This window comes from Pseudopipra pipra, chromosome 16 (assembly GCF_036250125.1).
Source record: "Pseudopipra pipra isolate bDixPip1 chromosome 16, bDixPip1.hap1, whole genome shotgun sequence".
NCBI lineage: Eukaryota > Metazoa > Chordata > Aves > Passeriformes > Pipridae > Pseudopipra > Pseudopipra pipra.
In genome coordinates, this window is record NC_087564.1 from 13581889 (window position 1) to 13683221 (window position 101333).

Sequence of the window (101333 nt, forward strand, 5' to 3'; positions counted from 1 at the left end):
TCCTCCACTAACAAGGGTAACACATAATATTGCAGCTTTCAGTCCAAAGATTCAGTTGTGGCCTGAAAAGTTAAGTAACACTCTTCATTTAACTTGCTGAAAAGGAGAAGTAAAAAGCACAACTTCAAAAAACAACAAAGCAAACAGCCTGCCTCAGAGGCTGGGATCATTTTTCCTGTTCTGTGTGCTAACTTTTGAAAACTCGGGGTCTCACCTGGGTGGTCAGTGGTACTGTAGTAATGTGCAAACACACTGTCCATAGGTGTGGGAGGTGGCACAGAGTGGCCTTCAAGAAGGTCAAGAGACGAGGATTTACCTAAACAGGGGTCCTGCCCCTATCGAAACTGATGACAAAGCACCCAGTGCTTTTAATAAAGGATCAAACCTTTGGTGGTTTGTGGACCAAATATGGTTCTGAAACATGTGGTTTGGCACAGGATGCCTCTTGGCTCCAAAACACTCATTTCAATCTGATGTCTTCCCACCAGCACAGGTTAAGGAGCTGCAGCCATCAAGGAGAGAGAAATCAAGAGCTACTGGCACTTCAAGAACACAAAAGAGAGATGCATGTTTTATCAGCCAGTAATTTGGAGAAAAGGTATCGTCCCAGGTTGCTTGATCCAGTCAGTTATTTTTAATTGTATGAACAGTTTGGTGTGGTGAGAGCAGGGTGGCTGCTGAGGTCTCAGCCTCATTCATCTAAAATTGTGCTTGCAGTGGAAACCAGACTCAGGCATTGAACAGGACAAGAAAAGGGTATGGAATTTGGAATCTCTTCCATGGCCAGAATTCCTCAGGAAAATGGTGAATTGCCTTGCAGAGATAATAATACCTAGGGATTGACATGGCAAAAGCAGTTGAGAGAATTAACCTGTGATTGCAAGCAGATTGCTTGCTCTGTGTTATTACAGAGCCATTTTCCTTTGTCAACCTCAAAACACTTTGCAGAGGAGATCACTTACCAATGATTAATAGTTTAGTATGTACATAGTTCTTTTCTCCTTCACAGCACTTGAGTGTTGATGCATCTTCATGCTCCTCTGATAAAATATGTAAGGTAATGTTATGATTATCTTTTCAAGTGGAGAAATTTGAGCCCTGGGTTTAGGACCGGGGAAGGGGGGATTCCTCCCTCCTCCTTTGGTCCCATTTTGCTTGTATCTGGTGTCAGTTACAAAAGAACCTTATTTTGTAGGTCTTTGATCAGCTTGCTGGTTAGCTAAATATATACCTGTGGGGAGATAATTACATGCTATCAGTAGTAAAGTGTACTAAAATAATGTACGTTAATTAAAACACTTGCAAAACCAAAGCAGGAATTTTCACAGAGATAAATCTGATGCAGCAACAGCTGTATCTGAGGCTGCTTCCCAGAGACAAACATGAAAATAAAGCCAGGGACCAGTAAAAACCAGTTTCCTCATGCTAAAAAGAGGAAAGACATGTACCCACAGGGAAGGGCACGGTGGTGTCAGTCCAGAAAGGCAGGGCTGAACACACCTTCCATCTGTGCAGGCAGATCTGCCTCCCTGAGCAGGGGGAAGGCTGGTGTGATGAATCCCATCTCATCCATGTGTCTGTTTGGCTAAGTGTGAGTGGCCCAGCAGGAGGGCTGTACAAATGGGCCTCATGTTATCGGGGGAGAATTTGGAGACTAATTAACCAGAGGCTTAAAAAAATCACCTTGTTACTATCTTTGAATCTACTGTCAGTTCCTCCAGCACAATCCTTGTACTTTTCCTCTCTTCCCACATTTACATCTGATGAAAATGCTCAGCACTTCCATAGCCTTGCATGGAAATTGTCTCTCTAACCTTCCCAGCTAAAGCAGTCAATGGCTGTTCTCCCTCTCCTACTTTGTGTTTTGGAAGAAGATCAGTTGCTGACCTGAGTCTTACTCAGACCAGAGGCACTGGTGGTTTTGGGATATTATTGTCTCCACAGCCCTGTGGCATCTGTTGATGATGTTTCCTGCAGATCTCAGACCACAACCAGTCTGCAGTTCAACCCAGCACATCTCCCCACTGAGCACTGGAAGGGTTTGTATCCCAGGCTTTCTGTTTCTTCCTGACAGCTGCAGTCACTTCACCTGTGACAGGAAGGAGACACGAGACTGAAGCAAGTCTCAGGAGCCAAGAAGCACAACTGCCCTGGAGAGGCCCCAAGTGTTTTACCAGTGGGTGAGATAAACATCTTCTTGGAAGACATACAGGAATCAGAAGGTTTGTGGGGCTGCAGAGGGAGAGCCACAGCTCAGCCCCAACCAGGCACTATATGCAGCCCAGGCCTTCCAGAGAGTTAGTCCATGCCTCTTTCTCCAGGCTATGGATGCAGTTACCATTGGGATTCATGGCTGTGTTGATTTGTTGGTGACTGAGTTGGTGGGATTCCTGCTGTTCCATCTGTCCTCCCTTTTCCCAGTGCTCTGTGGTGCAGTGGATGCACAGGTGTCTGTTTGCATCATTCTCTCCTGGCACAGATCCCTGTGGTTTTGTTGTCACACTTCACTTACAAATAGTGATCCTTTGCACTCTCTCCCCAGTCTGCTCCAGATCAAATTCTAGCTCTTTCCAAGCTAATGAAAGTGGCATAACAGATCTGTCTAATCAGGCTTGCCTAGTGGCCATGTTATCCTACACCTCCTAAAGCCAGGGTGAGAGGGAGATTCCTCTCTAAAGATCAGCTAAAAGTCGGGTGGGATTTCAGCCATGCGACTCTGACATTCAGGCGGAGCACGTGGGCACCCCCTTCCCTCTCCTGCTCTGCAGCTGAGCTGGGAGGGATCGCAGGGGACCGGGACAGGGGAGCCAAGCTGCAGCAGGAAGCATTCAAATGTATTTCATTTCAGGGTGACCTTTAACAGGTGTGGATTTACTGATTGGGAGGGGAGAGGGAAGTAAGCAAGGGATTAAGGGGACTTTACCCTCCCTCTACTTTAAGCACCAGCTTGCACAGCATTCCAGTACTGTGAGATGCAATTTGTGGCTGTGTGGCTTTATATTTTCTACCTCCTGGGTCCCGGGCAGGGTCGTGGCTGTCCCTGGGCTTTAGCACTGCTGGGCATTCAGTGGAAGGTGTGTTGTCCTGCCAAGTGTCTCAGATATAAACCTGGGGAGCGGTTTGGGGGAGAAAAATCATCCTCTTCTCTTCAGTGCAAGAATTGGCATTTAACTTATAGTGGAATTGCACAGTTCAGGCAAACACAAGGTGTGTGATATATTCCCTGGGTGACTTTGCCTGGGGATCTTCTCTTCCTGATCCAGTGCTGCTGTGTGTTGTTGAAAAGCTGCTTTCCTCTAACCCAGCGCTTGCTGCAGTTCAGTGATGGATTAAAGCAACTCTTCATTTTCCTTATCCCTCTCTGAGGGGAATTGTAGAGTTTAATTAATGACATTTTGTAAAACATGATGAGATTCTTGGATGATAAATGCTACACAAATGTAGAGTATTTTTTAATGAGCTCTGTATGACGGCTGCAACTAAACGCTTGTTTAATCAAACTGATCAGTGCTGCAAAAGAAATCCTCGCCCTGCTGCTATCAAACAGAAATCAAGCACTCTGTCTTTCATGGGCTATTGGTTTGGAGGATCCCAAGGCATTTTTCAAAACTTTAGCAAAATAAAAAGGCAAGGAGTATATTGATATATCTATATTTTATATAACTTTCCCTTTATGTGTGCAGTTTAGATTATATAACAAACCCCTTGGCAACAGGGAAGGGAAAGATCAGTTAATGGTGTGGCAGGATGTCAGGGGTATGTGTCCCAGCTCTGGTTTTACCTGGCCATGTCAGACACCAGTCTTCTGGCACTCTGTATTTTGTGTTTTACAAGTTTCCTGCAGCTGTAGGTGTGTGTAATTAGCCTGGCTGCAGCTTCTCCGGGGCTCCCTCCTGAGCAAACGAGGTTAAAATGAACTCTGGGAATGTTGGTCTTTGTCACACTCTGCAAGGTAAACGTTCTCGGGGAAATAGACGTAGTTTCCATACTGGAAAGGTGTAAGGACAAGCATTTCTTTTGCTGGAATTCAGTGAGGAAGAGTAATTTCTTGAGCTAAAAGACCTGCCTTGGGCTACTTGGGGAGTAGAAATTCAGCTGTACACTTCCTCCAGAAAGCTGCTTCTCCTGCTTTTGGAATGCTGAAGTGTCAGATCACCAATAAACAAAGGAGAGATATGACTTGAAGCAGCACTTAGAGCAAAGCCTGGAAGGAGCAGTCTACAAATTTCCATCCAGTCATGGCACAGCCCAGTCCTACAGCCTTTGGGATCCAAGGATGCTCTCAGCAGAGGTTACTATGACTTCTGGCACTGGGGGTGTGGGACTGAAATGGTGGCAGCAGTCAGATCACCTCTGTACTTCATCTGCACTGCTGTTTCCTTAAAGCTGTGCTTTGCAAAATTTGCCTTTTCTGGACCTTTTATAATCTCTGCTGCTTTTGGCCAGATGGATTTTTCCTTAAGGGGAGAAGAACAGGAGGAGAATGGCGTCTGTATAGATATTGGCTGTCTGTGCTGGGAAGGAAAATGAAGGCAAAAGAAATGAGCTGTTGAACCCATGGTGTTGTGAGAGGGATGAGTGAGACATTTTAGGGAATAACCAACCAATCAGCCAATCTCACAAGCAATTTGTCTTTCCTCATTATAAGGCAACACTATAGTGGGAGAAATGCAGAGCCATTCTTCAGAAGATTTATTGCCCTGTAGCATCTGCGCGAGAAAACTCCAAGTGCTGAGTAGAGCAGGAAATTGGAAGTAGATTGCACAACCTGCAATTCAACAAAGTTCTTGGATCTTCTGTGGAAAGAGAGCACCGGAGTTTCAAAGCTGGCTCTGTCCCGTCAGGCTTTCTCGGTCCTGGGAGAGGAACCAGTGTGGGTTTGATTAGAGCTGATGGAGGCTTTCTCATTTACTGGTCTAGCTAATAAGAGCATCCCAGAGTGCTGCTTTAACCAGAACGGAGGGAGATATTTCCCAGTGCTGTGATGGATCTAACTGTGCCTACGATTAGTGAATCAAATGCACTGCTGTGAACTACTGGAGTTTACAGGACCTCTGACAAGACAGGGGTGCCTGTGTTCCCTGCTGTGAACATAACTCTTTACAGCCCTCTGTATGTACAGCATTTTCTCAGAAACCAGCCTCAGGGACAATTATACATTAATAGCTACTTCTTTCAGAAGCAGCCAGCCCTGCTCCTGAGAAACAGCTATTTTCAGGCAGTCTTGTTCCTGAGGAACTGCTATTTTTAGTGGGTTCTATTTCTGAGGCAAAAAAAAGAAGAAGCAGCCATTTCTGTATCCCTCCACCATGGCCCAGACCCACTGGCTGTGGTTGACTTGCATTTTGCAATAAACATTTCCTCTTTACATCTCAGTAGCCTGAAGAAAGTGGTTCTCCAGCCATTAGAGAGAGCAGCAATCTGAGCTGGGGATAATTATGCAGGGAGGGCTTGTGGGAGGCAAAGCCGTGCTCACATACTATAGATTCCATTAGAAGGAGTAGGGAGATGTAATGGGGCTCTCCTGGGAGATGCAGGACTTTTAGATACCTAATTTGGAAGTCCGTTCTGGTATCCATTTTCAACATCCCAAGAGTAATGATTAATCCTGTACTCCAGGTTTCTCTGAATCAGTTTGTAGCTGTAGTAAATATGGGCTGAACACAATAACGTCACTGGTGCTCTGGGTAAATGACTTGAGGCAAGAGAAGCTCAGGGTCTGTGGCCATTAACTCACTGTGCACAGTCATCTGGCAGCGATTGCGACTCAGGAATCTGCCACTGAGATAAAAGAGGCTCCGTCAGAGCTGAAGAATGTGGTGTTTTGCAATATAAGTATCTAATATGCTGAAGGCCCCATAAACGCACCCCAGCAATGCCGTGTTCTCATTCCTGCAGCATCCCAACAGCATGGACCCGGAGATCTTCCGTATGTTCTTGCGGCCGTGGCCTTTCAAGGGGCATTTGGGAGATGTAACCACATGAAAATTCCAGTAATACCTTTTTGTTATTCGCAGATTTAATGCAAATGCTGTGTCCTGACAGAAGGGTGAAGTGACTCTCACCATGCTGATGCTGTCCTGAAATTTCAGCAGCGCCCGTGCAAAGTTCATCTCAGGTGTGTTATGATCTTTTCCCTGCAGCTGCTTCTGCCTCTGGTAACTGTGTGGGTGAAGATGGCAAATTTGGATTAATTTTGTTGCCCAGAGAGGTTGTGGATGCCCCATCCCTGGAGGTGTTCAAGGCCAGTTTGGACAGGGCTTGGAGCAACCTGGCCAAGTGGAAGGTGTCCCTGCCCATGGTGGTGAATGGAACAAGATGGTCTTTAAGGTCTCTTCAACCCAAACCATTCTGTGATTCTATGAACAGTGGCATCAGCAATGAATATACACTGGAACCATGGCTTGTATATATTAGTAGATCTTTTCTTGGCAGGGTGTTGCTATTCGGATTCAACACAATCAGCAGCTTTAGTCTTTGAACAGGGTCATGGCAGTACTGAAAAAAAGCCACCCATCCTTGCTCTGGCACTGTTTGCTCAGGGGTGGCTCTCTAAGACTCTGGTGCCTGTGTGTGTGTGTGTGTGTGTGTGTGTGTGGTCTGAAGGTCACTCTTTCTGGGGGAGAGGTTCTTCTTTCCTGTCTGAGTGAGAAGGGGAGGCTGTTAGCAGTTCAGCTTTGTAAGCAGTTTCCCTTCTCTCTTGTGCAGGCAATACTGATGAAGTTGGTCTGTAAGTGAAGATTATTTATCTTGTTTTTAACCCTCTGCAGGAGAAGAACTCGGTTGTGCTTGTCCTGCAAAATCAGACACTCCTCCCGCCCCTCTTTTTATAAAATATTCTTTGTATCCTCCCATCTCCAAGAAAAGTCATTATCTCTGGATAGTTTCTTGAAACCCAATTGCCTTTATATTCTGGTCATAAGCAGAGCATTGTTCGAAGTGGGAGTGAGTCGTGGCTGCTTTTATCACAACGAGAACCCATTATTGGCACTTTTCCCTTTTTACTGCTTCACTAGAGAAAGGCGGGCGAAAAATGGGACAGAAATCTAGGAAATGAAGGGTAATTTACAGTTCACAAAGGAGCAGTAAAAATTAATTAGCTGTCTGAAGATCCATTCCAACCTGGGCCTGGAGTTTGTGCCAGCTCTCTGCGTTGCATAAACTGGCTGTGCTGTGCTAGGCTGCTGAGATCAGGCTTGTGCTGTGAAATTGAGGCTCGTTGCTGAGGTAGAAGTCCTTTAGGGCATGCAAAATGTGTATACACACCTAATTTGGTGTGCCAAAGAGACATGATGCTGCATATAACTCAGACCATTACATGCTCAACTGGCTACTTAAGGTGTTCACTATTAGTTGTCACAGTAACTGCTCATGTAAATTACTGATGCAGTTATTCACGTAATTTAACACTGAGCTCCTTTGAAAATCCAGGCCTAATTCCTCCTCTTTTTCCGTGATGGTGTCTGCATGAATGAAACACACTTTACACACCATATCCATATGGTCCAGTTCCAAAAGGGGACAGAGCCCCAGAAGGATCAGGGAGGTGACAAGACACTGGCCCAGCTGGGCTCTGGGCCAGTTTGGTCGTGCTGTGGGATGCAGGAACTGAGCAACTCCAGCATTTTGCCAATCATGTTGCCAGCCCTCCAGTCAAGCCTGAGATCCCCACCTGGAGAAAGAACTTCACAAATCAGAAATGTCCTAAATTGGATCCTTTTTTGGTGCATAATTTTCAAAACTGTAATTTCCATTTGAGAACTATTTGTCCTGATCCTGAGCGTCAGCTGAACTCATTTTTTTCCCTGTAGTTTAATTTAGGCAGCAGATGCCATCAGAATGTTAATGCCTTCTTAATTCTCACCTACATGCTTTTATTCTTATTAATTTTGTTATCTGGGGCTTTAATATTCTATTTTTTTCCAGCTTTGATCAGTTGAAATAATTTGATGGCAGCATTTCAACAGGGCTTGCACTGGGGAAGTGTGTAATGGTGCATCACCAATGTGTGTTGCTGTGTATCCTGCAGCGTGCTCAGCTGTTGTACTGCGAGAGCATGAATCATGTGATGGTTTTAGGTGATTATAGATGAGGCCTCACTTATCCCTGCTGTGAACAACTAGAGAGGGAACAAGCTTTAAGGGCAGTTTCCCTGGTTCGGGATTTCGCCCGGTGCAATGAAGGGTCGGCGATCCAGGAGTGTGATCCCAGCCTGTGGAAGTGGAACTGAGCTTGCACTCAACGTGCTTGGACAGCTGCCCGGGCACAGCGGATGCTTTCAGTCAGCACCCTTAAACCACTGGTATGGGGAGGCGATGGAGGTGTCCCCACTGCACTCCCTGCTCCCAGCTCAGGGGCTCAGGGATGGCCCTTCGTGAACAAGAGCCAAGGGGAGTGGGGCAGAGATCATTCCCAGCTGGGATGAAGTGCTGGAGGATGCCCCCTCTCAGGACCAGAGGGCAGCAGGAGCTCTTTGCAGAGAGGCAGGGGTGGATGGGTTCATTGCTGCTCCCCAGGCGATGCCAGATCCAACTGCACAGGACTGTCTTTCTTACTTGGGTGCTGGGAGGCAGCAGGTTTGGCTGCTGAGACAGATTTAGTGAATGTCACCAAGGAAGGGATGTTCCAAGCTGTCTAGAAGTAACAAAAATAAAGTTAAGGATTGACAGAGAGAATGAACGGTTTTACTAATTTGATCAAAACACTTCTTAAAGAAAGAGGAAGAGAAATGCCCAAATCCCAGACAGTTTCCCTCCCTCCTGTCAGCAGACTGAGGCGAGGCCTCAACAAACTTTACTAGCTACTTTGGTACAACTTTAACTGGTAAAGAAGTTGTTTTTCCCAGCAAAGGGTGAGAATGACCCAAATTTACCTATCAGGAAGAGGTAGAGGAGAAAGGAACTATTTGACCCTTTACATTATGATAAAACTCTGTTCTTAATGCACCCACAGGTGGGTTTGGGGCAAGCAGCTGGAAGGTTTCTTTATCACAACTGAAAGATACAAGATGAGGTTTTTCTAGAGAGACTGTTCCCATCATGAGGGAAAAGACAGAAGAGAAGGAAAGGGATGCGGATGAATCAACATTTTCCTGTGTTTCTTCTCAAGCCCAGTTTCTACAGTGAGTTCTCACATGTGCATACTTAGTGCTCCCAATTGGCTTTTTCTACCCTTAAACTCTCCAATGTGTCCTAACAAATCTGAGTCTGTGTGTTTGCAAATATACCTTTTCCTAATGCACTCCCAAACATGTCTGAGTCGAGTGCCACCCCAGATGTGCCCTGTATAGGCTGTTAGGAATAACTGGCTGGTCTGTGAGGGGCTATGCACCGGATCTGTGCTCCAAGCCAGGCAGATTCCAGCCAGCACTGTGTGCTGTGAAGTGCTGATGGTGTTTGTTGGAGCAGTGACTCCAGACCAGAGCTTGCTCATGTCCGGGCAGTCTGAAGGGTGACTGAAATGGTAACGAGCTCAAACTCGTGAAGGAAAATCTCTGCATTCAACAAAAGACTGCACAAAGCAGGGGCCTGGGTAGCAGCTGCATCCAGCAGTGTGGTGGAAAAAATCCAAGCAGGGTGCAACTGTGGCTTTCATTTGGGCAGATGGAGTCCAGCTGCTGATGGGATCAGGGATGGGACAGCATCCTCGGGAAAGCTGGGATTAAGATACACAAGCGGTGCATGCAAATTAGGCATGAGATTATGCACACGAGAAGCACCACAGTCTTCTGGTATTTTGGTTGGCTTCCAGGTTCGGATTTGGAGCCCTTTATTTCTGGTGCATGAAGGCAGCAGCTGATGTGCTGAGCCTCAAAAGATGCCTCTGCCCCCGACGTCCGGATTCCAGCACGGCCCAGTGCAATGGCAGCCACACACTCAGCACAGGCTGTTCCCCCCCTCCATAGCCCCTCCACAGGAAAGTGGATCCTTCTGCAAACCATTCCCAGCTTGGATAGAGATGCCAGAGGACAGAGTTCCAGGGGCCAGGTCCTTCCACAGGCTTTGCCCTGTCCATCACCCATTAAGAGATGATAGCTTTCTGGCTGATGCGACCTGCTGCATGACACATCCGACATTGTGTGTAGGACTTGAAGAGGTCGATGAGAGTTTCTGAATCATTCATTGCCCGCTGAAGTAGGTGAGTGACTGCTGTTGTCCTTATCCTTTTAGAGAAGGATGCTCAAGCACAACCTGAGATTTAGTGAAGGTCCTGAAGGAGGAAGCATCACAGCTCAGAAATAGTGCTTGGTCCCATGCTCAGACAATTTTTCTTCACTTGTTTCTCTCTGAAAATCATGTACTAAGCTTTAGTGTTATTAGGGCTGGTCAGCTCATGCAGCATAAACACCATAATGTGAATTTAGTATTTTCCATTGTTTTTTTGGTAGTCCACGAATCAGTCCCAGTTCACCAGTTTCTGCCATGTCTCCATGATATGCTTTCTCTCTTGGTCAGTGTTCTGTGTGCTTGGTTCATTCAGTTCACATGGGGTTTTTTTTTTGATCTTGTTCTGAGGAACAAGTCTCTTTTTAAAAACAAGGAAATCCTAAATCTTACATTGCTGCTAACATTCCCTGGGGCTGCGTGGAAGGATTTGTTCTTTAGGCTTCCTGAATGGTTTCTTGGTTTTCAGGACCTCTCACCCCAGTCACGAACAATGTTGTTATTTGTGTCTTTATTGCATCCAGACAGCGACTTGGGCACCAGTGGTGCAGGTGCTGGACAAACACTGAGGTGTTTGTCTTCAACTGGGTGGTCCTTGTCCTAAGGAACTTATGAGATCAGGGTTTGCAGTGTGCTGCAGGTCAGGTCTGTCTTCATCCTTCTGGCTCTAGTGCAATGGTGAGAGGCAAATAGAGGAAAGAACAGAGTGGAAAGAAAGCCTTCTGCCTGAGATGTCCATCTGAGATAATCCTGGGATAGTGGGGAATCGAGGAATTCATGTATATATATACACTGGTAAATATGTATAAATGAGGGATTTGAAGAGACCTTCAGTCTGTTTGGGAACAATTGCAATTCCTGCTAAATAAGATAGCAATTCATGTGGCAACTAGGGTGGTCTTGATTTTTAACCAATGAAAGAACCAGACTCTTGATCCCTGGATTTTTCTGCAGTATCTGTTTCTTTCTTCTTCTTTTTCCTTTTCCCAGCCAAATGCTCAAACATACCCAGAAAAGCCTGTTCTTTTCCCAGCTGCATCTCAGCGGAGAGAATCTGTGGCCCTCTCCCATTTCAGACCCATTTGACCTTGCTTGTAACCAGATGTTTCACTGGAGAACGTACACTTGGGAGAGCCTGGGTTGCATTCAGCTGCTGGTGAACTCTCTGCCTCGGTCAAGCGGCTGTAAACAAAACCAGCCCAAGAAAAACAAAACCTTTTCTAAACTGGGTTGGCCAAGGACAGAACTGAATCCAGAGATGCAGATGGCCATTAGCGTGTTGATGAGGCTGCAGAGAGAAGCTCATCTGCCATTCCTGATCTTCAACCGTGGGTTTCACTTAGCTGAGGGACAACAGCAACAACTATTGTTCCCCTGGTTTCCAGGAGTTTGGAGATGCGTGACACCCAGACCCCTTCCAGTGCTGCCCAAGGCATGTCATGCTGTTTGCAGCTGTCCATGCATTTGAGTGAGTTCTTGGCCAAGAGCATTTAGAAACTGGTGGCTTGGTGGCATGAAAGTCTCAGAAGAAGGACTCACAAGAACACCACAGGAAAATGATGCATCAAGGACATCCTGTTTCTTTGAGAGGCATGTTGGGATTATTTCCCTGGGGTTTGTAGACAGGCTTTCTGCAGAAATGGTTGTATCTTCCACACTCGATTGGGAGAAGCTGTGAGCAATTTCATCTGAGGTTCAAACTACAGCAGGAGTTTAGATTGTCAGAACATTTTTCTTCAAATTTGGGAAGTGGCCAACCCTCAGAGTTCCCATTTTGCACAAGGTGCAGTGGGGTGCTCATTAGCTTGGATGTGGTGAGAGCCTCACTTGCAAGATGGGCTCTATAACAGCATGGGGTCCCCTCATCCTGTAGTGAGAAGTTACAGGAGTTGGGGGCAGCTTGGTTTGGAGCCGGGGTTCAGATCTGAGAAGGCTTTTTCCATTTGACTTGTGCTTGGCCAGATTAGAGGACAGAGGCAAGATTTGCCCCAATATCTCTGAATGGAATCAGATCCTGAGCCAGAGCCATTCTCCAGTGAAAGGGTGTATTATGCTGAGTGGAGATCCCTGGGAGAGGGATTTCTTGGCACACTGATCACTGCTGTATAAGGGAGGATGGAGGCCTGTGTCTGAGCACTGTACACACAGAATTGTGTTGATATCCACATCAGTGATTTCTCCTCCACAAGGGTCAGGCTTGCCTGTCCCTGAACATCTGCTACCACTCAGCAGACATCCACCACTGTGTTATTTATCCAATATTCAGTATTCCCTCAGAGGAAAATTTGCCATCTTCTGTGCCTATTTGTATACTACTCCGCTTTCAACAGCAAAGTACCAGCTTGCTGTAGGAAATGTTGAGGTGACGTGGCTGCAGGCTGTGGCCGGTTTCTCCTCTGATCCATCTCTGGCCCCATAAATCATTTTTAATAACCAGAGTGCTCTTAATGCAGCAGTTCTAATGTGGGCTAGATCTGTTTAACCTAATCTGAGTATTAAAGCTGGTCACAGTGATATCTGAGCACCTGTGACTTCCTCAGACCAGCTAGAATTCAGGACTGAGAAGCCAATGGCTTTTCCTGTCCACGTTGTACTGGCACATCCCTCTTGGAGTGATTAATCCCTTCCAGGCATTAGGGTCAGTTACACCAAGGTAAGAAGTGATGAATGGGGCCATAGGGCAGATACTCCTTTCAGATTCCCAAATAAAAGAGTTTTCAGACTTTCCAGACCTTGGCTTCAGCATCTCAGGGAGACATTCTTCCTTTGCAAGAAGCTCTTGGGGTTGCATTGCTGAGCCAGCCGGGCACAAGGAGAGAGCTGAAGAGAGGAAGGGATCTGCTAACACTATTTTGCCCCCTGTGCTTAGAGCGACACTTCACTATGTTTTAAACATCCGCTTCATCATTCCTGCTGTCCGATATCCCACTATGGCCCCAGCAAGAGCTATTTTAATCCCTCATCATTCATCAGGAGCCCCTTCCTGTTCCCTTTCTATCTGCTCCTGCCTGGATGTATGTGCATCTCTCCGCTGCAAAATCCCCCGTGGTAGCTGTTGTCGGAAAGGTCACCCAGGGATATTCACAAACAGCAGGTGTAAAATTAACAACTGGTGTGATTCCAATCATCTGGCAGGAAGGAAAACATTGGACAATAGGTAGAGCCAGGGTAAAGTTTCCAGCTGAAGGCTCATTGCCTGATATAGGATGGCAGATTGGTGGGCTGGGAACTCTCCTAAGAATGTGAAACCGATATGGTATTAGCAGCCCCCCTGCCCCTCCAACACGATTGTTTTCAGCTTGCTCAAAAATATTTGGAAATGTTACTGAGCAGGACGTGTGGGTGAGAAGGCATCTTCCAGCCAATCAGCCGAGTACATTGCAGCCCTCCCCTTGAATTTCAAGCTTTTGTTTTCCCTGATGGAAGGGAAGGTGAATCCTCCACGATTAATTTAGGGATATTAAAGCATTTTGGATGAGTTCCTGCAGCACACTAACAAATGGTGCTCTCAAGGATTGCGGAAATTGCAGAGAGATGGCAAGATAGATGGGTGGATATATGTGATCGATACGGATTCTGACACCTTATCATTTTTGTTAGTGGAACTGATTTTAGCTGTGGGAAACAATGGGAATTTCACTCGATAATGGCATCTGGGTGGTACAAATCTTCTGGGGGCGTGAATGGAATGGTAGATCCTGTTAGACCTTGACTAATGTCAGCAACCAGAACGGCGATTTGAGTCTAGGAGCACGGGAGTAAGATTTACTGTGGTGTGGATGTATCCAAGGAAAGTTGGCACCACCATGCGCAGTGAAGACAATGGAGAATGACAAAGGTTGTTGAGAAGTTTGGTTTAAACCACGGTGAGGTGAGTTGTTCTGCAAGTATTGAAGTGAGTGCCGTAGATGGTCCCAGTGTGGAGAAAGTTCGGCCAGAGGTTTTAATTAACACACAGCCCTTCCTCTGCTGGAGTTCAGTGCAGAATTCTGGTTTTTATGGACTAAAAATAAATGTATGGGGATTGCTGCACCTCATGAGTGCTACATCAGCGCCTACAGCTCTCCAGCTTCTTTAATCTCCTCTGCCCCTCTCCTTCCCCAGTCTCAAAGCTCTCAGTGTGACATAACATCCTTTGGAAAAATATTACCACATCACAACCAGAACTTGTAGGCTCCTGCCCAGCTCACGCAGCGTCCCTTCCTCTGTGTGAAAGCTTTGATACAAACTCTGTCCGCCACCACAATAATTAGTCCTGAAACAGTTCTCTTGCGGGTCTCTGAGCCTATGTAGGGATCCCATTGCTCTCGCTTAGCAGGGATATCACACGTGGACTGTGCTGACAGAGGGTGCCGGGGCTGAGAGGGGGTCTGATAACGTGGCATACCCCTGACATACGTTGTCAGCAGCTCTGCCATCGCCAGCGAGAGCGAGGGGGAGGACTGGAATTCTCCCGTTCAATTGGGCGAATTTGATACCTTCTCGTTCTTGTGTCCTCGTGGCTCGGCCACTTGACATTTCTAAACATTCTCAAGCAAGTTCACTGGAAAACTATCCCATGTCAGGAGCTGGTGATGTCAAGGCTAATAACAGTCCTGGGGTCAAATCCTGCTGATCCTTCAGGCAAGGACCTCAAGATTTGGCTCCAAGTCAACAACAAGGTCTGTCACGTCAATGATGGCTTATTATGAATCCCAGCACAAGCCTTTCCCAAACAAAGTGCTTTCGTTTGGTTTTCCATGCAGGAAAAGGTTAGCAGTTTCCAAAGGCGGGTTCTCCCTTCCTTGTGTGGAGCAGAGAGCAAAACTGGTGAGCTTGGAACAGGCAACAGCACTTTGCCTTAGAGCAGGAGACAGGGATAGTGATAAATCTTCATCTGGGAAATTCTTTTCTTCCCCTCTGGAACGGTACAAGCTGATTGTTTTCATTTCTAGAGATTCTGTTGTTTTTTGTGGTTTTTTTTTCTCTCTGTCCCTTTCCATCATGTGGATGTAACAATACCACTGGGCTGCCTTTGTTAACGTCACAATGGACCTCAGAAAGTGGGAGCGAGCCATATTGGGAAAGGCACGGCTGGATGTCAGGGAAGGAGATAGCAGGGATCCTACTGGCTTACACTCGTGCTGCACTGAGAAAAAGGAATTGTACATTGACATTCCCTTTGCTATTACTTTATAATCCTGGCACTGTGTTGAGAATGATGCCACTGGAATGGTGTCCAAAATGATAATTATAACCACTTCCTATTTTTAATTTCCTCTTAATAAGGGACACAGTGGTCATCATCCTAACAATAATGATTCTGCTCTGCCCTTCCAGATGTCAGAACATTATAAAGCATGGATTAACAAACACTGATGTCTCTCTACAGGCCGTTCTTCTGAACTGAAAACTCCTGTGCAAACCAGCCAAAACACACATCAGCAGGTACAGACCTGAGCACTACACAAAATGCTGCACCTGCTTTGCTGCTGGCCTCATTTTACAAGGGAGTGTTTGAATTATGGAGAAATAAGGTGACTCGCTCCAAGTCCCTTGGTGAGTCAGTGGCAGAGAACAGATTCAGCTGTTCACATCTCCCCATTTTTCACTGTCAAATGGCCTTTTTTTTTTTTGCTATATTTTAGAAGGCATTTGACATGAGGTTCCTAAATATGTACGCTGACGTTCAGAATTGCTGAGTCCTCACTATTGGCCCTCCAGGCAGTACCTAAACAAGATATCCATGGGGAAAGCTGTCTTTTCTTGAATATCAGGAACCACTCATAGTTATTCTTCTTTATAGACTCATCTGTGTTTTTGCAGGTGGACTCAAGCTCTGCACACCCATCCTATGCACACATAATTAGCACAAGACAAAGACCACAGTAGATAGCCCTGCTCTTAACAACATGACTATTTCATACACTGTTTCCCTCTTAAAAACCTGCCTGATGATAGGAAATGCTTTGACTGGGAGGGTTTGAACTACGGTTGTCGAAAGTCTTAGCTAAGGGAAAGTTGGATCATGTGGTTGGCTGTGTGACCCTGCTTCTGAACAGCTCTTGACTCCAGAGAGATTGGGTTTCTCGTTTCGCAAAGCGCTCGTCTCCCGCTGGCTTCTAGGAAGTTTCTGTGGGATCTCTCTCCATTCAAGGTCAGATTTCACGTATCTCCTGAGATCCCAGAACCAGGGGTCTGCACTAGAGGAGCAGAAAGGAGAAGCCTGTATGAGGTTAGGAACATCTGAGCAAAACAGCCTTTATGGCTAAGACAGCAATTCCAATTATCCAGCACTTAGGCATCAAGAAGATTCAGATAAGAGGTCTCAGATTTAGCTCCTCTCTTCTCCCTGCAAGTTAATGTGCCACTTTTCTTCCTTTTTTTTTTTTTTTTTTTAAGCAGACAATCAAATCTGTGATAGCAAATTTCAAGTAAAAAGAAAAAGATTGTCTCTGTAGAGAATGGAAAGAACCATTTTGGCTCTCAGGTGAGTTTTGTGATCCACCTGAAGCACGAGTAGATGTCATTACACACACATTAAAGAGAAGCTGGTGAGCTTGTTGCAGGAGTAGCTGGGTAAATTCCTATAATTTTTTAATAAAATTATCTGAGTCCATCATACATACCAAAATGAGCTCCTGTATGCTTCCATCAGGCTATTTATACACTGAAAATGCAGGAACCTCCTTTCTGACTTCTGTCTTAAATCTGAGAAGAGTCAACTGGAAATCATATAGTTCCTGCAGTATTCAATCCTATGAAAACCTTCACAAAAGCTCTGCTCCGGAGTCCCATCCACTTCTTCTCCATTGCAAGGGGCCAGATTGCCAAAAGAAGAGGTGCCATCATTGAGCTGATATGAACTGTCTCCCTTCCTTCCCCGGAGTATTTGTACAGGTCAGTCCCTCTAATATGTAAGCTCTCATCTCCTGGCAGTTTTCTCACAGGGGAGCTTCCCAGTTTTCCATCTCTCCTCGCTGCACAGCCACCCACAAACAGCTTCTCAGTCATCTGAATGCTCGTAGATCAGTAGCATATAGCAAAGCTTTACAGAGCATGTGCAAACAACCTATACACTAATCCAACAGCACTGTGTTGAGGCTTGTCTTTATTTGCTGGGATAGACAATCAACTTTCAAAGAGCTTCTTCCTTAACACTTTGCTCCTAGAAGGCCATCAGTCCAATCCAACCCTGATTCTACCAAGAGCTATGGGTCAGAACCCTGTTATACTTCTGAGCAATGCCTGTGTCTTTCTCACCCATTCTGGCTACTTTTGATTGCCTGGATATGTCACCAAACTCTTCTGCAGGGTCCTGACAGCTGGTGTGAGTGTTAGACAGCAGCAAATCTCTGCTTCTCTGAGCCTTTTCTGTCTCCCACAGAGCTGATCAAATCTCTCCCCCCACTTGCCCTTTGCTATGGGGTGGAGAGTAAGCAATCCTCTGAATCTGACACTCTTCCTACCCTTCTTTTCCCTCACAAGTTAATTCCCAGCCCTTGCTGCTTCTGCCCCAGCCCCCTTCTGAGCGTGCTCTAATTAAGACCCCAGAGGGAGGAGGTGATGCTCCGAAATTGTCTTAATTGCTCTTGTTTATGCTGGTTACGATGGCAATAAGTTGCCATGCAGAGGAGGCTTTCTTCAGATGTGCAGGTTCTCCATTGTTCCATACTCTGAAGGATTGTCTGTAGGCAGCTCCAAGTCATTTACAACAATAGATTAATATGAAGATCAGTAATACTGGGTGACTCACAGTCACACACATGCGAGACCCGCCAATCCCTGTGATCTGCCACCGGATTTGAGGGGAAGTTAAATGTTGCTGGCATGTTCTTGCAGGATGCTGAAGAGATGATGCTGAAGAGATAATTTTTTGCTCTTGGAGAGCTTCTGCTCTCCAGGAGCTCCCCAAACATGAACGGAGGATGCTCTCTTTCTAGGGCAGGCGGTGACTGTTACACTTGCTGGAAAGCAGGGAACTGGAGCAGAGTGTGTCTTTTGTCCAGTGTAAGTTTGCACGTGCCAAAGTTTAATCAGGGGTCAGGAACCCTGACTTTTAGTCCCTGATCTATCTGCCAGGCACTCTATCATCCAGACCCTAAAGAGCATCTTTTATGTGTGTTGTGTTCTACTTGTGCTGTGTCCCATTTATCACCCTTGACAAACGACGGAGAACGGCTCTGTCGCACGGGTTCCTCTCCAGACCTCTGCAGTGCAGTGTCTGGATCTTCATTTGGCAGAGACCCAGTGCAGACAATGTTGGATACCTCAGCTGTGGGTTTGTGCCTTCTGTCCCGCTGTTCAAAGTTAGGACCTCTGCTGGGACTGACTGCACTGCACTGTGGGCACTTTGCTTTCCGTTTTTGCTTTCCTGACAGTCCCAGTCTGCACCAGAATCACAGAATATTCTGAGTTGAAAGGGACCCACGGGGATCATCGAGTCCAACCCTTAAGTGAATGGTCCGTACAGGGATCAAACCCACAACCTTGATATTATTAGCACTATGCTCCAACCAATCTCAGAGACACTCTACATCACTCTGATCTGCCCCGTGACTCAAGAGGTCTGTGTGCCATCTTTTCCCCTAAATCCTTGTCTTGGGGATATATGTCCCCTCCTATGTCCCCACCAGTCCTCATTTACCCAGGACCTACCATTCTGCTTCCATGTGCCAGGCACTCCACTCATCTCCTGCCTCTCTCATCCATCATTTTCCCTGCTGTCAGGCACTCATCATTCTCCCATCTTTCCTTTCCCCCGTGCTGGGTGAAAGGGGAGATGCCCACTCCTGTTTTTTCCCTGTTTGGGAGATGCATTATTCAACAGCAGGGAACACAGGCAGAGCTGCGACGAAGGGCTGTGCTAGGAGGGATTAACAGCTGTCATCAACCTGCTCTTGACTCTGAAGTCCATTACAGAGCTGGGTCAAGCTGCTGAAACTCCTCACCAGTTTCCTATTTCCTACCTATTTTCAGTCCTTGGATGCTGACAACAGCCCCATAATTTCCAGTGGCAGGTTTGGTGCTCCTCGTTACCATATTGCACGTACTCCAGCAGGCAGACAAGTGCAGAAATTCTTTCCAGCTGAGTGTGACAAATTGCCTCGCTCAGTCCATAAGTAATGTGCCTCGCTGAGCCTGGCTAATTTTCTTCCCTGTATAAAACAGTGCAGTTTCTGCATAATTTTGTGCATTACAAAATCACCAGATCTCAGGGGCTCGATGGTGGGCCAGGCCCTGAGTGTGTCACTGAGCAGTTACTGAGTCTCCACCTGCCTCTGGCTGAATAAAACCTTGAGGCAGCAGCTGAGGACCTGGCCCCTGATTAGACCCACGTGCTTTTCCATACCAACAGAAGTGTGTTATACTGGGTCAGCAAAGGGCTGATTCAGGAACGTGTCACATATATACCCCAAAGAAGGTGCCTAGACAGGACTAGGAAGACTTTTCTTCCATAAATATGTATTTCATGTAGAAATGTAACTTATATAAATGCTTCGAAGTTCTGTGTAATTAGTAACCCTCACTGAATTTCTCTTCCACAAACTTTTCCAGGTTCCCTCTAAGTTCATATACATTTTTAGCCTCTTCAGCATCCTGTGGCAAGGAGTTCCTCAGTTTAACCACACATCTTTCATTTGAACCTGAAATCCCCGTGTTCCCAGGAGGTTTTGAACCACCCACCTTTCGCACTGGTACACACTCACAGAGATCCTGAATTAGTCATATATTTAGCATTAATTTTTTTTTTTAATTTCTCCATCCATTTGAATCCACCATCTGCTGTAAATCTGCCCTGCAGTGTAGTCACTATTCCGGAAGGAGAAATGCAGAAGAACTTGAAGCTCTTTGAGTGAAATAATGCAAAGCACCTGCATGAGGTGCCAGTGGTCACTTATGAAAGGGTTCCCTTGGAGTCACCACGTGTTGCCATCACTGTACGGTGACATCTCCCAAGCTTTGGAGCAGACTTGGTTGCTGATCCAGAAGAGGGCAATGGTGACACATCCTCACTGATGCTTCGAGCACCAAATCCACTGAGGACATCCACTGCAGGAAGGCAGCCAAGTAGCCAAACCACCCTGGCTATCGAATCTGCATGTTCCTGGCTGGTTTGTGGCAAGCAGATTGAAGTGGGAGGCAGCTTTCAGCTACTGTCTCAGGTCAGATGGGACTGTCAGTCAATTGTTAATTATGACTCTTCTCTTACTAATTTCTGTAACTTCCATCACCATGGCAGCTAACTGCCGTGGAAAGATTCAGCCAGAAAAAGGAGAAGACAACCAAACTTTTCATAGCAAGGGAACAAGAATGAGCTACAGAGGAAGGGGGGTGAGGAAGGGATCTGTACATAGTCTTCTAGGAGAGTCTAATGCCATGTTCTGAATGCTAGAATAGCTTGGGTTGGAAGGGACACCTTCCACTAGCCCAGGTTGCTCCAAGCCCTGTCCAACCTGGCCTTGGACACTTCCAGGGATGGGGCAGCCACAGCTTCTCTGGGCAACCTGTGCCAGGGCCTCCCCACCCTCACAGGGAAGAATTTCTTCCCAATATCCCATCTAACCCTGCCCTCTGTCAGTGGGGAGACATTCCCCCTTGTCCCATTATCACATCTGCCCTGGTCTGACCTGGTCAGTCAATCACTTTTAATCTTTGGTGATGGTTTTGTGTCCACAAAGGGAGGGAGGATGAAAAACTGGACAGCACTTTGAGATCTCTTTAATTTTTAAACTTCCTTCCTTCTGCTTATTTTGTAGCTTTTGTCCTGATGCTGAATGTGTTCTTTTCCCCATGTGTCACTTCCAGATGAATACCATGGGGATGAAATGCCACTTGGTCATCACAGGGCATTTTGCCTGGGGGAGCTGGATGGAAAGTCATAGGTTGGGACCATGCAGGGCCTGAGGACAACTGGCATCTTCTGTCACTGCAGCAGCTCTCAGGAACATGGTGACACAGTGCCTGAATACATCTGTGGCATGGGCAGAGTGGGTTGTATGGGATCATTAAAACAACAGCCATTTTGTTGCTGTTTTGCAGCAACCCCCTGCAATTCTTGCTGAGATCACTGTGTCTGGTCCATTCAGCAACTTTCATTTCTGATTAAGCTTTTCAGCCTGTGGGTATCTCCTCTCACACCTGTCTTACCATTTCCTTTTACAAGGGCTTAATTTAGAAACCCATTGTACCTGGCCCTGCACAGACCAAGCCAATGTATTTTACATAATGTCTCAGCAGGTCAGGGAAGCAGACTTGTTCTAAGTCCATTCTGGAGGGAAGGATGGGCTTGTGCTTTGGGTTTTGGTTTGGGTTCTGGGAGAAACAGCCCCTGTTCTAACAGTGTTCACAGATTTCCCAAGACCTTTATGAAATCACTTACCCTGCCTTGAACTTAACTTCTGTGTCTGGAAAATAATCAGCATAACACTTTCCTTAGCTCTGGTTTTAGGATAAACTTAGTATCTAGATGGCATCAAAGTCCTTGTGTTCACAAATAGAATAAGAAGCTGATTTCTGTGCTGAGAGGACTTCAGCGCGTAAGTGCAAGACGGGGACAACAGGCAGGTCCAAGTCTGACAAGCAGCAATGAAACAAGGCAGAGCTGACGGGCAAACAGACCCTGGGCACTGCTGCTGTCAGCTTTTCCATCGGCATCTCGTCAGGGATGTGAGAACGAGAGAACGAATCACTCCGTGGGCGTTCACAGGAAGCTCCCCCCCGAGCGTGAGGGAGAGCACGGGACAACCCACATGAGGGGGTTTGAGAATCCACGTGGGTGATCTTCCCAGCAAACACGGGGGACAGGAGACTCTGTGATGCGCCTGAAGGAGGCACAAACACCCCCCACCTCCTTGGCAGAGGACTCAGCTGGCAAGATCTGATCTTTGTGTTCACTTGAGGCTTTCTATTTGTTCACTAAATGCCCCTGGACCTTGCTTTCAGGTCTCTCTTCCTTCTCTGTCATTGTCACTGCCACAGCAACAGGCAGGTCTGAGAACTTACGCACAGGGAAGATGAGTTTGCACTGAGGAAATGGCCTGAATCCTTTGCAGAGCCCACTGGAGCCAGTCCATCTGAAGACAGGTGCTTTCCATCCATGAGGCCACGAGCATGGATGAACCATCCAGTGGCTATGTGCCCTCCAGAGCTCTCATTGCTGTCAGTCAAGCTCTTCCCCACTAAATAGCAGCGGAGGAAGCTCCCCAAGTATTGCTTTTTTATTTCAGTGCTGCCACACTCGCTGACGTCCTCGCTAATCCTCTTGCGGCAGCAGGCTGCTAATCAAAAACTCTGCTCGCCACGTTGGCATCATTCTGGGAAGCCAACAGAGCGCAGAGATGCTCAATTCCTCCCCCTCCACACACCTTCCATTGTCTTCAGGACTGACAGCTCTGATGTGGAGCAGTGATAAAAGCCAGCTGATGCTGTCAGGGCCTGGTACAATTGCACCGCGGGGAAAAAGGCGACTGGCTCTGACTCATCGTAGCCGCCTGGAGCTCAGGATGCCTTGCACACGTGCTGTCTCCTGGCAGGGCTCATCACAGAGCAGTGCACCTGGATACAGCCCTCTGAGGCAGGATTGACCAGAGGCCTTTGGAAGGGCTAGGACTGGCAGCCAGGGAGGTGGCCAAACATCCTTTGAGATGCTAGGAAAACCCACAGGGAAATAAAAAAGACTCTTTTGTAGAATCATAGAATATCCTGAGTTGAAAGGGACTCACAAGGATCATCCAGTCCACCTCCTGTCCATGCATAGGACAACACCAAAATCCCACCATGTGAGAGCGTTGTCCAAACACTCCTTGAGCTCTGTCAGCCTTGAGGCCATGCCCACCGCCCTGGGGAGCCTGTTCAGTGCCCAACCACCCTCTGGGGGAAGAACTTTCCCTGACACAGCTCCAACCATTCCCTCAGGTCCTGACACTGGTCACAGAAAGAAGAGATCAGTGCCTGCCCCTCCACTGCCTCTCGTGAGGAGATGGTGATGAGGTCTCCCCTCTGTTGAAGTCTTTGGTGTGTATGGAGGAATAAAGGTTGGTTGGGTGTTCATCTGCTCGTCCTGTGTTCAGGGGTGTCTAGCTCAGCATTTATGCAACTCCTGAATGGTAATCTCTGAAATAGCACCTCTCCTTCAGCTCCTCACATTCCCATCCTTTACGGAATGAGCTGAGTTCACAGTTGAATTTCTGGGAGGATCCAAGATGCAAGGGGTCCAAACTTGAAATGCATCAGGAGTGCCAAGCCAGGATGGGAAGGACATTCAAAGAGGGGAAGCTGGACTTCTGTGTGATGAGAATTTCTGAGTGACCTTGAGTAAACTGGCTCAGTGCTGCCCATCCTGCCCAGGTCAGCAGCTGAAATTTCCATTACTGAAAGTAGAAAGTCGGGGGTCATTTCTGTTTCATTTCTCACTTTTTCCCAAACATGACATTGAGTGAGAGGCATTAGGAGTTCCTCCTATAAATAGGATCACCCCTGTCAAAGCTAGTTAAGTCATACCCAGTGTCAAGCCCATAAACAAGGTTCCTCTCATGCACTGTCTGGATGGTGCAGAGGGGGCACAGGGAAGTTTGACAGCTCCCCGTTTGACTAGTTTGCATTGGGACACCAGCTATTTTCAAGGCAGCAAACATGATCATCCCCCAGCTCCCATCTGGAGGATTTTTGGAAGTGGTGCAGGACAGAGGCAAAGTACTTGAGGACCACTGCTACACGTTGTAGCAGAAGTGAAGCCTTCCAGCTCCCAGCCTCGAAGGTGCTGGGATCTCCAGGGCTGCTGTCACAGCAGAGATCAAACATTCTAATTGTATCTGTTCCTTCAAGGTCCTTCCCCAGTTATGCCCTAGAAGTCTGGGATGACCTGGAAACCCTGCACTTTCACTTGTCTCAGTTTCCCCTGGAGGGAGCTGCACTTTCCTCTTCCTTTAGAGCTTCCCAGTTCTTTATCTCCATGAGAAGCAGCAGTTCCAGTGACAAAGCGGCTTTGCCATGCAGGAAGTCAGCTGGGGCATGGCAGTGAAACCAGGGACACAAAGCAAAGCATCTTTGAAAGAAGAGAGTGTAAGTGTCCCCCCGTGCCAGCTGCAGGGACATCTGGATGGAGCTGGCTTGGCAGAGCTGCAGGGTCACCAGGGCTGTGCGTCACAGCGGCTCCGGAGTGGAGTATTTTGGAATAGTGGGAGCTGACAGAGGGACCTGAGGCCCCTTCGCTTTCCTTCTGACCCCTGGGAACTTCTTCCCACTTCTTCACCAAACTTTGTGCTGCTCTGAGACTGGAGGCTGCAAGGAACCTGCTCTGCCAAAGTGATGCGTGTGAACATGTCTTTAAAAAAAAAGCAACCAAAAAACAAAGAAGGATTAAAAAACAAAGTAGAACATTTCTATGGTCTCATTTCCCCACAGATCCACAAGCAGTTGCATCAGTACAGCTGAGGGGGTGGAAAACTGAAGTGGGGGCAGAAAGGAACAAAAACTTTCTAAGTGAGCTCTGAAAATGTTCAATAACTATATGGAGACCTATAACTGCTTGTCCCTTCCAGACATGAAGAGCTGTCTGTTTCTCATTGTGGAGACACAGACACAGCCAGCTGAGCAGGGAGCAGAGATGATTTGTTGGAAGCTGAGCTGAGAGGAGCTTAGCAGGGGAGGAATTGCTACTTGTTCTGAGATAGGCTAATTATATTCCATGTCCTCGGAAGCCAAACCTTTTCTACTCCACTTGTATAATAGAGATCCTACAGCTCTACAAAAGTACCAGGGTTCCCTCCCATCTCCACTGTGCACAGCAGCCTGTTCCACTGCCAGTCTCCACCCCAGATGGATCTGGATGTCAGTCCTGCATTCCCTGGAGAGCTGCTGAAGCACTTTGGATTCCTCGGAGATGGAAACTCTTCTAGAAACGCCGGGTAGAGTTACTCTAATTCCTTGCTGTTCGGGATCAAACTGAAGCCTGCTGCTTAATGGGGGATAAGTGGATGTAATGCAGTCAGTCAATAACTTTATGCACACATGCAGAGCCCTTTGGATTACTGATTTCCAAAAGACAGTCTCCCTCACGAACCCTGCACCACACTGACTCAGCCCTGAGCCTTTTAACTTTGTATTTCCTTCTTCACTTGCACTTTTATTCTTCCACTCCTTATTCATTTTTTCCCCTACTTATTCATTTTTCCCCCTGTAGAAGTTTTCAACTTGTCAAACGACTCTCCCTCTCCTTGTCTCTTTTCTCTTTGCCTTTTGCAGTGGGAGGAAAGATAATAATAAAAAGAGCAGTTTTCAAATAAGAAGCCCCACGTGTTACCTGGGAACTGTCTCTCAGCATCCAAATACCTGCTGGGGCAGAGAGTGCTGAGTCTCTGCTGTTGTTTTGTACCCATCAAACACTGTTTGTGTTTTGTCACATGCTCCTGTCAGGTCTGTCACTTGTACAAGCAGGACTGACTGGGCCCTTGTAAAGTAGGATTTCCCTTTACACCTCCCTGCTAAGCGCTCCTCACTCCTTCCCTTCCTCCTCACAGGGGAAATTGCTGCTCTGACTGCTGCTGTGGTAGTTCCCAGGCTGGAGGAATGGCTTTGGGAGTGTTTGTGCTCTCTGCCTCGTCACTCCTGAAATTCTCCTCTTTTTGGGCAGCCCTTTAGTCCTGCCTTATGTCTCAGTGGGGAGAGAAGGGTGAGATAAGGAATTGGTGAACCTGCCTCCCTCGCTCTGTCCTCAGTCCCTGCTCAGCTTCAGGCTGAGCCCTTCACAAATTCAGCACTTTATGTGGCCTTACTGAATTGCTCCTAAAAGGAGAAATTTGCAGGAGAAGGAGCTCCAGACCAAGGTATTCCTGTAAGACCAAAGGACCTGAAGTGACTCCCTTGGGCCCCCCAGATGGAGAGGCACAGGAGGTGATGGTCCAGCTGCCTCACTTATCCCAGCCCTCTCTGTTCCCCTCAGGCTCTTGGCTAAAAGGCTCATTTGACTTTTATGAGGGCTGGAGACCAAGCAAACGAAGCCTCAGGGTTTAGTCAGCGCCAGTGGGTACAACATGTGCCTTTTCCTTCTCTCCCCTTCTTTCTTTTCTGCTGACAATTTTCCTGAACACATGTGGCATCTGCTCGGTTCAGGAGCCTCTCCTTAGGAATGAGCCTCAAGACTGGGGCATGAGAGCATTTCTTGCCATGTGGGAGTGAGGGCTGCCTTCTCTTTCACTTCCAGGACATCTCAATACCTTTTGGGCTTCAGGGAAGCTGAGAAAGGTAGGGAAAGAAGGGGGGAGATACTGGAAGCATCTTGGAGCATGGAAATGCTCTATTGGATGGAGAAGTCACTCAAGCATGAGCCCAAAGGCTTCCAAGTAGAAGGACATGGGATTTTCCCTCCCTGCTCTTCCCTGGACGTCTGACTTACAGCCACAGCCTGTTCTTTCCATGTCACCAGTAGCGGGGTCAGAGGAACTCACAGACCTCAGGTTGTGGTCCCCACACCATCAGGGATCCCCGAGATGAGGGTCTGGCTTGGGTCTCCACAAAGGTAGAGCTGGAGGCCACGCTTGGAGCTGCAACGGAAAAGCTCCTTTTCCTACACACTGCTGGGTTTTGCTGTCTGTAACTAACCTCTCCTCAGCTGCTGGGACTGTGCTCTGGGGCTGGGAATGAAGCATTGCTCATCCTGCTCATCTGTTCCTTACAGGAGTTTTGGGAATCTTTGTAAATAAGCCAAGAACATGAGAAATAGAAATTCCTCCCGTTCCAGGCCCTGCCTGACACTGCACAGATCCTTTGTTCTTGGCTTCTTTCTCCCTCCCAAGGCCTCAGAGAAGTTCTTCCAACAGCACACCCTCTCCCCCCCCCCTCAGCCTCTTCCACCAATTAGCAGTTATCCATTAACTGCTCAGGAATAATTCCTTCAATTAGCCCATCTCTTGAGGATGTCCTTCCCCAGGTGCTGGCAATGCCACTTAAGCACCCACAGGAAAGGAGCACTCAAGAGCTATAAATACATATTAAAGTGCTTGTTTAGGACCTCTTTGTTCTTCCTAACTTTGTGGTGTTCCTGGTTTCAGCTGGTCCACAGAGAGCTCAGGATCAGCCCTTATCCTTATTCCTAGGAGTCCTGCATTCTGGGCTGTGCTGCCAGAGCAGACCTTTGTGGTGTCGAGTTTCTTCCTTTTTGTTGAAGGGAGTGTGTGATGACGCCAGGAAGGCTCAGAAACAGCCCATGGTATTCTGTGACCCAGTCAGGCATGATGGATGCAGGATGGTAAGAAATAATCTTTGTGTGTTGCAAAGGAGACTGTTCAATAAAATAAATGTTTTTAAAGGAGAAGGAAAGAAGCAGGAACTAGTAGAATAAAGGATGTTTTCAACGTTTTAAGAGGAATCTGGAGAAAGAGAGATACTTTTTAAGGTGTAAAATGGTGTCAGAAGGAACATAATATTGTTACTTTTTTGATGAGAGCAGTTTGCTGGAAATGGGAGAACGTGCAGGTTATCCCAGGTAGGAGAGAAAGTGGTGATGGAGTAAAGGTTCCTTTGAAGTTTTCTGGTCCTACACAGAAAGGACCAGAACACAACAGGAATCAAGCACAAAATCATAGAATGGTTTGGCTTCGAGGAGACCTTAAAGCTCATCTAGTTCCAACCCATGGGCAGGGACACCTTTCAGCTGACCAGGTAGCAGGGGATGTTGCCATGTTCGCAACTCTGCCCCGTTTCTTCTCTCAGAGCCTTGCCTAGCTGAGCCTGGAATTTCCTTGTTGCTTTCTCCTTTCCCCCCCACCCACTTTGCATTTAAGACATCACCCAGCAAATTCTCTCAGCCCCTTCCTGAGGGGAGTGCTTTTTTTTCCCTTCCACATGCTTTGTTTTCACAGTGTTTGAAATGCAGAGTGCTGCTGGCTTATCTTCTATGAGTGCTGTTCTAGGGCTAAAGATGAGCCAGAGGGGGAAGATCAAGACACAGGAGGAAGAGAGAAGGTAAATGGATTAGTCAGGACAACTCTACATGTCTGGGAGCTCTTAACCTTTTGATGGTCTTGCAGGGGAAATGATGGAAGATTGAAATTAGAGACACCCCAACCTAGCCCAACATGGAGGACAGTGAAGAGAAAAGGAAGTGATATTCCCTGGCATCTGCTTTTTGCTCCTTTACTGGGGACTGAAAGTTGGAGGGTTCAAACAGTGTGGCACCAGGCAGTGTGGGTGGAGCTGGACCTGCTTCCATCGAACTGGAAGGGGGGTGTGATTTGACATGCAGCTTTTAGTGCCCAAATACCTTCTGAAAGCTTCTGAGACCACCTTGTCTCTCCTCATGTGGGCAGTTATTCCCTAGTTTCCTAAGGGAATTGCTAAACAAAGACCCAAAATCTGGCGAGCAAGCTGCTGGCTCAGTGACACAGAGCTCGGTTCTGCTCAGGTAGCACTGTGGCTGCAAATTAATTACTGTTAGAGATGCCACCTTCCTGCAGAGAACAGCAATTTCTGCAGAGGGCACAAGGCCTGGTTTCGTCGAGTGCCCAGCCTCTAAGGAGGCCTTCTGGCATCCCTGCACTGCCCATGAGCCCATCTGTTCCCAGTGGGAGCCGCGGGGCCATCAGGCGGTGCCGGATGGAGGCATGTTTTGACTCATGGGTCAGAGGCGGTGCAGAGAAGTCTATCGTTCCCAGTCGCTTCTTTAATTGACACAGTGAAAGAAGCCACATCTTCCTGCTTGGTTCTGACCAGGTCTGTAATTGAATTCAGCTCAACATCTCCGCTCTAGCCCCCCAGGGACCTGTCAATTAATGATGGATTTTTTCTCGCCTTGGGAATTTCTCCTCGCTCCCATTCTTTGTAGTTAATAGGATCTAGTGCTAAAACCGGCAGTAGTGAATCTCCCACCCCCCATTTCCTACCTTTCCCAAAGGTGCCTCATGAAGAAAAGGGCTTGGGCATTAAAAGAGAGATGAGTGAACATCAGGAATTGAAAATGTGAGCAGCTTTCCTGTCTTTTGTTCATTCATCCTTCCTCTCACTCCTCTCAGGCCTTTTGTTTCTCCTTGCCAAAACTGCTTGTGCACACTTCACTCAGGATCTCATGAGACTGTTTTAGAAACTGCAAAGCTGAATTGGATCCTTCTTTTTCCCCACTCAGAGCACAATGTCTGCTTAACCTTTCTTCTTTGGCATCTGTCTCTCCCAGCAAACTATTTGCAGCTCCTGGTTGCAGAGGAATTCCAGTGCTGACTGGGTTTAAAATGGGGGTTGCTGGGGATGTAGGCAGGAGTGTGAGATATGCCGTAAGGTGCAATTTCAGACTGGCTGCAGGAGGCACTTATTCCATGGATGTGCCTTAGCCTTGTCTCTCTAAGCCCAGCCAAAATGTAGAGGTTTTTTGTTGCTCCTAGAAAGGGAAATTTGTTTTGCATGCCAAAGAGTGAGAAAAGACAGGGGTCAGCTGTTCTCCATCCTCTTCATCCTCTTCTAGTCCCTCTTCCCCTCCTCGCATCACCCCAGCTTTCCTTTTGGCATTCCTGACGAGTTACTGCTGCCTTAACACATGCAGTCACCATGGGAGAGATCTTGGGGTTTCTTAAGCTGTTGGATCCTGTTGAACACCCTTGTTAAACTTCGCCCTCACTGCTGCGTGCGGGGAGCTTCCCACGCGGACCAAAGTTCGGTGCCCAGCCCACGGGTTCTCCCCCTCAGGCACTGACGTACGAGGCTCTGCTCGCAGGAGGCGGCGAGGGAGGGAGGGTGTTTGGGAGAACGTGTCTTTGAAGCAATGACTGTTTGGTGAATGCGCAGAGACAAGGAGATTGGGTTTGGTGGGTAACCATGGGAGTCTGGTTAACCAGGGTAATCACTGGTGTCTCCGGTCCCTGCTCACAGGGAAAGCCCCCTAGCCCTGCTCCTTGTCCTGGCCAGCTGCAGCTGGTGATGGGTGGGAGGAAAGAGTGCAGTGGGAAATCCTTCCCTGATCCTCCTCTTGGGGACCACTCTTGGTCCACTTTTCCTGTGTGGGAAGGGACTAAGTTGCCCAGGAGATAAAAGGCAGATACAGGAGATCTGGATCTCTTAGACTTGGTGCCTGCATGAAGAACTAGAAAGCAGAGAGCTTTTACCCCTCTTTTCCTTCACTCTGTGATTCTTTCCCAGTTTCCAGAAGCTTTTCTGGTTTGTTGTTGGGGAGGAAGGAGCCAGGAAATGGAGGGAAGTGCTACAGACAGAAATGCCAAGAGATGCATTGTTGGGCTCTTTTGGTTTGGTTCTTGGGTTGTTTTTTTTTTTACATATGTGTCAGGCCTGTGCTACACTTCTCCATGGGGATCCACATTCACTGCCCAGATCTTCTGGAGCAGAAGGATGAGGAAGATGCTCACACACAGCTGGGAAGAACCTCAGGATGTTGCTTCCAGTCACCTGCTCCTGAGACCATTGAGACGGTACCCTCACATGGTGCTGAGGTTGGTTACACCAAGAGCTCACAGGACAATACAGCTCTGCAGTGTCCCAGAGATACCAGTGCTTGCCATGACTGGTGAGAGGAGCAGAAATATGGAATGGTTTGGTTGAAAGGGACCTTAAAGATCATCTTGTTCTAACCCCCTGCCATGAGTAAGGACAACTTCCATGAGACCAGATTGCTCCAAGCCCCATCCAATATCTTTCTCTCCATGTGCTGAGACCCTCTTTTAGCTGACAGCAACAGTCCTGGAGGCAGGGACAGTCACACCAACATGTGTTTGTGTCCTGCATCCACCAGCTGTGAGGAGGAGGAGATCCCTGTTGTTAGGGTGTGCTGAGACATTACTGGGATCACTGGCTTAGGGACATTTAAGCCTTTGTTTTCTATTCACAGTGTCTCACTTTCCCAGGCCTGGCAGAGAGCAGGGAAGAGTCATCTGCAGCCTGAGTTGAGATCAGCGGGAGCAGGGCTGTCATCCTGCTCGTGCACAGGGCTGTTCTCACGCCCTGTTTCCTTTGTGGACAGAAAGAAGAGTTATCTGGAGCCTGCACCTGCTTCCAGCTGAGGAGAGGAAACACTTCTGGAGGGAGCAGAGGATGGTGGTGGTATCTCAGGAATCCAGGAAGGATCAGGGCTCTGTTGGGCTCAGCACAGTAGAGACTGTTATTGTGAGCTTATGGTCAGGGTGGTTGGAAAAATCATTGCCCTCAGCAGGAGAGGACTCAGAATTAAAGTCATCACCCTGGTGCTTTGTCAAACTGAGCTGCTGGTGTAAGTGAGAGCTACCCTGGGCCACAGAGGACACATTCCCCAGCCCCTGGGCCAGTAAGGGCTGTGCCTTTGCTCCTTGCACTGCCTGCACCCAGCTGCTCACGGATGAGGAACACCTCAGCCAGTGCTTGGCTGCTCCATCGCCCTCCTGGCTGCTTTTGGGCACAGCTGGGGCTCTGCTCCATCCCATGGCAGTAATTTAGTCCTGGAGACACCCAGTTCTGTCCTGGCTGTGTCCCAGAGGCCCTGGAGATCCAAGATGTCCAGACAGCTAAGCTGCATGGCCTGAGGGAAGGGAGGGCAAATATATCTGAGCTGAGTGATCATGTTAATGCAGTGCATTAATGAGGAAATTGAAATAAAGGACTTTATTAGGGATGTAAAGTGAGTTGGTGGCAGGCTGGAAGTCTCCTAATGAGTGCTCTCCCCTGAGTTTTCTACCCTTTCGTGAACCAGGACATGCTGTTTTGAAACAGTACATTAACTCGACACTAAGAGGCTTCTAAGAGGTGGGTGGGGAGGAAGGAGCCAGGAGATGGGGAGGAAGGAGCCAGGAGATGGAGGGGAGCACTAGAGAGAGTGATGCCGAGAGGGTTATACTGGATCTGAATTCCCCTGTGACTTTGGGCATGATGAAGAGCCTGGATACCCCAGCACAGTGAGATGCTGACTCAGTTCTGGACACAACCCCAACCCTTCCCTAACACCGTGTCCTTGGAGGCACCTTCCCACACAAGGAGCTGGGCAACAGCACAGCCAGGTCCCCCCCGGCACAGGGCACCCAGCAGCTCTACTTACCTTTGGTTAAATCACTGCCTCATTAGAGCCTCAAATTAAGTCACCACCTTGCTGGATCAATACCATTTTCCATGATGCACTCGTGACACTAAGGCCGGGAGATGGATTGATGCTGGGAGGCTGAAGTGCTGCAGGGGAGCTCCAGTCAGACCCAGTGCAGGGCAGGGTTTGTTATCAGGGGACAAAGGGCAAATTTCCATGGAGAGCAGCAGCTGATGGCAGAGGCAGGAGGTGTGGGGGAGTGGGGGCACAAGGACAGTGCCCATGTCTCCTGTCACCTCCTGGGGCTTGGTGCTGGACCCCGTTTTAGACCAGAGGGCTGTTATGTGAGAAGCCTGTGGCAGAAATGGTGTCTTCCAGGTGTGTCTGCCCTGGGATTTTGGGCTAAAATGGGCTGTTCTCTCCACTCTCCCATTCCACTTCTCTGTGAGCAGGGTCCGGGCAAGGAAAGGCCAAAGGAGCAGCTCTCATGGGGTGATTGCAGTGGCATGAGGGTGCCTGGGGTTGCCTGATGCCATAGTGGCCCCTCTGCACAGGAGGCACAGCCTTCCCACCCCAGAAGCCACCATCACAGAGGCTCTCTCTCCCCACTGTCCACAGGAACTGCCACTGTGCACTGGCTGGGATAGGACCAAAGGGACCCTTCAGCTGCCCTGACCCTGCTGGAAAGATCTTAACTGGTGTCTACCAGGTGTCAGTGGCTCAGCCGGGGACTGGATCCAAGCGAGGACTCCCTGGGGCTGAGTTTGAGGTGAGTTGGGGCAGTTTGGGATTGCAGGTGCCAGATCACTGTTCTCTGAGCTGCAGCCAGGCCAGGAAGAGTTTGTGGCCAGAGTGAACCCTGGCAGTCCCAAATCCCAGCCCTGGGATGTTTGTACTTCTGCCAGCTCCCCCCACATGGAGGCTCAGAGGGGACACCTCTGCCTTTTCCAGTGGTGAGGACCAGAGACCACCCGCCTTGTCCCGGCCACCTGCCCTGCTCCAGGTGCCAGGGTTAAGGTCACTGCTTCATCTCTTGCCCCCACCTCCTTCACTCAGTGCCTTGCCCACCCCCATGCCCCAAGGAGCACTCAGCCCATGGTCCCCGGGTGCTGGGTGCTTGTCCAGCTGGCTGGAGGAGCAGGCAGTGCTGGTGGGTGGTGCAGAGCAGGGGCTACAACCCCTTCTTCCTGCTGCTGCAGCTGAACACCACATGCTGGGTGACTGGGAGGGGAATGGGACCAGTCTGCTTCATGGACTGAGGGGGTTTGACCCTTCCATTTCCACTCTGTGCATAATCAGAGCCTTTTGTAGAGCCACCCCTTCCCAGCCGCCTCCCTGGGAGCAGGGGGGGAATTCAGAGGAGCCCTAAAACCATCCCTCACCCCCAGACCCAAACACCTCCTGCCCCCAGGGTACCTACATCGCTGCTGAACCAGAACTCCTGGGTGCTGGCTGTGTTTTCTTTATAAACCTGTAACAGCACAATTTATTCAATATATTTGGCATAAAAAAGATGGGATTCCTCCCGTTAATCCCTCTGCAGACATGCCCAGGGGTGACCTGGCAGCTGTTGCTGCTGCCCACCCCAAGATGTGAGGGGGTTGAGTGGGTGCATCTGAATAAAATACAAAAGCAACAAGAGGAGGGCAAAGCTGATAAAAATGTCCAGAGCAGCTGTGGCAATGTGGGCAATGAGGTGGCACCACAATTGGCTGTCGCCTATTTTGAGGCTTATTATCTCTGGCTTGCTAAAGAAACCTTGTTTTTCTGTCCCAGGAGCCCTCTTAGGAGCTGAAGTATTTCTGCAACCCAAAAGTCTCTGACCTGCTTCCAGAAGGGATACAGGAGGAAGTCCAGGGAGCAGGACAGACCCCTTGTGAGGAGTGGGGGCTGCTGGCCAATTTGGGCTGAAGAAAAGACGAGAAGAAGGAAATAACTTTCACGTGGCTCACACAGGGAGCAGTTCATGAGCTGATCCCCACCCTGGGAAGCTCATCCCTGGCCTGGAGAGCAGGAAGAGTGGAGGGCACACAGCTCATGTGGGTGCTGCCAGGGCAGCAGGGCTGTCTCTGTGCAGGCAGAGTTGAGCTCTTTGTTCATCCCTGCTACGAAGCAAGAGAAAAACACTCCTGCTGAGTGCATCCAGAAATAACCCAGGCCTCCAGAAGCCAAAAAAGCTTCCAAGGGGGAATTTTAAAGTGCTGGGAATTTGGCCTCTCAGCCTGTGCTTTGGGCTGCTCTGCTGTTGTAATGTCCCAGGCAGGGAAAGGAAGATTGTGAACACTGCCCTGCTCCTGATGTCCAGGAACTTGCATCTCAACAGGCAACAGTTCACTCATGGATCACCCCAAAACCCTCAGCTCCCATTTCCACCCTAACCACCATCACAGCTCCTGCCTTGAAAGGACACTGGTGATGGGCAGCACTTTCCCTGTGGGATGTACTTTAGGGGTTGTGGTGCCCCAACATCCCTCAGGAGCCCCTCACTGTGCTGCACCCCTGGATCAGCACCCCCCTGAGATGAGGCCTCCTGGCAGGCACAGCCTCACTGCTGGTGGGGCCAGGATTTGGGAGTCTGGAAGGGGAATGTACTAATAATGAGAGGTCCCATTGCCTCTGGAAGGGAGGAGCTAGGGGCATTTATAAACAGGCCTTTCTTGTCTCTGGGAAGGACAGCAGATTCCTGCACTATCCAGATGGAATTTGAGTCACATCGTGAAGAGAACGGTCTCTCAGTGGCACATGTCAGAGGCTGCAGGGAAGATAAGTGTTGCTTCATTGCTCTGGCCCCACTGTTTGTTCCCCCACAGGGATCTCCTGGACAGCTTTTCCATGTGTCAGCATCTCCTCACCACCCCAGAGCAAGGGCATTGCGTGGCAGATGCTCCACGGAGGGAGAGACACCTTGTCACGCAGCAACAGCTCTGCTCTGGCTCCTGGGGCAGCTCAAGGCTGCTCTATCCCTTCATTTGGGGATGTAACCCAGCACATTGCTTGGCTTCCAGCATCCACAGGCAGGCTGCAACCTTTGGAAACTTCCTGTGTCCACGGTGTGTCCCTGCACACCCCAAACTGCCCCTCTGAGGCAGGACACAAAGATGAAATGAACCAAGTGGTCTGGGCACATGCAGGAGGTCATTGAAGATGTGTTGGCTTTGCAAAGCAGATCCCATGATGGATACAGGACCAACTATTTATTTTAAGTTTTACAGGGGGCATTTTCCCTTGCCAGGAGCTGGAGAATAGAGGACCCGGGTACCATCTGCCCAGGGGACTGGTGAATCATCCTATTTTCCAGTTAACAGCACTTGTTTGCTTTGGGAGATCTCCAAGTTAAGGGGGAAGAAAAAGAAAACCCAACCCATGGATCTTTTCCCACACAATGAGAAAAATGCCTTGTTTTCTTTTTTTTTTTTCTTTTCTTTTTTTTTTTTTTTTTCTCCCAACAGCCAGTGTCAACTCTGCTTTTACTTAGCAGTGGGCTGGATAAAAATAGGCTGTGAAGTCATGACGCCTTCGGAAGAAGAACCAGGTATGGCCTGGAGGGAGGGGGTGAGAGGAGTCAGGCTTGGGCGACTGGGACAAAATCCAATGTGATGGAGGCAGGGTCTGTCCCAGGAGAGCTGCTGCTTATCCTGGAGCCTTGTGGGTTCCCCAGCACATTTCTGGGAGAGGCAGGAAGCTCTTTAGTGGATGCTCCAGAGTTCAAGCTGTCCCTCACGTGGTGTGGATGGGGCTGTGACCCAGGGAACTCCAGGAGATGGGCTCTGTGCAAAGCCGAGGCATTCGGAGCTGGAGGCACCCTGGGAAACAAGGTTAGCAGCAGGGAATGGAAGCCAAGGGGTTGTGCTCCTGCTTTCTCCAGGACCATATTGCTGCTGCCTCCTCCCTTAGTTTTCTGCTCAGCTCCAGCTTTTCCTCCCGTTTGATCACTGTGCCAGGCTCTGATCACGCTGGGCTCTTTGGAAAGAGCAGGCTTGGGAGGGGCTTTGATGTCTCCTGCTCAGGGCAGGGGCCCTGGAAAACACTTGGACACCTGGAGCATGAGGAAGTGCAGCTGATGCCCATATTTTGGTTCTGCTGGTAGGGGGTTCCTGTGGCAAAGCCTTCCTAGGGCTGTTCATGCAGGGCTGGGGCACATCTTGAGCTTGGGCAGGCTCAGGGCTGGGGTGGCTGCAGGTGAAGATCCTCTGGACAGAATCTCTCCAATATTTCTGCATCACGGGACAAATCAGGGGTGTGAGGGTAACTTTAGAGCCCCACAAGGGGATGTGAAAGCCCAGGACGTAGCAGGGAGGTGATGAATCCCCCTGCAGGGCTGGCTTGTCTCAGGTGTGTCTTGGCTGAGTGCTGAAGAAGACCCCAAATTGCTGGTCCTCCCCAGCCCTCATTGCAGTGGGATCCTATGGTGTCCCCTCTGTCACCACACAACTCCAGCTCTGTCCTGCCAAAGCCACGCCTACTGCCTTGGCTTTGTACCCTTGCAACCAAGCACCCGCTCAGGCCACAACTGAAACAAGTTTGGCAGGCCTCAGCACAGCCTTCCATGGGTATTTGTGCACATGCTTGGAAGCACCATGGAAGCTGCAAGGAGATGCCAATTTTATGTAGCAAAAGGAGGCTGCACAGCAGGGATGATGGGCCCTGCCAGGACCAGAGAAACCAGAGCTTCAGGCTTTACATTTTCAGGATACAAGGTGGGAGGTTTTTTGCCCTTCTACTTCAACAAATTAAAATTTCCAATGAAAAAAAATAATCCCTGTGGAAACCAGCCTCGCCCACAAGGAAGGAACCTTCTATCAACAAGAAAATTCACATGGTGGGGAAAAAAACATGTCCTTTGCTCTTCCACCCTCTCCTGAGCCACAGTTTCTCCGCAGTGGGAGGCTGGAGAGGCGCGAGGGGAATATCTGCATTTCTCTGGGATCAGTCACTGGAACCAGCATTATCACTGGAACAATGGGCTCAGCCTGGGCCCGCCTTGCCAGAGCGGCTCCGCTGCAGCGATCCCGGGTTTATTTTTGTCCAGGCTTGGAGCAGGTTGTGGAGATCAGGTGACGGTGCCCGAGGAGCGCTTGGCACCACCCGTCCTGCAGCCGCGTGTGTGCCCGTGTCCGTGGGAGCAGCAAGCAGGCAGGGCTGATGGAGCAGGGCTGGGCAGGCAGGGGGGCTGCCTTATCCTTATGGGATTATTTCTCTTGGATGAGCCTGCCCCGGAAACCCCTCATAGGAGAAGGGATGTCTCTCAGTGTGGGGACCACTGGGGATCCCACTTGACCTGGCTTAGAGCTTTGCAATGCGGTCTGGGGAATCAAAACCAGTGGCTGTGCTTTGACTCTGGCATTATGAGCTGGAAACCAGTTTCTGACAGAGTTGAGTCATGGACGTTAAGGGAGGCAATGAAGGAGACACAGAAAGCACTGTGGTGGAGCCAGGAAAGCCCAGCTTCACAAGAACCTCTGCAATGTCTCCATCTCTGAGCTTGCCTTTTTCCACATGGTTTCCATGCTGGGTTGTGTTTGAGCAGTGACCAAGGCACCAGCTTATTCCCCGTGCCACCATGCTGTCCCAGAAGAGCAGTCAGCCTGGCAGATGTGGCTGAGATAACCTTGGAGTTGGCTAATTTGGCAAGGTAGTCCAATCTGCCAACATTCTTGGCCACACAGGGACACCTTCCTTCCATCCCTGCTCCATCCCCAGCCTCAGCAGAGCCCTCTCGCCTGCAGGTTCACCTTCTGCTTTCTCCATCAGCTGGAAACAAGCTGCAGCACTGGAGGGTTTTATTTCCCATGGGGGTGTAAAGAGAGAGGAGCCTGGAGTTGATCAAAGTCTGGGAAATGCACAGGAGCAGCTGTGGCTGGAGGAAGCTCACAGGCTTCTGTACTGGAGAGGGGGCAGAGCTGCACTGGGGTCTGGGGAGACAGGAATACAGAGGGCTGGGGTCTGTTCAGTGGGTGGCACTTTGAGAACAGAGGAACATGACATTAATTTTTCATGTGTGGGATGAGGAGAAGGATGAGGGTGCTGTGCCCCAGCTGGGGGACCAGGCATGTGTGGCATCACACACACGATCACTCTGTGTCCGAAGAATGTGCAGCATCACTGTCCTGTGACTCTACACAAGTCCAGCCTGACCTCAAAGGGAGGCAAGTGTTCTGTGACAGAGGCTGGGGCTCACCCTGATCCTGGGGAGTATTCCAGGGGGTATTCCAGCTGCCACCTGTGAGCGAACCTCACCCTCTGTGGGTCAGGCCATCCTGCAAAGAATCCCCTTTTATATAAATCTCAGCACACGATTTGAGAGTGGAAGGAGCCTACCCTGGCCCAGCAGGTCATTTCAGGCTTGGCTGAGCTCCTTTCCTCTTGAGGGGATGCTTGCCAGCATCTCGGAAATGGCACCGGTGGGATCTGCAGCCCGGGCACAGCACTGTCCGTCAGGACCTGCTCTCTGCAGCTCAGAGCAGCAAATCCCTCTTGCAGCAGGAGGATGAGGATGAATGATGTGGGAGCATATGGAAATCTATGGACCCCTCTGGCAACAGCTGCATTGAGCCTAACACAGCTCCAAGGGTCTGACCCTGCCGATGCCTCCCAGCTGCGTCTCCCTGGATCAGTGTGTCTGGATGTGCCTGATGTTGAGATCAAAGAGCCTGTGTTCATCCACAGGACTGGAAACACTCGATGGAAGGGATGCAGGCGCAAAGCACCATCCTCTTCTGCACTCCCAGCACAACCTTTGCATTGTTGTGTGAAGAAAGGACACACACAGACACACACACACACACACACACAAAGAGAGAGAAATAAAACTGTGGATATCACCCATCAGATCAGTTTTCCTGTGGGGAACACTTCCAGACTGCTCTGCTGGGTGATATTCTGCAGGCATTTAGCCCACAGGAGCTAAATCCAGCTGGGATTTGTAGCGAGGTCTGATGCACCCTCCACTCCCTGGACTGTCACGGTCAAGGCAACGTGTCTTTCTGGGCTGATTAGGGAAAGTGTCAGGGACCTTGCAGCCAAGACTGACAGGCCAGGGCTTCTCCTCTCACTCTGCTGTGTTCCACTAATTGTAGCTCTCCCTAATTAAAAATCAGTGATGTGGCTTTGGCAGCTGCAAGGCAGATCCCCCCGGCGAGCCCTGAGCAGAGACCGGGCAGCAGGGAAGGTTGGAGCCATCCCTGGAACCTGGTACATTCCCTGCTGAGCCCTGGTCAGGTGCTGCAGAGGAGCCAAACATGCAGGAGAGTCCTCAAAAGGAGCAACAAAATCAGAGCCAACCTTGTCAGAGACATGGGGCAGGTGGGAGGGTTGTCCTGGCTCCCGAGTTTTTGTGCTGAGCTGGAGTGAAATGTCCTGTGCCAGCTGCAAAGTCCCTTCACAGGTGACACCAGTGGCTCCAGTGACCACACGGCACTGGGAGCTGGGGCTCTGCAGTGGACCTAGCAGATCCCAGGACACTCCTGTGAGCTGGCAGCACTCTGCCTCTCCCAGGGGACAGGAAGGGCCAGCTCACTGCCAGGCACTTAAAATCAGACAAAGTAAAAGCTGGATGATCTATAGAAGTGCAGTTTCCTGTTGGCTTGCTGGTTGCTGATCTATCAGCTCTTTCTGCTTTGTTATTTCCATGTGAGGATAACTCAGATTGTTTGGGGTATGTCTTCCCATGGGATAATAGTCTCTCTGAGCAAACTCGTCCTGAGTGAAGCCAGGAGGAGCATCCAGTTACCAGCATGAATGGATAATGTCAGAGACTCTGGGGTGATTTCATTAACGAGTGCTGCATCAGTGCAGACTCACACACTCACAGACACCAGTGAATTTTCGCTCCAGACACGACTTCAGCCCAAGCACGTGTCCTGCCCTCTCAGATGGGCAAATAACATGGCCCAGAGTTTTTCATGGAATCACAGAATCCTGGAATGCTTTGGGTTGGAAGGGACCTTAAAACTCATCTTGTTCCAGCCCCCTGCCATGGGCAGGGACACCTTCCACTAGACCAGGCTGCTCCAAGCCCCCTCCAACCTGGCCTTCTCATACTCGTACATGTCCTATTTGAAAATCCATGGGTGAAGGGGATGTTTATCTGCCAGGATGTCAGTTAAGGGCAGGATAGACGATGCTTTTGTCACCTGGAGAAGCTCTAGATGGGAATAGAGACATCAGCTCATATCACCTTAGAGGTTGCTGGAGTGAGGTCTTGAGAGAGGGATAATGGTTTGGGAGAGGGTGAACCTGCACAGCAGCTGTTTCAAGGGCGTGGTACAGAAGGATCCAGAAGAGGAAGGGCAGGCTGTTCTCTCTGCTGGGCACAGACATCATCCAGGTATTGGTGAGCAGATCTTGGAGAGTGGCTCAAAACCTTCAGTGTGGAGAGCTGGGGAGGGACTTTGGACAGCAGCATGGAGTGAGAGGACAAGGGGAAATGGCTTCAAAATGACAGAGGGCAGAGTTATATTGGACATTGGGAAGAAATTCTTCCCTGTGAGGGTGTTGAGGCACTGGCACAGATTGCTCAGAGAAGTTGTGGCTGCCCTATCCCTGGAAATATTCCAGCCAGGTTGGATGTGGCTTGGAACAACCTGGTCCAGTGGAAGGTGTCCCTGCCTGTGACAGGGGGGTTGGAACTAGAAAAGTTTTAAAGGTTTCTTCCAATCCAAATCATTCTGGGATTCGGTGATCTCCCTGAGGAAATGGGGAGGATCGTGCCCTGCTTCTCTCCCTGGCCCACAGCCAGGGAGGACTTGCAGATGGAAAGCTTGTGGCTGGGGCTGGCTGCTCTCAGCAGGCTAATAATACCCCTGGGAGAAGGTCAGGTGGGCAGCAGCAAGAGCAGCTCCTGTTACAGGCTCGCCCTCAGCTGCTGGAGCCTCTAGAAAGTTTTGGGATGTCTTGGAGGAGAGCTGGGACTGCAACTGCTCCTCCATCGGCGGGTTTCCTGGGGAGGTGATGGCAGCCAGCTGCGAATGGTTATCCCCACCTTGGTGTGGAGAATTGCTTTAGCCCCCAGGACAAGTCCCTGCTCTCCCATCCCAGCACTGCATCCTCCATGTCAACACATCCTGCCCTGCTTCCCCATCCCAGCAGGACGTGGCCACCACGGGGCAGGCCACCGTGCCATCCCACCGCCACAAATGTCCCAGCAGAGAGGGTTTTTCTTGCTGAAAAGCTGCTTAGCAGCTTAAGGAAACAATAAAAGTAGTATTATCTTCAATGGTGAGGCAGATGGTTTGGATGATTGGTTTGACTTTTAAGCTGGATTTGAGCTACGGATATTCTGATTTTTAACAATTTTTGGCTGGTCAGACTCCGGTGGAGTAATCCCCAGATTCCTGCTCCCCTTAAATCCAGTCCTCTCTGTGCCAGGGGCTGTGGGATGGAGACCTGCACTGGCTGGGGGGTGGCACGCATGTGAGGGGGCACCCAGACCCCCACCACCCAGGCTGGCAGCCACCTGACCTCTCTGCCACCACCACGGCCACCACTATCCCTCTGCATGCCAGTTGTCACCGCTGCCGCCGCAGCCTTGTCACCCTGACCTTGTGGGTACAAAGCCCCTCTCTGGTCCCATCCCGCGTGGGCGGCAGCGCTCTGCAAATCCATCGCTGGCAGGAGCCCAGGCCTGAGCTTTCTTCCCCCAACATTGTCTTCTGCAGAGGGATTTATTTAGTTTTTCTCCTAATTATCGGGAGCTGTGGACTTCCCGCCACCATCTGAGCGCTGGTCCCAGCCCGGGGAATTGCTCCTGCCGACACGGAGCCTGTTCCTGCCGTCGCCCCCACACCCGGTGTCAGTGTGCTGCTGCCGTATGGAGCGCTCAGCAGATGATGTCCCGCTCACCAGGACATGGCCAAGGCCCTTTTCCATCCCTCCTGCAGCAGGGACCCCCAGCCATCCAGGAATCCCTCCAGGGATAAGGGATCTGCCTTGCTCCAGGACTCTCAAGCAGCTTCTGAGGCTTCTTGGGGTTGCCGTGTACCCATGCGGAAGGCCAAGAAGGGATTTGGGGATGAAACCCACATTCAGCACTGTTGGGGTTGGGCAAGACTCCTCTGGAAGGTGGTTCCAGCCAAATAAATGCCATCCCTGGAAATTTCATGGGCATTTTCAATTCCAGTACTGAGGGACATGCAGCACCCACCCAGGGAGTGGTCTCAGGTTATTAATGACCTGCCTCAAGCCCTGCAGCTGCCCCACCTGAGAAGAGCCATCACACCCATCCTTCATATTAGAACCATTTTTATTTAGCAAATCTCCAGAGCTTTAAAATAAAACTCCCCTAAAACAAGGGTCATCTTTGTGTTTACATTGAAATTGTAAACTTGGCGAAAGAGGAAGACTTCTACAGAGGTCAAAGGTCACCCCAAACATCCCTTTAAGAGAAATAACATCAGTTTTCTGTTCTCAGTGCTGGTCAGCAGACACCAGAGGAGCAGAGGGGAGGGAGGGAGGAAGGAAGAGAAGGACTGATGGAGGTAGAGGATTTGGAGAGTATGCAGTTTGGTTCAGTTCTGCTACCAAAATACTTCCCTGCTGCACCCGGATCATGAAACAGCAGGGGGAGCGGGGGGGGGGAAACCCCAGTTGTAGGGGAAAAAACCCTGTTGTAAAGAAAAGTGGTTGTTTGGGGTCTGTTTGTGGGAGGCAGAGCAGAGGTTGCGGGGAGGTGAACCTGGAAAGGGTGAGGTGTGGCGGTGCCCGGCGGGTCCCAGGGAGGAGGCAGCACCTGGCAGCGGGATGCAGGGATGGGATGGGGAGCGGGACGGTGCGCCGCTGCAGTAGCTGCGAGCTCGGTGCCCGATCCCCAGCAGCCTTTCCCCTGCCGGCTCCCGCGGGGCCCGGCAAAGCACTGTCAGAGCTGCCAGGCTTATCTTTAGCTCTGTTCCCTCCCTCGCCCCCGCGCCCACCTCCTCGCCGCGCACCGCGTCCCCGGCCCCCACCAAAACACGCCGTTACATAAGCGCTCGCAGCAGCCATCTGGGGCTGAGTCAGCCACGAACCCAAACGGACAGCAAGCCCCCGGGGCGGGGATGCCAGTCCCCGGATAGCGGCCTTTTGGGGTCATCCCCCCGTTAATGCCATCTCAGAGTGTCCGGCGCCCCCAGGCAGACTCGGGTGGCAGCCCTGTGAGCAGGGAGCCTGGAAGGGGACAGCGAGAAACGCCTCAGCCTGGGGGACTGGAGTCATGCTTGGGGTCATCGGGCAAAGAGGGGAAGGCTTCATTGCACACTAATGAGGTATTGCCAAAATAAATGTGCCAGCTGCAGGGGAAGAGGAGAGGGAACATTGACTGGCTGGAGTAGGGGAGTTGATTCACCACCTTGGATGTGTCTCTGCCATCTCCATCCACAGTCCTGATATCCCATTGGAAACCCCTCTGTGCTTTTTTCCTTAAATCAGCACCACCAAGCCCAGTTTGATTCCAAATTTATTAATTTGGGGTCTTACCCCAAAGCCCGGCATCAGGACAGGGGGTGTCCTTCACCTCCTCCTTAAAATCACTATTTTTCCCTGGGAGCAGCATCGTGGTGAGAGTTTGTGACCTGAACTTTGCAGCATTGTGCTGATTCACAACAGCTTGTCACCGAAAACTGCCTAAAAATGACAGAAAAAGGGACGCTGACTCATGTGTTTGCCTTCCCCGAGTGAGGAGAAATGTGAAAGGTGAACAAAGTACTTAACGAGTGATAATTACATTCAGCGCTGAAAAATCCAATCCATATTAATAAGCCGGCATGTTATTGCTAATAGAGGCATTTTACAATTAAAAGAAAATAAATCATTTAAGGTTTTTAACCTTGACAGTGACCTTTTAACAACAAGTGCAAGGAAACCCCTAATTTTGTCCCACTCACAATAATAAATCTCTGTTAAGGAGAAACTCCAGCTGCTGCCTTCCCGGACTCCCTGCAAAGCACTGGGGGCTGGTTCCCTGACAATATCCTGTTATACAGAGGGATGAAAGCTGGCATGGGATGGGGTGAAAGAGCTGGCCCCTCAGTGGGAGAGCTCTTGGCATTGCCATTCCAGCCAGGCGGAGGGGGAGAAAGGAGCAGGAGAGGGTCCACCTTAATGCAGGATGAAAAAGCAAATTGCCAGCAGGAGAGCAGAGATGCTGCTCCGTTACTATGGTTACCCCCAGAGACAACCCAGCATCCCTGGGTATCGCCCTGAGGTACCCGGAGCATCCCTGGGTCTCGCCCTGCAGTACCTGAGATGCTCCCGGCCACCCCAGATGGCACTGGGGCAACTCAGGTGGGCAAGAGATCAAATTTGGAGGGTCTTCTGGGGTCTGAGGTTCTTGGAGCAGCCAGGAGAGAGGATGACTCCAGGCTGGATGGAAGAGCAGCGTGACCAGGGCAAAGTTCCTGCCTTCATCCTTCTGAGATGAGGGGATCTGATGGGAACCTAGAGCTCCCAGCCCCTCTGCCTATTCTCTACCTCTTGGTAAGGGACTGGCCCCCACAGATTTCAGTGGGTTTGAGTCAAACCCATCCAAGCCGATGAAAAGCCACCCTGCTTTTGGGGAGGCCAAAATCCTCTGCAAGGGCACAGAGAGATGCTCTGATCCCCTGAGGCTGAAGGGAAGAAGGCAGGAGAACAGTCAGTGAGGGCTGGTGCAATGCTGAGTTAAAGTGAGGGTTTTAGCATTTACAAACATCTTGTGGAGGTTGCCAGCTAAGAAACAGCCCCAACCTCATCCCATTGGTTACAATCCCTGCCAAAAACATCCCAGCCCTGCCTGTGAGGTGTAAGAGAGGTCCTTCCCTGCTGAGCCACCCACTGCCTTCCCATCCCTGCTGCTCCCACGCCTCAGTTCAGCTCTAACCCCCAAAGGTGAGGGTGGTTGGATTGAAATAAAGCCAGGACCAAACACCCTGGTAGCACATTTCCCGTGGTTCCAGCGCCGGCTCAGCTCCCTGGGGATTTCTGCTACAAGCAGCCACTGAGGGAGGAATTCTGGAGGCAGTGGGAACCATCCCCGGGGAGCTGCCGGCTCCTGAATCATTAAATGCTTCCACAAATGAAGCGGTGGGGTTTGCAGTGCAAACTGCTGCACGAGGAGTCAGTGCCGCATGGCAAAGTGATCCCTGGGAGCGGAGGCACGGGAGCCGTGGGAAGCTGCTGCACGGGCCGGGGTGTGTCCCCAGGAGAGATGCTGGCAGGGCCCTGCCAGAGCATCCCCCACGTCCTCCCTGGCATTTTCCTTTCTGAGATCCAGCCCGTGTTTTGGAGTAGCGTTTTTCCCATTTCACCTCCTGCCTGCCTGTGACAGGCCCTTACCTTCTTCAGGAGCCCCCGCCCCTCTCCTCAGCAGGAGAAAAGCTTCCAGAAAAGCATCTGGTCCAGATTTAAAGGCATTACGAGACAGAGATTGGTGGTTTGTTCTAATAGCTAATCATTATTAAAAGATCTCTCCTTATTTCAGAGATAGATTTGTCTGGCTTCTGCTTCCAGGAAGAGGTGGTTATTATGCCTTCCCTTGTAGATTAAGTTACCTCTTTGTACCAGTGTATCCTACCCATGACAAATGCTGTAATCAAGTCACCTCTCAGCGTCCCCCTTTGCTAAATTAAATGGGCTTTGCTCTTAAGTCTTGCTTAGCCCCGTCCCTTCCTGTGGTGATTACAGTGAGTGGTTGGCAGGGATTTTTTTTTTAAATGGGTAGAAAACTTCCTTATGGGGAAAGGGATGGAGCCGATGGGACTCCAGTGACCATCGGCTGTGGGTGGAAACTATCAGCCACCAGTCACTCAACCCGGATTCAGACCCATGACCAGCCCGAGGAATGATGATTAAGAATTTCTCCAGGTTATTTCAGTGCATGAGCCCCTGAGGCAGCCAGGTGTAAAAGCCAGGAGGAAAATCCAGGATGGCAAATCCAGGGGCTCTGTGTCCACCAGGCCATTAACCTCTCTGTAAATAGCATCCCACAGACTCTCTCCGCTCTCCTTCAGCCGTGACGTACCATTAAAGACATTTAAACTGTCACTTGGACACGACGTGATGTCCCCTGAGGTCCCCGCAGGAGGCAATGCCCGTAGGAAACAAATCCTCCCGGAACCCAAGGGGGACCAAGGTCGCTCCAGGAAGATTTGTTGGGTCAGTCTCAGGTGACTGGGCTCGTTCTGCCTGGTCGTTTTCCCATCTCCGGGCTCCCTGCATGGCTGAGCTGATCTTGTCCCCTGGATAAATCCCATCAGGAAGTGCAGTGGAGCAAGTGGTACTCACGGATGAGGCCATGTGGGAAGGGGGGACCCTGCAGAGCCCCCCGTGCTGCCAAGCATCCCTGCAGCCCCTTCCCATGCAGGGAGGAAAATCATCTTTCCTGCAGGACAACAAGGAAAATTCAGGTGCGTGGCTTCTGCTCCGACCTAGAGGCAGCAGAACGGATATTTGCTAAAAAGCTCTTAAAAAAAAAAAAAAATCTCTGTTTGTCCTGCTGGCCCCAGTTTTGCTCAAAGTCTTGCTCAAAGTTTGCTCCACATACATCCTGTATGTGTGACAACTGACAGACTTAGAACCACGTTGGAAGTTGGCTACAGGCAGACACTTCCCTAGGATCTTTAAAATATACATCACGACGCGAGATATTTTAAATAGATCAAAATACATTTATTACATATTTATATTATTTTCTCTAGTCTATTTATATCTTTTGGAGACTCTTATATATAATATATATAATATATTTAAAATAACATAAAATTAGCCAGTTTTGTCATCTGAAATACATTTTACAAATATATATATACATTGTCACATATATCTCAAATATATGTGCAATGAGACAGAGAAACACCAAAGGTGGAAAAGGTACAGATACTTCATTGCATCCCTCGGCTTCTCTACCACCATCACCCCAGCGAACAGACTCAGTGTTTTACCCCTGGGAAACCAGTGCTCCCAGCTGCCAACCTGCCTGTGTGAACTAATTCCAGGTCCCGGCCCCCAGACCACGTGGGACCAAGCCTGGAGGAGCACTGGGGTGTGTTTGGGGGGGATGGAGGAAAGATGGGCACCCTGGGAGAGGGCAGCAGGACAGCTGTGCACAGCTGGTGGACAAGGTGATGGGCAGCACTGGGTTGGGCACCATCCCACATCCCACCCCTGCTCATAACGCATCCGGATCCTGCCCTGTGCCAACCCCCCGTGGCAGCATTCCTGAACTGGGGGGGGGTGAGAGCGGGATGGGGCCGGAGTGCCACACCCAGCTGTCACACACTCATTGCAGTGTGCAAGAAATGAGAGGGGGAAACACACAGAGGGGATTCTTTTGGTTGTCAGCACGAGAGGAAAGGAAAGAGCAGGAGGGTTTAAAAATAAACGTATTTGTTCTGCCTTATTAAAGATAGAAAAGGTGGCTCTGAAATCATCTCCTACAAAAGGTTTGAAGGTCAAGCAGGCACCGAATCGCGGAAGGTTGAGCGCTAAGTGATTGTCCCAGCCTGAAAAGACTAAGTGCACTAAACTGGGTTGTGAGAAGCTAAGGCTTGTCCCGACAGCCCCCAGCCCCAGGCACCCCCTGCCCGGCCCAGTGGGGACCCTGTGCCTGGCAGGGCACAGGATGCTCTTTCCAGAGGTGGATTTGGGGTGCAGGACTGCGGCTTCCTGCTCTCACTGGTGCATCTCTGTGGGGTGAAGCCAAGTGGGAGCAGCAGCGGGTCCAGCCCCTGGTCCCCAACCAGGGTGGCTGCTGCTGCCAGAGCTGCCCCGAGCCCTGGCCGAGGGCAAACCCTACGGGAGGCTGGCCAGGAGGATTAGCGGCTCTCTCCTTTCTCGGCCTCCTGCCATCCTCCAAGGATCAAGTGTAATGCTGGAGTTAACTCCAAGGATGGAGCCGGTTCGCTGAAGGAAATGGCAGGCGGCTGTTTTGGGGGGGACATTTCCCCTCGCTGGACTCCAAACCCCTTCCCACAGGGATGCTGCTCATCCGTGCTGTGACCAACACCAAAACCCCACACCGAGAGCAGCCCTGTGCCTTCCCAACCCCTCCAGGGAAGGGAAGTGCTTCCTTCACCTTGTTTTTCTTTTTTACCACTTTCTTTGACAATTTATGGGATTGAAACTATGGCTGGGCAGCCTTCCTGATGCTCCCTGATGGTAGGAAAAAAGACCAGTAGCTCAGAGCACTCACAGGTAGGCAAAAATAATATTAATACACTATGTACCAGCGTGGTCCATGGCCAGGACAAGGACTATACAGTATATTTACGACGTCTCACCAGAGCTAGACCCTCACTAGCAGGGTTTGGGGCAGGGAGTGAGTGAACAGGGTCTGGGGAGGGTCCAAAACCCCCTCACCCTTTCAGCCTCGGGCACTCCCCATCCCAGTTCACATCCTCCTACACAGCAGTTTAAAAATACATCTGTATATATTATTCTATTCTCCCAGGTAACACTGTACAATCATAGAAGTTTCTTTAAAAGCAATAATTTACTTAAAGACATCTCTATTTCTCTTTTGTTTTTATACAAATATTTACTGTGATATATATATATATATAAAGAAATTAACCCTCTGAGAACTCTACAGCAGCAAGATGTGCACCTTTTTTTGTTTTGTTTTTTTTTTGTAATAATTATTATTTATTCAAAAGAACCTAAAACCACTTAAAAGCATTTTTTTAAAAAAATAAATAAGTAGTACTCACACAAAATCTCTCTGTCCCCCCCCCCCGCATCCTTCCCAACCCCCCCAGATGCTATGGTGCAAAAAGTGAGGGGCAAACCCCTCCCCCCTGGGAGCAAAGGGACTGGTGATGGGATGGCATCCACCTTCGCTGCCTCAGAAACATAAATGCCATGGCTGGAGCTCAGTGGCACATCCCTACGTGTCCCCACTTTTGGGGACAACCCATCTAGGGCACTCAGTGCTGAAAAAGCTGCCTCCTGGCGCTGCCCCTGGGGATGTTTTCTCCCAGTGGCCAGTTTTTAGGGGCAGCCAAAAATGATGCAGCCCCTTGGTTGGCAGCGTGGGGTGACAGTGATGGACACTGGTGGGAAGAATCTCCGCAGGGATGAAGTCCCGGTGCCCAACAGGGTGCTCGGTGGCACAGGGCAGGGGGACACGCTGGGGTATGCCATCCCTAGAGCCCTTGGCAAGGAGATGGGGATGGGGACACAGAACAAATCCTGCCTCTGCCACCCGTGTTTGGACACACCACAGCAAGTTACGGCTCCAGGACATGGCTTCACTGACGTGGGCTGGGGGGAGGAAAGCACCGGGAGCCCGTCACAGCCCAAACACGGCAGGGGACCCCGCTCTCGAGCCCTTCTCCCCAAGCATGGGTGCTGCCAGGGCTCCATGCCCAGGGTTGGATGTGGGATGCCCACGGCTACAAAGCTTTTCCCATGGCCACAGGGAGCAGGGAGCTGGATTTCGGCTCCCAGAGCACCAATGAGCAGCACGGATGGATGAAGGGACCCACAACCTGCATCTTCCCGACTCCTTCCCTCTGTGCAACAATGGGGAGCAGGGCAGGAGCGAAGGCTTCCCATGCATGGGCTGGTTTGCCCTGTGCTGGAGCAAAAGCTAAACCAGCTTGTCACCAAGGCCAGCCTAAAACACGGCAGATGAGGGGATGTGGGTGCTGCAGAGCAAAGGAAACGTGCCCCAGTGGGGGGGTGCAAAAGGGGTGCTGTGGAGGAGGGCTGGGGTGCGGGATGAGTTCGCATCTCTAAGGCACAATCCACCTTGAGGCTGGGACACAGGGGTGGGTTGAAGCTCAAGACTGGGTGATTTTCTCGACTGGCATCTCTTGTTTGGGGAAAAACATCTGCCTCTGAAGCAGGACCTTCTGGTGAATAGGGAATTCATAAATCCCAGCCCCGGCACAGAGGTGGCTCCTGTGTTAGAAGAAGTGCAACCCTACAGCATGACTTTCACATTGGTTTCCATGTTTAAAAATATTCTTCAGGGAAGAAAAGTACCAAATTGGTTGGAAAGGTGGGAAAATACCCAATTTGGACAGCTTTCCACTCTCCTTTTTGTGCTTCTCATTATTTTGTCCCAGTCGTGATGGAATTTATGAATTCCCCATCAGAGATTTTGGGGGAGACCCAACACTCAGCAGCTGATGTTCCAGACCCCATTTCCACCCTGAAAATCAGTATTTCCAGATATTGGCTAATTACTGTGTTTACAATGCTTTTTTCTATCACAGTCCTTCTTATCCTTATTACCTCCTTTGCCAGTAATTCCTCTACTTGCTTTCACTCCCACAGACCTCCAGTCACTTACATCTGTTTTCTGCCTATGAAGCCATGCCAGTGGAAAACAAACACCTCAAAATTGGGTGCAGTCTTGACTTCTAGCTCTTGCATCTGCCCAGCAAGTCACCCCCTCAAAGGACCCCAGTGGCTTCTTCATTCCCTTGTTCATTTTTAAAAAATACTGAATGACTTCTTTCAGATTTAATATTATTATTATTATTATTGTTATAATTATAATAATAATTATTATTATTATTTTGGTAAACAGTCTCCCAAACGGTTCGGTGAAAAAATTAAAAACCCTCTCACCTCCCTCCCCCGTTTTTTCCCCAAATTAAAAAGAAGTAAGTTAACGTTGCATGTTATTTCAAGTGTTGTTCTTGTGCAACTGAACCAGACCGCCTACCGAAGGAGCAATTTTTTTTGTTGTTGCTGCTCAGTTAAAAAATAAAAGGAAAAAAAAAAAAAACTAGAAAGAGAAAGAGAGAGTAAGATTCGTTTCCTGATATTTCCTCTTTTTTGGATCTCGCAGTGCTCGGCTCCAAGACAAGGCTGGCGTTTTCCCCCGCGGGGGGGAGCAAAGCCCCGCGGGGCCGTGTGGGGCCAGCGCCTGCTCGCGCCCCACGGAACCTCCTCTCTTCATCTGTCCATCCATCCGTCCGTCTGTCCATCCCCCCCGCAGCCGCCGGCCCCGCCGCGGGCGCCGGGCGCGGGACACGCGCCGTGGGCTGCCACCGTCCCCTCCTGCAGACCGCTCAGTGGTTATTGCGATGAAACTGAAAACTATGAACGAGACTAATTTCTCAAGCATTCCTATGGCACTTGCATTGTTCTGCATAATTTTGAGCGGGTTTTAGGGGAAGAGATTAGAGGAAGGAAAAAAAATACCCTTGGAAAAGTCAGCGGAAGGACCAAGAGTCATATTTCCGACTCCCTCCTGTACGACCGTTGATCCAACGCTATTGTGGCTTGAAGCCTGTCGAACTCGTGCCTGTTGTCAGGGCTGATGTCCTCCAAACCCCGGCTGTCATCGTCTTCCTCTTCCTCGTCGCGGCTCATGAAGGCCAGCTCGTTCTCGTAGCAGAAGGAGTTGGTGCTGGGCAGCAGGAATTTGTTCTCCACCAAGTCCTTGGCGCTGCAACGCGGCGTGGACGGGACCTCATAGGTTTTGTGGAAGTGGGAATAGTCTACTTTGTACTGGTTTTTCTCCTCAAATAGGACAGGCTCGAAGCGGTGGCCCCAGAGGATCTCACTGGCCAGGTAGGAGCTCCGAGCTTGCGTCGTCATGGCTGTGGCTTCTACCATGCCTTCCAGGATGACGACGATCTCAAAGTCATCTGTCTCCAAGTCCTGGCGGCTGATCCCAAACAAGGGGCTGTCTTCGTTGATCTCATGGAGAATGGTGATGGGGGACACCAAGAAAATACGGTCCAAGCCTTTATCAAACCCCACGTCGATGTCTATTTGGTCGAGGGGTATGTATTCCCCTTCCTCTGTGATCCTGGGCTTAATTAGCTGAGCTCGTACGTGGGCTTCTACTATGTGGCTTTTACGGAGGTTCCCAACTCTCCACATCAGGCAGAGTTTTCCATCTCTCATTGCCACTACTGCATTATGGCTGAAAAGTAATGTCTGGGCCCTTTTTTTGGGCCTGGCCATTTTTGCCATTATTGCACCAATCATGAAAGAGTCAATTATACAGCCCACGATGGACTGAACCACCACCATGAAGACCGCGAGCGGACACTCCTCCGTCACGCAGCGGAAGCCGTAACCAATAGTCGTTTGGGTCTCAATGGAGAACAGAAAAGCAGCCACAAAGCCATTGACCTGCAGAACGCAAGGCTTGAAGGTATCGTCTCCACCTGGGTTTTCTAGGTCTCCATGAATGAGTGCAATTAACCAGAAAATCAGCCCAAACAATAACCAGGACACCAGAAACGCCAGGGAAAAGAGCAAGAGCATATACCTCCAGCGGATGTCAACGCACGTGGTGAACATGTCTGCAATGTACCTCTGTGGTTTGTCATCCATGTTGGTGAACTCCACGTTGCACTGACCATTCTTCTTTACAAACCTGTTTCTGCATTTCCTCCTGGTGTGGATTTTCCCGTTACCAAAGCCGTTGATACCTGGCATGGTGGTCAACCTCAGCCCGTCTTCCTCGGAGGACACGATGCTGTAAGGGTTGACTCTGCCTGTGGTCATCCCTGAGCCAAGCCCACAGTGAAGGTGAAGGGTCCTGCGATTCCCAGTGTCCCCCTGACCCACCCCTGCCCACCCCCCAGATTCTGTTGCGGTGGAAGAGAAGTCCCAAAATTCCTCGTCTTGGCTGCCACGTCACCACGCTGATCCTGTGAGAGGCTCTGCAATGAGAAAACAAAGACACGGCCGTTACCTCTCATGGCAGTGGGACCCAAGGGGCTCTTTGGCCATGGGCCTGATGGGGTGCATGTTGAGTGACAACCCCTCCACTGCCCTAATTCTTCCTTCTATGGACAGGCTGCTCCCAAAAAACACAGAGGAGGAAGGAAGAATGTCTTAGATTTTGTTCTTTCGTAGTATAAACTGAGTGAGGAAACCTTGCTGGGGTGATGCAGCATTTGTGGAACCCTCAACAACTCCAGTGGATGAAAAACCTTGGGTAGCACTGGAATTTCTCCAGCTCCACTTTCTCATGAACTCTGCAGCTGGAGAGGCAAGCAGAGAGGCAGAGCTGCTCTCCTCAGGACACCGATATCAATAAAGGTACATCCGGAAGCAGCTCCTTCGGTTCACATTGCCCCTGCCAGATGGATCAATGCCCAGCCAGCGCCTGACCTCCCAGCACCGGCTCTTCTGGGGTCAAGGGAAAGCACAGGGAGATGTGGATTTAACCTCTGTCCTCCTGCCCAAGGATGGGAGAGGACACAGCCAATGTGCAGCTGGTTGGAGAAGGCCCCGGGAAGGCACTCGCTAGGGGCAGATGTCCTGAGGAGCAACTTTCCCAACATATCCACTGGGACATGGAGCCATCTACGGTCATGGATGGGTTTTGCTGGCCAAGCCTTATGAAGGAACAGCTGCCACTTGGGAAGGGGGAGCTGTTTTGGTCCCTTCTGGAGGGTTCAGCTGCAGGGTCAAAGACCTACACTCAGCTTTGCCTGGGAGAGAGGTGACATGGACACTGGGGAGGTGACCCAAGCTGGGTGGGCTCCTCAGTGCAGGTGAGCCTGTGGTGGGGGAATCCAGTGAAACCCTGTCAGGCTGCTGGACGCCCCCAGCCCCTCATAGGACTGCATCAGAGAGTGGACAGGATTGTGGAGAAGCCCTGTGGCACATCCCAAGCACCCCAAAGAGATGGCACTGCAGGAACACTCCTCAAACCATCTCCTGCCACAGGTCACCTCTTATTTAGTGCCATGGGATGTGTCACTGGGGATGGAACCACCTTGCTGGCACTGAGACCTTCACAGGGCAACAACGTGGTGAGGGATCAGGTGCAGAGCCCCCCACGACACCCCGTCCTCGCAGCACAGAGGCAGCAGCTCCTGCCTGGGGGCAGAGGTGAACCCGCCGGGCCGTACGTGCTGTGCCGGATCCGCTGGCCCGCTCGATGCAGTCGATTCCTGCAATCAGCTCCAGCGCCTGGGGACACACTGGGACAAGCACACCCTTTCCATTACACAGTGACCAGCACCAGGGAGCATTGCCAGGCACAGCCTGCCTGGGGCTGCATCAGCCAGGCTCACAGTGATACCCTGGACTGCCTTTTGCTGAAATGCTCCCCAAATTCAGCTTGGGAAACAGGAATCCCTCCAGAAGCTCAACACCACAAGCAAGAGCACTGCCCAAACCTCCCAGGTGCTGGGCACAAATCCATGTGTGCCACCACCTTACACCAAGCAACACATTTCTGCCTGCTCCGATCTGGGCACAACCATTTCTTATCCACAAAGTTGATTTTTCAAATGCCACAGTTGTTTGTTGGCGCCTCAGCAGACCAAAGGATTGCTTACACATGACTGGGGCCATCAGCATGAGAGCCTTTCCTTCCTTAGAGACACGGGAAATAATAAAAAAGGCACAAACAGTTAATGTTAATGGGCAATATTTACAACCCTGTAGTCACTAGAAGTCATATGGGACCAAAGTGGCCTTTCAGATCTGATCTGTCAGGCCAGCTGCAGGTTCATGCTGCCCAACTCCAACCTGGTCTCTCATCCCAAATCTTCCTCCTGATCATCCTGGCTACATCCAATAATTTCTCTCCTCTTTTTTTAACGAGAGCTGAGCATGTGGGACCAGAAGAGGCTGCTCCTCTGTCACCCCTCCAGCTCGCCCCACAGAACGTGCTGAGTGCTTTTGCCACAGGATGAATTTAGAGTTGGGTTTTTTTTATTTAATTCTAGATGCATTTGAGAAGTCAACAAAATACAGTGAGCTCCCAGTGACCTGCGAGAGGATTAGCTGGGGTCTGGATTAACTGTGCTGGAAGGGGAGATGTGCCCGGGTGACTGAGGAGGCAGCAGCCCTGCCTTTACCTGGGGTGAGGTTCCCAGGGACCCTCTTGCTCCCCGGTCACCACTACTGCTCCCCCCTGCCTGCACCCTTTTCCCCATCCCTTCTTCCTTTCCTCCATTTTTGCTTTCTCTGTCTCTTCCTTTCTTCCTTTTTTTTTCTTCCTTCCTTCTTTCCTCCCTTCCTTCCTCCCTCCCTTCCTTCCTTCCTCCCTTCCTTCCTTCCTTCCCTTTCCTCCTCCCTCCTCCCATGTCACAGAGGGTTTCAGGGACCCCTCTGCTGCAGGACAATGCCAGGACAGACCTAAGGGTCTGACACTGTTTTGGGTACAGGGCAGCTCTTGTGACAAAGCCCATGTCCCCATTGTTCCCCAAGGCCACGGGACTGAGTCCTTCCTGAAGAACCAGAGCTCCTGGGAGGACCAACCACTCCCCCCATCCCAGGCCAGCAGGGGCACCATGGGGAGATGGCAGCTAAATAAAGGCAGCAAAGTGGATCTGCCGGAGCAGGAGGCCGCCTGCGGCTCGTGCTTTATTTAGCACAGTTTTGTTTGGAAATACACTTTCTCGAGTTCGCTGGAAGCCGAATTTCTGGTTTGGTTTAAATTTGAAGGCTGGAGCCCCACGCTGCCACTGCGGGAGGCTCAGGCTGGGAGAGGGCTCATGCAAACACTTGGAAACTCATGGCTGGACAGGCTCTGATGAGGGACCAGCTGGCAACCATGTCCCCACGGTCACCTTACATCTCCTTGGGTCAGGAGTGCATCCTCCAGCATCACCCTGGCACCTCCCCACAACCAGCACTGCCCCAGGGGGCTGGTGGAGGTGTTACAGGGGGGTTACATCCCCCTCCCTGCCTCCTTCCCAGGAGTTTCACACCCCTGGCCATCAAAGTTTTACCTCACAGGAACAAACCCAAAACTTCCCCTCATAATCACTGCCCATTAATCCCATTCCCAGCCCAGCTTCAGTGCGGACAAGCCCATGCTGGGTGTCGGGCAGGACCGGGACCATCCCCTGCTGCTCGTGCCACGTGTCCTGTGCAGCGCTAATAGTGTTAACACGTCGGAAACAAAACAGGCTCATAACATTAGTTTCGGGAATGAACGGCCCCTGGCTCCCCGTGGCTCCAAAGGCAGTGACGCCACGGACTGCCCCAGCTAATGAGCTGACACAAGAGGCAACAACTCCTGCCACGAAACTGCAGCAAACCAACTCCCACCGCGGAGCGGTTTCCCGCAGAGAATCCAAGTGTCTCCAACAATCTGCCAACTGCACAGTTTAATTTTATTTATTTTATTTTTTTTTAAAAAGGGGATGTTAAATGTTACAACAATATTAGGAACAGCCAGCACGCTGGGAAAATGTGTCGGGTGCCAGGGAAGTCATTACTTAGAGCCGGCTGAATGTGTCAATGCGATTTATCATCACACCTTTCCCTGTACCTCTGGAGGGGATGCTTTTTGGAGCCATCAGGGCTGCCCCCCCACTCTTGCATCCTCCCAGCACTGATTTTCTTATGGAATTGTGCAGGCAAACAGGCTGTGTTCAGGTGGAATCAGCCCGGCGGGGACTTGGAGGAGCTGAGTTTGGGGATGCAGGTCTGGAGAGGTGACCGTGTGGGAGGGGTCGGTGTGAGGAGGTCACACTCGGAGCTGCTGCCTGCCCTGTGCCGGGAGATAACACTGCCCTGCGCCGGGAGATAGCGCTGCTATCTCCCGCAGAGATGCCCTTCATGGCCCAGCGGCAGGACAGCAATGTCAGCGGCGAGGAGGGAGCTCTGCTCCCGACCTGGGACCTCTCAGCCAAGGGTGTCCAAGTCCCTCCTGCTCATCCCGTCCCAACAAAGCGACCCGGCACTGAGCACCCACAAGGCGAGGGGAGAGCAGCAGAGCTGGGGGCTCCCCAAGCTGTGCTGGGGCAGCACCAGTGCCTGAAAAACTCTGTCCTCTGACGCCCTGTCTTTGAGCACTTCCAATAAATTAAGGGTCAGCATGAGGCAGGGCCAGTATATCTCACGATGTATCTGGAGAATAGATGGCTCCCTGTTTCCCCTCCACTGCCAGGGAGGACAGGCAAGAGGCTGCTACCACAGTGCATCCCTAATGAGAAAAACCTGCTCTGTTTTGGCAGGGACACAGGTAGGAAACAGCCACGGGCACACACCCTTCTGCTGGACCCCCACACACAACCCCCTAATGCCAGTGAGCAGCTCAGAAATCGCCGTCTGCCAGCCTTGATGGCAAATGCAGAAGGGAAACTGAGGCACATGGGAAAAGGAAGGCCCTCGGTGGGAAGACCGGAGGTGACGGGGTGCCTGGAGAGATGCTGGCTCATCCCTGTCCCCCTGAGCCACGTGTGGATGCCACGGGCATGGGAGGAGGGAAAAGGGCCACGTGCAGCGTTCATCACTGCTGGGGCCAGGTGGCCTCTGCAGAGTAACAGGCTTGTGCTTAAGCACCCTCAAACTCCTGATAAATGTGATCAGGGAGCTCCTGGGAAAGATCCTTTTGGAGGCTGCACTGAGCACACTGTTGGTCCCCAACTCCATGACACAATGAGGGGATTGAGCATTCCGGTCTGGCTGCCTCCATGTCTGTTCCAGCTCCAGCACCCAGCCCTGCTCCAGCGCCCACATCCTGTGACAGTGACAGAACCCCAGGGCTAAACATCCAGCCCTGCTGCCCCCACCACTCCCAGGTGATGCACCCCCTGCCCAGCTGCAGTGTCAGGGAATGCTGCAGCTCCCACAGCCATCCCAACCTGCAGCCAGCTCTGCAAATCCTCTGGTCCTGAAATCCCATCTTGCCTGCCTGGGAAACACTGGCTGTTTTTCCATCTGCTCGAATCCATACGGCCGGACAGCGGGACATGGCTGGGGTTAAGGATGAGGGCAAGGGGAGGTGCAGGCCTTGGCAGGGACCACCTGCACCAGGAGCTGCAGAAGGATGCCTCAAAAGCCCAGGGGATGCAGCCAGATTGCCCTGTTCCTGTGACACCCACTCAATCCTCTGGGGTACCCTCACACCCCTCCCCACAGCCCCCTCAGCTGCCCTGGCTCAGGGGACGGGTGTTAATACCCCAGGAAATCACCCTGGGCAGAGCACCAGCTACTCCCCAGGCAGGGTGTTCTCTGGCCGGATCCTGGAGGAGGGGGTCAGCCCTTACCTGGTGTGTGCCCTGGGGGGTCTCCCCAGCGCTCCCCGGCCATGGCTGCAGGGCACAGGGTGCCCCGTGGCCCTGCTGCAGCCCGGGCGAGAGACAGAGAGTTTTAATTGAATTTCTAGATTATCCTGGGGGAGAAATTGTAATCTCCTTAAATCCAACCTCTGGTCAAGTCCCGTAACCTACTGTCCTGCGCCGGGGAAGGGATTTAGTGAGGGGGAGGGGAGGCTTCCCTGCCTGCTGATGCTCCAGACCCTGCACCCAGCAGGATTTGTCCTGCAGGGTGTCAGAGATCTGCTCCTGGAAGCCCCACGGTCCCGGGAATTAAGGTTCTGCAGTGGCAACATCCTGTCCCTGCTCCCCATGTCCTGCCAGGGTGACCAGTGTCCTGGGAGCCACCCAGAGCTGCTGTGGTCGGGACTCCAGTGAAGGAGATGGTTGGTGCTGCGTCAGCAGCATCTTTGGAGGGTGAAGAGGAGTCCATCAGGTGGGATATATGGCTGGAAGGTCTCTGGGGCTTTGAACTGAAATATCACCCAGCTCAGCTGTGCCCAGGATACCGGTGGGTTGTGCAAGTCCCCAGGAAAGTCCTGTTCCCTGCCCAGGCTGTGGTGGGTGCCTCCCTCCCAAAAATCTCCATCCCTGGACCATGTAGGCCAGAGGATTTCTTGTGTGGATGGGTGATCTTGGCCATCTCCACATGGCCCTGGTCCCTCCTGCATGCTTCCAAATCTGGATACATGCTGGGCTCCATCCCCATCCCCAAACCCTCCCCAGCAATGGGGCTGAGGCAGATGATGGCAGAGCTGGAATCAGCCAGTTACGCTCCTGTCTACCATTACTGGGGCCTCTGCAGGGACATGGATTTCCATTGGGAATGGCAGGTTCCCATCTAGCCATGATGGGAACATGCCAAGAAGCTCAGGGGATAAGCAACAACCCCGCCCCAGCTCTGGCCCTGAGCAAGGCAGGAGCACCCAGCTGCTAAAAACCACCGTGGGAAGAAAGGGAACAGCGGGACAGAAAGGGCAAATGTCTCCAAGTGGATTTTATCACCAACTAGATGGAGATGAGCTGAGGGACACAGAGCTGAGGGGCTCCTATCCTGAAGGTAACACCAGAGGAGTGCTTGGAAGCACACCTGGGATATCACAGACATTTCAAGAGCTCTCTCACACCTTAGGGTCAGAGGCAAAAGATGATGGATCTGAAGCCATTCAGCCTTGTTCAGCCCACAGCAGGACTCATCCCGCACCTCCTGCTTGCCCAGATCCCATCCAGGTCTCTTTCCCAAAACCCCTGAGGCGTTTTTTTCCTTGCTCTCACCCAACACAAACCCCCCTACTCCAGGAGCCGTGTCTCCTGCTCGAGGGAAATCCCGTGTGTGGGCAGAGCCCGCGCCCAGGAAATGTTTATCCTGAAGGTGCAACGGCAGGTTGGGAGTGATGGAGCTGCCAGCAGGAGCTGTGAGCTGTGGGGAAAGCAACGCTGAGGCACTCAACACTGCTCTCCCCATGGTGGAATTCCAACTGGGAATTGGCATAGAAAGGAGCAGAATGACCAGGAGAATCAGGATCCCAAGGGGAGATGGGATGTAAGCAAGGCTGAGCCATCAACCCCTCATCAGCACCCTCCACTCTTTTTTGGGCTTTAAACCCACTATTATTCCTGCTCAATCCAAGCATTACCAACTGTTCAACTCCTGGTGAGAAACACAGACCATGCTTCACTATCAGGCGATTTTCCTGGCTCCGTGTCCGTGCCAGGGTAAAGTTGTCATTTCCACCCCTGAAGCATTTTAATTCCAGCACCCTTCAGCATCACCATGGGTTAAGGTGTCAGCAGAGCTCTAAACTTCACTGTTAACCCCAGCAGCAAGGGAGGAGATGGGGAGGAAGGACATTCCCTGCTCGAGAAGAGCCTCCCTCCTGGCTCTACTTACCCCGCGACGGCAGCGAGAGCCGCGGATGCTGAGCCCGATGCCGGCGGCCGAGCGAGCGAGCGGGGACTTTGCTGTTGTCCTGGCTAATTTCCCCCGAGCTCAGATTACAGCCTCGCTTCTTCCCTACATGTACAGGAGCTGGCACCTCAGCTCTGGCCGTGGGGAGCCACCGCCAGCGAGGCGGACGTGCTCCTTCGGTGCTATTTCCAAGGGGCAGGGAGGGAAATCGCGGCGCGAGAGTGGTAGGAAGCCCAAGATGACTTAGTGGTCTCAGGGGGTTGGAATAGAAGAAGCTTGAGGGGGTTTTTGGAGATTTTTGGGATGTGAAGGACCAGCATGGGACACATTCAGACCTGGGAGATCAGATGGTGGGACCAGGTAGTCCGTGTTCCAAGGCAAGATCAGTTTGTTCTTGTCATTTAATGATGGCCATGACATAAACCCCATTTTAAGCATTTCTCAGGAGAGGAACAAAAGTCTCCCTCATTTTCTGTTGGGGTTGACAAACACCCCTGGCACACACATGGTGCTGCCCGGCATCTTCAAGATGAAAAAGGCCTTTTCACTGCTCTGCTGCTACTAGTTTTCCTTCAGCTCATGGCTCTGCCCACACCAATTCATGAGTTTTAGTGCCTTAATTCCTGCAAGGGCTCCCTTTAATGTCCCCGTTGCTCGAGATGAGACTGTTGGAAATCTCCTTTCCAGGGGGTACCAGGTTTCTGGCTTCATGTTTCTGCCCTTTCCACCCTTCCCTGACGTCACTGGAGAGATGAACACCCCCAGACTTCAGGCATTACCCCAAACCCAAGTAGCTACAAGGGCAGCAAAGGCAGGGCAGGGTATTTTGGGGACCGTCTTCATCTGCTGCAGTGAAGATTTAGCACAGGCGTTGCGTAACGCCGGGGGGGCTCGATGCTCCCCATCCCCTCTCGCTGTCAGAGATCAGAGACTCAATTAATCCTCATCATTCCCTGCCCGCGGGTACCAGCCCTGGGTGCCCTCTCAGCCCGACCCCAAATCTCTGCCCGATGTCGGCATCCGCCGAGGCTGGTACCCCACAACCCGGGGGTGAGGTCCTGAGGGACACCCCCCTGACACCACCCAGGGCACCCCCTATCCCTCCCAGGCCACTCCCCTCGCCTGGGAAGCCCTTTTCAAGTGGAAATGAAGGACCATGAAGGTACCCACCAGACAGACATTGAGATCCCTAAAATAACTCATTATTTCTGTGCCCCAGCCTTGGGTGCTGTCGTGCATCACTTCCTTAAGGGGCCCAGCAGCCACAGACCCTGCAGGCAAAGACCTGGGCATTTAAGGCATTTTATAAGGTCATTTTTAAACCATCAAGATTTGGTGCACATCTGCTTGTGTTCCCCCCTCCCCGCTCCTTTTCACAGCACAGATCACTGACGGATGGCTCACTCAGGCACACACTTCAGGATCACAACAGCAATGGAGGGATCCCTATTTTTTTTTTGGCCAGCCCTAAAATAACAACCCCCACATGTGTCCTCGGGCAACCCTACAACGAACAAGGCAATTGCAAAGCCTGACGTTGGTGAGCCCGGGCACTGCTGCGTGAGCACAAATGGGATGATGAGGAGAAGGGCACCAGCAAGCCAAACCAAAATGCTGTCAAGGGAAGGTTTTGGAGGGTAAAGATGGTAACATGTTGCTACCAGCCAAGACAGCCTGCAGAACACCTGGGGTCCCAGTCCTGCCCACCAGCATCCCTTGGAGGGGTAAAGCCACATGTCATGCAGCATCCTGGCACAGCTGGGTGCTGTGGTGGCAACGGGTGGGCACAGAGCGAAGGGACCCCATGGCTGGGGCAGGGGCCAGGTCTGGTGGCATTGAGGAGGATGGGACACGGTGACACGTCCCCCCATGAAGAGCTGCACGGAGAGTTACACAACGCCGGCCCGGCCGCCCTTGGCTGTGTGTGCCGTGCGCGCTCCTATCGACACGGCCCCGGCCGCCCTCCGACATCCCCCCGGGGACAGAACTCTGCAAGTGGCGTAAATGCAAGTGCATGTGAGCAGGGGGACCTGCTCCAGCCCCCACCTCAAACTCTGGACCTCCTGCAGTGGTCACCAGCAACGCACCAGCATCCCACTGCCCCCTGGCTCAGCTGTGGCGATGGCGGGGCGTCGGGAGGGCTGGGGTGGTGCTGTGCAGAGCAGGGGAGCAGGGTGAGCACCCATCCTGCTGGGAAAATACAGCAGCTAAGGAACTGCGTGGCCTCCACCCAGGGATTTTTAGGACACGAAAGACCAGCCAGAAGGATGCAAGAAATTCAAACCTGGGGGATGTGACCAGGTTAGGAGAAGGCAAGATGATGGCCATGTCCCAAAACCTCCTTCAAGCTTTTTGCAGGGGAGGAAGAAAAATTACCTTCTTTTTCTATTGGAGGGGAAAAACACCGGTGCTACCACCGACAGCAAGGAGCTCTCCCCTTAGCAGAGCAGTGAGACGAAGCAGGGATGCTTTTGTCCACAGAGGGGGAAACTGAGGCACGGTGGCTGGATGGGCCCAAGCGTGGGGACAGGCTGCAGCCCCTGTCATCGCCTCCCCCCCAGCCTGGCCTGACCCCAGTTCGAGATATTTATAAAGCCGATAAGGGAGCAGAAAGAATTTTCCAAATGCCGAAGTTATGTAACCTCTCCTCGCCCTCCACGGACATCGTCTGTAATTATAGGCTTGGGATGGGGGGAGAGCCCTCCGTGGTGGGGCTAGCAGGGGGCACCACTGCCACTGTCACCCCAAAGGGCTTCACCCTCCTCTCCCTCACTGCAGCAGGCCCCCAGGGTCCTTGTGCCACTGTGCCACCCTGTGGGACCTCATCCCTGAGGGACCTTGCTGGCTCTGTGGCCAGTCCTCCCACCCTGTGCAGGGGACCTCAAGTTTTTGTCTGGGTTCTGGGTGGCCAATTCCCCCCTCCGGGTGCCCACACCCCTCCAGCCCATCCCAGCACATGCTGGGTGTCATGACAGGTGACAACTTGAGCACAACTGACAATGCCATGGTGACTATTAATCACTGCTGCTGGGAGGACTCATGCAGACTCCTGCACCAGCACCTGCCCCCCACTAAGTGCTGACCCCACTCCCAGCCTCTGCAGGTACCCCCTGCCTTCCACCAACCCCATTTCCACCACTTTTTGCTCTGTTACACACACAGGCAGCTTCCAAACCCTTCTCCATCACCTCACAGCTGCCTCCAAATCCACCAGTTGTGTCTCAGTTCCCCCAGCCCTGTGGTTTCCACCCCAGGGGAGGGTGGTGTCCCTTCCCTGGGATATTTTTCTCTCTCCCAACTTCGGCCAAGGCTGTGGAGTTGGAGGGATGCTGAGAGAAGGCTCTGTCGCTGTGGCAACCTACCGTGGCCGTCTCCAGGCGACCGCCCAGGGATGCTGCAGAGATGCTCTGGAGGCAGAGTGAGAGGGACCAGGGCGGGGGGTGATGTATCCATAGGGATGCCACCCCCTCCTCTTACTTCCCTACCTAAACTGCAGCCTGGGTCTTTATAATAGAGTATTAAAACACCCAGAAAACCACCACCGACTTGACTCAGGCAGCTGGCTGAGCACTGACAAGCTCATGGCACCCCAGGCCGGCTGGTGGAAATAGCGGCAGGATGCTCCCGGGTGGGCACGGGGCCCCGCCGCTTCCAGGGCCACCTGCAGAGCTGTGGAAATCATTGTTGGAAATAAGCCCGTTAGCTTCTTAACCCTCATTAAGCAGCTTAGGGGGGACACGCGCCATCGTACGCAAACCCGGAGGCGGAGAAGGCCCTTGCTCGGGGCAGAGGGTTGACGGAATTTCCGGGGGTGCTGCAGGGGGTGCCACGGGGGGGCACGGCCCCATCCCTCACCCGGACAAGCTCCCCCCCCTGCATCCATCCCCCCTGTTGCTCCCTGCCAGCCGGGACCACCGGCAGCTCCCGACGGCGCTGAGCGGCGGGCAGGGACGGCGATGACGGGCTGTCACACCCGTGTGACGAGTGTGGGAGGTCTCAGCCGCAGCCCCGCCGAGGGGGGGGAACGGGGGGCGGCTGTGACAGCGCGGGGCGACGGCCCGGCCAGCGCCCGACACGGCGGCTGCGGGACGGAGCGGGACGTTTCTAATCGCTCCGCTTGGAAAAGGTCCCGTTTTCGCATTTGTTAAATTAAAGGATGTCAGCGTCCGATGCCAAGCCCAGGCTTCCTCGGAAATTTAAACTAATGACAGCGAAGAAAATGAGCTGAAAACCAGAGCACAAGCGCTCCCACGTTGTCCAGCAGCACCAGCCGTCACCGTGGCAGGGTTTTACATAGCAGCTTGCCAAGCAGCAACCATCACAAAGATCTCAACTTTTTGCCCCAAAATCCAACCTTGCCAGTTAGCAAGTGCATTCCTGGCACTTGGAAAAGCCAGGCTGCTGTGCTGGGGTCCCCAGAGAGACCACCATCCTCCTCCAGCCTCTCAAAGAGCAAATATCTCCCTATTTTCTGGACACAGCTGCCGTGGGCAGCGGGGTTTATCAGCATGGAGTGGGAGAGCAGAGTGGTGGGTGCAATGTCCAGATTTCTCCAGCTCTGATGATTCCTACAGCCAGCTCCATCCTGCCCGGCCCCACACAGGCAGGCAGAGGGGTCCTGGCAGAGCAGGGGGTGGGGGGGTCACACAGCCCCTCACTGCCCCTCCTCCCCATGGAAATACCTGGGCTCAGGCGAGGGCTTCGCTCCCGGCGCTCTCCGGGCTCCGCTGGGGTGGTTTTGTGCTGCAGCTGAGAAAACCACTGAGTGGTGGTTGGTGGATTGTTTTTTTTTTTTTTCCTTTTATAATTTTCCCGGCGAGATAAAATTAAACAAACAAGCCCTTCTGGGAGCAGCGCGAGGAAGGGAGCCTGCTTCCCTACAGATGTGCGTGTCCTCAGCGATTACAACCACCGAATTAAGCTTTCCCTGTGACTGGGACATTTGCACAATCCCACTCCTTCGCCTCCTGCGGTTTCACTGGTAGGAGACTGGCTGGCTCTGCAGCCTCTCTCCCCATGAGGTCATTACCCAAACACCTATTTTTCACAAAAACAAATCAAGAATGTTTTTTTTTTTTTTCCCCTGACCATCTCACCATCAAATTAGAGTGGTCTGGAGTGCAAGGCTGGGAGTGCTCAGCAAAGCAGCACATGGTGGATGAGAATAGAATAGAATAGAATAGAATAGAATAGAATAGAATAGAATAGAATAGAATAGAATAGAATAGAATAGAATAGAATAGAATAGAATAGAATAGAATAGAATAGAATAGAATAGAATAGAATAGAATAGAATAGAATAGAATAGAATAGAATAGAGAATCATAGAATAGGAAATGGAATGAAGATGCAGTGAGACATTTCCCAGGGGGTGGGGCTGCAGAGGAGGGGAACACTGTGGGTCAGGAGTGAAGAGGAGTCTCTCAGCTGCGCTCCAAGCCCCGTCTGGAGCTCCCAAACCAAAAAGGAACAATCACGGCATGAGACTTGCAAACACACCTAAACTTTCCAGCTTCATCTGCCTCGGGAGCCAGCAGAAGCCGTTGCCATAGCTTTGCAGACCACCGGTGGGTTTTGTAGCACAATCTGGACCACGGATCTATGCAAATCCCCAAGGCAGAAGTCTTTATGGAGGCATATGACAACCGAAAAAGAATAGCGCTCAGTGCTCTACTCCCACACGCCACCCCCCAACTTCACCATCATTTAAATCAGTCTTAAGTTGGAAGAATTCAAATCAACACTGTCGTCACAGAGCCAAGCAGAGAGGTGACACAACTTGGATGCTGCCAGGGAAATTGCCCCCCTGAGACTCAAAACTCATCAGCCCATCACTTTTTTGAAGCCCCATCAAGGAAAACAAATGAACTGGCAACTCGCTGCCCCCAGCCCTTCATCCCCTCCGGCCAGGGCTGCTGGAGAGGTTTCCAACCAGCCTTCCCCCTGGGATCAACAGGAGGGGGACCGCGGGGAGAAAAAATATCCAAGACATGCTGCTGAGGCTGGAGAGTCACAGTTGGAAAAGAAATCAAAGCTTCCAAAGAGAGAGATGCCAAGGAGATATGTTGTTCCCAAGAGAAACAGGACATTCCTCTCCAAGGGGGAGGAAGGGAGGAGGAAGGCTCGTGCCACCTCTCTCAGCTCCCCGGCATAGGTGCTCGGGCAGCTTGTCCCTGCTGTGCCAGGCTGCAGACACAGATGGCATTGCAACCACTGTTTTTTTTGTTGTTGTGGTGGTGGTTTTTTGGTTTTATATTTTTACCCCAAAAGCATGTTTTCAATTTTGGGGTGAAGTTTGCTGGGTCCTGCAGGCAGTCAGACACATGCAGAGCCACTAACCCGTTTCCTGGAGACCTCCCTGCCTTCCTGCACCATAAAAAAATCATTAAGGTTGGAAAAGATCTCTAAGATCATCTAGTACAACTATGAACCCAGCACTGACAAGTCCACCACTATTCCATGTCCCCAAGTGCCACATCTACACATCTTTTAACAATGAGTCCAGACCCTCCACTGTCTTGGGGGGGCACGGTTTTGTGTCAGCAAACTCCATGGGGCTCTCATGGGATACACATAGAGAAGAAACTGGGTGAAAAAAATTATGCTTTACTATTTCCAGAAATGCCAAAATCAGGTCCTGGTTCAGTCCAGAGGGTGAAGGATCGTCAGGTTGGATTTTCCTTGCAAAACATGTTTGAGTTACACAAGCAGTGGGATCAGGCTGGAAGCAAGCGGGTGAGATCATCTCAGTGCAGTCCTGGTTGATCCCCTGAAACCATCCAATTTGGCTGGTTCAGCATGATTTCTGCAGCAAATTGTTCCTGCAGGAAGTTTTATACCTGTGCCCTTGGGCTAAGCCCTGACAGCATCCTTCACTGGGAACAAGGTATCTGCCTCCTCAAGGCAACACCTGGGGAGGTCGGGGGGAGAGAAGGATGGGAGCAGAGTTGGCCTGACTATAAATAACCCCATGGAAAGGAAACAGGAGAAAAAGCAGCAAACAGAAACCAATAAATCCAGGGAGATGTGTTCAGCTACAGGCACTCGGTGCAAACATCTCCTTGTGTTCCGTGTGACCCCGTAGAAGAGAAAATGGGATTCATCTCAGCTCAACAGAGCTGGATCCAAGTGGCAAGACCTCATCCACTCTGTACATTAAAAAATATAAAGATGAGAAAGGAGAGAGTTAAATTAAGGAGAGTTAAATTACAGAGAGTTAAATTAAGATGCCTGTTGAACCATGTTAACGCAGCTCAGGCCTGGATCCTGGTGCTGAACCAGCACTGAACACCCAGCAATCCCATCCCCAGAAAGCTGGGAAATAGCCCGTGTTTAAGGCAATCATTATTTGCAATCTATGATCCTGGAGAAAAGGGCAGAAAAAGCAACTTCACATTTTCATCAATAAAAGAGGAATTGCAGGAGCTCAGCAAGCACAGTGGCCAGCAGGTCACAACCAGCAGTGCTGGAGTGATTCATCCTAAACGAGCTAGATTTAGTCAAACTAGCCTAGAATAAGGCAGGGAAACAGCCCAGAGTTTTCCCTGCTGATTCCTGCCAGGTATTAGCCCATGGAAACGATGAGGCCAGCAGAGAGGGGACAGAGCAGGGTCATCCCCAGCACTGCTGTCCCCTCCAGCACCAGAAAGAGCTTCAATCCCAGCTCTGGATACTGCACAAAAATGCACTGAGGAGGGTTTATTTCTTCTCTTTTCCCAGCCCATCCTACTGGAGCTCACTCGTTCCCGTGCCCAAGGGTGCTGGAGGAGCCGAGGACCAGGCACCTCAGCACCCACTGGACCAGTTCTCCCCAGAAAATCATCTGAGCAGCTTCGGTTTTGCTCGCGTGTAACTTATTATTAAAGCTGAGCAAATAATTCAGGGCAGGAGCTCCAGGAACAGCGTTTTGCCTTTTCATTTTCCTCTCTCGAGCTGTCTGCAGTTTCCCCAGAGCTCGGGGATGATTTAAAGACCTGTCTCCGGACAGGAGCGGGCTGGGAGTGTTTGATGGCCCGAATTTCACGTGCGCAGATGAGGACACGCTGGACACATAAGGATGGATGAGCCTTTCCTCGTACCCTAATTAAACGAGCAGCATTTGCAAGTGGGTTTTGGGGATTTTTTTTTTCCTGGGTTGGAGATCTGCGAACACTTCACGCAGAGTTAACGAGCGCCTGCTCGTTAGGCGAGGCTCGACGAGCGCTTTGCTTTGTGAAGCACTCAGTGGTACCAGCCTGGGCACAAAACTTCCATGGAGCATCTCATTCGCAGCTCCTCTTTGCACCCCAAAACACCACTAAAGACACGGGAAAGGAAGATGGGGCCATGGGCAGAGCCGTGGGGCCATCAGGCTGTGATGGCTCCAACTTGCAGCCATCCCAGGCATTTGCTTCCTCATTAGTGGAAAGGTTAGGGAGGACGGATCAGCTCCGTGCAAACTCCCCGTGGTGCTGGTGTGATGCAGGCTGGCGAAGGCAAGTGCCAGCCGAAAGAAAAGCAGGGAGGGAAGAACCACAAAATCAGAGGTCCCCATACTTGAAGTAGAGCCTGTCCACCCCCACCATCATCGTCCTGTCCCTGGGAAACCTGTCTGTCCTGAGTCCATATGGAATGACATATTTAACTGCCTCCCCCCCTTTTCCTGGAGGACAAGGGCTGGTGTCACCCATGGCTGTGAAGGGGTGCAGAAGGGGCCAAGAAAGGGACACTCCATTCTCCCAGAGCCAGAGCAGGAGAGCTGACATTGAAGAGAACCATGTCTCCTTCAGGGACTTGACCCTGGAGAAAGGTTTGGGCTCCCAGGATTGGGCTAGGCAGCCGCTGCCTCACGGTTTGTTGCTTTCAGGAAGGAGCAAATGGATGACATCAACCTCCCGCTGTAAGACCTCCAAGAGCAGCTCATGTGCAAGACAGAAGGAGCCATTCAGTGCTCCCACAGCACCCAACAGGGGCCAGGGACACTTTGGGGCCATCCCAGGTGACCAGGCCTGGAGCTCCATTAGTTCTGGTTGGAAACCCCTCTCTGGCCTAACATCTTTCTCCTCCCATTGTGTAATTGCACTTTGTTGAGAAGACCCAGCCTCTGGCAATACATTTTCTCCAGCCTCGCTGCTCTCCTGCAATGTTTTCCTTATTCCTTTCACTCTCTTCGGACAGCCACTGAAACTCGCAGACAGGGAAATGAGAGAAAAACCCCGTGCTTGTCCCACCAGTAAAACAAAACCCTGGATGGAAACAGGGGGGAAAAGGAAAGAGTGGTGTCAGGTGCCTCTCCCCAATCCATTCCCTCCCTGTTTGCCTGTGGGGGTTTGACAAAAGTGCTTTTCGGCTGACAAAATGATTACAGGGTGCCGAGACAGTAAGTTGCACATGGATTTCTTTCCTGCATTTCAAGCAGGGCAAGGACACGGCTGCAAAGGCAGCTGCACTTCTGAAAGGGTCACAGTGCTGGGGGTGAAGGGAGGTGACAGGAGGGGGGATCTGGGGAGAGGAGGAAGGAGGGATTTTTTCTGCTCGGAATAAAAAGCAAAGAGAGAGCGGATGGGAGTGTGCATGAGCGTGCAAAGCGAAAGGCAAGCGAAGCTACTGGTCCAGAGTGGAGATGGATTTGGGAGGATGCTGGGGCTGGTGTCTGGTACCAGCCTGAAGTGAGGAAGGGAGAAGCTAGAGCAGCTGCCCCCCGAGCAGATCCTGTGGCCTTGCTGCGAGGTGGGGGTTTGGGCAGCGTCACCACTGGGACAGTGCGGGCATCTCCCAGTAGGACTGCATACTGCACGGGGCAGAGCGAGGTGCCCTGGGCACACTCGGACTCTCTGTGCCTGCAGGCAGTGGGTGTTGGGCAGCGGGGAGGAGGAGAGGAGGATTTCAGCTCCAAACTCAATCTGTTGGAGAACTTGGCCTGCTCCCCGTCAAGCTGAAAATAGCACATATGTAAGGACGTGCACGCAGTGCTGGCTGTGTCCTCACCGAGCGCTTCCTTCCTGCTGCGCTCCACGGAGTGTCCCAGCCCTCCGCCTGCGCCTCCGGCCCCCCGCAGCCCACGAACCCCCCACGGGGGACAGGTCTCGGGCAAGATGCTCCTTAGAGCATCCTTACTGCACAAATCTGGACTAGTGCACAGATGCAAGATCCTTTCACCTTCATCTGCTTTTCACATGTACCGCGAGGTCCGTCCGGCGGCGGCATCCCCGCCGTTATCATCTGGAGCGGGCGAGGACGAGCGCGGCTCACGGCGGGAGCTCAGCTTTATTAGAAACAGGCATCTGGCTTCAGCCCTCCCTGCAGCCACCGGCCCAGGCTTGGGCTCAGGATGGGGCAGTGAGTACGCACGAGTGCCCAGGCAGCAGCCAGGGAACCTCCACGAGTCCCCAGCTTTTCTCCAGATTTTATCTCCAAACCCATTATTGGTGATGGGAAAATAAAGCCGTCGTCCTCCTCTGCAGGAGCACGTGCTGCCCGGCCGGGGTCAAGCCCCAGCCCTCAGAGGGATGGGGAACTAGCAGAGCGTGCTGCAAGCTGGAGGCTGGAGATAACCCTGGCAGCAGCCAGAGCTGATTCCTGCAGCTGAAAAGGAAGAAAAGAGGCTGAATTCCCCATGGACATCAGGCACAGGAATAATGGGAGAGCTTTGTCGGGACGTCGCTGCAGCTCTGAGCACAGCTTGTACAAAGCACTGCTCCTCTCCCATCCCTGCTGGGAATATCCCTAAAGAAATGTTCCCCTAAAGAACAAATACCCCAGAGTGGAGGAAATACAGCAACAAGCTTTATGGGGTAGTGATTGGGGGATATAGTAAGTGCAAAAAGCAAATAACACCAGGGATGGGGAGGGACATACAGGTGATCCACTTGGAGCTTGAGGTATGGAGATAGGGATTGTTACAAGCACATAGGTTGTCCTGTGCTCAGTGTAGTCAGGGTGTACTACACACATACTACAGGGTGATTCCCTACACAGCGGGAGCCAGCAGCCCTCCAGCCAGGATGTCTGCTGTTCCAGGGCTTTGCCTGCAGTGGCACCCAGCAGGACGGGCATGGCCTCATGATAACACATTTCTCGCCCCAAATCTCCACTCTGCCAGGATTCTGCTTTATGACAACGGCTGCCTCGTGGTGCAGCCTCTGCTGGGGACAGTGACAGGACACCAGGGGACATCAGTGGCTGGGCAGGGACCAAGCCCAGCTCGAACACACACTCACATCCGCCACACACCAAAACTGCACCTGGGCATTGCCAAAACCTCTCTGCTTCCCAAAACCCTCTGAGGCGCAGCGTTAGCTAGCATGTGGTATCAGCTCTCCTGAAACAAAGCCATTGTGGTCGAGGCAGGATCCTTATCAATTCATTCCTCTCTTTAATTTCCATTTTTTCTCAGTTCCCTTTCCCATTGCTCAAGCAGGGCTTGAGTAGGGCCCTGCTGCTGCCAGTCTGTGTCCCTGCAGCACAGTGTCACTGGTGTTACTGTTCCATGACATGGGGATGCGATGGGTGGCTGCAACTGGGGTCTATGGTGAGATCAGAGGCATGTGAGGGGAAGGGATCCATGGATAGAGGAGAGAGACCCGGATGGAGGGGAAAGGGAGGGTAGGGAGCATCAAAATAATGTCCCAGGACCATCAGCACCAGGCAGAGGGGTGAGTGGGACACAAAGCTGGGTCCCAGCCCCGTCCACCCTCCTAATGGGAAGATGGAGACAGGAAACCTCCACTTATTGTAACAGCTTTGGTGAAACTTCCCGACTTCTCCCCAGACAACATTCCTAGGGATAGACCATGCGGAAAGGGGTGGGACAGGACACCATCAGCACGCACAACACACAGTGATCGCCTTCTCATCTCTGCCAGTAGCACCTGCCTCAGCCACCCATCACCAACAAACCCCCCCCTCCACCCTTGGGTCCTCCCCATCGCCCTCATCCCCCAGGACCCTAAAAAGCACCATTTTCCCTATTACATTCCATATCCTTCACCCCTGCAGTCCCCTCCAGCACCAGCCCTGCAGTGCCCATTGCCATCGATGCCATCAACCTGTCCCCAGCTCCCAGGGGACCCCATGCTGTCCCATCAACCTGTCCCCATTTCCCAGGGGACCCCATGCAGGGGACAGCGTGTGCAGGCCGGGTGACTCCAGGGGCTCCTGCAGTGCCCACTCTCCTGCTGTTACATAAACGCCTGGGCCCAGGACTGTTTTTGTTCGTGTTGCCTTCACTGCTGTGCTCCTCAACCGTATTTGCAAAACAAATAATTAATAATAATTAATGACGGGGGGAACGGCACGGATTGCCAGTTATTGCTAATTAGCAAACAAACGCTGTTGCACAAGCGAAGGCGGGTGTCACACAGCCCCGTGTCCTCATCGAGTGTGGAGGCATGATGGGGACAGTGTCCTAGGGGACTCTTGGCCCTTTTGGGGAGGGGGAGGAGGAGGAGGAGAAGGAGGAAGAGGCAGCAGCATGGGTGGCAGTGGGACGGGCCACTGGCCCTCGCAGGGTTTCGGTGGGTGCCTCGATGCGGCCCCGCACACGTGCCATCACACAGCATTCCATGCCTGGCTTTCTCCGTGCCCTTATTAGAGCCTGGGACAACACTACTTAATTGTCTGGAGATGGCACCGCTCCACATCATTAGCGAGCAAACCGGCACCAGCTCATTAGGGAAAAGCCTCTGCTCCGGCAGCTCCGCAGACAAATCGTGCCGGGGACACTGACTGCGAGGCCCCTTGTAGGTGGCACCCCCTCAGCGGGGCAGGGGGGCTGAAAGCACCAAAAAGACCCCCCTGCCACACCAATGCTGGAAAGTACGGAGGAGAGAGAGAGTGAGTGACAGGCGGGGCTGTCTGGTGACACCTGGAGTGCAGGGTGACCTGGCAGCTCTGCCTGGACCTCATACCTACAGCTGCCTGGGGGGGCTGGGAACATGGAGCCTGAGAGTGGGGAGAAGGGGAAAAAAGAGAGAGAAAAGGAAAAGAAGAAGAAATAATAATAAAAAAAAACAACAGAGTACGAAAAGGAAAAGAAGGGGGGAAAAGGAAGAAAAAAGGAAAAGACAGAGAGAAGAGAAGGAGAAGGAGAAGGAGAAGGAAAAGGAAAAAGGAAAAAGGAAAAAAAAGGAAATCGGATTCTCTTGTCTTTGATCTGCTCAAGGACTGACTGCTGGGTCACACACAGGAGCACTGGGAGCAGTGGGGTGCCGGAGTGAGCGACGGTCAAAGCCTGTGGATCCATCTGGCCAGAGCCAGCCCAGGAGCAGGGTGCCTTTCTCCCTGGGAGAGCAAAGGCCTGTCCCACTCCCCTCCACAAACCCTGCAGGTCCAACTCACTTTCCCTAACGCCTGCAGCATCCCAGACAAGCCCTGGATGCCAGCAGAGCTCCAGTGCCGCTCAGCATCGCTCCCACTGCAGCTCCAAACCAGCCCCTGCTCTGCCCCCCCATCAGAGCTGGGTGTGATTACGCTTCGCTGCCTCTCCTCTATCACTGTAATTCCTTTGCTCTGCTGAATCGCTTCCCCTTCAGCACCACATATAATCCATTGCACTGTAATTATATGGGAATTTTAATATCTGATGTATTTATAAGATGCACTTAATTCATCAGCCCCTTTAACCACGTTGTCATTCCAGCCTTCAGCACGGTGGGAAGGATGACTCGCTGTCAGATGGAGATTAGCTGGCCTGTGTGTGTAACGAGTTGGAGGGTGTTCTGAGCTGCCAGATCCCACCCTGGCTGGGGAGCAGGATCCCACCAAGCTGGGTGTCCAACCCACGGGGGATTGTGCCAGGGCTCCCCTGTGCCGCGGCGGAGATGAAGGGCAGCACGATCCAGAGCAGCACCCCTTTCCCAAACATTAAAATCACCCCATGGGTCCAGGTTGAGCAGAAACAAGGGGCCTATGCTGGGGTGAGTTTTATTTCTACAGCCCCAAAGGGCTTCCCAAGGTGAGGGATCCACATTCGGATCCCTCCAAACCCATGAAGAAAGTGGTCACTACGGAAGGGTTATTTTTCCTGGCATTTGTTTCAGTGGCTACTTTCCAGACGTGTCCTAAAAGGGAACCAAAGGCCTTTGAGCCTGTTGCAGTGAGCACAATGCAATGATTTTCCCAGCCTGGGCAGGAGGGATGAGCTCACTGTTGTCCTTGGTTCCCCCTGGCTGCGGGGTCCCTGTGCCGAGCACAGCAGGCTCTAGGGCTGGTCAGGATGCTCAGGGAAGGCAGTGGACTTGGCAGGATGCTGGGGGGTGGCTGGGCTCCATCCCACCAAGCCCTGGGAGAAAAACCAGCTGAGCCTGGGAGCGAGGGGCAAAGGGGGAAGAGCGAGGGGGGTCTTGGTGATTTGGTCCCTGCAGGAATGGCTCTCACTGATGGGTGACATCACACTTTTTGCACTGGGGTCACATTGGGTTTTCCCACAGTGGCATGGCCCCCACCTCAGCACTGGCCATGAGGTACCACGGAGGCACAGCCCAGCTGTCAGTGGCACCAGGTGACCCTGCACCCTCAGGGTGGGCCAGAGACCCACCAGGTCCCCAAAACACTGGGTCACCACTGGGACACAATCCCTCCTCCTGCTTCAGTGAGCTGTGCTGGAGCAGAGCCATGCCAGAGCAGAGCTGTGCTGGATGTTTTGGCTGCAGAGGGACCTTCAGCAAGTACCACCCTGAGCCCTGAGGTTGCTGGCAGCGCCCACCCACAACCCTCGGGCTCCCGGTGGGTGCTGGCACATGGTCAGCTCCCAGGTGCACCCTGGCATTTGGTAGCTGTCAGGCCCAGTGACACACAGGTCCCCTGTCAGACCACGGCCTCAGCACAACCTGGCAGTGAGGTTTCTCCCCCCAGCTCCCTGCTCCAGCACCTGCAGCTTCCTGGGAACTCAAGCTGGGGGCAGAAAGGGTCCTGCAGCCAGCCTGATGTCCCCCCATGTCCCGTGCTATGACACACACTCCAGAGCTGCACCTTCCTGCCAGGATGCTGCCCCAAGCTCCAGCAGCTCCCTGTGCCCATGTGCCAGCCCCAAGCAGGGACATTGGCTTGGGGGAAAGAGCTTGGGCTGGACCAGAACATTTCCAACCCGGGGTTATCCGAGGGGCTGGTGATTTCCCATCCCTTCCCCATCCAGAGGGACCCTGGTAGCTGTTCCCCACGGGATGTCACAGCCTCCTGCCTCAGTTTCCCCATTCTCACAATGCTCTCCCAGAGAGAGAGAGACAGGAGCATGGTTGGCAGAGGATGCAACAGAGCCTCTAACTTGATCCTCACTCAGGATCACGGCAGGGCCCTCTCTGCTCTCCCCCTCCCCAGCCCCTCCTTCCACACTGTGCTGCCATCCAGGGGGGAATTTGGCTTCCAAGGTCACTGACAGATGGGTCTGGGGGCAGACATCCCCACCTTGTGCCCAGTCAGCTCTGCCAACCACCCCATCCAGGTCCTGGCCACTCCCTGAGGCTCAGCTACCCCCGCAGGTGTCCCCCTCCCTCCCCCCTCTCCCCAAAAAGCAAATATCCAGGGAGATGGGCTCCGCGCTGCAGCTCTGCCGGTGGCACTGGCGCTGAGCAGAGCAGACTGCAGCACGGCTGTTACGTAAGCCCGAGCCGGGCTCCGGGGATGTAGGACACCGGGGTTATCCCCCGGCCCCCCCGGGGGCTGCCACCCCCTCCCTGCCTTGGCCACGGGGCTCACGGAGCTCGGGGGGGGGGAGACGCCACCAACTCAGCCAACACTGCAAAGGGTTCAGCGGGGCTTGGGGTGGCCCTGGGGGTTGCTGTGGCCCTGCCATGGGGCACATGGTGGTGGCAGGGGGGCAGCAGTGGGGGGACAGGAGGGTTGTGTTGCTCTGGAGCAGGAAGTGGGGCAGGCAAAGGGCTTGGATGGGGCTGGGAGGCAGAAGGTGCTGCGCCCACATCCCTCTGAGTCCTTCTGGACTCACCAGGGCTCACCCGTGCAGGTGAGCTCAGGGATGGAAGCAGGTGGCCACTCCTGGGCTGTGCCTCCCTCGGGGTGACTCACAGAGCAGGATGAACATGGCTGGGGCAAAGGATCACGGCCTCATCCCATCCTGCTATGTCTGTATTCCCATCCTCACATATCTAGCAGGTCAGCATCCCTGAGGACAGCCTTCCTGGGGTCAGCATCCCTGTGATTAATCTCCTTGGGATCAGCACTCCCAGGAACAGCATCCTTGGCATTAGCATCCCTGGGACAGCATCCCAGAAGAGAACATCCCTGGTGCCTCTAGCACAGGCTGGGGAGCCAGGATCAGGATTTCCCAGAGCTGGAGGGAAGATCCTTCTCCCGCGGGACAGCCCCAGCATCACCCGCCCTTCATCCCACAGAGGTGAGGGATGGCACAGCCGGCATCACCCATCCCCAAAACACCTGTACCCCGTGCCAGGGGCACGACAAAGGGGCAGGCAGTGCTGGTAACACCGAGGCTCTCCCAGGACCAGCCCTATCCTGGCTAACAGACCATCGGAAGCCTGGCAGCATCCCCTGCCACGGTGTGGGATGGGGACAGGGATGGGGAGCCCACGGCCCCCCAAACACGTGGCTTCTCTCTGGCTTTCTGCCAGGCACAGTCTGGATGTGGCCATTTCTGTTTGGGGTGTGTGTGGCAGGGGAAAAAGCCCAGGCTAAGGCTCTCAGCAATGGGAGATACCAGAACAGGAAATTAATGTTAATTAATTCATAATGACGCTGAGATAGTGATACCAGATGCTTCAAAAGTCCAACGGGGGAATCTGAAAGAGCTTTGTAAAAAATCCATCGCCCACCGGCAGACCTGCTGCAAGCTGGGAATGAGGGAGAGAGCTGGGAACTGGGGTCGAGCTGGGATCCAGGATCAAGCTGGGACTGAAGGACCAAGAAAGAACCAGGGAACAAGCTAGGAACAAGCCAGGAATGATGGAAGAGGGGCATAACCCAGTGAGGTGACTGGCTTACAGTTACCCCCAGTCACCTGCCGCTCCACTCCCACCTTTCTCCCTCCCACCCCTGTTCAGAAGCTGGAGTGGAGCCAGAGCAGTGAAGCACCCAGCGTGCTCTGCTCTCTGGGGTTCAGGGGCTTTCCCAAGCCCCTAAATGTTCATCTTTTTCTCTCCTTTCCTCCATTTCGGGCACACTGTGTGCAGGGCGGGTGGATGGGTGAGGACTGGGGAACACAGGGGCCTGCAGTGGGGATGGAGGGACAGGCTCATGATCTGGGACAGGGACACAGGTCCTTTGCCAACCCGTGTCCCTGCATTTAGAGGACAATTTTCCCTCCTCATCCATGAGAGCTGGCCCTTGCCCTGCAGTGCTGAACCCAAATTATGCTGGACTTTAGACAAGGGGTGCAGAAGACCTTAGAAAGGGGCTTAGGCCTGGTGCCAGCTCCCGGGGACCCCAGAGCCAGATCTGGGAAGGATGGAATCGTGAACTCCTCGGAAACCACAGGCAAACCCCTGCGCTTGGAGCCGTTCACCACCCTGTCCCCTCGGATGGTGCGAGTGTTATGCTCCTTCCCACAGTGATACAACAGCCCCTGCACCCAGAGGGGACCCTGAGAGTGGGGAATAAGGGAGGTGGTGGAGGCCACGCAGGGCCCAGCAGGGGCAGAGCAGGATGGCACGGCCGGGGCACGGCGCTGCCATCGCTGCTTACATAAGGTGCCCGCTCTGTGTGCCACACACCCGAGCGGCGACAGGAGAGGGGGACGGACACGTCCCTCCAGCAATCCCTCACAGCGACTGCGCTCCCACTCTTTCTAGACAGCACCCCCAAAACCGCCAACCCGGCCTCCTTCCACCTGCACAGAGGTTGGGTGAGGTTCCCGTGTCTCTCAGGCACATTCACACCCTACAACCTGACACAGATGGGGTGAAAACGCCAGGTCTGAGCTCGCCGTGCAGTTCCCCCGACAGCTTCTCTGAAGTTTATCCGCAGCGGGAACGGTTTCCACCGCGCTGCCGGTGAAGCTGCCCCGGCCGGCGGGGAGAGGGGAACCCCACTGGGAACATCAAGGAGCATCACGGAGCACCACAGCACGGGGGGACACCGACATCCCACCCCATCGCCGTATCCCCCGGGGTCATTCCAGGGCTCAGAAAAAAACCTCCTTGACTTCACAGGCAAAGCAACTCATTTGGGTAAAGAGCAGCAGAGGCAACACAGGATTTCAAAGTGTGTTTTGGATCAGAGGCAAGAAATAAAGTGGCCTTTACGGTGCCTTCCCCAGCAAAGCCAGAGCTTTATTAAGCCTATCTGGCACAGACGGGAATGCTCACTGTTATTCCAGGCCTGAAAAGAGCAGGCAAGGGGTTTTTTGTTTTATTTTTTGGGTTGTTTTTTTTTTTTAGTCTTGTTTTCATTATTTTCTGGTGGCTTCATTGCTTTGTGCTCACACAAAGGGAATTTCACCTGCTGTTCCAAACAAAAGGCCCCGGAAAGTTTTGCAGAGAAAGGGATGAGGGGAAGGAGATTTATAGAAGCAAAACGAGTTGTTGCAGGGTTTGTTGTGGATTTTTTTTTTTTGCAGTGAGCTCTTTGGTGCCTGCTGGAGACCCAGCACCGGCGGGCGAATCCCCTGTCCCCACCAGTGTCACCCCTGGGATGGGGATTAGGGAGGTCTCACAGAAATTGGGGTTGATTTGGGGTGAAGAGGGAAGGCATCAGGATTGTTTCCCATCTTTTTTGCAGGCAAAGTCATCACCACGCTTTCTAAGAACAGGAAAGAAAAAATCCAGCCCTCGTTTGCCGACGCCATGGCAAAACAGGTGGTTCAAAATCACAAGAGCAGTGGGGGAGAAAAAAAAACACCCCTATTTGGTGATTTTGTGCTCATATTCACTGCAAAACTGTCCGGGAACGAATGCTGCTAAATACACACCATTTTCCCTCTCACACTCTTCGTTCTATAATTAAGAGAGACTTCTAAAAATACGAACGGCCTCGAGCACCCAGCGAAGGCGTGCAGGTGCTGCAAACTGGAGGCACTTTAGTACAGCTCATTTTCTGGACAATTTTACTCGCCTGGCTCGTGCTCAGCGCCGATACTATTACAGTGATGCAATTATGCTGCTGCTGCCGCTGCCGCGCTCGGCTCGCTTTGCTTTTTCCCTGCGCTTTGCAGTTTGCCTTCGAAGCACCCCCCAGCCCCACAGCTCCTGGTCTCCCCCCGAGCGTGTCCCTGCACCGGCGGGGTCCAGGGAGTTGGGGGTAAGAGGGTCAGGCGAGCATGTGTCACACACATGTGGATACACACGTGTGGGCATAGAGGGGCATAACCCTGCGTGGGCATTGCCAAAAACAACCAGCGTGCAAAAGTTTTGGGTGAGGAAGCGAGCTGGCCCGGGGGAAGCAGGAGGGGAGCAGGAGCACGGCGAGGAACCAGCGCTCCCCAAAAGGCAGCAGCAAACCCTCGCTGCTGGCTGGGCAGGGAGGGGGCCCATGGCACTGGCACGGTGACGGCGGCCAGCCCGGTAAAACATCCCCCCCCAGCCTGGCATTTCGGGTACAGGGGTGAGGGGGAACTTCCTCCCCGAAGCTGCCGCTGCGAAACTTCCCCGTCTTATTTCTCCATTAGGGCTGCAATAGGTGGAAGTGATTGACTCACTATGAGACTGCTGTTTTTGCCTCTGACTTGGGATTAAGACGGAGCTGGAGGAGCGGAGGAGCCGTCGCCCCGGCTCTCTGGCGGCAGACACCGGAGCCGGCACTTACCTCTCACTGCATCCAGGCCCCCCGGCCGTGGGGCTGCGGGTCCTGGAGAGTTAGCTGGCAGGGGACCCCACATCCACTCGGGTTTCTCCCAGGACCGACGTTCGGCTGCTGCTTCTTAGGCACAGACCCAACCCCTCCATTCCAACCACAGGGGAAAAAAAAAATATATCTTCTTCCAAAAGAAAAAAAAAAAATTAAAAAAAAAAAAAAGGAGAGAGATTAAAAAAAAAACCACGCTTTTTTTCTTGGTTTGGTTTCTCCCTGAAGAAAATAAGAAAAATAGATAAATCCCAGCAACCAAGAGATCCAGACTCAGGTGAATTTAGCTTCAAACTCCCTCTGTGCTTTCAGAGCCTTCACCCTCAAATGGGCTCTGGAAGATACTGGGGGACCCATCGTTGTCGAAGTGTCATCAAATATCCTTCGGGCTCAACTCCGCTCCTGCCCGGGGAGGGTGGACTTCTTCCCTGCTTGCTGCGTGCTGTGGAGTTGGCAGGGACCTGCCTGTTCCAGCCTCAGCGTGGAGGGTGGGTGGGTTGGTTGGTTGATGTGGGTTGGTTTTCTTTTTTTTTTTTTTTTTTTTCTCGCCGCTATTGGTTTCCTTGCTATCTGATCCTGAGCGAGCGCTGCAGCCTCGCCGCTTCCCTGCTTTTTTCCCCCAGCTCCCAGGCTTTTGACAGGGAATGAAACACAGACACCCAGTGAGACAGGCTCCGGCTTCTACAAAGCTCCACTCCCTCCTGCTGCCTTTGTCCGTGAACAGCAACTCCTCCAACTCTGCCCGTAGACACGAGGGAACCTCTGCATCAGCACTTTCCTAATGGCTGCTTCGCCCCAGCCCTTCGGCCCTTCTTCTTCTTCTTCTTCCTCGCTTCCTCTCCTCCACCTTGATGGCTTCCGCTCGCTTTTTCTAGCCCGGCCTCGGCTCCGACAACCAAAGCCAGAGCGAAGCAACAACCCTTTCCCGATGGATCCATCTCAGCTCCCCCGTGCTGGCTGCTGCGGTCGGGGGGTAGTGGCCCCGCAGTCCATCACCGTCCTTTCTGGGCACCTTCCACGAAAAATCGATGGCGGGTACCAGGTCCCTGAAGGCTTCACTTTCGGCTGGTTTGAGGGGCAGGGGCTGTGTGTGCGGAGAGGAGCCGAGGGAGGGCTGGGAATTGAAGCCACTTCTTTTTATTGCAGGCGGGGATTATTTTTATTTAAAAAAAAAAAAAAAAAAAGATTGACCGGAGTCCAAGTTTATTTCTTGGTGGTGAGTATTATTTTAAGCTGTTTGGGTGTCTCCAGGTCACCCTGTTCTTATAACAGCGAGGCCTTTGTGGAGAGGGTCAAAGTGAAACCTTGCTCTGGCAGCCTCTTTTGCCCCATGGAGGGGAGCAGGAGGCAGAGGATGCTGCAGTGGGCTCACAACCCCGGCTGGCTCCCAGCCAGAGGGAGATGCAAACCAGCCACCGTCTGTAATTTTTGCTACACTTCCTCCACACTCGGTCACCCGCGAGATCCCAGGGCTGCTGCCTGTTCCTTTTTTGGGGATTCACAGGCTTTGTTAAAAAAAAAAATCACCGCCAGGAGACCTCCAGCCTCGACAGCGATGCTCGGCCCTGCTCAGCGTGGCTGTCATGCAGCCAGCAGGTCACAGGAAAGCCATAAATCCCCCCAGACCCCAGCACATGGAGAGGCTCCCTCCCCACCTGCCCTTTTGCATCACCTCCCACCCCTTCCCAGACTCCTCTTCACTCTTCTTTGTCTCCCACCACAAGTTTGGGACCAGTAGCTCCTCCCTCTCCCCTTCGGCAGCATCCTGGAGCAGTGACTCTCCTTATCCTCAGCTCCCATTCTCTCCCCGGCACAGCAAAAGAGCATCGTCCCCTCACTGCTCCCAAAAATCCCAAATTCAGAGCATTTCAGGGCAATGCTCACAGTGCTGCCTCTGCTCCCCTCTCCACACTGGCTTGTCCACCTCACCCCATTCCACCAGCCTCACAAACACTGAATTTTAACCAACACTTTAAAATCCTGGGATGAAAAGCACTGCAGGGGCCTTGTTCTGTCCAAACCCTGATGGATATTCAGCAAGGATTTGGGGTTTGCAGGTTGGAGGGAACACCAGCTCACACACTGGGCATGGTGGTCTTGAATAAGACCACCCAGGGGTGACCTGACCCCAAAACACTGCTCCTTTCTGCCTGTCATGCAGCCCCTTGTACCCTGGCATTCTCCTCTCTGAGGGCTCCTCTCCTGCCACCCCACCATGCTCACAGAAAGCTTCCCAAATCCCTCCCTGCCCCGATCCCCAGCCAGCAATGCCAGCCTAAAGCTCCCTCCACTCCCTGCAGAGATACAATTAATGCACCCAGTAGCCAAAAAATTGGCTGAAGAGCTGGGGTGGGCAACTGGCCATGGGCCAGGGGCACCCTGAGGGGAGTGGCTGCAGGGTGCCCAGTCCCAGCCCCCTCTCACTGGCTGCTCCCCCTGCTTTGTGCTCTACTGGGGCTTTTTTCCAGCAAGTGGGAGATTTGGGGGCTAATATGTAGGGAGTGACATGGGCACCCTGGGGGTCTGCAGCCCTTGGGGCCAGCTGGGAGGGCAGGATGGAGCTGGGCAGCCAGAACTGGTGAGTCTGGTGTTCCCACCACCTGGCCGTGCTGGCTTATCCCTCACTCCCCAGTTTGTTACAAGAAATGCAAAGAAATAGCCTGGGATTTCCATCCCAGTAAGCCCCAGCTTCCCTCTACTCTTGGGGAGTAGAGAGGTTCCCCATGTTTTTCCATCAGGGTTGGGCAGTGCCAGAGGGAAGTGTGGGCACAGGACCACAGCCCCGGGAACCCCTGTGTCCCTGGTGGGCTCCCAGCCGGGGAAGAACTCCAGGCAGGATCCAGCCTCTCCTAGGCCAGCTGTGGCCACCCTCTCAGGAGCTGTGGAAGTGAGGGAAGGAGGGCAAGGGGGTGAAACGAGGGGTGCACCCCGGTGGGGTCTCCGTCGAGCCCCTTTCCGACGCCCCCAGCGCGGCTGCGCAGGATGATGAGCAAGTCAGCACAGAGCCATTAGGGCTAATTTAATCAAGACGGATGGCCCGATTGGAGGGCTGCCGTCCATAAATCCCCCGCTCCCGCTGCATTAGTGTCAGGCCTCCCGGAGGAAGAGGCTGAGGGGGAGGCGCGGGGGGAGCAGGGATGGGGAAACGTGCTAAGTCACCCGTCCTCCCGATGGCGCAGAGCCGCTCGGACCTGGGGTACCACCACCCCATCCCACAGCGAGCAGCCTGGCCCCAGGGGACATGCCAACCATCCTACAGCCCCTCCAAAAACTCAGCAGCTGGAGAGGGTGGGATTTCAAGCAACCTGGGTTTTCTGAACCCCAAAAGGTGCAGGTGTTGTTCACAAATCCCCTAGGGTAGGGGCTTGCTCCACTGGGAATCTCCCATACTCGCTCCAAGGAGTTTTGCAGCAGGGGGAAGGTGAAGTGCTGGAGGGAATAGGCTTGAAGCCCCATGGTGGGTCATGGTGTAATAACTGGGATTCAAAAATACAGCCTGAGAAAACCCAAAGGCTGATGGATGCAGCATCCAGCCCAGAGCCCAGCAAGACACCCCAAACTCCAGCCACACCAGCCCAGGATGGCGCTGCTGGTCATCTCTCTGGGGTACCAGCTCTGCTCTCCCGGCAGCCCACTCCCTTCCCACTGCTGCTCCTAGAAAAAACCACTTCAGGCTCAGGGTTGCCATCTGATGACCCTAACCAGCCACATCCCTGCACCCACCAGGCACGGGCAGCGGAAGCCACGCGTGCCGCCACGCCGCACGAGCCAAGTCAGGAAATAAGCTCTCATCCATCCAGGTTAAAAATAGCCGTGAGCTTTGCCGCTAACACGCCTTGCCCTGACGCTCCAGCCGAGCTGGCTCCCGTGTCGCCGCCCTGCCCACCGAGCCCACCGTGCTCCCGGCCGAAAACCGGCCGCAGGGAAGGGACCGGTCGGCTCCGCCATCTGCTCCGGGCGCTGGCATTGCCGTCGGCGTGGGATGCCGGCTCTGCCAGGCCGCACTGTTGGCTGGTGCAGGGATGCAGAGGGCCAAGTCCTGGTGGGTTTTGGGAAGACAACGGGCCAGGGGATGCGGCGGACGGATGGGAGGACGGCATGGGTTTGTGGGCATCGCTCTCGCCCCCAGAGCGCTCACGGAGGTTGCGTGGTCACCTGGCAAGGGAGAAAACAGCGGTGCTGGCCCAGTGCAGAAGGAAAGATACTGGTGCAATGGGGGTGGGAGGTTACTGGGGGATCTCAGCCTGGGAGAGCAGTCAGGGATGTCCAGGAGCAGCTGAATGATGCAGAGAGGGATGCTCAGACCTAACCTCCATGTCCAGAGCACCTCGAGGGCTGTCCTGGCAGATAGCAAGGAGCACAACCAAAATAGCTCAGGGTGGTTTGACCTCAGGGAATGAGAAGCAGTGAGCTGTGGCACTGCCATGGATTTATCTAGAAAAAAGGTGAATGCACATCCCTGTGCACCTCTGGTTTCTGACTGTGCTTCAGTGAGGCCAGGAGGGAGGGAGGGAGGGCAGGGAAGGAGCTGGACTGCCGGCAGGAGGAGCACGGTGGCCGAGGTCAGTGCTCACAGTGCTTTTGTGAGACCACAAGTGAGGCCCCAGCGACCAGGAAGTGCTGATGGAGGCAAGAATCAGCAACTGACACTCAGGGATGCAGAGTGGATCTCCATAGGCTGGGTGTGAGGGTCATCATGTCCAGCAGGCCTGGCTCCCTGGGCTCAGCACCTATGTATCCACTCACCCAGGAAAGAAAAACAAAGGCAGGGCGGGGCCTGAGGAACCATCAGTCAGGAGCAATAATCCGTTCCATGAAAAGCCATGGAGCAGGTGAGCCATTTCTCCCCCAGAATGGCTAGCAGAGGGAGAAACAAGACATTTGTATTTCTGCCAGTTGACAAAATGAAATGCCACTTGTAGCCAGTGAAACTCTGCAGATTTTGCTTCCAGCTGGATTCCAGCCCCAGCCACGACACTGACACTGGCAGCATCAGCCGTCGCATCCCAGCACTGGTGCCACATCAAGGGCTCGGGCTCTCTGCAAACCCAAGCACTGCCCCACGGCAGGGACACAGACCCCACGACCAAGTTTGCTCCCACCCTCTGCATCCCCCTGTTTGCCTTGGGGACCCTGCTGCTGGGGTAGCACCGTGTCCCTTGGGAGACTCTAACACATCTCAGGAAATTTTCCCATTCTATTCAGCTTAATTTCACCCATTAGAGCTTGTTTCAGCAGGGTCCCGAGGGAATGTCACTCCCCAGCATCTTCCTCTCACTCTTCCTCCGCTTCTCTCCTCCTTCACACTCACACATCTCACCTCAGGGAGGCTGAGCCTTGCTCCACCATGAGCAGTGCTGATCCAAACAACCATACCCTTCATAAAACATGTCCCTACACCATCCCAGAGGATTTGCCATGTGGTCACAATACTCTTTTTAGGAGTTCAAAGTCACTGGCCCTTCCTCACTGTACGCAGAGATGTCCAGGCCATGTCTAGGACAAACATTGACAAAACCTTGGCCAGTGGGTTACATTGTGGGCAGAGGTGGGAGACTGCTCCTTGTCCGCAGCTGGAGAGCAGAAAAAGAGTCAATTTGGGAAAACCATGAACCCTCAGCATGCCAGCACCTCGAGATCAGGCCAGAGACTATCACACTGGGATCCTGCACCAAAAATACATGATAAACCAGGAGGCCAGAAGCTTATCTGCTGCTGTCATGCCCTGCAGTGTTTGGGAGGAGGATTTGGGGCAGCAGATGAGGATTCCTAGACTTTGTGCATAAGCTCCATGGCCCAAGCCAGCTGGGATGAGCACAGGTCTGGCTTTTGACCATGGGATGCTCCAAAAGGAACAGCAAAGGGCAGCTCCCCTGGACTCCCCACAGTGCTCATAGCACCCAGAAGAAACCATGGAGCCCCTTTCAGCTCTCCTCACTCCACAACCAATGCTCAGCTCTCCTTTCCCTCATCCAAAGGGTGGATTATTTTAGGAAAGGAGGAGGAAAGACCAGCAGTGACGAGTGACCGATGACTGCTCGTAGCAGAGCCCAGGCAGGCTGGACACCCCCCAGGGGTCAGACAGGCACCTCACACAACACAGAGGTCTGGCTACAGCCAAAGAGCCCAACTGGCCTCTTACATAAACGACCTCAGGGCAGCGGCTCCGAGACCACCAGACCAGGCAGCAGATGCTCCGAGGCAAAATCCACCCGGTCCCGAGCAGACGTCACCTAATCAGCATGTTGGCTTCTTCCCAAGGCGGTCTTGGGGCACACAGTAAATATCTTATATAAGCACCTCTGGCCTGGGGTCGGATCCAGTTCAGCTGGGTTGTACAGTGATTTTCTCCTGGACAGAGGCACAAGAGGGGTCAGAAGGGGCTTTCTCCAGGATGGACCTGTTGTACGGTTGTAGAACCTCCTTGGTGACCCATCTCCACAGCTTTGCCAGAGGAGGCTCCAGGAAAAACCCTTCTCTGCCAAACCAGATGACACACAAGCGTGATAGGTTCAGACATCGTCAGGAGGGTGCTCAGAGGCACAGAGAGCAAGAGGCCCAGGAAGCAGACAGGACATGACCTGCCCCAGCCTCCTGCTCCTCTTTGACAGGTCACTTAAACACTGCAGCCACCAAAAACCCACCCCCATCTTTCACAAGAGGCATTTCACACCAGCCCCCACTGCTAAATAAAGCAGCCCCAGCCTTACTGCACCACTTAGGGCAGTCCTGGGCACTGAGCAAGGTTAAACTCATCCCTGCAGAATCAGCACCAGCAGCTTCTCCACCACCAATGGAGCTCCAGGTTGAGCCGGCCGGGCCACCCCCAGCCCAGGGCTTGGGCAAAAAATAGAGGCAGACAGAGAATCTGGGTCTCTGTCACTGCAGCTGGCAGAGAGGAAAATAGTCACAAATATTTGTGCTCTCCTGCTCTTGGCAAGGCCTATTTGCCCATCGCCATCAGCTCTCAGGGTTTGGGAAAGGGCAAATGGGTCCATCCAGCAGCTGCCTGTGGCAGCCACAGATCCAGGGACAGCAACACATGTAAAACCTTAAGGATTGCTCAAGTCCTGTCCCCAGGCATGCAGCACTAAGTGATACCGGGCAGCTGCAGGCTCCAGAGGCAAGTGCTCAAACTTTATGGGGTGAAGAAATGGTCAAAACTGGCAGAAAAATCCTAATTTTCATCCTCTGATCAAACCCACGGGTAAGATCCACATCAGAAACCTGGGCTGTGCCAAGGAAGCCAAGAGGGGAGTCTGAAATAGAGCTGTATTTTAGGAAGGTAACTGCGATCAGCTGTCTGTGTTTGGAAGGTGGGGGCTTGGAAAACAGAAGTTCAGTGGTGCCCAGAGCTGGGCAGATAAAGGGCTGAGCTGTCCTTTGGCTTGTTGAGCAAAAGAAAACTTTACATTCAGATGGAAACAAATTGTTTTTAAGTGAAAGACAAAATTATAAAGGTTTTTTTTCCACGAGGCTCATAGCAGTTTGTTCAATCCAAAAGGAACCAGCTCCTCTCCAGGCTGTTGCACTTATTTGTTAATCACAGTTCTCCTCTAGATTAGTTAAAAGACATTTTCCAAACCAGAAAAGGCAAAGCTGCATTAAAAAAAATAAAATAAAATTAATTAATCTCCAAACAGAGTATTCTGACCCTTCTTGAAAACTTCACATTTACAAAGGCCGAGGTAAAGCATTGTGATCTTCCCAGTTGTTCCTCTCCCCCATTTTGTGCAATCACATGTAATTCCCAGACGCTGTGTGCGTTTGGGATGGGTGCCAGGCTCTGCAGTGCCGGTGCCGAGCACACACAGCTGCCGGCACACACCGGATCAGAGCCGCAGCTCAACCACAGGGACAGAGCACCCGGCAAAGCCGAGGGCAGGGAGCTCATGCAAGGGTGGGAAAAGGCTCTCCCCCCTTTTTCTGGGGTGCTCATCCCTCTGGGATGATCCCAGGGAATCCCATTTGGGATGTGGGGTTTGGCTGACAGATCACATCAGGTGGTGCCTGCTGCTCCAGGATGCTTCAATGCAATGGCTTACAAAGACCAGGAAGGGGTGATTCCCACATGGAGCTGCTGCAGAACTTCCTACAACCCTCCTTCTCAGAAGGGACCTGACCCCTCTGCCACGCACAGGTAGCACATGAACCTCACACAGGGATACCAAAGCAAGGAGCATCGCACTAGTGAGGTGTAGTACCCAGAGAAGGTGTGCTCCAGGTTTCCAGGAGAACAGGAAACCCCTCACTCTGCTACAGCAGCCCACGCCTTCAATCCAGCCCCACTGGCCTGGCAATTTGGCTGCCACCAGCTGTGTATGTCCGTGGGAGGGCAGAAATTTTGTATGTCCTTCCCTAAGGACTGCAGCCAGTATGAGGGGACTGCCCACCATTCCAGCACTGTGCTTCCCATCAAAATGCTTCTGCAGAATTCCTTTTTTTCCCCCCTCTCTTTCCTTCCATTCTGGATGCTGGATAATAAAAGACAAAGCTGCAAAAATCTTCCCAGAGTCCAATCCAAAGCAACAAGGACCCCCAAGACCCCTCATGTCGCTTGATGTCAGCGAGCTTCCAGTGTAAATTTTAGGCTTGGCTTATCAGGAATCAAACTGTGCTTCTCCCCAGGGGATCTTCCACTTCTTCTCCATTAAAATAAAAAGGAGAAGACTTTTAAAAGCCCACTGTTTAACAAGGCAGCTGCAGGGAGGCTACTCGACTGATTGAGTTTTTACCTGGTCCTTACAGGCAAGCTCAAGTACTTAACATAGAAATGAGGTTTAGTCACAGCGAGGCATTTGGGATTAGAGTTGGCTGGAGAAACTCTGATGAAACCACGTTCCTCCAGAATATGCACTCTTGTCAAAATTGAAATGCTTTGTGAGATTGAATAGGTTTAGCCAGAAGTTCATTTCCTAAAGAAAATCAGGGAGAGGTTGCAGGAAAATTTGTTGAATGAAAAAAGATGTTCTTTTTTCTTCTGAGCCCTGTTGGGGTGTATGTTGTTGAAGTGGGTTTTTTGTTTGTTTTGAGGGTTTATTTTAAGTCGAGTATTACTCAGAGAAGAACCTGAAGAACTATTTTCTCTCTAATGACAAGTTTACCCAAACTCAGCAATTCCCTGCTCCCTGCTGGCTCACAGGCTGGTAGCCCTGGAGACATTTATGGCTCTGCAAGAGATTCTTGCCATTGGACTCCAAGGACAGCAGGACTCAATATTAAGACAAGCCATTAAACCCCACCTGGAGTGACCCTGGGAAGGCAAGGGAAGCCCAGCAGGACCAGGGCAGGCAGCATAACTGCAAACAGCATCAATGACCTTCACTAAGGTGAGTCCACAGCTGCAGTTAGGAATTTGTCACCCCAGTCCCCCACTTTTTGAGGACCACCACCCCACTGAAAACACAAGGGGTGGGGAACCCCTCAGCACAGAGAAGATGGGTGAGTGACTTGATTTCCATCCAGGATGACAGATCATGGATGTTTCTACAAACCTGTTGGTTTCCATTTTCAAACAGTTCTTCTGCCAAAATCCAGCATTGTTCCTCTTGGGGAAACCTCTTACTTGAGTCTCTTGGCAAACATTCATGCTCTTGGGTTGGACAGGTAAAACAGCAAGGTCAGGATTTTATTGTGCTCTGGTTTGAGCATCAGTTGGGACCAACAATGGCCTGGGCTTCTCCTGCTCTGAGACAGTACCCTGGAGCACCTGCTTAGCAGGTAGGGGAAGGAGCACTGGGATTTCATGGTGTTGGAGCAAGGAGCAACCCCCAGACCAGCCACACAGATTTTGCACAGCCCTTCCCTCTGATCACAGCCCAAGGGGCTACAGCCACCTCCACACTTATTTCACACATGCCAAGAGCCTTCCCCGCCCAGCTCCAGGAGGTAGGAACTCCAAACTCCCTTGGATTGGCAGTAGATTGGTGTCTCAGCAGCTCTGCCTGGAGCAGGTAGGCTCAGAGGAGGCACTGGTCCAAGGGTAGGAGTAAGAGGCAGAGCTGCTGGACCCAGCCACAACAAGGGATCCCAGCTACAGCACAAACTACAGCCCAAGTTACACCAAAACACCTTCCCCAGGCTGCTGGGGGTCACCAGCTATACAACTGTATTTTAGGGGAACACTCAGCAGCCCACAGTCCAAAGGAGCAAATTCAGTGTTCCTCCAGCCCTGTCATAGCCACTCAAACCTGAGGAGGATTTGTGTCAGATCTGAGGCTGGGGTTGTCCAAGAACCCTCTGACTACTGTCCCTGTAACCCCAGCTGTGTTCCTGACCATCCAAATCAAGCAGTTACTGGAGGGGAGGTTGTTTTTGTTCCCCCTCTGCTTGCTTTGGGATGAGAGGAGCTTTATAAACAACTTCCTCTTAATCTCATTGCCAAGCGGACATCGACAGCTTCTGCCATCACATTGTGCTCTGAAGACAGAGTTTTCTGCCCTGGCTTAAAAAGGACATTGTTTGCAGAACAGAGTGAACAACATGTGAAAAGGAGAAGGAAAAAAAAAAAAAGAAAGAAAGAGAGATCTGTGATATTTGCTGGAAGAAAAACCCGCTCATTTGTTTGGATGAGGATTCTCAGCACGTACAATCTCAGGAACAAAAGGAGATGCTTGTTCTCCGCCGTGTTTGTGGGAATAGTCCTGTAAATATTCAGGGATGTTTGTGCTATAAAGATGATCCCCAACCTGCCCTCAGAAACTGCTCCCAGCACCACCAAAATCCCTCCTGAGGGGTCCAGCCCTTGTACAGACCCATGGATCCTGATGCTGAGCCCTTCTCTTTATATTCAGTAGCAAACAGTCTGTTCAAATAGAAGTAACCACAAAAATAAAATTCCCTTGGGAGGAAGTTTTGGGAAGAAGCACGGCTCCATCTGACCTTGCTGGTACTCAACAAGATGTAGGTCAAATATTTTAATTGCCAAGTCACTAATCCCCCACGCGCAGCATTTCAATACTTGTATTGCTGAGGACTTACTGCCTTCTGAAGCCGCGGGGGGAAAGAAATAGCAGCTGGATGGATGGGCTAGTGATTCCTGCTGAAATACAGCACCGGATACAAGTGCTCGGGATGAATGGCTGTGACTGCAGGGAGAAGGGAGCGGAGCAGGGGGGAGTTGCTGCTCCACCAGCTGCATTTCTAGTTGGATTCAAAGCTTTTCCCACCTTCCCAGGACAGCGGCTGCATCCTCCAGCATCCGAGCACAACTGTCCCAACTACACAGGCAGCACATCCAGCAGGAATGCACCCCTCAAAGCTCCCCTCTCCCATCACTATTCGGAAACTCGGAGCAAAACAGGCGTTTTATTTCGACGAACAACCAGTGTGGAGCAGCCCCACCGGCGGGAGCTCCTGCGAGCATCTCACACGCCTGCAATGCAGCCACCTCCAGGCTGCAGCTCGCTGACACCCGAGACTCCTTCGGCAGGGACAGGACCAGCAATTGCTTTGATGTTCCCCGAGGAATTTGAAGAGACGGAGTGTAATTACCCGTGACGGAATTTGACTCACACAAAAGAATTCCACAGCAGGAGTCAGGGCTCCGGGTCACACAGGGACAGGAAAAGGGCAAGAGGACCCTGATTCATCAAGTCTAGACCCTGCCATCACCAGCTACCACATTGCATAATCCAGTTCAGAAATCTATCACGGAAATCTTAAAATTAGCTCAATTTTCTACCCCCAGCTGCTGCTGGCATCCTGCTCTGCAGTTGCCTCCTGAGGATGCTCCACTCCAGGCATGCCCGTCTCAGCGTGGGCTTCCCCATGTGTCAGGACACAAAGAGGTCCCACACGGGGACATGTCACCTTGGGGCTGTTTTCTCAGTTAGGCACAACCAGCATTAGCTCAGTGACAGCATCTCCAGAGAGGAAAGAAAATGGGGAGGAAGGGGTGGGGTTTGTGGTGTAGAAAACATCACATTTTCGGGCCAGAAATAAAAGGTCAATTAATTTATAATCTCTCAGGTACAGGAATGGTCTCACTCATTCAAACAGGGCTTTAACAAGGCAAAGTCCTGGCCCAGAACAGCCACGTTGCTGCAGACCTGAGCACCAATAGTAAATTCTGATGAAGGCAGGGGTTACGTCATTAAAATGGAGCAAGTTGGATTCTGCCCTTGTATTTACCCCTGTAAGTCCCAGACAAAGGATTTGCTAGATTACATATGCACATTCCTTCCCCTGCTGCTTCATTAAATAATACAGTGCCCCTTCCCTGGAGCATTGCTGGAGCATTCACCCCAGGCAGGCAACAAGAAGATCTGATGCTTTGGGTCAAGGGCTATGGAGGGAAGAAGATACCCTGGGGAAAGAAAAGAGTACAGTGGGTTTTTTTCCTATTTTTTCCCCTTTGCTTTTGTGTGGTGGATGGAAAACTCAAGTTGTGACACCAGCAGCCCACGGAGTTTGAAGTATGGCAAAAGGAGCTGGGTATTTTTCCTTGGCTGCACCAGATACTTGGGACATGGCACTGTCTGCTGGGGCATCACATGGAGATGCCTCATTTTCAGTCTCACCTTTGCAAATAAGAAAACCTCGATTTTTTTTTTTTTCCCTCTCCTTAGACTCAGGCACATGAGAGAGTTATCCCCAGTTTGGGGATCCAGGAGGATGGAAGAGACTGAGGTACAAGGCTTATCCCCCTTCTTTGCGCCATCCCCCCCCCCCCCCCATCTGGCCGCTGTGAAGGAGGCATTTGTGCAACTACTGCCCAAAGCATGTTCCTTAGAAAGTAGGGAACAGGTTACAGTGCATGAAGCTTCACTGTATCCCACAGGGACAATTATCAAGTGGGAGAGTCAGTCATCCCAACCCAAAGCCATTAGTTACAAAACAGGGAAGAGGGTTTAAAGCTCTTATGTTTGAACATGTTAGCTCAGCCCTTTAGGGAACTCCTGATGTGCCAGAGCATCTAATCTCTGCAAATCACTTTTATTCAGCCTTGCTCTGGGTTTTCCTTTTTAATCAACTTAATCTTTATTCATGAGGTGTGTTGCTGCATTACAGAAACGCCCAGATTCTGAGCATCAGGCTCGGGGAGCGGAAATTGAAGAAACTTGGTGTTTGTTCCAGCCAGGGCTTAAGGTCTGGAGCAGTTTATCTGGACTCGTGGCAGGCCCTAGCACTCCTCCATGTCCCAGCAAGGAGGAGGAGGAGGAGGAGGAGGAGGAGGAGGGAAACAGCCCAAGTTGTCAGAGGACAAGCACTACACCCCGAGGCTGGCACACGTTGAGCAGCACGTCTCGTTGCTATATTTAATCAGCGAGGTCCCCTCTCACCCAGCCTTGACAATGGAGCCTTTTTTTTAAAAAAAAAAAAAAAGTAAAAGATTCTGTGAAATAAAAAAAGTAAATTAAAGGAATCAAAGAAATGAGGAACCGGCAAGTGACAACCACATGAAGCAAAGAATAAAGGAAGAGTTAATGGGATTTTGAGGGGAGAAGCAGGGCAGGAGAGAGGACTCGCTCCCAGAGAGAGCAGAGAGCTGTGATGCCAGAACACCATGACCTGTCCCACATGGGCTCAAACCCTTATCCTGATCCATTCCCAGCAAAGGCAGAGTTTTATGAGTCGTCTCTAAAAAGGGAAGTAGGCAGGGCACGGCGAGATGGAGCAGAGTTTGACACCCAGCACAGGCTCCTGGGAGCAGACTGGGACACACCAGTGCTGGTATTTCTTTTTGGCAAGACACGAGCAAATTCCATGAAGCAAAGAACCGTCATTTGGGGAACCCCAAGGGAGGCTATCTGAGCATGACCCTCATCCCCACAAAGAAGCCTCAAAGCACCCCCAGTTTCCCCAGTGCAATCAGCAGCTCTCAGCAGCCTGCAGTGCCCTCGCTCGCATACTCCGAAGATCAGCTCCCCCCCCCATGATCCAAAGGTACTAATGGGATTGTAATTCCTCTAATGAGCTGTAATTAATTAATTACCCTGTTAGCACAAGAGCTTTACATTTTTTGGCAAGCACGCTGTCGGTTTGTAGCTAGAGGGAGGCTCTTCCCCAGCACCATCAGGCTCCGACCGAGGCTGCAGATGAGCTCGTTCCCCTCTGCCTCAATCCGACACAGTTCGTACCTTAGGGAAAGGACCTTGGAAGCATCCTCACAGCTCACAGCTCTCTCCCAAATTACAGACAACCAAGTCACAGACAGTAATTCAGAGGGGTCACAAACATCTCCTCCCTCGGCCCCTTGAGAACATCAATCCCCTCTGGCAAACTTAACAAGACAAACACGCCACGGGCAGAGAGCAAGAGATACCCAGACCCTCTGTGCTCCCTGCAGGGCAGGAAAATGATGTGGGAAATTGCAAAAAGCACTAACAATGAAGCCAAAGTAATGTCTGAGCTATATCAAGCAGCACGGCAGCCCCGGGATGCTCAGATCCACACTGCAGCCTCCTGTGTGCCCGGGATGCTGGATTGCACCCCTGCACGACAGCCACCTCTCCCAGCTTGGCTTCTCCATTACCTCCACGCTTAATAATTAAAGCATCAGTGTAAAGGCATTAAAGTTTCAGGGACTGACACGTTTAGAGCAAGACAAAGGGCTCAAGGATGAGGCAAGTGCTGCTGCTGATTAACCCTGCACAGTGCAGTCCACAAGGAGCGGGATCCTGCCCCCTCTTACGCTATGGACAAGTCCTTTTCTCCCTACAAATCCCATCTTCCCAGACCTGCTTTCCAAGAGCATCCACTCCAGACTGTAGGGGAGTTTTGCTCATCATCAGGTGTCTCTAAAAAAATCCTAATAGAGGGGGGGTTCTTCCCAGGGAGTGTGGCTTTTTATAGAGCACATGGCTTTGCGTGGAGCCAGCTCCGAGCAAGGGTTACGAGTTACCTTTGGCTGGCTGCGGAGGCGGAACAGGAGGGCTTTCTGCAGGAGCAGATGGAGCTGACATGCCTGGGAGCCAGCCCAGCCCTGCTGCGGTGACAGACTGTCCCACGCCGCCTCCCCCGACGATGCTGCACTGAGACCCCCTCGCAGGAACTGGGGGAGGCACCGAGGGGCTGAGCACAGGCACAACTCATCCCACCACCACATTCCACACCAGGCAGACCTCCTCCAGCATCCAACTCACCCCGCTTGTTCCCTCCTATATATAACCAGCAGGCCGGGGAGGAGGATGCCTCTGTTCTCTTTAAGCTCATCTGGGCAGAGTACACCATCTTCCCTCTAATACTCACAGCAATTAAGCTAATTGCACCCCCCTGAGCAGCTGATCCCAGGGGCTCTGGGTCCCTCTGCACTTTGGGGGATACAAACCCCTTGTGTGCAGGATGAAATCTCCCAGATGAAACTCTTTAGGCACATTATTTGCTCCTAGAAACTCACTGAATCTGACCACAGCCCACAGGCGTGGGAGCAGAGCCCACCCCTCCATGGGGCAGCGGGGATTTGGGTTTGGTGGAGCCCTGCCCGTGGGGTAGCGGGGCCAGGAGGGGTTTGGGGCCAAGAATGTGGGAAGGAGTGCTCAGGCAGCCCCTTTCCTTACTGCATCTCCAAAAACTAAAGGCGGTTTGCACGCGGAAGCGCAGATGAGCGGGGCCATCTGAGCCCGGGCCGTCGCCAGAGTCAGGGTTTGGTGTGCCAGGACCTCGGTGATCAATCCTCCCCCGTGACACCGCCTGGGCCCGGGCACAAGTGAGCATTACCTTGATTAAAAGAGATGGGTGAATGCAGCACTTGGTCCCAGCAGCCTCCCAGGAGAGCAGGGCAGGACTGTCCCCTGTCATCGAGTCCAGCTCCCCAGGTCACAGGGGACAGCGGGGAGCCCGGTGGGTCCCCAGGACACTGCTCAGCACCACAGGCCACCCACCATCTGACGCTCCCAGGGACTGTCCCTCCTTGCCAGGCAGCCAGAGGTTGTTTCGCTCATTAATCCAGCACTCCCTCCTCTGAGGATGCTCCTGCCCTTTCAAGCTTCTCCTGCTTTGTCACCTGCCTTTTCAGGCGCTGCAGACACAAAAGACCCTGTTCTCTGTGCGATGCCACCAGCCGGGTGCACCAGCACCCGTGGGTACGACCCTGGAGCAGATCTAATGATGCCACAGGTCGCCCTCTTCCTCTACCCCCAGGTCATTGTCCCAGTTTCCAGCCTTTTTTCACCACTTTTGTATTTCAAAGTGATTTTTTTGAGGAGTTTATTTCATGGCAATATTATCATAGAATCCCAGTATGGTTTGGGTTGAAATGGACCCTAAAGCTCATTTCATTCCAACCCCCTGCCATGGGCAGGGACACCTTCCACTAGATCAGGTTGCTCCAAGCTCCATCCAACCTGGCCTTAAACACTTCCAGGGATATAAACTGATGCCTCGTGTTTTGAAGACACCATCCCACAGCTGCCCCAGCACAGAGTCCTGCTGCAGGGTCACCTTTCTCCCAGACTGGCCCCATTTGTGCTGGTCCCTCTCCACATCTCTGGAAGCTTCAGCCGACTCCCACAGGGACTCTTCTCAGATCCTTTTTCCCACTTGTGTTGTTCTTGCACCTGCTTTAGTTTGCTGAACACCAAATATTTTATTTATTACCTCTCTGGAAAGTTACTGGGGAGATTTCCTAGAATAGGAAATATTCAGAGCTGTGAGCTGCTCCGTGGGGTGCACAAAGCCCAGGGATGGTTCCAGACAGCGTTTTAGGTGTGCTTTGAATGCGCTTTTTTATATCATCATCCCTTTTGATTTTGGGGCCTCTGACCAAGCCGTGAACTCGTGCTGCTTCACCGGCACTGCCAAGATCTCGGCGCCCGCCGGCGGGAGGGCAGTGACCCGCTGTGGCTGCTCGCCTGGCACACGTCCACCCTCTGTCCGCCTCCGCTTCTTTGGCGAGGCCATGCTCATTGCCTGAGCACGGTGTGGGGCAGCAGGACCCTCTGCATGGCCGAGGACATCGTGGCTGGTTGCGGGGAGGAGAAGCGAGGCTCGTGTTGGCAGGCGAGCCCAAGCTGGCGTTGCGGTCCCAAGGGCTCTCCACACAGCCCCGATTCCCTGCTCCGGGTGTCAGGATGATAAAGCCGAGCCGAGCCCGCCGGAGCAAGCACAGCACCCGGCAGCTCCCATAATTAATGGCGCCGCCAGCACTTCCCTGCCGGGCCATGAATAAAACATCGTTTCTGAGGACCCAAACTTTGAAAAATCTCCTTTTTTTTTTTTTCGGTTAATTATATTTGCTGGGACACTGTGCTTTTATTATTGTCTCCTGCTTAATCAGGGGGGTGGAAACTGGTTTGGGGCCACTTCCTTCAGATTGGCACCCTGTTTCCCAGAGGGAATGGCACAATTGCCAGAGAGATTCACCCCCCACCTCAAATGCCCTTCCCACCCCTTTGGAAAAGCATCCACCTTTGCATTTTAAACCTGCTTGATCTCTAGATTTGCTATAGCCATTGGATTTTTTGGCATTTCTGGGTCCTTCAGCAACCAAGAGCCTCTCCTGGAAACCAGCCTCCCCAGACCCTTTTCATCTAGCAAATGTTTTTGCTGCATATCCAGGCCATGGACATGGACCTATCCATTTTCCTTATGAAGATGGGGCTGTATCTTGCCTCTGACCCTCCTAATCTGGAGAATTAGGGTTAAGAAAGAGGGTAATGTAAGCCAAGGGACTCCAAGCACTTCAGAATAACTCCTGGCATGAGTTTCAGCACATCTCCATACCTCAGTTTCCCCATTTCTCTATAAAATTCACTAAATGCAGTGGAGGTTTTTCTCTACCTGTCTTTGGCTGGAGCAGCAGATGCTCACAGGGCTGGGAAGAGTTTGGTGGGAGAGCAGAGGAATGCAATCTGCTCACAGCTCTGGGTCTCAAATAAGACCCTGAACATTTTCCTCTGCCTGCCCACTCTGCCATGGCTTTTGTATGTATTTCCTTGATCCTGACTAACAACCCACCATATTCATCTGTGTCATACCTGTGGCATGCAGGGGTTTGTGCTCCCAAGTGCTCTTTGGGAGGCTGAGCACCGTGTTTGTGCCACAAGGCAATCCCACCCTGCAGCTTCTGCAGGCTGAGCAGCTCCTGTTGCCACTTGGCTTGGGGAATCAGAGCGATGTCTGGGCAGAAGAGAGCTGCTGCCTGCACATATCCAAGTGTCTGAGCATCTCCCTCTGAGGAGAAAGGTGAAATTCCACTCTGGCTTTGCTGGCTCCAATCCAGGAGCTGCATTAGCAGAGCTTTGCCAGGTCAGGATCAGACCCAAAGCCAGGTCGTGCCGTTGCACAAATGTCTCAGCCACCCAAAGTGCTGCCACCAGCAAGAGGAATGATGCCCTGTGCTGGGAGCCCGGGCAGAGTCACCAGGATATGAACTCAGGGTTGTGCCACGCTGGGACACTGCAGCACAGTCCCGTTGCAGGTGGCAACAAGTCAGGACTTGCATTTCTGTGATTTTTTTGGGCTGTGGGGCATGCACTCAGGCTGGGTACCACGGCTCTGCCCACACTGGTACCACGGCTCTGCCCACGCTGTCCCCAGCCAAGGGGGACCCTCAGCAGAGCCCCGAGCTCTGGGACACACGGCGATTTCCTGCCTGAGCAACAAGCGCTTTACTGCTCGCCTGATCCTCTGCCAGCCAATTTTCTATCCCTGGGCTCCTTCCAGCTCAGCGCAGGGCTGCAGCCAGCGATCAACAGATCCAACCTGTTTGGGATGGACGCAGTGCCGGCTCAGCCCACCTCCCCCATCCTGCAAGGTGCCTTCTCCTTCCCTCGTGTGTCCCAGGGGGGCTGATGGCATCCTCTGCCTGTCCTCCTGTGCTTCTGTCTTCCTGAAGGTCCTGGAAATGTTCCTCTCTCAGTGAGATCTGTGCCATAGCTCTCACAAGCTGGAGTGTAAGTGCTTCAAGTGCTCTCAAAGAGAAGAACTGGCACCGACAGCAGCGGGAAATAGTCGCATCCACTCGCATGCGCTAAGGATGCTCTGCTGGATTTTTAAGAGGGGTCTTGCAAAGGGCAGGAATCTTCTTGTAGCTTTGTCACCACAGTGAAAGCCCAAACCTAATGAAGGAAATCAATTCTGCCGAAGTGGAGAGGAAAATGACTGACTAATCTGAATGGAACCACTAAAAATCCACTGGTGCTCTTCAGTCAAGTCGAGATTAGCAGGAGGATTTGCAGCCGTGCTGTAAGGCTGGGACTGGGATCTGCCACTGAGGTTTTGCACAGACTTGGGTGAACTGCTTCATGTCATCCTGTTTCCCTGCCTGGGAATCACAGTCTTGATTCCCCAGCAAAATCTCCACTTAGTGGTGGTTGTGAGTCCCTTTGAGATCTCCCAGAGCAGGGAGGAGCCATAGGGAGGCAGAGCACGGCACACCACAGTGGTGGGGAGCACCAGGAATGATCTGAGCTGCTTTCTGCATTGGACTCTTCCCTCAGATGCTTTCATCAGCCTCAGTTAATTGCTCATTTGATGTCTCTGGGATCCTGGTGCTGCAGGTCAGCCCTGGCTCTGTGCCATGTGAGCTCCTGACTCCCCATCCCTATGCCTGCTGCAGCAGGCTCCTGGCTCACTGAGACATCAATCCCCACCAAAACCTGCCTCATACCACACACCAAAGCCAACAGATTCCCTTTTGAGCCAGGGATTTTCATAAAGCCAGTGAGATCAAGCCCTCAAAGTAAAGGCAGAGTGCACACAGGGCATGTGAGATGAGTCTTTGTGATGGCCGAGGTCTCACCTCCAGTGGTGTTGAGGTGAACCTCGCCCTGCCTGCATGTCCCAGGGCACCTCCCTTCATCTCCCTGGGAATGGAAACCAGCCTTCCTGGAGCCACAGCAAGGACTGGGCTCTGCTGGGCCTGGCACCAGGAGGCAGCAAGCTTTCCCAAGCCCTCCTAATACAAATAAAAAAGAGGGATTTGAACAGGCCAGCAAAGATGGGCCCAAAGCAATCCCAGCGGGAGCATATTTTTATAAGCCAGGGCTATAAGAGAAAGGGCAGGAAACCTGACCCATCACAAATCACTCTCCTGTCACTTGCTGTAATCTAGAAATGCTCTATTAAAAACAAGAGCAGCCCCGGCAGCGAAGCAGAATCGAGGCCAGGGAGAAGGGCAGCTCGAGTTCAGGTCTGGCTGCCAGGTAGAGGGAATTCTCTGAGGCTGGGAAGTGCTGCACTGCTCTGCTATGGTTTATAAATATAGAGAGGTGCCCAGCTCTGTGGCATCCGGCACCCGCAGCCAGCAGATGTAGATGGGGGAGATGTCTCTCTCCCTCCTGGTTGGCTGGGCTTGGTCACAAAAAGGCTCAGGACAGAGCCCCATGATTCCAGTTAGTCCCCAAAAATGCACTCCCCAGATGAGACCAGGGCAGGGGGGCTCCTGGTCCAGCTTGCAGCAAGCATTCAATGAATCAGACCCAGTGCTAACAGGTTGGGCATGGCCACTGCAGCAAAAAACATCAGCTAACAGTGATTCACTGAAAAAATGAGGTTCTGGGGCAACGGGAGTTCTTTAGCAGTTCAGCACAAAGCGAGGCAATAATTACAGGGGAAGCAAAAAAAAAAAAATTTCAAGGGTATCGAAGCACTCAAGGGCTTCCACAAAGAGTGGTTTTCTTGGGAAATGCAGATTCCCAATTACTTTAAGGTTTTCTGGGTGAGACCTTTGACAGCATTTTAACATTTTTCCATTTTCAAACCCGGCTGCTCTGATCACAAAGGGTGAAGCAGCTCAAGAGGAAGCAAGAAGCATCTCAGAGAGGAGTGGGAGCCTCCTCCCTCCTTCCTTCCCTGGCTCCACCATCACAAAACCTATTTTCTCACACACCTCCCTTGGCAGAACCAAATGCCCTGGGCCACCCCAGCTCCACACACTGGTCAAAAGATCTGATGATCCCTGGAATCTCCTGGACATGGGAAAAGCCCTGAGCAGGGCAGGGCGAGGTGCCCCCACCCCAGCACCCACCTGCACCATCCTCTGTAGCTGGTGCACACCAGCTTGCTCAAATAAAGCCCATCTGTGCAGCTTAATTACCAGAGGATGTTTGCTCTGTTGCAGAAGCCGATTGGGTGATGAAAGTTTAAACAGAATGGAGAAGGGGGAATGGAGCATGGTGTCCTAGAGATGGAACACATTCATATCCCCATGGCAGCACCCCTTGAACCCCAGACACTGTGAGCACCTCACTGGCACAGGCACAGAGACTGAGATCCACAGAGGGCCACCAGCCCTGGGACAACCTGCCCTGCAGGTTATAGGAGACACAAAATGACTTGTCCATACACAGAGTAAAAATTCCCTGTTGGTGACCATAAGCCCAGGGAGTCCTGATAGAGATAGCCCAATGTGCTGCACACAGCCCCCAGGAACAGGCATGGAAAATCTGGTGATGAGACAGGGAAGAGCAGAGCAAGGAAAACCCTTTGCAGAAACGGTTACTCCAAAAACAATCACCCAGTCTTGCCTTGTTGCCCAGCTGGGAAAGAAAAGCCCTGCTCAGGAGGTTGAGCATGTTGCTGCACCCCAAGGTAGACCAGGAAACCACCCTTAGTCCCTTCAAGCACCAAGATAATCCCCAGGCCACCACATCCACTCTTCCCTTTGCCATCGGGAGCAGACAAGGAGCCCAGCCCTGGAGAAAAACACCCAGATTTCCTCCTAACCCTTCCAGGTCCCATGGGAGATGGCTGGT

General features: G+C 52.0%; 1 protein-coding gene and 1 long non-coding RNA gene across 4 annotated transcripts; one reads left to right on the plus strand and one right to left on the minus strand.

The window, feature by feature from the left end:
- Positions 1-458: 458 nt before the first annotated feature.
- LOC135422846 (uncharacterized) lies at positions 459-31243 on the plus strand. The gene is made up of 3 exons (XR_010434612.1): positions 459-598; positions 6018-6118; positions 30970-31243. It is a non-coding gene; the product is annotated as an uncharacterized LOC135422846 (long non-coding RNA).
- Positions 31244-46721: 15478 nt separating this feature from the next.
- Positions 46722-80741, minus strand: KCNJ12 (potassium inwardly rectifying channel subfamily J member 12). 3 transcript variants are annotated; one of them, XM_064673283.1, is made up of 2 exons: positions 79657-80741; positions 46722-52709 (listed from the first exon to the last, which is right to left on the minus strand). In XM_064673283.1, the coding sequence occupies exon 2, from the start codon at positions 52549-52551 to the stop codon at positions 51262-51264; it is 1290 nt and encodes a 429-aa protein (XP_064529353.1). In that variant the 5' UTR covers positions 52552-52709; positions 79657-80741; the 3' UTR covers positions 46722-51261. The 3 variants fall into 3 exon arrangements, with proteins under 3 accessions (XP_064529353.1, XP_064529355.1, XP_064529356.1); XM_064673285.1 differs by lacking the exon at positions 79657-80741 and adding an exon at positions 64650-64665; XM_064673286.1 differs by lacking the exon at positions 79657-80741 and adding an exon at positions 59950-60368.
- Between the last annotated feature and the right edge of the window lie 20592 nt (positions 80742-101333).

Excerpts from the sequence above, each read along its gene's own strand:
- KCNJ12 (XM_064673283.1), bottom strand. The coding sequence starts at position 52,551 with ATGACCACAGGCAGAGTCAACCCTTACAGCATCGTGTCCTCCGAGGAA.